The 132,827-nt window shown below is 52.2% G+C and overlaps 1 protein-coding gene across 1 annotated transcript; it reads left to right on the top strand.

Annotated features, from left to right (window-relative positions):
• The first annotated feature begins 11,869 nt into the window (after positions 1-11,869).
• On the top strand, positions 11,870-87,900 carry FGF18 (fibroblast growth factor 18). The gene is made up of 5 exons (XM_063349115.1): positions 11,870-12,112; positions 12,458-12,494; positions 41,539-41,719; positions 67,393-67,499; positions 87,610-87,900. Exons 1-5 carry the CDS (start codon positions 12,081-12,083, stop codon positions 87,874-87,876), a joined length of 624 nt encoding a protein of 207 aa, XP_063205185.1. The 5' UTR covers positions 11,870-12,080; the 3' UTR covers positions 87,877-87,900.
• Positions 87,901-132,827: the final 44,927 nt, after the last annotated feature.

Below are 132,827 nucleotides of genomic sequence, written 5' to 3'. Positions count from 1 at the left end.
GGGTGGCAGGGGGAAGACGGAGCCTACGTGGGCAGTTCTGAAGGAAAACGTATTCCTGTGCGTAGGTATAACGTAAGTCAAACGCGTCAGGCTGCCGTTAAGCGTGACGAGGCATCTGCGTCGTGGCATAAAAATGATAACTTGGTTAGCTTCCTCTCTGTTTTCTGCTGGTTTGCAGCTCTGGCTGTGAGCAGGGGTCAGTGTGGCTGTCCCCTGCCCCGCTCCCGGCTGCGTGGCGCTCTGCCCCATCCCTGCCAGCACCAGAGCTCGCCCGCTCCTGCTCCGGACGCTCCGCTCCTGTTGGGACTGGCCAGCCGATGGTTCCATGGGGCTGCTGGGCTGTGCAGCTGTGTCCTCTCGGACGTTCACATGCAGCTGTCAGTTCTTCACCGCGAGTTCTTTGAGCGCAGCCTCAAAGGTTGAATTAAAAAAATAAATCTTAGTTTAAGCTCAGATGTGAAAATACCTGTTGAAGATAAGATCCCAAATACCAGATGTGGGCTATTGAGGTACTGTTCTTGACTTTGTGCAGAGGTTAAACGTGTTTTCGACCATGATAATAATGACACGATTGCACCAAAGTCTGATGTTTGATAGCTGTGTTGAGGGCTGTGTGATCCTGGTCCTTGAGGATGGCTTATTGAAGAACACGGAGGTACGTAACCAAGTGCATTGATGCAAATACAGGCTTCACCATGGGGAAAAAACCGTCCTTCCCTTTACAGAATGATAAAACACTTCTCCAGGTGGCTGTCCTCTCCTTTCTTCAGGAATTTCTGCCCCTCCTGCCTTTCCTGTTGCAGGATCCTTCTGTTCCTTGCTTTTCTCATGCTTCATTTCTTCCCAAAAGTGTTTCCTTCCTTACAATGAGCAGGTACGGGGTGGTGTTCCCCAGCAGAGGCCACGGGGAAGGCAGGGTGTGCAGCAACACTATCCTCCGCGTGGTGTTGGCTGCGGATCTAGCTGCTCCACGTGGATCTGTTTTGCCTCCCAAGTCTCCGGTGTTTCTGGACGTCTGGTTTCAGAGGAAATGATAATATAAGGATACTGTCCTGCAGTAAAACAGCCTTTTCCAGCTTCAGGAGGTCTTGGTCTGTGTCTTACTCCTTGGGGTGTTCAAGAAAAGTGCTTGTTGGCCACCTTAGGTGTGTCCCAGGGTTCTGCTTGCTCCTGCGAATCAAACTGTCTTGCCAAAATGGTGTCTCAAGCCCAAGCGCGATGGTGGGTACGGGGCTCTGTTCCTTTGCCTGTGCTCGGCAATTGTTCAGCCTTCGGAGAGGAGCGACTGGAGCGTGGCTGGCAGGAGGGTGGGAGGGAGTGTGTGTGGGCTGAGGTAATGGAAAACAGGGCCAGGATGGGTGGTGGTTCTGGGCTTCTTGCCACCCAGACAGTCCCTCAGGGGCTAAGTTCATGCTGGAACACGCTCGCTGTCCTCTCCTCTAGAAATCTTACCCAGATACCCCAAGCTATGTCCTATCTCCTTCCAAAGTGCCATTAATGACAAGCAGCCAAACTCTCCCAACTTCTCCTTCCCTCTTTCCCCGTGGAACAAGCACACAGATCCTTATTCCTCTTGCCGTTTTCCCAAAGGGGTGGTAAAGACTGGATCCTGCTTAGGAAATGTCATAGAAAAAAGCTGCACGTGAATTGGGTGGTTTGGAGCGAGGCGTCAGATGGAGTGCCTTTCTTCCCTGGCCTTGTCGGCAGGTCCTGGCAAGCAGCGGCGAGCGCAGTTGGTTGCGTTGAGTGAGGTTTGGAGGTTTTGTGATCTGGTATTTATTAAGGGTTGCTTTGTCGGGGAGTCCTGGCTCTCGGAATCTGAACGAGGAGAGCTGGGCTCGTGTGATTGTGGGCGCAGGAGAAGGGGTACAGGACTTCGAGGTGTGTCTGAAAGGGCCTGGCTTGTCCTTCCCCTTGGAGACAGCAGAGGGAATCCCCTACTGTCTGCTTGCTGGTTGTTTTTTATCGGCATTTACACTTTTGGGAGCAATTCTGTGTCATGTTGGATCATCTCTTCAGTGGCTGTCTTCGGTTGGGTTGTCTTAGAATCATAGAATCATAGAATCGTTGAGGTTGGAAGGGACCTTTAAGATCATCGAGTCCAACCTTTAGCCTACCCTGACAAGAGCCACTTCTCCATGTCCCTAAGTGCCCCATCTACCCTTTTTTTAAACACCTCCAGGGATGGTGAATCCACCACCTCCCTGGGCAGCCTATTCCAATGTTTAATAACCCTTTCAGTGAAAAAATGTCTCCTAATATCTAATCTAAACCTCCCCTGACGTAACTTGAACCCGTTTCCCCTTGTCCTATCACTTGTCACCAGGGAGAAGAGGTCAGCCCCCATCTCTCTACAACCTCCTTTCAGGTAGTTGTAGAGGGTGATAAGGTCTCCCCTCAGCCTCCTCTTCTCCAGGCTAAACAACCCCAGCTCCCTCAGTCGTTCTTCATAAGGTTTGTCCTCCAGGCCCCTCACCAGCTTTGTAGCCCTTCTCTGGACACGCTCCAACACCTCAATGTCCCTCTTGTAGCGAGGGGCCCAAAACTGAACGCAGTACTCGAGGTGGGGCCTCACCAGTGCCGAGTACAGGGGGATGATCACTTCCCTAGTCCGGCTCACCACACTATTCCTGATACAGGCTAGGATGCTGTTGGCCCTCTTGGCCACCTTTTGCAAGTGGATTTTAAGCCATACCTTATTTGGACCCAATAAACTAAGGAAATATATTCAATGTTAATTAAGGTGGGATAAGTGTGTGGTGGAGACCGCTGGGCTCTTGTAATTGTATGCGTGCATGGCCTGTGGTCAGGTGCATGGGGATGACGTTCGCTCTGTTCCTTACTTTCTGAAGAAACTTTCTTCTCCCCTTCCACCGCTCCTACCAGCTGGCCCTGACCGAGCCAGGAGGGCCTTAAAGGGAAAAGGGGAATTTCGTTAGAAGGGTGCTGCGGTCTTACTGAAGAGCCCTTCAATTAATTGCTGGGGCTGTAAGCCTGCCGAGCCCAGTCCAATTCTGTTGGCTTACTTGGTATTTCAGAGGAAATTAGTTCCTCTTGAATGAGGATACACGTTTTCAAAGCTGTTTTCAAATTAAGCCTCAGGTTTTTTTAATTGATTTTTTTTTTTTTTCCCCCCTCCCCATGAGAAATACCTGCAGGGAGAGTTGAAGGCATATGGTAGCTTGTTGAAGTACTTGGCGTTTCACTGCCATAGTCACCTTTATCCGTGCCTGGTTCGTGTAACTTTTCCCCGTTACTCCTTACATTCGTCCCAAAGCTTGTGACTGTGACGCTTGCCCAAGAATGCCCTTGATGAGAGGCTTCTGGTGACACAGATCGCGCTGTGTTGAGGCAGTATATGTTATCGCAGTGTTGCTTTGAGTGTTGCTTCCCGTAATAACCTGCTGCTTTAGCCGTCACCTCTATGTAAAGGAATGTGTGTGGGCACTGAGAACGGCGGACAACTACAGCTAATAGGTAAAGCTTTCAGTTTAGTAGTAAGGCCGCCTCTGGCCTTTAGGACACTCTTCCCTGCCCCTTAACTCTTTCCCATAGTTATAAGCATTTTCCGCAAATTCTTCACATGGAAATAGGTTTTAACGACATGACCCCCCGCATAGCTGAGGGCAGTAGCATGGCATGGGGTCACCATAGTGAAGGGGGCCCAGCCCTCGCGACCTCCAGAGACCACAGAAGGACAGGGAGATTTGGGGGATCCTTGACTTCTTTTTTTAGGGTCTCAAACCAGGAGAGATGCTTCTGCTTGTTCCCTCTGGCTTTATAGTTCTAGATAGTCCCTTCCACCTCGTTCCCAGTTCTACATCTTGCCATAACCTTCTCCTTGTGAACTTGGTTCGTCACCGCTCCTTAGGCTTCTGCTCTCTTATACTTCTAATCCTTATCGGTTCCACTTCTGGTCTGTTCTACCTCCTGCTGTTGGGAACAGCCCTGTCTTTCCCCGGTCAGTCTTGCGCTCTCTAGAGGAAGTTTGAACCCCTTTGCAGATGCGGTGCTCCTGCATGAATCCTGTTATCTCTTCTGTGTTGCCTGGTAAAGCGTCCCTGAGAGCATGTCAGAGGCTGGTGCCCTCATTTCAGTCATGGTGAAGAATGCTGATGGTAGAAGCCCAGCCCTTCTGGGCTCCAAGTGGACGGAGCATTCCCTTGTAGGGCTGCGAGATGCTCGTGCGTGCCCCAGGAAAATGGGACCTCCAGAGATATCCCTTTGCTGCCCTGTGACATTGGTTTTCCAGAAAAAGGCCATGTTTGGGTATATTTTTTTTGTGTAAATGGCAAAGAAGATGACCCACCCATCTGTCAGGCTTTTTGAGTTCTTGCTCTGAAGTGTGGTGTGACCTACAGCTCCTTTTCAGAAGGATCAGTAGAAACATACTTTTTTCAGCATTGTTTTCGGGAAGAGCTCTCCTGTGTCTGCCTTGAGGCCCACTTTGAGTTGCTCCGAGTTGCTTGTTGAGTTGTGCCGTCACTGAGGACAATGATGGGGGGCATTGAGAGGTCCGGGACGTCACCAGTTGTGCAGTGCCTGCAGCTACGTGTGCATCAACCCTGAAGTGCCCCAGGGGTGGCACATGCCAGCTGCGGGGACGTGTGTGGTGGTGCAGCCTCCGGGTGAGGTCCTGCCTGTGAGATGGCACCCGGAGGGGTGCAGGGGCAGTGGGCAGGAGCCCACAGCGGTGGTGTGGGAAGGGATCGGTCATCCCCGGGAAAAGGAGGCTTCCGCAGACGGGGGTTGAGATGGTGACTTGCTGGAGACAGCCTAATTCAGGAGACTTCAGTCAAAGAGGTTTATGTTTAAGAGCTGTCGAGCTGAAAAGCTCCAAGTTAAGGAAATATTAAGTTTTGAAGCTTAACAGCTTGTGATTTATTTTTTTTTCTTTTTAGGGAAAAACGAAACCATGGAGGAATATAAATCCAACAAGCCGAGCCTTAGGATTTAATGCAGCGCAAAGGCTGGGAAGTGGAATTTCCCACTGGTTTGTGTAGGGCTGTCTGCAGGGGTTTGTCTGTTCTTGCCTCCCTTCAGAAGCGTTCGAGCAGCTGCGGCGTGCTCTCAGAGAAGAGCTGCGACGCTCCTGGGTGGTGGGACAAAGGAGAGCCCGTGGGCATCCTTCCTGCGGAGGCCAGGCAGGACGCCAGAGCAGGGGTGGCCAGGCTGGGGGACGTGGGGTGGGGACATGCACCGGCTGAGGGACCCTGGCCACCAGAGTTGGTGTATCAGGTGGTGATACACAGCGTATCAAACTGGTCCACTTGTCTCTCCTTTAGCTAGAGAGGTCCATCGCTTTCTGTGATGTCGTTTTCCTCGTTCCTCTGCTGATAAAGCACTGAGATTTATTTAACGAGCCTGCGGGAGCTTTCTGAGGAATCTGAGGTTTCAGTTCCCAAATCCCATTGAAACTCAGGAGGTGTTTCAGTGGAGAAAAACCTTTGCAAACCCTGAAACCCTGTCTGCTGAATAAGAGGCTTTGTTAGCTTTTTTTCTTCTTACGAAGTAACGGTGCACGTCAGAGCAAGGGTTGTAGCATGCTGCTTCTCCCTTTGGTGGGCCTGAGACATGTCTGTGGTCTAGAGCTGGAGGAGACGCTGCTCTTCCCTTTGTTCCCAAGAAGTCCAGAAGAACTATCGGATGCAGAAGCTCTTGGGAGTTACCCCTGCTTTCTCTGGAGCTGGGATGGCCTGTCTGCAGTGCTGGGCTGGCTGGTGGTGGCTTTTGGCCACCTCTTTTGGCTTTTTCTGGCCACCTCTGCCCTGCCCGGCTCCCTCCCCTTCCAGTCCACAGGAGGCCGTCCAGTTTGTTGTCCCTCTTATGCTACAGAATGAAAGCTGCTGCGCTTGGTATCCTATTATTTGTGTTTCCTATTTATTTTGTATTCCATTATTCTGTTACTTTATGTTTGTTTGTGTTTGCGCTGTGCTTTTTCAGTCTTCATTCTCCGAGGCAGGAGTTCCTGGTGGCCAGAAGAGGCCTCCCCTGGTCATGGCAGGGTAAAACTCCAGCGGAGCTGGGCTGACACATCTCCCTGAGCTCTCGCTTGCCATTGAGGGACTTCAGATCGTTCCTCGCAACTATTCTCTCCTGAACGCTGCAGGGTGGACGTGTTGTCTTCATCCAGGCTCTGGATAGAGACCTTCACCTTTTTCCAGGAAGGCCAGCAGCTATTAAATAGCAAATACTTCCTGCTAAAAAGATGGGGTTATGCCACACCTGCGTCTCAGCAGTGCCAGTCTTCAGGTCTCTCGACTAAAACCCACCCACCCAGGTCCTGGGTCACTGCAGGGGACTGATGCTTCTGTATTTGCGGGATTAACGTCTCTAGTTCCTGGTGCCATCTCCACTGGCTGGCATGGCATGGCGCAGTTCACGTCTTCCAGGGTGGTATCTGATCTGTGGGGCTTACAAAGCACAGCTCAATGGTCACAAGCTAAAAACGCGGTGGGCGTAAGGCACCCGGCAGCAAAAGCACTATTTTGGGTTCTTTTTTCAGGGCCGTGCAGGAAGGCTCTGTTGCGCGTGTTGTGATTGAGTGTTTCAAATGCTCGGTGGGGGAATTCAGCATTTCTGCTTTCACTGTATTTACGCCTTTGTTGGGTGTTTTCGGCTCATTTCCTACGCCTCCGTGCATTTTCAGAGTCCAGGCAAGCAGCGGAGCGATTGCAGAGACGTGTTGGGTCTGCGCGGGTCTCCCTGGCCCTTCGTCTGTCTCGGGGCACGGTCAGCCCCCGGTGTGAAAGCTGACAACGTATGGTTTGGGTTGACTTTTCTTCCTCCACGCGCCGTCTGTTTGTGTCCGGGGAGAAACTTCAGCGCGCTAAAACCTAAATTCCGTCTGGAGTTGACAGATAAGTGAGCCTTCCCTACGCCTTTTGGTATGCAGTGCAATCCGGGAGCTTTAGGGACTGAGCGCCGGCACCCAGCATCTTTCCAGCCTGGCAGTGCGCAAAGCTGCTGGGGACCAACCATGGCTGCAAAGCACCCGAATCGCTGAACACCGAATCGTCGCCCGCTCTTCTTGTGTTCAAGGCGCGGGAGTGCGGAGCTGCTGCCTTCCGCTGTTCCCCGTACTGTGCCGGGGGAGCGTGGCAGGGTGCCTGGGGACAAAGAGGGCTACGGAAAGAGAACAAAGCTCTCCGCCTCCGCTGCTCCTGGCTGCTCTGACCCGCCTGACGCTCAGCATCCTTCCCCTGCGGTTCCCTGCGAGGCTCGGGGGATGCATTTTTCATTTAGAAGTTACAGCTTTACTTGTTGACCTTCTGCACGGCCTTTCCCTCTCTTCTCCCACGTGTGAGTATCAGCAGGGCTGTTGGCCATCCTGCCACGCGGGTGACTTGTGTGAGCATCCTGCAAGCGATTTGCACGTTTATATATTTATATGGCTTCGTGCTTGCAGGGCTTTAAGCGCGGGGCGTAGCCCGGCGCTCTGTGGCTGCCTGAATCAGTCCTGATTTATTCGCCGCGTTCCTCCCGCAAGGTTGGGACTGAACGTCACGGCGCTAAGGCTTAAGTCCCGTCCTCCTGGGTAGCGGCTCAGGGTTGTTCTGAGGTGGCTCTGCTGTCAAAAGGCACTAACGGCAAAGCATCCCCTCCCTCCCTGCCTGTCCAGGCTACGTGGCAGAGGCATTTCTAAAATCCTTGGCGTGGAGTTGCCCCTTTGTGTGCAAACTGGGTAGAGACAGAAGATAATGCCCCACAGCCCTTCTAAAAGTTGTCTTTCCCTTTACCACCGAGGGTATAAAACGTAGAAACTCCTTCTCGAGTTGATTTTTTGGTTGAAATGCTTATTTGCTTCGGTTAAAATAAAATTTGGTTAATAATTTGGTTATTTGGTTAAAAATAAGCTTATTTGCTTATTGAAATGACCCAAGGCTGGAGGTGCGGAAGGTGATGGGAGCAAACGGTGGCAGGGCTGAGATGTGGAGCTGAACTTGGTCTTTGTAAAACGTCAGCCCGGGCCTTTTCTTTTTCCTTTAAATCTTGAATCTAAAGGCGTGCCGGGCGCGGCGGGGCCGCATCCCGCGCCAGCCTTCGCTGCCGGCTTCTCATTCACATTCCGCAGGGGCGTCCGGTGGGTGGGAAGGTTTCCCACTCAAGCATGCTGCTAAGTCCTCGGCCCCATTGAAGGGGCTCCACGCTCTGTGAAACGTCCGCGCCGCGGGCGATATGAACCACTGGAGCAGGGCGAGGGGAACTCGTTTCACCGGGGGCACCTTCACAGCCCTGCGAGGGAAAGGTCATGCTGCTCGGACTTTGATTTGAGCAGCCGCTAATCCAATAAGCCACCGAGGCGCTGTAGGACAGAGCCTTTAATTCAGGCTTTTGCACGGGTGAGCGCGAGGCAGTAACCCTGGGAGATCCCAGGCATCGCCCTGCCGTGCCGAGACCCTACCTGGCCCGTCTCTTGCTTGATCGAATGTCGCGAGCATCCAGCTCTCGGGAACGTGCTGCGCCAGCCTTCGCACCCTCGGTGTGCCGTCAGAAAAATAAACACCTTAAAATAAAGGTGTTCTTCCCCCAGCGGGCGCTGGGTTTGTGTTGGGAATGGGGTCAAATAGCAGCCTTTCAGCAGTGAAGCAACACGCGTGGGCGCAGACCTCTTCATATTGTCTATAGACATAGATGAATTCACAACAACAGGCAGCTAAGCGGTATTTCTGTTTTTCCACAGATACATGTGAGCTGCCTCGTCTTATTTCCTGTGCTCCCGGTGTTCTTCAAGGCTGGTAGCCCGAGATTCGCTTAATATCAGTATTATTCTCCAGGCAACTATGGGGATTTTAAAGATTAAAGGGCTTTGTCGAACTTAACGAGGCACAAAACCTGGGTCTAGTTTAAATATAGAGCTCGTGCGCGATCGCAACTGAAATGCTTTCGTACTTGAAAAAAGGAAAATCCAACGTGCCCTCTTCAAAACACCCCCCGGCGGGTGTTGCCCTGGCACTTCTCACCGTTTGAGGTGTCTGGGTGCCTTTTGGTCTGTGCAGATCCAGTCCCTTCTGGCAGCCAAAGCCCCGGTCGGGATGCGGCGGTGGGAGGCAGCATCGCCTGTGATGACTTTTTTCCACGGGTGGTTCGCAGCAATGCTGTAGCTGCTGTGATTTTTCCCTGCTGGTGGGGGGAATTGACATTATAAATATTAGCAGCAGCTTCACAAATGACTTTTCTATCTGTGCTGCTTCCATCGGGGCGCAGCAGCCCTGGGCTGGCTCGGGTGTTGGGCAAGGCCACCGGTTGCCATCTAAGGAGCCTTTTCTCAGAGGCGGGTGGTGGGGCTGCCGCCGCGCAAAGCTCCGAAGCGGTGGGACGGGTGCTCGCGGCACTTCCGTCCCTTCCCCAGTGCATCACCAGTGGCATCCCTACATCAGACCAGCGAAGGCACACGGTAGAACAGCACGAGCTTCCCTTTAGATACCGTTCCCGTCACTGGGCTCTACAGGTGTAAGACATCATCCTACTTAAGGACCCTGAGGCCCTTGAGGCCAGCCCATGTGTTGGTAACGTAAAGCAGCTTGAAAGCTCTGCTTGTGTGGAAGACGGGGCAGGTCGTGCGTGGGACGCTTTGGATTTGAAAATCTCACCCAGAAATCCCGACTTCCCGTGTAACGGTTGCTGAGTGTTTTCAGTTCTCGTGGGAGGAGCACAGAATGTCACCCGTGTGCAAGGTTGAGCTTTGAGGCTTGGCAGGATGAAGCCAATGGTAACACGTGCAGCAGGTTGGCGCTCTCACGGCAAGGACGGGGAGCAAGTTTCGGTACCAGTTTTCTGCGTGGATCCTCCTTCCGCAAGGGTAAGTCAGGCTGGGAAAAGAGGAAGGTGAAAAGAGGCTGTTGGTGGAGCAGGAGAAGTCTGGGTTTCAGCTGAGGATGAGGGGCTGTTTCTGGGACAGTTCAGATGGATTTTCTGATTGCTCCCAGGTTTGGCGGTCAGGAAAGCTGAGGAGGAGCCGTCAAAGCTCGTGCTCGCAGATGACTGCGAGCGGCTACGAGTGTCAGGGAGGAATTATCGCCTTCTGGCGTTGCAGAACTGCCGCCTGTGTTGTGCGGGGTCCCCTTGGGCGGCAGATACTGGATTTAGCGAGGTGATGGGCTGATGCACGTGGGAATGCTGGGCTTGACCCCCCCGCCATGGGGTGCCTTTCCCATGGGTGAGTGAGCAGCGCCCGCCGGCAGAAGGTGGTGTAGGCTGGAGTCCTCCCCACCCCAACTGCTTTGAGGGAAAGAGACATTTGCGATGATTAGGACTGTCTCGAATATTTTCACACCTGAGCTAAATGCTCTCATCCTGCGAGTGCCCAAATTCTGTTCGTACCGTTTCTGTGCAGGCATCTCGGCGAGCTCAACTTGCAGAGCTTGGGAAGGCGGCTCTGATGGTCTTGGCCATCCCCGGAAAGAGCCTTCAGCCGTGGCACTGCTGGTACGGGGGTGCGTGGTGCCACTGATGTCGGTGGCATCGGTAATTGACGGCGATTTGGATTTTTTTCATTGGTTTGTGGATCCATAACACAAGAAGTTTGAAGTCTATTAGATACATCACATACGTGTGTTGGAGGTATTTTTGCTTTGGTCACTGTTTTCAAAATTTTAACGTTTTCTGTGCCTCTTGGGCCTGAAGCGATGGGCTGAAAACCCCTGCGATTTGGTGTCTGAGGGATCCCCACTGATGAACTCCGGGGATTAAGGGATGCTGCTTGATTTGCGGCTGAGAACCCGGCGGGAGCCCGCGCGGCGAATTTGGAAAGCTGCTAGTTACGAGCTATGGTTACGTTCTCACTTAATAAGGTGTTAACTGACGCTCGGCTCTCTTCGGAGGGTTAGGCTGTGCGCGGAGGTTAACAGTTCCTGGCGTTTTGTCTGCTACAAACCAGCTTTCAGAGAACGGGGCCAGAGTTACCGCACGCTCTCGGCGTGGGGATTTTTTCTTTTTTCTTTTTTTTTTCTTTTTTTTTTTTTTTTTTTTTTTTCCCCCTTTACCTTAGTAAAAAAACCAACCCCAAGAAGGGGTGAGGAGCGGGGGGGAAGCGGTCGGGCGCTGCGGGAGCGTTGCGGCGGCGCGGCCGCTGGAGGGCAGGCGAAGCGTGTCCATGCGGGCGGGCAGCGCCGGCCGCGCAGAGCCCGGACCCCGGCCCCGGGGCCGCTGTCCCGCCGCCGCCGCGGGGCCGGGGGGCGATGGGCCCGGCCGGCCGCCGCCATGCCCTGCCCTGCCCCACCGGGCGGTGGGGGGGGAGCGGCGGTGGGGCCGGCGGGACCCCGCTGCCGCTCGCCCTCCCGCTCGGGCGAGGGGACGCGCTGCTGCGCGCTCGGAGGTAAGGGTACCGCGGGGGAGCGCGGAGCGGAGCGGTGGGTCTGGGGGGGTGTGTGTGTGGGGGGGGGCTGTGTGTGTGTGTGTTTTTCCCCTCGCCTTCGGGGCGAGCAGCGGCACAGCCCGCTCCGTCGGGGCGGGGAGGGGTTGGAGCAGCGCGCTGTCCGTCCCCGCCCCACCACCCCCCCCCCCTTTTCCTTTTTTAAAAATTTATTTTATTTTTTTTCCTTAATTTTTTTTTTTTTTTTTTTAAATGTAAACGCTTTGCCGTCCGGGCCGCGCAGGCGGTGCTGCCCCATCCGCGCAGGCGGTGCCAGCCCCGCGGGGGCCGCCCGGGCGGGTCCCGCCTCCCGCTCCGCGCATCGCCCGCGCATCGCCATGCCGCCGGCGCGGAGCGGGGCGCGGGGCCGCCGAGAGCCTTCATCCGCCTCGGGGGGGCGGCGGGGGGGCACTTGCTGATGATCGGAAGTTACTGACAATAAGCACCTTCATCCCCCCCAAAGGCGGAGAGAGAGAGAGAGAGAGAGAGAGAGGGAAGAGGAGGAGGAGGAGGAGAGACAGGGGGAGAGGAGAGCTGATGCCGAAGCGAGTCACTCGGAGGAGGCAAAGCGGGCGGTACCACAACTTCTCGGCGGCGCGGAGCAGCGCGGGGCGGCGCGGAGCGGAGCGGAGCCCGGCGGCCGGATCGCTCCCATGTCAGGGCGGCGGTGGGGGACTGCACTCCGCTAGCCCGAAGCCACTGACCTCCCCCCTCTCCTCGCCCAGCGATGTATTCACTGCTCTCAGCCTGCACTTGCCTGTAAGGATTATGGCATTATTATTTTTTTTTTTAATTATTTTTTTAACGTGTTTTTTTTTTTTTTTTTTTTAAATTGTGGTGTGGTTTTTTTTTTTGGTTTTTTTTTTTTTTTTTTTTTTAAACTTTCATTTTGGAGGCTCCGGTTGCGTTTTCCTCGCAACCAGGTGGTTAATCGGGACCCCCCGAGCCTTTTTATAAGCAGAGCATCGCTCTGCGCCCTTTAAAAAATTGCAAACAAAAACAAAGCGCAAAAAAAAATAATAATAATAAGAATAAAAAATTCAACTTTAACCATTTTACCGCATCATTTGATCTTTTGTTGCTTTTTTTTTTTCTCCTCTCCAGATGTTTACATTTCCTGCTGCTGTGCTTTCAGGTACAGGTACGTGTCCTTTCTGTCCTCTTACGCTTTTGGTTGTAAAATAGAAACAAAGGCGGCGTGCTGACCTCTCGGAGTGCCAGGCAGTTTTGGCTAGGGCTTTCACTTTTCTTTTTTTTCCTTTTTTTTTTTTTTTTTTTCCTTCCCCCCCCCCCCACCTCTAGTTTTTATAGCTGTATTAAAACCGATCCCCGCGCCAGATGCTGGAGTGTGTGTCAGTGGCCCTGCGAAAGGGGCTGCCCCTCTCGCCCAGCTGCTTTTGGGTGCCCGCTGGTGCGGCGGCTGGGCGGCCGCCCGCTGCGGGCTGGGTGCGCCGGTAGCCTGCCCTGCCGTAGCGGGATCCTCTGGAGTGCATTAGCCTGGCTAATGATGTGAGAGGGAGTGCTGGACTCCCCTCCTTGCACAATGTTGATTGATGCACTTGCCTTGGAAGAGCAGGCGCTCTCCTGCTCGCCCTCCTCATTATTTTTTTTTTTTCCTCCTTATTAGATATATATATTATTTTTTTTTTTTTTATTCCCCTCCTAGGGAACTTGCTCCCAAAAACTGATACTTTGAAAAACACGCGTTTTCCTAGCCAGGAGAAGGAGGCTGCCTGCTCCCTCCCCATTATTCAGTAGAAAGCCGTCCAAGTCAGATCCTGCCTTTGATCCTGCCTCGGCAGGAATGAAGCCGTTGGAGGAACACCCTGAGCGGCGAGGCTCTGCTGCAGCCCAGGCGCCCGCGGGACGGGGACGGCGGCTAGGGTGGGGTGGGGGGACAACGGGGTGCCCACTGCCCCCCGCGACAGCCCCGCGCCTCCCCGGCATGGGGGTTTTAGCTGGGCATCCATCCCGCAGCGGGACCCACCTGCGAGGCCGGGCAGAGCAGGTGCCGCTGCCTCGGTGGCTCCGTCCTGCTGGGGCCGGGGGCCACGGGTGCCACCCCCTTGTCCCTGCAGGGGTGCCGGGGATGGGGTTGCACCTGCTCGTCCTCTCGCAGATACCCGATGGCAGCGAGGGACGCTCCTGGATGAGCTCAGCCGCAGCACGGGAGGGGGCTCCATCCCTGCGGCCAAGCTAAAACCCCAACCAGCCCCGTCCCCTCCTCCCCCACCCCCTCAAAAAAATTCACGTTTTTTTATCTCATCCCTTCTGAAAACCCCGTCTTGAACCTAACACCAGCAGAGCCTCCCCTCGGCGGAGCAGCCTCCTCATCGGGAGAGGATCCGCAGCTGTAAATCACCCTGCGGTTGGGAGGCGTTTGCCGTATTTCTCCGGTGCGTTGTGTGTGTGGTGTGCTGTTTTTCTTCTTTTTTTCTTTTTTTTTTTTTTTTTTTTTTTTTACTTCCCCAAGCCCCAGGAATAACAGGCTGCGCAGAGCTCGGAGCTCGCAGCGACGGCACCCTTTGCAGCGGGGAGACTTTTCCTTATTTTTATTTTTTTTTTTTTTTCTTTTTTTGCGCTTGTGCGGTAACTGAAGTTAATCAGCCCTCCGGCCCCCTCCCTCTCCCCCCCCCCCCCCTCCGCCCCCCCCCCCTTTGGTGCTTTTAGTGAATCAGAAAAAGTTTGGCCGGCTGCCTGGAAAGCACTTGCTAAAATCTGATCTCTTACTTCAGCAGCCTTAAAACTTGGGAAGTTATTGGCATTTATACAGTTGGAGCTCGCAGGCTTCCAAAGCAATAAAATAATAAAAAAAAAAAAGGGGGGGGGGGGGGGGAGGAATAAAATCTCTGCGCTCCGGCGCTATTAGAACCATACTTGCTCCCTTTTCGCCCTGGTTTCGCAGCGTTTTGCGGGATTTGAGGCGGGGGTTTGGTGGGGCTGGGGGGTGTCCTGGGCCCCCGCTGGGGTGGGGGGGGGTGGGCTGGGGGGGCGGCGGGGTCTCGCTGGGTGTTACGGCGAGAGGCGAGCTCTTTCGGCGATTAGCGTTGGGAGCCAAAACATTAGATTAGTCATACTCAAGGGCCTTCGAGTGAGTGTTTACAGTATTAATGGTAGATGAAAAGATGTGAATGCCGTAAGTTTTTATTGCCCGTTTTGTTACACTTTCTTGCTGGATTTATTCACGGGATTACATGTTTTGAGCCTGAATGGGAGCAAGGGATTATAGGATTTCTTTTATAATGATCAGTTTGGGTAGGAGTTAGCCTTTGGTGAACTGGAGTAAATTAATGCATCACTTAGGTTTAATATTTATTTAGGCTAAAGGAAGTTGTTTAGTCTTGCTTAAAGGGCTCTGCGTTGTATTGGGGAGATTTAAGAGCGCCTGAAATGGATTATATTCTAAGGCCGCCTTTCGCCCTCCTGCGCGAGCCGCGACCAGCGGCTCGTCCCGCGTGTTGGTCTTAGCATTACGCTCCTCTGCCGCTGCCCGTTCACCCCGCGGCTCTGCGCGCAAAGGTAGAAATCCCTCCAGCCTGCTTTGGGGATGGAGGTATTTCGGGGCAAAATACCACGGCTCGGGTATTCTGTATCTTACGTTAGTTACTCGTGTGCGGAGGCTGGGACGGGTCGCCGCGCCAGCTGCCTGCGGTCAGGCGCTGCGGTGGCTCAGCTGTGGATAAAGGCTTTCTCGGTGGCGCCGAGCCCGTAGGTGATGCCGTCGGGTGCAGCATCACCCGTGGGTGGGTTGGGGCAGCACCGGCGAGGTGTTCCCTAGCCCGGACCGTGGGGTGGTCGGAGGGATGGGGGTTTTTTGGGAGCAGGGTTTAGACTCCCGGCTGAGTCTAACTCCTCTGGGGCTTTGCCGTCGGGTGACATTCCCACCAGGGAGTGGTGTGTGGTGGGTCACAGGGGAGAGCTGCTGGAAGGCGGGCGATGGGTGCGCGCCGGCACGGCCGTGGGAGCAGCCCCGTGCCTTGCGAGGAGGACAGCTCGTTCTGTGGCCCCTTCCCAAGTGACAGCAATGTCCCTGCCTTGTTTTCTTCTCCTGCAGCTCGGGAAGTTCCTCTGCTGCTTGGGGTTGGCGCAGTCCCGAAGGCAGCAGGGACACTGGATATCCTTGGGGGCACTGGAGAGATTAATTTATTTATGCAGGTTGTTCTTGGAGATGTCCTTTCACTTCTGGTTACTAAACTCTCCCTTTATTGCTTATCTTTAGCGTCCTTCGGTTTAATTCTTCCGCTGCCTTTTCACCCTTCCAGGAGAAATTTGCCCTCCACGTGCTTTTTCCCTCCGTATGTCCTGGACCGGTTTTGGGTTTGGAGTCAGTCCTTGCTCTTCACGTGGATGAGAAACCCCGGGAGCACCTTGCATGGATGGAAGGGATCTCCCATGCTGTGCCAGCCCTGGTAGCCCTTAGGACATCGGGCTCTGGGACGTGGGACCTCAGGAGCTCGGAGGTCCCCCTCCGTGGGGCAGGTGGGGGCTGGAGGTGGCTTCGGTGTAGGCTGAGCGGTAGGATGTGAGGTTTTGGGTGCTGCCCTGGTTTGCAAGAGCTTCCAGCTCTTCTGTCCCTGGGCCAACTCCAGCGCGCCCTCAGCCGGAGCGTGGGGCGATGCCGGCGCGGGCGGCCCCGGGGCCGGTGCTGCCTCAGCCTCTCCCCTGCCCTGCCAAACCTTGGCGTGTTCTGCGTGGAGCGCGTCTGCCTTAGATTATGAAGAGGTCCCCGATAGGGCCAAATCCTTTGCTTCTATGGCTCTTGTAGGTTAAGATCCAGCTTTGGAAGCTGATCCAGAAGCAAACAGGAGGTCAGAGGAGCGCGCGAGGCAGCACCGGGCTATTTTCACATCTGCTGGTGTTGTGTAAGGGGAAGGCCGCCGCGCGCCATGCCAATAGCAACTTCTGTTTCTCCGAAGCTCCTGTGCAGCGACAGACAGTTATTGTTTGGGGCTTTGTAAAGTGAGACACAGAGAAGTGTTGCTTCTTCCACACGTTCAGTGAGCCAGATCCTGCGGTCTGGCGAGGCTGCGCGCAGCACATGGCGGAGGCGTGAGCCTTGCCGAGCGGCTCCCTCCCCTCTCCCCGTCTGCTCCTCCCCAGCCGTCCTCCCCCCGGGAGGGGGGCTCGGATGCCAGTGCCACCGCACGGCACCGGGGACACCGTTGGGGACAAGCCAGAGCGTGGTCCTTGTCACAGCCCGTCCCGGCTGGCTTTGCCACGGGGCTCCTGGCCGCCCCTTCTGTGGTCCCTGCTCGCCCTGCCCTCGCCCTCCTGGCACAGCACCGGTGGCCGGCACCGAAGGCAGGGTGCTGGGTGACGCAGCCCCAGCAGGGTTATTCTCATGTTCGCCTTCCTTGGGTGGCAGGAGCATCTGTCTTGAGATGGTGGCCGAGGCCGCCTGTGCTGCCAGGGATGGAGGCCCTGGGACTCGGGCATCGCTGCGTCGCTCTTGAAGCCCACGCTGTGGGATGGGGCAGGTGCTTCTTTGACGCATCGAACCGTTCCCGCTCCTCGCGGCGAAGCCCCGCCTGCCAAGACCTGGGAAATCTAATGCTTGTCATCTCTGCTCCGCCTGGACCCAGGACCACCAAGTCCTCGGCACAGCGTCCCCATGCCGGCACCTGCCTCCCGCTCTGCCAGGGCGTCCGCACCTCCTCAGATGAAGAACCTCCTCCATGAAAACCTCTGACCTGAGTTCCGCTTTCCAGCCTTGTCTTGCTGTGGTTCCTGCCGTGCCGCAGTACCCGCCCTGCGCCCGTGCAGGTTGTAGAAGCGACGCTGTGAAGGACAAAATAGGGCAAGGGTGGTCTGGGGAAGGCCGAGAAGTTTTTCTGTTGATTTTTCTGATCGCAGCCCACTTAATTATTAGGCCCTGAGAAGATAAGAGAAACTGCAAAGCTTGATGTAATTAGAAGAGGAGGAGCTCAGCGATGCTGAGGAAGTGCATGACCCCATCACGGGCTGGAGCTGATGAGATGGTCCATGGCTCCGGGTCTGTGACGCTGCGGGACTGTGGCAGTGGATGCAGTGCCTGCTCCTGCGGCTCCGCTGGCCTGTGACCCGCAGAGGCAGGGTTTGGTCATGTATGACATCGTTTGCTCCTGTTCAAAACCCCCTTGCTCTCCAGGAAACCACCACGCCGCTTTGCCACGAGGGATTTTTATTCCCCTCCGGCTGACTCATTGCACCCGTCTGTGAAGTGTTGTGTCCTGAAGCTGCCCCTCGCGCCCTGCTCCTGCCTCCCGGCCTCCGGAGAGCTCAGGCTGGTGGAGGGAGAGGAGAGACCTTGGGGTGTGGAGGAAGAGGAGACACCTTGGGCCATGGAGAAGAGGAGAGACCTCGGGGCGGTTGCCTGGGCTGGATCGGGGAAGCCTGACCCCACTGAGTGGCGGTGTCCTGGCACTTGTCCCGATGCGGGCCCTGGTTCTCCCACGGGAGGCGAGAAACTGAGATCAGGACGGGGTGAGTGCAGATGTGGGTCTTGCTCCTACAGAGATGGGGGTAGGCAGCCCGCGGCCCCCCCAGTTACACGCTGCTTTTGCTTCCCACCGCCTGCAGCGTGCTGGGGCAGGTCCTCTGCCAGGAGACCCTCCCCAAACACACGTTTCGCGGGAAGCTTTGCAAGGACAAGGCTGGTTTCGAGATTCCCATCCCAGCGAGGCAGAAACAAACGAGAACTTCCTTCGGCACGTGGGGGCTTGGCGTTTTCCGGGCGTGTTGTGGCGACGGGCAGCGAAGCGGAGCGGCTGCTCGGAGGCGTCGAGCCGCACACCCGCGCGTCCTGCAGTTTGCCTTCTCGGAGCTCTAGAGAGGTGCGAGATGCTTTGGAGGAACAGAGGAGGACTCGGGTGTTGTTGAGGAGAGCGCGTAGCAGGGCGCTGTCGGTGCGGGGTTCCGATTTTCCCCGGTTGGAGACAGCTGGGCGCATCGTGGCGGTTATATTTAACGTCTATTTATTTTGCTTTCCTTATTGCACCCGGCACATCCAAGACTGGGCAGAGGCGATGGCTGCTGGGCTTGGAGCAGTGCTGGGTTTCAGAAGAGGGATGCCCGCTCAAACCCCGCTCGTTTTCTGCTCGTAGCATTCCGAGGCGGGAGAGAAAAGGGTGGAATAGGCAAAGGGTGATGCTTCCCAAGCCCTGCGGGTGCGTTTGGGACGTGGCGAGGGGGGGCGCGGGGGTGACTGCCGAGGCCTTCTGGGGGCTCAGGTCGGATGAGCAGCGTCGGGGGGGACTCAGGTGGCCGCTCGGAATATTTGATTTTGCTGTAAGCCGATAGCGCCAAGCTGGTCAGCCGGGGGAGCAGATATCTCCCTCCTCTGCGGGAGGCTGAGCTCAAGAGAAAGACTCCCCTGGGGTTGAAAATCGTTTTTCTGGATCTATAAAGCTACTTCCTGGATCCTTGGGAGTATTTTTATGGGTCTCTTCCTTTCCTTAGGAGCTGGGAAAACCCCTGCCGCGCGCTCTCCTCTCCTGCCTCCAGCCCTCGCTGAGCAATTGCTGCTTTGGCTTTGATTTTCCCCAGATACGGGCAGTTTAGGTATCAGTTGTGATAACAGCAGGGGAAAAAATGTGTTCAGGGAACAGTGTGATTTAAAAAGGGGAGGGGGGGAAATAAAGGAGCGGCTGCTCTTGGTGCCTGGGCGGGGGTTTGTGAGGATGGATGCCCGCTGCCAGGGCCTTGCCTGGGGTCTCTGCGGAGGGCTGGGGTAGGTCACGCCAAGCCTTGGGCGCAGGGAGGCACCTAAATACCCTCCTGCCGTCAGCCCAGCGCGCGGCCCCCAGGGGGACGGCAGCCGCCAGCCCCCAGGATGCTTCGGAGAGCGATGTTCCGCCGCAAAGCACGACCTTCTTGTGCTCTGCTGCTGAGTCCGGGGGGTGCTTCCGCCTGGGAATCTGCGGCCCCGACAGGTCCGAACCTTATTAATTTTTTTTTTTTTTTTTGGCTGTCTGTCTTCCCCTGGGTTTTTGTGTTCTGTTCGCCCGCCCGCTGTGCCGTAACAGCAGGTACAACCAGAAGTTACGTGGAGCTGCGCGTTGCGCTGCCTACCTGGCACGGCGCTCCTGCGTCCTGCTCCCTCTCCAGATGTCCGTGGAGGATTAGGCATCCAGCGAAGCAGCTGCAGGGAAAATAAGGAAAAAAAAAAAAAAAACCACCAACAAAAAAACCCAACCAAAAACGAAAACCAAAATAGAAAAGACTGTCTGGCTCTGCCAAAGTATTTTCCTATCGGCATTCAGCAGCCTCGCCATAGCATGAAGAGAAAGAAAGGGGAAGAGAGAGGGGAAGGAGGAGGCTTACCCTGTCATGGTCTGCGTGTTTCCCTTTGTGCGAGCTCCTCGCCGCGCCGGGGGCTGCGGTGGGTGGGAGCCGACGTGCCAATCTTCCCGGCTTGGCCAGGACCAGGCTGCGGGGCTCGTGGCCCCGGCACTGGGCTACCCGGCTCCCTTCGACGCGGGGCTGGGCTTCCACACCTCCCTGCCCGTTTTGCCCGCAAGAACAGCTGTATTTCCATGAGTTTTCCACGTAGCGACAGACCATCCTCCCCCGGTACAGCACCAAACTCCACTTACGCCCCGCTCGCGGCAGGCATTTGCTTTTTCGTGAGGTTATCCGCTTTATTTTTGCTGCAGCCAGTGGAAAAGGAGCCGTGCTGCTGAGAAATCGGAAATGCCTTCAGCGTGTTGACCTGGGAGTGCAATAAGAGGGTCTAAGAGCATCCTCCCGTCTCGCTGCCCTGCTGCTCCTGCTCCATGGCTGCAGCCGAGCGCGTGTCCGTCGGGCCGGCTGGCGATGCCGGCTGGAGGGAGCGTTGCTTTGGAGGCACGGGGCAAGGTCTGAGCCTGCGGTGGTGGGTCATCGCAGCCTGTGCCGGGGGGGCAGGTTGAAACGGGATAAAAAGCGGGTGGTGGGGAATTGTCCGGCAGGTCCGGCTCCCCGCCGCCTGGCCGGGAGATGGGGCAGAGCCCCACGCCGAGATGGAAGGTTGGAAGGCGAAGCCTTGCTCTCCCGGCTTCGCTGGCGCAGGCGGGGGGTGCCGGGGCTCGCCGAGCCCCCCAGGCGGTGGCCAGGCTGAGGGGCCCGATCCTGCACACAACGGGGGTGGGGGCAGCACCGAGTGGAGGCAGGGTGGTGCGGGGCAGGCTGTGCCCCATGCTTCCTCTGTTCGTCTTTTATCATCCAAATCACGTTGAGATTGATGGATGCGAAACCGTGGTGAAGGTCCCAGGGAACTGCACGCTGCATGGATGCAAATACCAGAATGCAGCGATTAATTAATAACGGCTTGCTCTTCCTACAAGGTATTATTTCCAGCACTCCTTATTCCTCCCAGTTCCCTTTTCTCCTGCTGCGTGTTTCAAATCCCTTTCTTTCCTGCTAAGATACCGTCTTTGGCATCATTTTTAAGGACAGCTTGTTAAAAAAGCTGTTGTATCTTTTGGACTACCCCGAGCTACTCTTCTGCAGAAATCCAGAAAGAACAGGAAAAAACAAAAAAAAAAAAAAAAGGAAAAAGAAAAAGCTGGGAGCGGCGGAGAGCCTGGTAAATCCCTGGGCTCGCAGCGCGCGCGCCGGGTGACCCTGGGCACGGCTGGCGGGGGGTGAAGCCCCGGGGATATAAATTAGAAAATGGGATGAAGGGCGGCTATTGATGGAAGGGTGTTTTGCTGCTCTTCTGGTGCTGCGGATCCCTGCGAAGCGGGGGCTGGTCCGCAGGTCGCAGGGGTTTCCCTCACCCGCAGGTGGGGACTGGGGTCACCTCCTTCCCTCCGAGCCCTGGGCGATCCGCCGGCCGTGCCGCTCCCGGGGCTTCTCCCATCAAACTTATCAGATATAAACCTGACCAGTTACTAATATTTATTTTCCCAAGTTGCGTTCGAACCACGGGCAGAATTTTGACGCAGTGATACGAACGTACAAACCAACAGCGAGTGGGGTGCGTGCTCTGCTTCCAGCCCTGATTCCCACCTCTAAAACGAAAGCTGGTTTTGCCCCCCTTCAGCTGCCGGGCCTTAAGGTGCCCGTCCTGGAGGAGTCGCATCGGTTTCCCTCCGCGTGAGGCTGTACTGTAAGACCGCACGGCGCAGTGCGGTATTGATTATCTGTAAAATAAATTATGATGTATGTCGTGCAGGTTTCTGACCCCGTGGTCGCGACCTTGCGGTGATTGGGGAGACTTCCGACCAGCTGAGATCGGAATAGCAAACAGCCCCCCCCCGCCCCCAGCAATCAATAGAAAAACCAGCAGCTCTGGTTGCTGGGGCCTTTTCCAGGAATAACGCGTGATGCCGCGGACGCGTGGCATTTTCTGTCCTGGGGAAAAGGCAAACTACAAACTTCACCTAAAATTAGATGTGAAAGTCCGAGCGGGTGCGTTTCTCCGTGGGGGTTTTCAAGGAGGAGCAAAGCTGGTCTGTCCAGGTTGGGAGGGAGGAGCGAGGGCGGCTCAGCCCGGCAGGCACGGAGTTATACGGGGTATTTATTTTGTGGATTTTACTTTATTTGTATTAATAGCATGATCTCGGCCCCTACAAGAGAATTCTTCTGAGTTCTCCCCCGCCAAACCTGACCGATTTGTGGCAAAATCGGTAGCTAGATGGCAGGGCTGAATGCTTAGAGATGTGCAGATGCCTGCAGATGTGGACGCGGCGATGGGGTGCCTCTTCCAGTCCTTTGCTGGGATTGTCATGTCTGTCTGTCCGTCCCCCCCCGCCCCCAAACCTGTGTAGGTGCAGCTGAGCCACCAAAGCACTGGTAGGGTCAGGGATGGGACTGGGATGATCCCCGAGAGCATCGTCCTTACTCCTGACCCCAATGGCGTGAGCGTTGCGGCGGAGCCTCCGGTTGCGCTCGCTGGTTTGGAGAGGGAGCGAATAGATGGGAATGGTCTGCCAGGGAGGCAGAGGGCTTGCTTTTGTGCCGTTTGTGTTGAGGGAGTAGGTAATAGGGATTTAATTGCCGCTGGAATCTAGCAAACGAGGAAAGGGAATTTGTTTGCGCAGTTTGCATTTCTCTCCGGGCGCCCCATTTCCCCAGCGTGCGCCATCGCCCTTGCGTGCCGAGGAGCTGAGGAACAGCAGGTTGAGTTGGGGGCGGGGGGGTGTTCACTTCTGAAGAAAACCTGGGTTAACTCCGAGACCGGGCCAGCAAGGCTGGGCTGGCAAAGCTGCGCTCTCGGTCCGGGCGGTGGGGCCCTGTAGGCATTCCCAGACCAATAAATTGGGAATTGTATCACAGAATGGTTCGGGTTGGAAGGGACCATAAAGCCCAGCCAGTGCCACCCCCTGCCCTGGGCAGGGACACCTCCCACCAGCCCAGGCTGCTCCAAGCCCCGTCCAACCTGGCCTTGAACCCCTCCAGGGATGGGGCAGCCACAGCTTCTCTGGGCAACCTGGGCCAGGGGCTCACCACCCTCACAGCAAACAATTTCTGCCTCAGATCTCATCTCAATCTCCCCTCTTCCAGTTTAAAACCGTCCCCCCTCGTCCTATCATTACACTCCTTGATCCAGAGTCCCTCCCCAGCTTTCCTGTAGACCCCCTTTAGGCACTGGAAGGCTGCTATATTAAATTTTAACACATTTAAATTTAAATAAATGAAGCATGTACTCTTAATAACATGAAAGAGTTTGTACTCTTTTACTGGCACCGTTTGTGTGCCGGGTGCCCGTGGGGCTCTGGCCCGCCCCGGCAGGTCCCCTCGCCAAAAAGGATGCTCAAGAGCGCAGGGGGACAGGGGGTGGCTGGACCGAGGCGGGGCGCTTCACAGCATCCCGGTGCTCAGAAGAAAGGGGCCGTTGGGGAATCTCCAGCTTCACGTCGCAAGGTCTCCTCGCCGCGTTTGCCGGCGGCTGGCCTGAATTTCCCCCCAGCGGCACTTTTCCCCACCGGTGGTGGCTGCAGCGAAGCGTGTTGGGCTCTCCCCGGTAGCCGCGAACCGCGCGGGGAGGCGGCACCCCAAACCTCGGAAGGCGCCTTGGCGATGGTAACGCCTCTTTTCCTTTTTTCCCCCCTACTTAAAACGTTTCAAAAAGGCTTTCTTTTCCAAAACTGTTGAGAATTGTTCCCTGAAAATGGGAAACCTGCGTTCTAAACGAATTCAAGCCAAATGAAACTTTTCCCTAACCCAACAAAGCTGGAAGATAAGAAATCCTACTTGCCCGGCGTTTGCAGTGGAAAGATTTCCACGCGGGAGCGCAGCTAACAGAGATCGGTACAAATCTGCTATTCGAAAACAAACCGGGCTTTTCATTCCTGGCCCTCGGCTCACATGTTTGTTATATCTGATCCCGAAGGCAGATCGACGGTTTGGTTTGGATTAAATTCAACACATGGTTTATGCCGTACTTTTGATAAGGCTCAATATTAATCTGATTTTTCTTTTTTTTTTTTTTTTTTGGTGCATGCCGTCTTTAGTACGCGAGCAGCAGGATTGTCCGTTCCTAGGAATATTTTCACAGTGAAACCGTGGAGGAATTTATTTCTGGAGGGAAGATGAAATTACCGATTTTTAAAAAGTCTCCAGATCCCAAGTAACGTTGAACTCTGTTAACTGCAGGCACTAAGCTGGACATGACCTGGCCTATTTTTTTAACTGATGTAAAGAGCGTTTTCTTTAAATATCTTTGGAAAGGCAGCAGAGGAGGAGACTGGCTCGCACAGAGGGACCAGAGCAGGTTCCTGTACTTTACCACCAGCATCAGCTCGCGGTCCTGGTTAGCTGGGAATGCAGAGCGTCACCGTTGGCGCCCGTACGTGCTCGTGAGCTGGGGTTTCTTCCTGGGAATAACCGGCATTACCACTGTCCGCTGGTTCCCTGACCGACCTCCTGCGGTGTGTCCCAACGATGGGCTTTTAGGTACATTGGCCCATTAGGTACAAGTAGCTGTTTATTTGTATAGTATATATTTATTCTGTTTACAAATGGGCTTCACTCTCCAAAGCTGGTGTCTTCTGCCGTTGCTCTGTTCCCTAGAAAAAAAGTGGGGAAAAATGGTGGAAGAATTGGGAGTTCCTTAGAAAGAAAGTGGGGGTAAAAGGTAGAAGGGAATGGCAGGGGTGTTGGAACTAGATGATCTTTAAGGTCCCTTCCAACCCGAACCGTTCTACGAATGGGGAGGACGGAAGGAGAAGAGGAGGAGGATGGAGAGGAGGAATGGCTTGTCGCCTTTGAACTCTGCGGCTCGGCCGTTGTGTGCCTGGAAACCAGGCTGCAAAGCCTTGTGTCCGTCCTCGCCGTAGGATGCAGCGATCCGTTGTGGCTAATTTGGGGGCCACCTCCACCTCCGATGCAAGCCTGGCAACTTGCAAACGTGCTTATTTTATCAGGGGTGAAGTGGGTCCCAAAGCTTGTCTTCGGTGCTTGAAGATAACGGGTGCTGGCAGGACCTGTCGGTTGGCCGTACGGTGCTAGAACCGGGCACTGGAAAAGCTTTGACTTGACGGTGATGCTGAAAGCAGCTGAGATCCTTATCCCAACTATACATTAACTTCATAAAATATGAAATCACCGGAGCTGGAGATGAACATTGCTCATTTGAAGCTGCCTCCAGCAGGGAGTCGCACCCAGCGAGGTGCTTGGGTGAGCGATGGAGCTCCTGGGGCACCTGTCTCGGGGCGAAAGCCCTTGTTTCTCAGCAAGACGGTGCGAGTTCCCTGTGTCCACCCCTGTATCCGTCCCTGTCGGGTGAGCCGGGGAGCTCCAAGCCTCAAACGGGAAATGTGTGTTTGCACAATTAGCGTGGCCCCTTCCTTCCCTGGGAGCAGAATGGTTTATTGATTTCTTTGGCCCGCTCGCCCCCCACCTATTCAGCAATAATGACCCTTCCACCCCAACTCTAAATCATCCCAGCCTGCCTCGCCCGTAAGCCCTCTAATCTTTTTGGGTTGTTGTTGGTATTTATGCTCGTGGAGGTTTATGATCTGTCGGCGCTGGCTGCTGAAATGCTTTATTTATCCATAGGCTGGGCCACACAGGGAGCGTCCTTCTTCTGGTATCATGTTCAGGATGCTGTAGTTAAGGTTTGTGTCAGCACTTCCACGCACAGACCTTGTTATTCAGGGGTTTTGCAACTCGGCGGAAAAGCAAACCAGCGACCTGGCACGGCGAGGGGAGGCTCGGAGGCGCACATGAAAGCCCAACAACCCACTGCCCAGTTAGGGATTATTAGATGGGCAACCTCTTTCCTCGAGGAAAAGCGCCAAAAACGTCCTCCTCCTTTTGGTTTGATTTTTGTAAAAAGAAAAAAAAAAACAAAACAAAACAAAACCCCAAAACCCCCACCCTCTTCTGTGTGCTCGTGTTGGGGAAAACATGGTGAGGTAGGACACAGGCTGGAATCCTCTCCGGATACTTAAAAAAAACCAAAAAACGTTCGACCGATGCAGAACAAAACTGCCTTCTCCTCCGAACAAGTTGTGGAGGGTTTGGAGGGTTTGGGGGAGGCGGCGGCTGCTCCCTGCCACCTCCCTTCGCCCAGCCCCGCGGCCGCCCGGCCCCGCGTCCCTCCGAACAGTAGGCGACGGGGTATATAAACGTGATTTATTGCCCTGTTAGCTCAGGAGCTTGTGGGCTTATAAATTACTCGGAGATTTCTCGATAATGGAAGGAGCGCGGTATAAACGGGAGAGATAATAGGGCTTGGGAATGTATTTCAAAGAACTTTTTGGGGAAGGAGAAGTTCTGTGGCTGTTGGCAGGTATGAGGCGATGGCTGGCTGCGGTGGAGGAAGAACCTTTACGGACCAACCCAACCGGGATATTTTTTTTTTTTTTTTTATTTTTTATTGCTCCCTCTGAATGGCTGGTGGGTTTTGTGGGCGCTCCATGGAGTTGATAAGTCGCAGTGAAAACGCTGGCGGAGCCTGTTAGCCCAAGACAGCAGGCTGGGGTTTGCGTCGGGGGGGACTTGTTTAAGCAGAATTGATGTCCACGTCAGGAGCAGGCAGCGGTGCGGTACCCTCCGGCTTCCTCGGGAAGGGGACGCTGTGGCAGCAGGGCTTTTATAAAGGGAAACCGGGAACGCCAAATAGATGCTCGACCCTTGTGCTGGCAGGTACCGAGCTGGCAGCCCACAGTTACTGCTCCAAAGCCATTTTTCTCGTTGCCGGGAGGCCTTGCAGCACGTCACCGCGTGTAGCCGAGGGGACTCTGCCACCGTGCATGGCAGCATGCTGCGGGCTGAAAGCAGCAGTGATCATAGAATGTGTTGGGTTGGAAGGGACCTCTAAAGGCCATCTAGTCCAACCCCCCGGCAGTCAGCAGGGACATCTTCAACTAGGTCAGGTTGCTCAGAGCCTCATCCAGCCTGGCCTTGGATGTCTCCAGGGATGGGGCCTCCACCCCCTCTCTGGGCAACCTGGGCCAGTGTCTCACCACCCTCAGCGTAAAGAACTTCTTCCTAATGTCTGATCTAACCCTGCCCTGCTCTAGTTTAAACCGTTGCCCCTCGGCCTGTCGCTACCTGCCCTTGCCAACAGCCCCTCCCCACTTTTCTGTAGGTCCCCTTCAGGGACTGTGACGGTAGAGGAGCATCGTTTTGGGAAGGGCATCAGTGAACTGGGAGGTGCGGGGATGCATCTCCTCCAACATGCCTTTGCGCTGGGGCCGGGGGATGCCCAGCTTCAGCGCTTAGCTCCTGTAGGTCCTCAGTTTGCTGCCCACCTTTGGCAGGGCACGGTGGAAAGGGCTGGCAGCTTCTCTGCAGGCTTGTGAGACGAGCTTGATGAGGAGCATCTTGGGTGCCGACACTGAAACAGAGGTGGTTCCCGTCTCTTCTGTTTTCCCTTGAAGCTTTTGGAGCCGGCCATACGCTTTGTTCGCTGAACGCGAACTTCTAAGCCGTTTTTGAACACCTTGGTCTTACTTTGGGGATGTTTTCAGTGTGAAATTGGGCTTTGCTGGTCGCTCCTGGAAGCTCGGCGGTGTGTTACTGTGCAGCAGCTCAGGGCATGGTTTCAGGTAGGGCCACCCTGGAGAAATGATAGGAAACAGAAAAGGCTGTTGTTAATGGTGACTTTAGTTGGATTTTGCTAAATAAAAGGGGGTCTTCCCAGGTGAGCTGATTTGAAAAGATTTATTTGAAGTAAGTAAGTAGCACATTTTCAAATGGATATTGGTTCTGTCCACCTCCTACCTCAGCGGGGCTCCCATGGTGACGTGCTTGGGGTTCAGAGGACATCCAGAGAGCTCCGTCCTGCCTTACAGTTCATGAAATAGGTTTTGCAAGGCAGGCAAAGCGTAAAGCAAGATCAAAAGAAAATATCTCCCTTGCAGAGGCGCAGGAAATCTTGCATCTTATGTTTCAAATAAGTGAATTACCGATCAAAATCATCTCTGGAAAGCCCTGTTCCAGAAATAGCTTGCAAGACTGTTGTAAATCAAGATGTTTTTCATGTACATGGGAAGAGAACTTGCAGGAGCAACTCTGATATTGCAGGTGCTGGGTCATGGTAACTTGGGGAGAGGAAAAGGAAACTCGTCAGCAATGTGTTGGCAAAGCGTGCAACTGAAATGGGGAAAAGCTGTTTGAAGGACAAGGGGGTGCTCATCTCCATGGCTGTGACTTCACAAATTGCCATTTATTTTGAGGTCGTTTGCTGGCCTGCTCCACTTTTCACCCTGACCGCTCGCCCTCAACACTGTTGTTACCCCAGGACTTTGCCTTTAACAGGTCCCAGTGGGTTCAGAGAGCTCCAATGGCTTGTTCCTGGGAGCTGGTCTCCTGCCGGATTGTGCCGTGCTGTTGTTGTCCTGGTTCCCTCCAACGTCATTTCCAAACCTAAGCCTTCCTTGTGGCAGCACCGAGCATCTCTGGACCCCTGCGTGAACAGGGCGGGTGAATCTTGCGTCCCCTCTGTCCCCTTTCTGTGAGTTTTGGGTTTTGATACAGCTGTGTTCTTTGCTTGGTAAAAAGGAAGGGTTGTGTCCCTGGCTCTTCCAACAGTATCCTAAGCCAGGGCTCGTCTGATAGACCATTTGGATATGGTGGGTGAAGTTCAAGGACAGAGAATACGTCGTTACATATTCCCAGCATCACTGACGAGTGGGAAGCGGGAGGAGAAAAGGAAGTGCCCAGTGGTGGTTGGTATTTTTTGGGGTTTTCAGACCTGAGGAGGAGTCACCGTCTCTGTGAAGCGTAGCTTGAAGTTTGTAGAGGTCTTCTTCACGTACAACTCCTTTCCCTGTTTTGACCACGAGAAGCTCCGGCGGCAGGTCCGCAGCGACCCCTCGTCATGCTGCCATGCGTCAGCCACGTCCAGCGACACCAGCCCTGCTGTCACGGCCTTTACGGCAGAGCCAGGATGAAGAGCCTGGAGAGGCTCCCCCCATGCTGGGCATCCCCATCAAGTGTCGTAATTAGGCTCTGAAAGGGAGATGAGCCCAGAGAGACAGGACTTTCCCCCCTCCATAACTAATGTTAGCAGGCTGGTATTCACGAGACACGTAACCGTTGAGGCTGCTGCGTATTTGCCAGTTCCCGGCGACGTTTCGGTGGTCTCCGTAGTTTCCATAACACTTGCGGTGAACCTGCAAACGTCTCCCTTCGGAGCGGTGCCGTTGGAGAGGGTGGGAGCAAAGAAGATGCTCAGGTGAATGATGGAGAAGACAAAGTTTAAATGTAGGAGGGGAGGGTGCAAGCTACGGGAGGGATTCTGGGCCTCACACAGCTAACGTCAGCCAGTCCTGAAAGCAGGCATGAAAAAAACGGAGGCAGGATAGCGGGAAAGAACGCGAGGCAGAAGTGAGGTATCAGCAGCACAAACATTCCCAGCGGAACGACTCCCGCAATTTCAGTAAATCCCCCGATTGGCCTCCACTTATTGTTAGGTGGATTAACCTCCCTGTCCTTGGTCACAACCATTTTCTTACACCGCGAGCCATTTTTCTTATATCCCGAACCATTTTTCTTATATCCCAGCCCTGCGTAGAGGCTGCCCAGTGATGGGATGAGCGAGCAGTGACACCTGAGGAGGTCCCCTTCCCCTTGGCACCCTTCCCGCGTAGGGTCACTAGGTGTTGTCTTGCCAGAATAAGCAGGAGCAGGACCAGTTGGAACTTAGTAAAAGGTTTCCAGAGAGGAAAAGAAGTGGCACGGGATAATTCGATCGGGTCTCCAGGCGTCCCTGCTGAATCAGCTCCGTCCTTTTGGAGAAGCCGCTGTGATTTCACATGAGACCAGTGTTTGGGAGCTACTGTCCGGGGAGGTGGTTGTTAGCCACATCTCTATTTTCTTTGCGAATGCAATGGGAAAAGGCGTTTTGGAAATCCTGCCCTGAACTCGTGCGCGCTGCTCGGCAGTTGCCATGTTTTACCCTAGAGGGAGTTGCTTTTCTGCAGTGGGAGCAGGGATCTCTGTGTTCCTTGGACGATGTCAGGGGACCGGGATGAAAGGAGCTACCAGGGTAAACATTGGATCGCTGCTGCGGTGCTGCCACTGCAAATGTTTATTGCTTTTATGGGGAGATTGGTCTCTGGTGATCTTCTGTCTCCTTCTGACAGCGGTGTTTTCCCAAGGATCGCTTGCGTTTCCCATGTCTTGCGCTTTTGCTCCTGTTTTCGTGGAGGTCCCAGCTGGGCTGGCATCAAGCAGAAGAGCCGGAGATGTCACCTTGGACCTGATGGGCCTGCGCTTTAAACTGGTGGTGTGAGTCCTAGGGGTGAACGAGACTGCCTTTTTCCAGGGTTTGGAAATCCCCTGACTGGTGTCGGGGGGGGTGGGCTTAGGGTTTCCACTCTGCCCTGCTGCCGGGGCCAAACGGGCTTGCGGCTGGAGCATCTGCCCTGGGAGGAAGATGTCGATGACGGAGGGAAGGAGAGAAAAGGTCGGGAGTGCTTTGAACCTGGCAGGTTTTTCAATAATTGGGCTCAGGTCTCGTTGGGAGAGGAAAAAAACCAAATTGCTGGTAAGTATTTTTAGTGGGGTGCCTGCAGCTTTTGTCCCAGGAGCGCCCCGCTGGCAGGACTGCCCTGGTCTCCGCTGAACCCAACCGGCGTGGCCGAGCTGGGCTCCTCCAGCCGGGTGTGACGCGGGGCGAGGAGCGGAGGGCGATGGGGACGAACCGTGTGGTGGGCCGGCAGCACGCCGGGGAACGAGCGGGGACAGGGGAGGGACAGCCCCCTCGTCCTTGTGAGGGGGGCTCCTGTGCTTTGGGCAAAGGGTTTTAAGTTGTTGGGGAGCAGGTCGGCTGCTGCTGGGTCTGCGTCACAAGGGACCTCCTCGGTGGCTCGCTGTGCGGGTTTGCTGCCCTGCCGCCTCCTCGGGACCGGGTTTGCTCTCGGCGTGATTTGGGCTGGAGAGACTCGATGGTTTCCTCTCGAGGCTTTTGTTTCCTGAAGGCCCGTTTCCACGGCTCACAAACACTAACGGGCAACGGCTTGTGACGGCTTGAATGGCTGAATGGTTTTAATTCCTGCGTATCTGGGCAGTTTATTTCAGCAGGAGTATTTTCTCCATAAAGAAAATAAACTTTTTTTGTTGTTGTTGTTGTTGTTAAGGTAGTGAAGGCAGTTGTAGCGTGCCGCGCTCCCTGAATGCAACTGCTGGCTTTGTGGATCCATGATCTCACCGAGGTTGGTTGGGGCTGTTCTGCAAAGCCTTGCTGCGGTTTTCTTTGCCGTGACACCCGTGCCGCGAGGAGGGACACGGGCACGAATCGCCTTCTAAAAGATATTTATGTCCTGGCGCTATCGGCGAGGAGCGGTGGCAGCAGCACAGACGGTGCAGGGACCCTGGGTCGTGCGTGGCCCGTGCGACGCCTGAAGGACCTTGCCACTGGTGTGGGGAATTAATGAATATTGAAACGTCCCCCCGAGCAGAGAGTGCACCCCTTAGGAAGCACGGCAGGAAGGGGGGGAATTGTTTTGGGGTCTGTTTTGTCCTCACTGAACTTGATGGTGTCAGAAATAACTGCGGCAAAGTGGCAACGACGGGAGCTTCGCTCTTCCCGAGCAAAACCATCTGGGGAGAAACCACGGTAGGAGATTTTGACAGTAAAGAGGAATATTTTGGAAAGCGTAGGCTTGTGGCAGCAGTTATTTTTGCAGATCAGGGCTGCTGTGAAGGCTGTTATAGTGTGGCGCGTCCTCCAGAGCCGTTCCTGGCTTCTCTCCATGGGTTGTGTGTCTGCACGGTGGGACGTGTCCGGAGCAACGTGCGTGCCATGAGGTCTCGTTCCTGGGCAGGCGCGAGGGTTTCTGCTGGCACCAAGATTTGGGTTGCCATGGTCCTACGCCGTGTCGTTACACGGCAGTGCTCTTCAGGCAACACTTGGCACCAAAGGCGGCGAGACCGGAGCGGGTGGCAGGTGGGGAAGCGCCTGGAAGGGACGCGGGGACTTCACCCTGTCCCTCCATGGCTCTGCCAAGGCCTACGGCGGGTGGCAGAGCTAAATAAACAGCTGGGTGACACGAGTTCAGCTTATTTCTATGTTTCTTCCAGTAAAAAAAAAAAAAAAAAAAAAATTAGTGCAGTAGTAAATGGGAATGTTGTACATTTTGGAAAACTGGGTGCGGAACATGGGAACAAATTTGGAGCCCTGGAACCCAGCCTGTCCGCTTTCTGTCTGGCGAGTTGGGCAGCTACGGCATTGACCCTGGCAACTTCCCGCGGCCCGGGCTGTGCAGGGATGCCCCGCAGAAGCCCGAGGCGACCTCATGAAACCACCGTGGAAATGTAATGTATTTCAGTAGGCAAGGGAGGAATCGGTTTGTTGAGCTGTTTCTTTGGTTTTATTTTAATATGCTCTATTTTTCCCCCCCCAACTTATCTTTTTGAAACTCCCATTTTTATTATTCTGGAATCGTCACGCTATTTCCTAAAAAACATAGTTTCACTAAGATGGGGTGGGATTTTTTGCGATGGAAGAGCAGCGGGACAGAGTTGTAGCACTCGAGCAAAGCTAAACTGCATTGCACCCACATGGGCCCTGAGTCTCCCTGCAGCGGTATCTCTATTTCCTGAGACAAACATCACGTGGATAAACGACGACTTTGAGTCAGGATTGCTGAGATCGCCTTAAGCTGGTGTCACAGATGTCCTACGAGACCACAGGGCCGGACGTTTTGAAGCTCTCTCGTGGTCTCGTGTCTCAGTTTGGGAACCGCAGAAAGGACAACCTGAGTTACTTGGCAAATGTGCATCTGGGCGCGTCCGTGGAGGATCCCGGTTTTCCCCTCGAGACCACGGTTGACTGAGGTTCGGCCAACGGTGGGAGCTGCAGAACGGAGCACCTGCAGATCCTGCTGGGCGCGCGGGGACCTGCGGGGACCTGCAGCGACTCTTGGCGATCATCCCGGGGGAGAGGAGGTGCCAAAGCTGGAGCAGTCGCGTCTGCGTCTGGTGGCTTCGGATCGGACCTTCCTTCCAGCGCCGACCTCCCTCGCAAGCCCTGGGCAGCGGCTTTGGAAGGCGACGTTTTGCCAGCCGCCGTGGAAGTCAGAAGGACCACCCAGTTCTGATAAGGGCAATTTAGAAAGGAAGGGGAAGATTGTGAAAAGAGGGGCAAAGGGGCACAAAGGGAAGAAAAAAAAAAATACAAAAAAACCATCCCACCCCACCGCCGAACAAAAATGAAGATCAAGACCGCTGCTAAGCACACTGCCTGCGAGGGAGGTCCCCACCGTGCCTTTTCTCATCTGGAGCCAGCGCGGATTGTATTAACAGCTTCAACGCAATGGAACAAATTAATCCCTGATGTAATTGAAATCGGTGAGGTCTCACAATAGGTGAGTTTGACCCAGTGGGATAGAAATAGAACAAGTATTGGAATGAAGGAGTGAAATGAAGTCACACTGTTCAGCCATTGGTATTTCATTCCTAGAAACAAAGGCCGGACAAACGCGGAGAATACATGGCTCTGCTGGGCATGGTTGAAAGCTGCTCAATAATATCAAGCTTTGAAGGGATATTTCTGTGTGGAGAGGAAGTATGTAGCAGAGATATAACAAGCATTAAGAAGAAAGAAAGACAAAGAAAGAAAGGGAGAAAGAAAAAGCCCTGCTCACTCGTTGCCTGATTGATAGCTGCGGTAAAATAATACCAGCCCTGAATTAAAAAAAAAAAAAAAATATAAATCACAACTGGAGAAAAATAAGAGAAAGAATTAAGGTGGGAATTGTATTTCTGGAGAATCAAAACTGTCAAGAGCTCGTGGCGAGAGATGGTGTCCTGCAGGTACCCCTGCAGCTGGGATGCGCGGGGTTGGTTTGCTTGGGCTAGCGCAGGTAGCAGGAACTGGTCCCACTGGGAAAAAGGTGCCTTTTGGTGCTGGGAGATGGCCCGGTCTTGGCCCCTTGGGCGCTGCTGCCCCACAGCAGGACACAGGCTCCTGGGGAGGCGGATGCCAGAGGGGTGGGCTCCCCCTTGCAGGCTGCTGAGCTGCTGTTCCTCCTGGTGATTATATTAATGATCCGAGGGCTGGAGCCCCTCTGCTGTGGGGACAGGCTGAGAGAGCTGGGGGGGTTCAGCCTGGAGAAGAGAAGGCTCCGGGGAGACCTTAGAGCCCCTTCCGGTATCTGAAGGGGGCCTACAAGAAAGATGGAGAGGGGCTTTTTACAAGGGCATGTAGCGATAGGATGAGGGGTCATGGCTTCAAACTGGAAGAGGGGAGATTGAGATGAGATGTGAGGCAGAAATTGTTTGCTGTGAGGGGGGTGAGCCCCTGGCCCAGGTTGCCCAGAGAAGCTGTGGCTGCCCCATCCCTGGAGGGGTTCAAGGCCAGGTTGGACGGGGCTTGGAGCAACCTGGGCTGGTGGGAGGTGTCCCTGCCCAGGGCAGGGGGGCTGGAACTAGATTGATCTTTATGGTCCCTTCCAACCCAAACCATTCTATGATGAACTGGGGGCCGCAGCCCGTGACCTGGTTCTGGCTCGGTGAGAGTGTGCAGACGCAGGTGGAGAAGTGGAGGACGGGGGTGTTGCAGCCCCTCAGCAGCACTCTCGTGCTGGGCTTTGCACGGGCGGGCAGCGCTGGCTGGAGGCGCCTTCCCTTCCTCGGCTTGCGCATGAATACGGCTGGGGTTTTAACAGTCATTAATCAAGACTGAAACCCTGCTCTTCCCCAGACCCAACCATTCCCCAAGGTGGAACAAGTTTAAAATGTCACCGTCTCACAAACGGTGCGTTTTCACAGTTCTGGCGAAGGCTCACTCCGTCATCAAAAAGAGAAGCTTGGGTTTCTCGAAGGCGGCATCATCTTTCTCTAGAAAATCGCCAAATACTGACTGATGGCCCATAAAACATTAGTTTCCTCCAACTCTCTCAGGTTCCATTTTTTTGGCATTCCCTCCCACCTTCCTCCTGGTTCCATACCAGGCTCAGTAACGCTGTTGTCTCCTGCCCGATGGACGCGTTGCTTTAGGGGAGCTGGAGAGCAGTGGGGCATGGCTTGGAAAGCTGGTGGGATCTCAGGAAGATGCTGGGGAGTTTGGCTGAGGGAGAGCCCTGTTTCTCAGGGGCTGCGTGTTTTGGAGAGAACGAAGGCCTGACGCTGCCCGGGGAGATTTAATGTATGGCCTCTCTGAATGCGGCAGGCAGCTCTCGGGAGAAAAGGAGGCTCCGCTTGCAGAGCAGCTTTTGGATCCAAGTATGTGTCACCTTGCTGAGCCGTATGTCCCCTCTTCCAAGCCCTGGAAACGTCTTCTCTTTGGGTCTTGTTTAACATTTCTGAAATCCAAAGGGACAGGCAGGCTCGACCCCCTCGTCACCCCGTTTCCTTCTCCTTTCCGGCTCCATCCCGACGTGCACTTCACTTGGAGTGCATTAAACAAAGAGCCAACGTCATTGAATTTCACGTACTGCAGCAACTTGAAAGTGCTCAAGTCAAAGGAGTGAGGGTTTCCAAGCGTATCTGTGCAAGAGCAGGGGAGAGCTCGGCGTTTCTCCCCGTGATGGGCCAATGTCTTCTGCATGGCCCCATGCCAAGGGAGAGCTCGGCACCCGTCCTTGGCGCGGGCGGGAGCTCCTCTGCGATGAGGGCAGGCGCAGGAGGGGTGGTGGAGGCGGTCTGGTCCTCAGCCCTCTTCCTTTCCCAGCATGGTCAAACAGAGGTTGGGAAGGGAGCGGAGAAAGGGAGTAGCCTGAAAGCACCGCAAGGAGAAGTGGGGGAAAAGTATTATTCGGGCTGAAGGATGCTGTTGGTAAAAGAATAAATGGATGTAAATATATGAGGTAGAAAATTAAGGTAGAGAATATTAGGGAAGTGTTTCTGAAACAGCCTTCTAAGGAAGCAAAGACAAAAGATGGTTCATGACTTGATATACGAACAGGCGATAGAGTGGTACAGCTCTCGTGGAGCGAGATCTTTTGGCATCTTGGTTTTAAATAGGACATTCAAGCTTGTCCGATGAAATGTTGTTTTTTTTTTCACCCACAAAAAATAAAATATCAAAAAGCATTTCAAGTAAAATACTTGTAAATGCCACTGGTGGAGTCTTTTGTGGAGTTTGGGAGTCTCATGCCTGCGTCCGTGTGAGCAACCACTTCCACGGGGCACCGTGTTGCCTTTTCTCGCAGAGCCTCCTGGAGGGTACACAGTCACCATCCCAGGTGACATCTCCCAAGACTGAGAGTGCACCTTAGATTTCTGGATATTCCTTTTTCAAGGGAAAAAATATTTTTCCGTGGATAACAGGAGGAAACAAACACCAAAGGTCTAAGTTCTGGTATTTTGAAAGGCTTAGTTACACTTGTGCGGTTCTAGCAGTGTCACGCCATAGCCTTCCTCCGTTGGACGCGTAGGGATTCGCTCTGAAGTGCCGGCTTCCCGCTGCGCACCTGAATACGGAGCGGCTTGGTGTTAGATGGATTTCCAAATGTGCTTCTGAGCCCAAAGAAGCGGCTGCGTCAAAGCAGTGCGCATCCACTTCTGCCTGGCCTCGAGCTAGGCTCTGTATCCTGAAGGTAACGATATCCCGGCGCTGGCTTGACTTTGCAGTTAAGAGGAGGAAAAAGCAGCAAATAAGGGGTGCATTGTGTTTCATGGAGGATGGCTGTCATGGTGAGCTAGCAAATCCTGCTGTAATTGGCATAGAGGAATTTTGCCAAAGTCAGGGAAGCAAAGTGGTTTGTTACTTGCCTTTGCGGACTTGGGAGAGATCTGTCTTGGATATCCTCTTGTTGACCTTATCGAGTTCAACTTTCGTGTGTTTCGAAGGTCACGGAGAAAATCATTAATATTAGGTTGATTTGATGGCTGAAAGGTAATAAGTATTTCCTGCTTATCAGATGGGGTTTGAAAGGACTTTGAATAGCTTGATTTGTTTATCTTTTGCAATCGGTACGGCCCTTAGCGAGAGGGATTTCGTATTCCTCGCTCAGTTTGGGGGATGACATATGGTTTGCTCTCTGATGAGGCTTGGAGGCTCCGTAGGATAAAAAGCAAAAAACCAGGGAATCCTGAAGCCCAGCTCCCAGCTAACTTGGCCGTGCTGTGTTAGCTGTAACGCTTTATGACACGCACAATAACAGATTGACGTCCCCTTTGCCTGGAAAGCTCACAATGGAAAACACGAAATGCACGGGGGTTGGTTGGATGGATGGAAAGCCAAATCCCGTAAACACGGCTTGGCACCGCGAGGGGTTTGGTGACCTTGGCGGGACTGTGATCGCTTCCCGTTCACAACAAGGCATCGATGTCTGCAGAGATGTGGCACCAGCTGGTGCAGGACTAACATCGCAGTGCTGGTGTCGGAGGCTTTTGCCCTTCTTGAGCATATCTTGGATTACTTGATGGCGAAACCTCCGGCTGCATCAGCAAAATGGTCTTTCCCTCGCCCTCCACCTGGGATTCGACAAAAAGGAGGGTCATTCTTTAAGCTGAAGGATCGTTGTGAAGCCATTTAAAATGAAACCTGCTCGTTATTTGAGAATCATTCGGCAGAAAAGCACTTGAAAAATCTCCTAGAGCGGGCTGTCTGAAGACTGATGTCGTTTCTGGTTTCTTTGGCTGTTTGGAAAGGAGATGGGACTGAGTGCGCCCACCTTGAATCGTTGGGCAAGTACAACAGGGAGGAGGGAGAGCTGCTGCTTCTCAGGAGCGAGGCCTTTCTGAGGCACCAGGTGCTTGAGGTGAGGGTCGGCGGTTGGTTTTAAAAGGAATGCTGGTTTTCCCCTTGCGTAAGCGCTGTATGGCCGACTCTGTTCTTAGGGTGGCTTTGTAGCTGTGTATTATCACTGAAAGGTGTAGTGATAAGTAAATAACAAGTGGATGAGGAACTGCTTGAAAAGAAAAAGAGAAGGAGAATAAAACTGAAACCAATTTCGGTGCTCTGGTTTAATGACTGAGACTATAAACAGTTGGCAAAGAACGAGACGGAGTTGTATGAAACCTGCTCTCCCGAGATGCTGAAGTTGTCCCGCATAGACGGCGGCCCGTAGCAGTTGGATAGATCTGCAGAACAGACCGCGATACAACCCCCAATCCCACCAAAACCCGTTGTCCTGAACTCCGGAGCCACAGTCTGGTGGTTTTGCTACCTCCAGCGTGGATGATCCGATTGAAAGGCCCTCCAAAAAAAGCGGTCATTTTCTGTATGATGTTTTTATGTGATGTAATAACATATTAATAGTTAAAAAAAAAAAAAAAAGAAAAAAAAAAGATTTCCTTTTGCTTTGGTGAACGGACGTGAAAGCCCTAAAGTTTTCAAGTGGGGCTGGGACTTAAAGACGTTTCTGCATTCGTTTTTGTGTGTTGTGATTGTTACGGCAAGGTATTTGGGGGTGGATGGGCTTGGTTTTAGGTGACCTTCTGGAGCGAGTGTTGGCGCTCGGTTACCGAAGGAGGCATGTGTTACTAATTTTTTTGAGATTTATGAAAGAGAGTCTCTCTTATGGTATATATAAATGGACTTCCTTATCTCCGTAAAGTTAGCTGCTTGAGGGAGTAAACTCTTTAGGGCAGGGATACTGTGAGAATGGATTTCAGCGATGATCAAATAGGTTTTATCTCCTGAAATCGACACCGCATGAAATTTTATTTTAGAGTATCGATACTCTCTGCTGCGGGCCAGATGCAGCCTGGGCTGGCACGGCTAATTCACCTTGGCCACGCTCCAGCAGAGCATCCTGTTTCAACAGCGTGGTTAAGCGCGTCCTTACCTTTGAGCAGGCGGCTAAATCCTGGTGGCTTCGCTGCAGCTCTGGACCACGGCTGCTTGGCCAGGGGACAGGTCAGCTGCAAGGAGAACCTCCAGCACCTTCCTCCTCCAGGATTTCTTTCCCTGGCTTAGAGCTGGGCCTGTTGCTGGAGAGGCGATGGAGTGATGCAGGCTTGGGCTGGCTTTATTTCAGGGGTTGGTGTCCCCTGCTGGTCCCCGCTGGGCTTGGACAAGGTGTTGGCGTTGTAGATGATGCCAGCCAGGCCCTTGGCTGGCGGAGGAGGAGATGTCATCCCTCTGGGCTGCAGTTGTGCTCTTCTTGCCAAGGGAGGAGACACTCAATTAGCCGATCTTGGGCAGGAGAACTGTGACAAACATGCGCAGGCGGTTTCGTGGCACGTTCGGAGGTGACCACAGCGCAGGATGGCTCCATGGCTGCTCCAGCGTCCACCCGGGCACCGCGGCGGCGGGCTGGGGCCTCTGCGGTGCGAGTGCTCCAGAGACAATTAAAAGAGAGAATTAAAACACGCACTGGAAGACGGCTTGCCTTTTCTGTTTGAAGTTTCCAAGAAAGCAAAGCAACCTGCCCTTCCCCCAATTCAGATCCCACCTGTTTTGTTTTTTTTTTTTTTCTTCCTGGAAAAATGTGAAATTCATTAACATGTGGTGAAAGCAATGTAACGACGTCATCTTGATTTAAAATCTGTTTTAAATCTTAAACCGACAGAGCCAGAATCTTAACTGCAAATAGCCTTGCTTGTGTGGGCAGGAGGCAGACTGTCAACGTTACTCGAGCATCCCTGGTTTTGGTAGTTCAGCATCCTTTGCAACAACAGCATTTGAAAAGAAAGCAAGAAGAGACTTAGGGAGGAAAAAAATAAATAAATTAATATTATTGATGTCCAAAGCATCCCCCGGTGCCCTCCTGGCAGGTGCCAGGGCTGCCGCTTCTCTCCCGTCCGTAGCTTTGGGTCGTGGCTTTGTGCTGCGCTGGTTTCTGAGAGTGGGTAATATGGCTGTGATTAATTGTGAAATTCTTGGCTGTCACCTTGAATGTCTGTTTAGACCCAGCTTTAGACCCTGAATCCCCTTTTGCTCAGCCTACGCGTTTAGCTCAGGCTCCTCCTGACTTCTGACGGTAACGTAAGAGAGTTAAATCGCTTTCCCTCCTAGGACTTGGGATCCAAATAGCATGATCCCAGCATTTAATAAGGGCAGCAAAGGCGATCCCGCAACATCCCCGTGAACCTCGTTGCTGTTGCCGCTGCGTTGAATATAATGTTTTTGTTTGGGTTGCTCGGTGAAGGTTTGGTGCTAAGCAGCACTGCCTGCCCAAAGTTCTCCTCCCGCTGCTGATCTGTGGGTCTACTCGATTGACTGGAAACGCTAAAAAGTTCTTCTGAGGTTTTGACTTTCGGGGAGTATTCGGCTTCGAGATATTTGCTGGTATGAGATGACACGTGCAGGAGGCGGAGGTGGGGCTGCTTTTCGTGTTGTGGCCACTTGCTCTTATGCGTTTTAGCCTGGAATGGACCTGAACGAGGATTTATTGACCCTTTTTCGTTTGCATTGCCAGCTCCATCCCCGCCCCAATATATCAGAACACTGTTGCTTGCAGGCGGGGAGGGCACGCGTGCCGTAGCAGGAACGTGTCAGGAGGAGAGGTACCTACCTTGATAGGAGTAAATATTGTTCCTCTGCCGGTCCCAAACTTAGGCATCATTAAATTCCCATGAGATTCTTATTTTACGGTGCATTTTGTCTTATACGCAAGCGGTACACAGCATTAGAGCTCACCGGCAACGAGTAGACTTTGAACGGTCTTTGTCTTGTTCAAATTGAATATTGCCTATTCGTGTGTGCGCGCCACTCGATAATCTTTTGCTTTCGGTCTCTGAATGATTTGTTGGTCCTGTTGAAGGGAGTCTGTCACCAACACATGAGTCTGGAGCGGGCAGCGTGGATGTCGTGGTGCAAACGCTCTCGGGGGGACGGATTGTGGAGTGATTTGTGGGCTTTCGTATTGTTTGGGCGTGAAGCGCTTTTGGGCGCGGGCTGCCCAGCCTCCCCTTTGGGAGGGCATCTTGAGAACGTCTGGGTTGTCTGGTCCTCTGACCTCGGGCAAGGCGGGACGGTGACTCTCTGGAAGCAAAAGCAGGAATCCTGTTTTGGTGTTTCTTGGGAACGGTCAGGATAGGAAACGAGACCTCCAGAGAAGGGCAGATGCGTCGGAGGAAGTTTCTGGTGCTATTTTAAGGCTGTAGTGTTAAGGCTGTAGGTTAATTTAATCCATTGAAAAAAAGATGCAGTGGCTGAAGCAATCAGACCCCTGCTGATAACGGCCTTGCGGCTGGACGTGCTGGTTTGGCTCTCGCTGGCCCTTGTGAGCGTCTCCCCAAGCCGTGGCCCTGTTGAGGTGGACAGAGATGCCTCCATAGGTGGTCACCGATGAGCTGGCTTCACTGAAAAGCAGGGCTGGCAAAAAAGTTAGCCTGAAGAGTGCCCATGTACAGACAACACTTTTATTGTAGTAGATTTTATGCCTGTGCGAAGCTAGAGTCCGGTCTGCTAATGTCAGCATAAATAGCTTTTTCCTTTGACTTCTTCCCTGCAGTTAATCCGGGGAATCTGAAGGTGGCTGAAGGTGAAGCACAAATTCTCTGAAGTGGAGTTGTCCACCCCCTTTCCCCGACACGTGTCCGTGTGATCTGGTAGAGGCTATGCATATGCAAAGGAGCACCTAACGTATGGCCAAGGTGGCTGGCCAGGATTAAATCAAAGCAGGACCGAGCAGAAGTTCTTACTCAAAAAAAAAACAAACCAAACCAAACCCAACCCCACGCTTTGATTGTAAAAAAACCCAGGTTTGGTTTGCTGTCGGGAGCCAGCTCTGGCTAGAATTACGCGTTGAGTGCCTGATACCGCGGCCGCAGCTGTCAAGCGAAGGGCAGCCAAATCCGAGTCCTCTTGCGCCACGCGCCCGTCGGCCCGCGCGGGTTGGTGTGCCGTCTTTCTGGCCAAGGTGCCTGCTTTGTTTCACCGTCTGCTCTGTTCTCTCTCTCTCTCTCCCCGCTTCCCCACCCGCTCTCAGATGTTCGCTGCCGAGGAGAATGTAGATTTTCGGATACACGTGGAGAACCAGACGCGGGCGAGGGACGACGTGAGCAGGAAGCAGCTTCGGCTCTATCAGCTCTACAGCAGGACAAGCGGGAAACACATCCAAGTGCTCGGCAGGAGGATCAGTGCCAAAGGAGAAGATGGAGATAAATATGGTAAGAATATTTACTGGCATCCCCCAGACTCTGGGTCAAAGGCTTTAATCTTGTATGTTGGGAACCTCTTGGGAGAAAAATAAGAAGGGCAATAAAAAACAGGATAAAAGCGAAAAAAACCCCACCCCGCTTTTCCAGGTTAAGAACGTGGGATTTGTTGTGTTGGAGCAGGCTGTCGGTCTGACTCCCAGCTGCAGGCGGTTCCCGCAGTACTGCCATGCCCTGATTTGTTAGTGTATGATGGTGCTTGGAGAGGAGAATCTTTTTCTGCCCGACGGATGAGCTCCCAGGGTGTCTACTGGAATTCATCAATGATACCCAGGTTGGTGGATGGGGGATGTTCATCCCCCGTGAACTCCAGGCTCATGTTTGGATGAACCCAGTGCTTCAATGAAGCACCCTCCTCTTTCGAGGTGTGTGTGGGGGGGATATTTGATTTGAGCTGAAATGAAGCAGACTTCGGAGCTTTGAGAGTAGTCCAGAGCTTAAGTTGTATCTTGGGATGCACATATTTGAACTTCCCCCAGGCCAGCATCATTCTCACGGTGATTTGCCTGCAAGCAAGGTGCTAGAAATGCTGCTAGCAGGCTGAATGACGAAAAAACTCCGTAATTCTGGCACATTCCGAGATGGTTGCAGCAGAGATACTTTTGCTGAAGTTGGATGCTTGGAAGGATTTTAGGGCTGTTCAGAAAACCGGTCCTTTTTCTGCTACGGATGTCCGGCCCCGTGCGTCCACGCGTTGCTGGAGAGGTGTGTGTATGTGTTGGCCGGCGTGCAGGTTCACGCAAGGTTGGCTTCACGGGCAGCACGGCTGAGGTGGAGGTGGGCCACAGTGATGGCAGGTCAAAATCCTGGACCGGTTGTCCCTTGAGGCGGGATGAGGTACACGCCGTGCCGAGCGTGGAGGGCAGCTAGAGGACGGAGGAGCAGGGCGATGGCTAGAAAGCACCTGGCTGGTGCGAAATGAACCCCCACGGCTGTTGCGTAGCCCAACGTCTCAGAGAAAGCCCAGCCCTGAGGTCTCGTCGACCTCCTCCTTTGTCGTTCCCAAATTTCCGGATAAAACAAGAGTGGAAAGTGCCACTCGGCTGCTAATTATTGTGTCATTTTATCCCATTCATCCTCTTAAGGTTTGATATGTAAACTAGTCGCTGCGTGCTGGCTGCCGGCTTCCCGGGGAACGCTCTTGCCCGCAGTGACTGTCAGGTACGGTGATGTAGCTTTCCTCTCCATGAAAGAAGGCAGCATTTACAGTGGGGTGCAGCAGGGAAGTGTGCCCGTGAGCAGCTGACAAGTGCTAATTTATGTGTCAAAGCCCATCTTGTCCCCTTCATGCATATGCAATGGCGCCTGAACAACGCATCCCCGGCGCTGGTGACCGGTGGCGATGCTGCACAATCGCAGAGCCCCGCGTCTCCCATCCGGGGAGCTCCCTGCCTCGCCGCTCGCCACCAAAATCCTCTCCGCTAACAAATCCTAACAACCCGGAGTGCTCTGGCCCTGGAGGCCATTTGCTGACCACCCCCCCCCCGGCCTCTTCCCTCCCCCGCATCTCCTAATAAAACTCCTTGACGCGTCAAGCTGCAAAAGCCTTCCCGTCCCTAGCCCTGCTGAAAGGTTATGGAAATCTGTTCATCGTCGTGCTTGGCACGGGAACGCTTCGAGCATGATAATCGGGGAGACAGTGAGGTGGGACGCGGAGGTCCGGGATGTGACCACGCAGAGCTCCTCGCTGTGATAATGAAGGGGGGAGAGATGTCGGAGTTACTGAAGTGAGAACCATCTGTGTTGCAGCCAAAACTGGATACAAAGGCAATGACACAGGATTCATTATGTGCCGGGAACCCCTCCCCCCGAGGCATTATGACGGAGTAACCTTTGATCAAGACCAGAGAGAAGCTTAAACCAGGTCTTGGGCATCTCAACAGTTGCAAACTTTTGATCCCCGTCTCCGTCTTGCTGGTGGGATCTGCCCCCGGAGGAGGGAGGACGCCTCTCCTCTGGCGCAGCAGATGGCGGGTTTTCCTCCTGCCCTTTCTCTCCTCTTCCCTCTCTGGTTGCCTGTGGGCTGGCCCGGCGGCGCTGAGCGCCCAGGAGCGCCCAGCTCCTTTCTTGGCTACCTCCCCCCTGCTGACGGTGCCCGTCTCCCACCACTTTTCCACCCTCTTAACCCCGTCCCCGCTGACAGGGAAGAGGGTGGCGGAGGCGATGTGGGTCGGTGTCCCGAGGATCGCAGCCCGGGGAAGGCTGGGGGAGGACCAGCAAGAGCCAATGGCTGAGAAAAGGCAAGAGACGTGGGAAAAGGTGCCCGTGAGAATTCCCTGAGTTCTCCCAAGAACTCAGCCCCACGAAGAGAAGGTGACATCAGGCCGGGGCAGCGCAGGCTCCGTCTGAATGTGGGAAGCTCGGTGGAGCAGCCAGGCTGTGGCTAAAGGTTTTAGCACTTCTTTCCCCTCTCCTCCCATGCATTCGCAACTGGGTAAAGCGCGGTGTCCAAGTGAAGAGAAGTGAAGAGATGCCTTCCCCCCCTCCTTTCTCTTTTTTTTTTTTTTTGTTTTTTTTTTGGTTTTGCACATACGCAGCATCCAAATGGCTGGCGTGGGAGGGTCGCCCTGCCTTTGAAGGGAGGTTGGTTTTATTGCAAGCTTTTATTGACTTCTGTAAAACTTCTCACCTCTTGCCTGAAGAGAACGCCCAGAAAAGAGGGGAGGTGGCAGGGCTCAGGCGGTGAACTGCTGAATTCAGCCCCCCCGCCCCGGCTCCCCGGCCCCGTGAGTACCGCGCGATACCCAGCCAGCCCTGGGTCAGGGAGAGAAGGTGCGGCAGGGCTGGGAGAACCCGGCCGGAGGAAGCCCCCTTTCAATGTTTTCTCCAGGTCTGCAAATGCCCTGTGCGAGGGGCAAATGCCGGCTCCTGCCGTTGGCACGGGTTTGCCGGCGTAACAATTCCGGTGTGTCGTTTTTTGGGTTACGTCTTCTCGGGGGCCGAGATCTGGCCCCATGTGTCAAATTATTAAATGGCAAATTAAGTCAGTTAATAGAATTAATTGAGTCGATGTAATCCTTTTAATCAGATGGATTTGATCCCTTCTCAGATGAATTAGAATCCATTAACAGATAAGTCAATTATTGGACTAAATTAAATCTAATAATAATGCCTGCTGCTCACAGCAACGCTAATTAATCTAAATACACTTACCTATCTCCCAAGGTTGTTTTTTTTTTTTAAGGCTTAATTGATGTTCCTAAAGTGCTCTGAGATCTTTAGATAACAGACGATCTATGTGAGCAAAATATTATCTCTTAACAGACTATAATTAAAAGACTGATCTATTTACAGATTGCGTTTTTACTTTAATCGCTTCAACCTATTCAGAAGGAGTTTGCACTGGCCCAGAAAAACAATATTCCTGTTATAAGCTTATTATTACTTTACAGGTTCCTAAGTGGTCCTTTCATTCGGAAAATGAAAGGGGGAAGGAGAAAAAACAACCATTAAAGTGCTGACAAGAAAAAAAAAAAAAAAAGAAAAGGACCTGGAACCTTTATATTCTACCTCCGATAAATGGTACAGATAGGGAAGAGAGGGATCAGTGACCTGAAACCTTAGATCCTTTCATTTATTTTCATTTCACAAAAGGCAGAAGACATTCTATCCTGTTTGTTCACGATCTTTGTATCCGGCGCAGTTGGGGAGACAGAGCTCTCTTGGTTGGGTGAAGGCATTTTTTTGCCTCATTTGTATTTCACAGCCATGTGATTTTTGTTTTAATTTGTCCCCGGCTACTGCTGTCCGGCGGGGCGGTGAGAAGCGATAGCCATCGGCGGAGAGGCGAGGGGGGGTGTGTGTGTGAGAGGTCTTTGGGCTTGCCCTCTCTGGGGAGGTCACTTTTATTTGCGGCGAGCGCTTGGGTGTCCTGACGGCTGGGATGTGCCGTGTGCGGGTAGGTCATTAGGCAGGTTGCTATCCGGTGGTATTTCGTCCATTGACTAGTCTGTCACAGTTTTAAAAAAAAACAAACCACTCTTGGCTCCCCCAGAAGGTTATAAACCATCTTTTTTATAAACCTCCTTGTTTATAAACCTTCCAGTCTACAGCATGGAAGGCTTTGTTTGAGGACACCCCGTGCAAGGGGCAGCGCACAGGTATAGATTCGTAGGATGGTTTGGGTTGGAAGGGACCTTAAAGCCCATCCAGTGCCACCCCCTGCCCTGGGCAGGGACACCTCCCACCAGCCCAGGTTGCTCCAAGCCCCGTCCAACCTGGCCTTGAACCCCTCCAGGGATGGGGCAGCCACGGCTTCTCTGGGCAACCTGGGCCAGGGGCTCACCGCCCTCACAGCCAAGAATTTCTTCCCCAGATCTCAGCTAAATCTCCCCTCTTCCAGTTTAAAACCGTCCCCCCTCGTCCTGTTACTACTACCTTGCATAAAGTCCCTCTCCAGCTTTCTTGTAGGCCCCCTTCAGACACTGGAAAGCTGCTATAAGGTATGACATCTCTCCTCCTCGCCACCCCATCGCTGCCCGCGTGTTCAGCCCCCCAGGGGGATGGACCCTCCAGGACTCCCCCTGAGCTCAGTGGGGTTTAGCTCAGGACTCGTGAGACGCCCCTTGCGAGAGGAGCTTTGGGGAGGTTAACTAGCGGGGTGTCTACAAATCCGAGGTCAGGCAGACCAAGAAGGGAAGCAAGTTCAAGAGGTGGCGTGCCCGCACGACGCCGGGCATTACCTCCGCCTCTCACGGGCGTTCCCGGTACAGAACATCACGTCCCCGTACGGATGCGCTTTGCCGGGTGGTACGGGGAAAGCAAGGAGCTCGGGGAGACGGGCGTCTCCTTGCTGGGGCCACCCCAGCCGGGGCGATGCGCCCCGCAGCTTGCAGTCCCCACCTCCTGTTCCAGCCGGAGCTTCCCAGAGATGCCAGTGGACAAGCCCATGGAGAGCACATTACAGCTGTCTAGACATCAGCCACACTCCAGCCCGCCAGAGATTTTCATTTGTGGTCGAAGTGGGCTCTGTTCCATGAGGAGGTGTAATACGTGTGGAAAATATTATTATAGCAAAATAGCCTCCTTTAATTGACTCTACATTTTGCAGGATTCCTTCCTAGGTTTGGGTGATCCTGTGCTCTCCGGAATTAATGAGCTGACATAGCACTTCTTCGGGTTTGGCAGCCTGACAGCTAATTTAGAACTCCCTAAACTCATTTCACTAATGACTCCCATTTGTTCTATCTCAAAGCCTGGAAACAAATGCAAAATACCAGTGCCATTGTCCCATCTTTAGCAAGTCATTCTTTCCCCTCTGTATTTCTGGCACCTTAACAGCAAGCTGCCTTGGGAAACCTGATTAACTCTTTCACCTCCTAGAAGAGTTAAAATCAATTTTGATCCCCCTCCTGGGAAGATCAGGAATTAAAAATAACTGAACTCATTGTGGCTGGACGGCGCAGAATTAACCTGCGAAGAGAGGTGGGAGACGGAGCCCGAGGAGCCATTTGGGATAGTTAAATATAGCCGTATTTCCACTGTCTGGACATTCAGAAACGTGCTTTTCTTCCCAGGAACCAGGTATGTGCGAAGGGCCCGTGGGTCCCGGCGCAGCTCAGCCCCGCGTGAACTGTGATTTGCTTTGTCATTTATTCCGCTGAACCATCAGGATGGCTGTTTCCTATTTAAACGACGTATCGCTGCCTCCAGTCTCTTCCCATTACAGTTTTGACATGACAACAAGACAAATAATTTTTTTTTTTTTAAAAAAAAAAGACCTTTTATCTTCTCCACCATTTATTTTCACTTACCTCGCCCGGGGGCAGAGCTGACCTCGGCGCAAGGGACGATCACTCACCATGGCAGCTGTACAGTCATATGGGTCCTGGGGACCCGCCCGAGCCGGAGAAGCCTTTGCCGTCCAGCTGCTGTGTTGTGGCTCTGGGTTTTTTCCCCTCCTTGCCCAACATCTCCTCGTTGCTTTATTGTTATTAATTTTTTTTTTTTTGCCTTAAAATATCTCCCCTTTTCGTCTGCAGTGGGGCAGTGGCGAGGTTTTTGTTTGAAAGCAGGCGTGGGATGGACTGAAGGGCTGCTTTGTTGACCTAGGTGTGGGGTGGCTGGGGCTGGAGATGATGGGGCTGGAGATGGCGCTGGGGCTGGAGGTGATGGGGCTGGAGCTGGAGGTGATGGGGCTGGAGCTGGAGATGGGGCTGGAGGGGATGGGGCTGGAGGGGATGGGGCTGGAGGTGCTGGAGGTGATGGTGCTGGAGTTGGAGGTGCTGGAGGTGATGGGGCTGGGGCTGGAGAATGATGGTGCTGGGGCTGGAGATGGGGCTGGAGGGGATGGGGCTGGGGGTGCTGGGGCTGGAGGGGATGGTGCTGGGGCTGGAGGGGATGGGGCTGGGGGTGCTGGGGGTGACGGGGCTGGGGCTGGAGATGATGGGGCTGGAGATGGGGCTGGAGATGATGGGGCTGGAGGTGCCAGGCCGCGGTGGGCAGCGAGGAGCTCCCCTCACCTTCCGGGCAGCCCTGACAGGTTCAGCAGCCGTTTGAAATGCGCTGTAAGCATCTTCGACGGACCATCTGTACATTTAAGACGTTTTATTTTATTTATTTTTTTTTTTCTTCTGCCGTTTTCTGTGCCAGCGCCAGGGTAGGGGAAAGCTCTGCTTAGGCGGGATGAGAAGTTCGGGAAGGAAAATCTAAGCCTTTTGCTTTCTGAGTCGTGACAAACCTATTTCAAATGACGTATTTGTTGCCAATTTCCTTTACTTTTGGTTTTCTTTACTTTTGGTTTTGATAGCTGCTACCCCGGCCTCCCGCCGTGGCCAGCTTCACACCTGAAGTTCCGCTCTTTCTGCAGCGGTCCCTGTTTTGTGCCTGTAGTAAGTGATGTACTTGAGAGCTTTGGGACAAAACCAGCAGAAACCGCTGTTTATTTTTCCTCTGACACTACAGTGATTTTTGATTTCCCTACTTCTGGACCTTGAGATAGTTTAATGATCCTTGACTTTCATGGGGATCAAAAATAACTCACCGTCAGGTCTGTGTCCAAACTCCAGGTCTCCGTAATCGCCGATCAGGGTTTGGAAAACACAGGCCTGTCTGTCGGTAAATATTAGGGACCCAGAAATTACTTAGGAAAAGTCATTTCGAGGTCTGCTGATAATTTGTCATTTTTAATTTCTGTGTGGAGTGGAAAGCGAGCTACAAAGTGGGAAAAAAATAAATAAAATCTTTATTTTCGTGCAAGTCATAACAGGGTTTTTGTTAACAGTTTGTGTGTGTGTATAATTCTGTGCTGTGATTTAAGCGTTCCCATTAGAAATGCAGAATAGGAAATAGGATCCCATCTGTGAGCAATTTAAGAGGAAGTGAGACAATGGAGTCGATTGCTGCTCCAGTTTAGATAATCAATACAAATATTATTAGTATAGTGATTTATCTTCCGAAACGCTTTATGAAAATGTGAATGCCAGACCCCGAAGACAGGTCAATATGATATTATCTGTTCCTGCCTTGCTGGGATTACGCTTTTTTTCCCAGCAAGCTCCGGCAGCTGCTTTGCTGAAGGTTCTTCCCTGGCTCTGGTGAAATAACGCAGAAACAAAGTTAGGGCTTTCCTTTCTCCTCCGTGACTCTGAATACGCACTGTGCGTATTAGTCCAAAGATTACTTTTATCTGACATTTGTAGCTGGGGGCTGCTGGGTGGATACTGGGAGATGACCTTTGAGGTCCCTTCCAACCCAAACCCTTCTATGATGAAGTTCTGGAAGAAGTCTGCATAATTTTACACGTATTTGTAGGCCATGAGCGATTCTGTGCACAAATACGGAGGGTGTTCCTTTGAGTTTATTGCAGTTGTTTTACGTTAGCGTCTGGTATCAAGCCTTGTATCGTGGTATCTGAGGTTTTCCCGTATCTAAGCGTTGGGCTGGTCATGAATTCAAGTCGGTTCTCGGGAAGCAATTAGAAGTATCCTGCGAACAGGCTAGTCTACATTTCCAAAAGGGTTTTTTTTTATTGCTTTTACTTTGGAGAGGGAGGAAGCAAAACATCGGCAACAAATTGTCTTGCGAATTTTGGCGTCGGTGTACATTTCCACGTGTGTTGTCAGGTGGCCACTGAGATTTGCCCTTCATGAGAAACGTTTGGAGGAAATGAAAAACGTCAACAACCCTATTAAGAAGATGCCGAATTAAAGACAGGATGGGGAATTCCAAACTTGGTGTGTAAAGGACACGCATCTGCTTGAAAAGAACGTGGGATCTCGCTGGCTTGCCGTTTGAGAGACGCAAAGTCGGTAGCTTGCTTTGCTGGAGACTTAATGTCGGTGGTGTTACCCAGGTCGCTCAGCTGGAGCATCTCCCGTGCTCCCCTTTGCCCAGGTTTGGTGGTGGGACACTGAGGCTGGACCCTCTAGACAGTGGAGAGAGAAGGACCTTTGCTCCTCGCGTGGAACCGAGCGACACGAATTTCATCCTCTCGGTCTCCTCGTGTGTCCCTCCCTCATCTCCAAAGCAGGGCTTGCACCATTCCCTCACCTCGCAGGTGTGCCGTCAGGATGAAAGCATCGCAAATGGAGAGATGGTGAAGAGGTGGTGGGAATGGACACCACACCGGTAGCCTGGTTAGAAGTAATTATTTGGTGTTTTTAGATGCCCTGAGACCATTCCTGTTTTCAGGCTGGGGTTTCCTCAAGCAAGGTGTTGGACTTCATAAAAAAAAATAAATAATAAGGCACTTTAATCGCTCAGATTTCACCTCAGCTCTTTTAGAAAACCAGATAGTCAGGAATTTCCGCAGCTGGGAGGTGGAGCGCGGCAAACATTAACAACGCCAGTCGCATTGCGTGACCGTCTGGAAGAGGAAGGAAGAGCCCGGTCCCCTGCAAAAGCGCACCCAGCCTCGGGCTCGGCCGAAAGGTGAAAAATAACGAAGCTCCGAAGAGGAGAAATTGCTGATGCATGACGCTCGGAAATCTGGAAGAGTCCAAAAAGGGAGCTGAAAATACCCACCTCCCCCCCAAAAAAATGACTATCTGTGGCTTGAACGAAATAGTGTCCGATCAGCATTCAGAAACCGCTGAATTCAGGCCGTTCCAATACTGGCATTTTCCAGACTGCCTGCCAGTCGGATGCAGAGGAGAACACGTGTAGAGTGTCTGCGGTCTCAGCGCTCGCAAGAAGGGGAAGGCGAGCTGGAAGTAAAGGGAGTGAGAAGACCCAGTGAAAAAAAAAACACCCCATTTTTTTTCTTACTGTGAGGAAGGGAAGGGGGTGTTGGGGTTGGAGGGAGATGGTCGCGCGGCTGCACTCCGTGAGCATCCCTTTTAATGAGCTGTGCCAGCAATAAATAGCGCACGCTTTGGTCCCTGATGAATTTTAAGTATTTTCTGAATGCCCGTAACAGGCAATTCATGCCATTATGGTGACGTAGGAGGCTGAGACCTTCTAAATACCTCCTGAGCTTTGCCTCCCTGTCTTCTGCTGCAGTCGCTTTGGGGATGTGCCTGTCCTTTGCTGACGCTACCTGAGGGGCTGAGCTTGAAGAATCACTGGGTAGTGCTCAGATTTATTTTGCCCTCGTCTCCGAGAGCCAAAATGAGTGCCTAAGAGGCCTTCTCCTCCTCTGCGTTTGCAGCTGCCAAAAAGGACGCTTTTCTTCCCAAAGCAGTAAGAAAAAAATCCCGCCATCTGCTGTTGACCCTGCCTTGGCTGGAAGGATCCAGCCCCAGGTAGTGCCGTGGAGAGGAGTCCTTGTTCTCTGACGCGGCTCGGCAGCTTCTGTTCCTCATCCGAGAGCTGGGGCTGGTGGGACGGAGGATGGTGACACAAGCCACTGGGGTTTAAGCATATGGTAGGCTTGGGATCCTGGCTTCAAGTTGACGTGGCTGGTACGGTTTGGTTTATACCTGATGTTCTCAAGTGCTTTTGGAAGGAGAAAAAGAAGAGGGAACGGGTGGTCGGAGGGGAGCTCTAGCAGCAGGGGGCATCACCCACAGCCGCTGGAGGCGGTGAAGACCTCAGCGTGGAGAAGCAGCAGGGAAGGGCTAAGAACAGGACGGCACGTAAACACCAGGTAAATCCAAAAAAATAACGTCCAAATGGCCTCAACGCTTGGCCTGGGCCAGCCATGAGGCTCACAGGGTGTCCGTGCCCCCGTGCGGTGGGGGTGTGAGGGGTGTCCTCGCCACAAAGCCCCTGTTGCTGCTCTGGCAGGTTTTCGCAGGGATGAGGTTGCTGTGGGTTCTCAATTTCGCATCACGCATTGCGCCGAGGCAGAGGGTGAACTCCGCAGCTGCTGAAAGCTGGGCTTGTCCTGTTGGGCTCAGTGACGTGGTCCCGAGTTCCGGCAGCAAAGGAGCTCGCCTAAAACGAACTTCGGTATAAAGCCCAAATAGCATTTTCTGCTGGTTGCGTGGAGGGATCGCAGGGCTGAATCTCTGTTACAGCCGAGGCCTGATTATCCTCTGCCCTACCCTGGTGAAGCTCCGCCGCCTTCAGCAGAGCCCTTCCTGGAGCTCCTGTGTGAGGCTGAAAGGAGATTAAGTGCCCAGCAGTGCCTCCCATTCCTCCTGTGTCTTGCACCTTTGTTAAGACCTTGCATTTCAAACCATTTTAGCCGGTGGGAGGCAAATCAAAGCTGTTAGGTTTTAGCCGGTGACAATGGCGGGGTGCTGCGTGGTGTGCGGTGACAATGGCGGGGTGCTGCGTGGTGTGCCCGGCCCCTTGCCTTTGTGCGACGTTTGCTCAGCGGTGATTCTTGCCTTTATTTCATTTGCTTCTGCATCTGCATTTGTAACCGTCTCTTTTTTCAAGTTAAGTTGCTGGCTGGTGACTCATTAGGAGTAAATAGGCAAGAGGATATTGACTTTACACCTACTAATTTGGGGGTGCTAACAAGCAAATGTAAGAGCTGCATAGTCACCGGGTAAATTGTCCCACCTGGGAGGACCGGAGGAGGGGAGATAAAAAGCATTGCAAAGGGGCCGCGCTTTTGTGTCTAGCTACTAGCCTTGCTTGTTCTTGCAACCGTAGTGAGTTTGGGTGAACATCTGACAGCCACCATTGCTGTAACCTGTTTTGAGCTTCGCCAGGATTTTCTGGCGCCGGAACTCTTAGACCCGCGTGGGCACGAGAAGAAGCCAGGATCCTAATTAGAGGATGCTAAATAGGTTCGCTCAGAAATGAGGCGGCCTTTCCGGCGGCTGGTGGAACAAACCCTTCTTCCTGCGGCATATGCGAGCGCGGGGCGGAGGATGAGTCAGGATGCGCGTCCCTGCCCGTGCTGGCGTGCCGCGTGCGCTGCTCGCGGGAGGCGGGGGTTACAGACATGTAGTAGCTTTAACATAGGTACCGCCAGCGGCAAACATCGGCGGGGTGGGATGGCCGTTAGGTAAACAGGAATCGGTGTGGCTCCGTGGGCTGTGGCTGCAGGGATGGAGGAGGCTCGTGGTCACGGCCATGGGCATTGCCATGGGCAGCTCGCTCCTGCTGTTCGCAGTTTCTCTTGGGACCCCAGTCAGCGGGAGGTGTATCTGTCCCTCTCCAGCCCCATCTCGGACGCGGTGACCGCGCACCGGTAGGAATGCTTAAATCGAGACCAGGGAGATTTCTCGGGGAGAGCAACCGGTTGGAGGGGAGCTGGGGCACAGCTGGGGAGCGATGGTCTCTAGCCCTGATGGCCCTGCTCTGAGCCGAGGGTTGAGCTGGATGACCTCTGGAGAGCCTTCCCAACCTAAATTGTTTCGTGGTTTGGAGGGTGTCTTTCAACACTGATTATCGGAACGGAGCTGGCAGATAACAGCATCACTGGTCCGTCGCTTTGAAGGCGGTGGTTCTCCTTTGGATGCATTGAGTGGGACCCGCAGGAAGTGTCTGTTCGTGGTTTGTCCCTCCCTTTTCTCCTTGTGTGGTTTTTTTTTTTATTTATTTTATTTGTACTGGGATTTTAAAGAATTTACATTATTTAAAAAATTGGACGTAGGCGGAGTTTTGCATTCTGCCGCTTCAGTCCTCCTGCCCTCTCCCTCGGCTCGGGGGTGACCCGCTTGTAGCTGCGAAGATGAGACCGTCCGCACAAGGGTATGTAAACCCTTGGGGTTTAGAGTTTATCTCACGAGGTGTGTGTGCTGCGGAGTGGCCCGGCAGGCTTTGTACCACTGCAATAACCAGTTTGTCATCTCTGCTCCTTTCTGGCCACGAATCCGGTTTACCGCGTACTTTGAATGGGAGGAAGGAGTCCCCAGTCCTGCTGTATCCCATCACTGGCTCCCGCTCTGCGGCTGTGACTTCCAGCCTCCCTCCTCCTCCTCCTCCTCCTCCTCCCCGGTGCCTGACCTGGCTGCAGCCAATATCTGTCTCTCAGCAGGAGGAATCCGAGGAAACGCGGCAAACTTCAGCTCCTGGGGCTAAATTGTTGTGCTCTGTAACAGCAAACTGTGTTGAACTAATTGACAACCGGCTTTAAACGTACCCCGATCAGGCGAATACGCTGATTTATTTTTTCCTCTCTCACCGAGTGTTAAGCGGCTTCCAGCTTGGTTTCCTCCCCGAGAAGTGGATAACTCATCCATTGTGTAGCAAAACTGATGGGCAGTTTTGACCTCTATACAATCCTTTCAGTATGTTGAGGGAGGAAAAGAGTTTCTTACGCTCGTATGAATGTTTGACCACTTAAAAAAAGCAAAACAAAACAAAACAAAAAAAGCCCGACCCAAAACCGCACACAACAACAAAAGATGATCCGTTTTCTCTGGATGTCTTTGAAAGAAGCTTAGTTTAGAGACAGACTGGAGGGAAAGGCTATTGATTTTGTTTGACCTCCAAACAGACTGCGGTCAGTATATTTTCCCTGTTGGAAGCGGTTCAGGGCTCTGAATTTCCGTGTCAGCGTTTGTATGCTGAAGCGCGCTGGAGCTTTTTGCTGCCGCTTCAATAAATAGCAAGCTGTAGGGCAAGGTAACGCCGGTACGGATGTATTCCCCTCCGGATCTGCCCTTCCTTTCTTTTTCTTTCCCATATAACTCGGCCGTGTCGCTGATGAAGCGCGTACCAAGTCCTTTTCACCGAACGTCACGCGGGTTAGTGGCTTAAGCCGGGACTACAAGCAACAGTTTTGTAATCCATGCTTTTCCCAGTGCTGAGCCGGGTCCTTTCCCGGCCTCTTGCCTGCACCGGCACCCGGTTGCCCTACCCGGCGAGGAGGGAGACGCCTTCCCGTACGCAGAAATAAATCCTCTAAAAAATACCGTCCCCTTTTCTTACCCTGCTTATTCTCAACCTTTACACAGCCTTCCTGATCTGCGCTTAGGTCTGCTGCAGCGAAAGGGAACATTCTGTTTGGTGTCTCCAGGAATACTGGAAGCGCTCTGCTGGGTACGGCTCCGCGTGGGTTTGTAGGTGTTCTCGTAAAATGGCTTATGGCAGCTGATGTGCCCCTTCTCCGGCAGTCGCCTGTCAAAGAGTGCCTCCAAGGGATGGAAATACCTCTAGGACGCGTTGATTGTCAGAGATGCGTTGATTGTCAGGTTTCTAAACGAACTTCTGGGAGCTCCTGCGAGATGAGCAGTGCCGGTCGGCACCTCTCCGGGCCGAGGTGTCGACTGCGTTATCTCCTCCTAATTGAACAGTGATGCTCCTCACGGCGTGTTTTGGGTTTGTACGCCTCGCGGCCAATTCAGCACAGCAATTGCTGCTGTCGGCACCTCAAAGGGCAGCCCGATAAACCCACGACCGCGGTGCGCGCAGGCTGTTGGACACCAGTCGCTGAGCTCCCCTGTTGGCTTTGGCGGCATCGGCTTCACTTCTAACCCAGATGCCCAGCCGTTCGTCTTGGTCCTAACGCTGAGCCCCTCTTTAGAGGAAGAGCTGGTCTTCGGTGCTGGCCCCACGTCTGCTTCGAGCTGTGTTTTGGGTGCCGGGGGAGGCAGCTGCTGCGGCTGCGCGGGAGCCCGCCGCATCTGGGGGCTGCTGACAGTCACACAGCATCAGTTTCGAACTTCGGCGCCTCATTTCCCCGAGAGCGATGGCCCCCTGCGTCCCTAAAAACCTAACGGCTGGTGGGAGACGTATTTGCGCCGCCTGTGCCAAGTCAAGCTGAGGTTGCGGCCTGCGTAACTCTGGTGACTCCCCGGAGCGGGACTTTAAGGGTTCCCCAGAACCTTTTCTGGCTGTCTTTAGCCCAAACCCCCCTCTCCCTGTGTCTGAATATTCAATCACATTAACCCTTTGCAAACGGCTCAGCAAACGCCTCCGAGAGCGGTGAGAAAGAGAGACCCGCAGCCGTTAAACACAAACCTGAAGGCAAGGAGCCGAGGGAGGGAGACTGCGGAGGCGATGGGCTCTCGCCCAGCGAGCCCCCGGCCCCCGCTGGGTCCCATGGGTGCTGCCCACCAGCCTCCCCGATGGGTGCTCCCGTCTGCCCCGGGTACGGCTGCTGCTAATTATCCCTCCGCTCCAGTTCCCGAGGCCTGCCTGGGGTGCTTTACTACTCGTTATTACTAATACAGCAATAATATTCGTCAACCCACGACTTCTCTTGGGAGCAAATAGTCCTGGGCTTGCAGTCTGAGCACAGACCGGTCTGCTTGGGTATTACCCACCTCAAGGTTATCAAGCAAGCTTCGTTAATTAATAAGCAGAAAGTTTTGCCAGAGCCTTGAGGTGATGTGTTAGTTTAAAAAAAAAAAAAAAAAAAAAAAAAGTTGTTGGAAACATAGGTAATCGCTGGGAAAGCGGCAATGCTACGTGTTACCCTATTGCAATGGCTTCCATAGGTGGTCTCCCCGACGTTGTGGTGGTGGGTCAGGAATATGACCGTTTCTTGTTAATGATCTAAATCAAAGACTAAGCACGCGGAGAAAAGCAAAGATGCCCTTACTTTTTAAGTGCCTGTAATCTGTTTCTAAGAGCTGGGTCCCAAAATATCCCTTTGATTCTCAAAGGTAATTGTACCTCTTAATTAGCTGGAGGGGAAAAAAAAAAAAAAACAACAACAACAAAAAAACACAACCAAAACCAAACCCACAGCCTGAGATCGTGCTATATAAATTATAATTAACCCCTTGGCACTGGAAGTTGAGATTTCCTGCCCCCGAGCACAAATGCAGAACGCATTAGCAGCACTTAACGTCAGGCGCTCTCGCCCACCGCAGCCGAGGGGTCAGCTGCCTGCCCCGTAAATACTGCTGCGCTCCCAGGGCCGGTAGGAAAATGGCAGGGAAACCGCGGCAACCCGAGGGGAAGCACGAAATACACCATTTGAGGATGTTTGACCCGGCTTTTTTTGGTTTTGTTTTGTTTTTTAATCGTTGCAAATGCCCCAGCAGGAAGGACAACACAGAAAAAAAAAAAAAAACCAAACCCCAACCAAACCCGAGCAGGGTGAGGAGCCGGGAGCAAGGCGAGGGAGGCTTCCCGGCGAGCGGTTTTGTTAGCCGACATGGCTCGTTGCCCGGCCGTGAGAATGGCGCTGGGCGCTCCCGCCTCGCGCACCTCCAGCGAAATCATTGTCTGGTGCCAGACACACTCGGCTGTGCCTCTTGTATGCCGAGCGCGCCGGCCACCCACTGCTGTCATTCACCAGCATCCTGCTTTTTTTGTCTCCTTTTCATTCGGCCCCGGCCGGGGGATGAGCGTTAACTCTTCCCACCGGAGGTGGACCTGCGGCGACGCACCGGGCCGGGGCAGCGGGCGGCAGGAGGAGGGCAGCGCGGTGGCTGCCGTGGAGAGGATGGAAGCTGCTCGCACCTGCGGCTCTTCCCGCTCCCCTTGTCCACAAAGGGTCTCTGCTCACTTTGTCACCTCGGTGGAGGGCCAGGCCTGGTGGACACCTGCATTTAGGGAAAGCTTTCCCCACCAGGAGCTTTCTTAGTTCAAGTTTAGCCGGTTCCTTTGCTCCTCTGAGGTCCTGGATGGAGAAATGAATCTCTTCTGCTAAGGTCAGTCCCAGGGTGGCTGGGCCATAAAGCCTTGGTGGATGAGGTGGTGTTGGCCAAGGGCTGTCTCTTGCCCCATGGGTTGTGTGGCACGTCCTCGGGCTCCTTTGTGCCGGTGGCTCTGGTGGAGAAGGGGTGTCATAGAATCATAGAATCATAGAATGGTTTGGATTGGAAGGGACCTTAAAGAAAGACCTTAAAGAAAGACCAGTTCCAACCCCTCTGCCATGGTCAGGGACACCTCCCACTACACCAGGCTGCTCAAAGTCTCATCCAGCCTGGCCTTGAACGCTGTCGTGGCCACCAGCAGCTCCTCCAGCAGCAGCAGTGTTCGGCTGAGCTCCGGTGGTGGCAGCGAGCGTGGGGTGACTTGGCCACCTTGGCAGGTTTCTAAGGTGGCTTCGTCCTCCCGTGGCGAAGGTGAGGGGCGGCCCTGCTTCTCAGGCTTGGCAGGGAGATGCGGCCATCAGGACTGCCTGGAAATATTTCAAGTCTGCTATGTATAAATAGTGGTTGGGAATTTCCTCCTCCTGTCTGCTCCACAGATTGCAGAGGGAGATAACGTAGGAGAGTAGCAAGGTGTCCTGCTCGGGAGGAGGGACGTGCCCATGGGCATGGGCTAGCAAGTGCTGGAAGGAGGGTTTGTCCTTTGGGTTTGTCTTTTGTCTGTTATGTCTGAAGATTTTAAAGTGAATTATGCGCTGATTAAAGAGCTGGCCGAAGAGCCCTGATGTGATGTGCTCCTTCTTTAAACCCAGAATACCCCAAAATAAGCTCTTAGAGGTATTGCCCCTTTTCTTTGCTGCTCTTGTTTATAACGCCACAGATGATGAGGACCGGCTTAGTTCTGTACTTGATTTACTTTTTATATTAAGATTTAACACGGGTTCTCCTTTTCTTAATCCAAACACTTATGGTTTGAATGCAGAATTATACTTGAGATTTTAAAAGTACCTTTATTAAAACGTAAAACTAATTTTACGGTTCTGACAGGTCTTATTTAAATACCCAGTGCCAGATGCCTTTTGTCCCAAATGACTCTAGGAGAAAAAAAAAAAAGACTTTTAAAACTTCTCATGCAATTAAAATGCAGTAAAAGGCAAGTAAATAGTCTTACCTATGCTGTGGACTGGGGGGTAATAGTTTAAGAAAAGCCACGTGATGAACGCGTTTCCAAAAATGAATACAGGAAACCGAAGGCGCTGAAGGCAGAGTTAATGGGCTATCTGATTTTTCTGTTGTTATTTCTGTTGCCGCTGCTCTGAGAATAGTTGAAAGAATTGTGCTGTGTCTGCAGGGAGAGACCTTTCCGAAGGGAGCGATGCAGGGGACCCTCCTCCGAGGGGCTTCACCCGAGGGACTCGCTTTGGCTGCCGGGGGTTCCAGAGGACGTGTGTCCCCAGGTGCTACAGAAGATCAGTTCTTGTCCGACTCTTTCAGCCCTCGCCCCAAAATAATCACGCTCTCGTACTTTTATCGAAGAGTGACAATTTTCCGTACTTCATTTAACGATACGTTATCTTTTATTTGGCCGAAGTGAGCTTCAGCGGCGCAAGCGTTAAAAAGTCCAGGTGTCTTCGAAATTGTGTTTGCGTCCCTCTCTAACAGCAAACCCTCTTTAAAATCTTAAAACCTAGAGGAATTTTCCCCAAGTGCCAGAACATTTTTTTCGGGTAGGTTGCGCTGCTGCCTCCGCTCCGCTGGGTTCCAGAGCCACAAGAATCCCGTTGAAAACACCGGAGCATCTTGTAACTTTATTTTCGGCGTGTTTTTTTTACTTGCTGGAAGAAGGCAAAGTTACAATGAGCCCCTTTGAGAGAATGCGCGAGCATGCTTCTATTCCCATCCGTAAAATTAATTGTCGTAATTTCAACTTTTACTGGCACGGAATAAGAAACCTGCTCGGTAGAACTTAACATCAGGATAATCTTAATTCAACAAACACTGCGAATGTTTTTCCGCGTTTCTCCTGATTTACCCCCGTTTTGGAGCACTCACAAATACAACAGTGGATGGACTAACTTCGGGAGTACGTGAAGCCATCGTGGTGTTGGCGTACTGGGGGGGGGATTTATGTGGATTTATGTGTTTGGGACTCCTAGGTAAGAGGATATGGCGGTGCGACCATCACACCTTCTTCATCGCTGAGGATGAGCAGCCAACCACCAGGTTGCCCAAGAGAGTTGGGCGAGCGCTTCCGAGTAAACGTGGTCTATCCTACGCTGCTGGCCAAGGATAAAGCAGCGTCGGAGAAGCAAGAGTACGTGGGGTTCCCATAGTTGTCTTTCTCCGCTTACTGTCATTTTGGTGTACATCAGTATTTTTTTGGGGGTCCGACTGAGACTGGGAGCAAGAGAGTCAAAATAACTTCAGCAGGGTTTGTCCTTGCGGTAATTCTAACCCTCTGCGGGACAGGGAAGGTTCACGCTCTTTCCAGCCCCAAGAGACTCCGGTGTTTTGGATGCGTTTCAGCTAGGTGCTCCGGGCCAGGTTCGGAGGTCCTTGTCTGTTGGCCTTGACTGTGTCAGTAGGAATTTATTCAAATGAGAATGATCAAAGACAGCAGAGGGTTTGGCCCTTTATTTTTCATTTTAGGTGATTTTTCAAGCATAACAGAGCTTCTGAGCTGGGTTTTTTTGTGTGGTTTTTTTTTTTTTTTTTTTTTTTTTTTGAGGCTCATCTCTCACTAATTCCAGACTCCGGAGCCTGGCAGCTTGTCAAGCAGTTTTCCTGCCTCTGTAGAAATACTGTCCACTTGAGCTGTGTTTGGAGGCAGCAAGACACCCCGGTGAGATAGAGGAATTTCTGTGCTAACATTTCTTAAGGTTTCTCTTTCCAGCCCTGCTTCTTAGTCAGTGCCAGCGCGCAGGTGGCAAAGTTCAGCGCAGAATTTGTTCGCTGCCGCTCCCCGTCCCGGCGTTTTTTTTTTTTTTTTGTTGTTGTTTTTTTTTTGTTTTTTTTAAAGCACGCAACCTATCGCCTCCAGTTTTACTGGATCTTGTCTAAATAAGCTTATTCGCCGTCATTGAAGCAACTGCCAAAATATTTTTAGTGTCTCTTATGGTGAATTATGTATGAAACATCTGCGAGAGGCCAAGTCTGATTCCCCGCCACTTAATCCTGTTTTCTTAGATCTACAAATGGGGGCAAACGGCTCCGTGTCAGAATGACAGTATTTTACATTCATTTTTTCACGTGGGTGAAAGATGACCGGACTCTGGGTAGCGCAGGCTTGGGCCAGCAATATGATATTTATAATTTTCACGTTGTCCTCGGGTATTTTTTTTTTTTTTTTCGCCGCATCCCAAGATGCGGCGAATAGAGTTAGTTGATCGGGACCGTGTCTGGAAGCTTTGTCATCCTTCATGAGCCCGGACAGTCCTGCGAAGAGTACTTATTTCTTTCAGAATCTCCTTTTTTTTCCTTGATATTGCCATATCTGTCATCTCCTCCCGGGCGAGGAGGCAGGCTCGCCCCGAGATGGTCCCTGAGATGCTCGGGGAACGCTCAGCATCAGCATCGTTCCCTGGGCATGTTTAGTTAGCCACTGCTGAATTTTTGGGGCGGGCGTCCCTACAGGCGAGACCGCTGTGATGGTGTGACAGGCTTAAACAGTGGAGGTTTCAAGAGCGTGCGAGTGATATTTTACTCCCCAGGCGTCTCGGCGGGGTTAACCGCTGCGGCGGCGTGCCGTGCCGTGCCGTGCCGTGCCTTGCCATGCCTGCTACGTCTGTCCGGGGCTGGGGACCCGGGCCGGGCCGGCGTGGCTGGCACCAGCGTGGGTATTTCCGCCTGTCTTGGCCTCGTGTCATGGAGACGTGCCCAGTGAGCGCCGAGGGGATCGCTCGGCATCCCGGGAATGGGACAGGACGCCTTCGGGGTGTGGGATGGTTGTTCGCAGATGAGAGGGCCTGAAAGCGTCCCCCGGGGAGTGAAGCTCTTACCAGCTAGCGCAGAGGTGAAACCCGGAGGAGGGTGTCCCAGAGTGCGCCAGGAAGGAGAACTTTAGCCCGTGTTTCTCTGTTAAAAGTGCCGCGATCCTGCACTTTTCTCCATCGCATCAGGCCCTCGGGTACCTCGCAGGTTGGCAGGGCAAGGAGACGGCCCTGGGGGGTGTGTGTGTGTGTGTGTAAGATCACACCTCCGTGTCCGAAGCCGTGCTCCCGGCATGTCCAACCATGCCGCCAGTGGCAGAGGCAGGACCCTGAAGCTGTGCGGGGGTCTTTATCAGCACTCCAGGGACTTCCGATGTGTGCGGAGTCCTTTGTGTGAGAGTATTTGCAGGATCGGGTTGCTGCACTCTAAGTGCCTTTGAGGTCTTTGCTGCATTATAGATTTTCTTCTGATGTCTCCCATGCAAATATTTAACCTGTCTGGTTCCTGAGTGCTACTAAGGCCGTTAGGCGGGTGGCAGGTTGTCTCTGCAGTCTGTCCTTTGTTCACGTGGAGCCCTCGGTCCTGCTCCCCTTCCCACCCCAAAATCGGGCATGGAGAAGGTGGGGGCCCGGCGCTTGGCGTCTGGGGATGCGTTGACGGGGCTTCTGCGCCTCCACATCACGTCTTTTTCCCTAACTGCGTCAGCTGACCAAATAAAACGTATGACATTTAACTGAGATTTAAAAGCAAACCTCCTTGAGAGAGATGGCATTTTTAAAAGCCCGCTCCTCGTGCGTTCCCCCTGCTCTGAGACCGGGTAGTCCCCTTGCTTGGGCAAAGCCGTGCCTTGAAAAAGAAAATACCTGGAGCTTGGAGCTGCTCTTACTCCGCCTCCCCACGACCATCCCTTTTAATAATTTGACATACGTATCCTGCGCTCGCTCAAGACAGACTCGCTGAGCTAATTGCCGCGGTATGCGGGTCAGAGCTCTGCCCTCCTGAGCACCAGCCTTTTTGATTTCGGTAGTCGCTCCGGATTTGCACCTGAATAATTGAGAAGGGGGTCGGCCTGCATGGGTTACAACTATTGAAAATGGCACGCTTGGGAGGGAGAATACAAGCACGCAAACAAAACTCGAGGATGCAGCCTAGATTCCCTCACTTGTTCACAGCCTGCAGGCTTGATTAGACCCTCCAGACTTTACCTAAGTTTGGCGTCATTCCCTCGTTATTACATCATGGACGTGAAGTAGGGACGGGGTCATTCTCTCCTGTGTCGTAGTCCCGTCCGGGATCCCCGTGGGTTTGGCGGGGGGCAGGCTGCGTTTGAGCAGGTTTCAGCTATTTTAAGCACCCTTGGCCGTGCTGGGGGGTCCCACTGAAACATTCAGTTTTACCAGAGAGTAAATTTTACTCTCTCCCGTCGGATGGGATGTATCCTGGGACCTTTGGACATGGGCTTCGTCTGGGTTCCCAGCATCAGAATGACTAAACTGGAAAGCCGCCCTCCATCACAAACGCTGCGGTCCCAGCCCTTGGTGCGTCTCTACGTCTTTCTTCTTCATTCGTTAAAATGGTTTCAAGTGCCGAGAATGGTTTTCCCAACTTTGTAATTGCATTAGGGAAAAAAAAAAAACAAAAACAAACCAAAAACCCAACAATAAAAGCAACAAAATGTCAGTCTCCTCTGAGAGCTTTAAACAGGAAATCTGTTTTAGCTGGCCTGCTTCAAGATGCCGGTGGGCAGCGTAAACGGCTAAAAAAGGATGGATAGACCCGAAGTATCCAGTCCTTCTGCGCCTTCCTTGTGTTTTCCCCTTTAACTCTTCGTTTATCTGGAACCGGCTGGCGCTTAGGCTTTTGTGATAGCTGTATGTAAACCTCCCGCTTCCCAGGTGCCCCTCTTTCTCCTTTCTTTCCCCGTGCTTTTCTGGCTCCCGTCCTCCCACTCCCAGGAAATATTTGAAAGATAATTTGGCATATTTTCTGCCACCTTCGCCTATCTCCCTGACTTCATGTTTTCTTAGCTGGAAGATAGCTTTTCAACATATATATGTAATCCTTTTCACCTAGACATGTGAGGAATTCCAGTCTCTTCCAGTGGGAGTTTTCAGGAAGGTTTAGGTTAAATGGGCCAATAAGGCAAAAACATGTAGCAGAAGATCTCACCCTCTAAAGACATCTTTTCTCTTTAGCTCTTTCCCCCCCCGCCCCCAGCCTTGGAAAATATATCAGAATATCTAGCTGTCAAAGAATTTAAACAATAATACCTGATCTGAAGGCTGGAGCGCAGGCCTTTTGAAAATAAAGATCGTAATCTCTCTCCGGTGTATCCAGGGACTAAACGGAGCTGGAAGTCAGGTGTGCTGAGCGGCAGGCTGCTGCGGGGACGCTGCTCCAGCTTGGTGGGACTTATTTTACCTGAGCTGTGGGTGGAAAAGCCCTTGGCTTTTCCCTGGCGCTTTCGTTGTGGCGGTAGCATCTTTAGCGTGAAGGCGAACGAGACCGCAAGCCGAGCTCAGCTTGCCGTTATTTTAAGTCCCGTTGGTGGTGACCGAGATCTTCTGCCGCACGTGAGTGGGGTGGGAGACATCAGCAGGCTCCATCCCCCAGAAACTCTTGGTGCAGCGTTCAGGACTAGGATTTATCCCAGCTGATTTTAAGCTGACGAGGTGTGTTATCTAAGGTCCCTGACTCGGCTCCGGCGAGAATTTAGGGAGATGGCTGTTGTAAAAAGGAGAATCAGCTGCAAGGGGTGCCACTGGGTTATGAACCCAACCCTAAAGCCGGGCTGACACCTCTTGTAGAAAAAGAGGTCAAGGATCCCTAGAAATAAGAACACATTTCCAGCGTCTTAAGCCTCGGGTTTTTCAGAAGCGGGTACTTAGGGGTGGCCTTAGCCTGGGCTTCGGCAGCTGGGGTCACGGCGGGGAGCAGACAGCATCTGCCGAACCCCCTTCCCTCTGCTCCCCACTCCTAGGGGTCGGGCGCCAGGGTGATCTCGGGGGCTCACGAGCCTCCCTGGGGCGCTGGGCTGTGGATGCCGGTGTATTTACTGGGGTGGGTGTCGCGCTGGGTGCTCGCCCGTCTGCTGCTGCTGGGTCCGTGCTGCGGCATTAGCCCGGGAGGGATCTCCATGCCGGCGTAACCTTTGCAGCCCGCAGGAAAGGCGGGACTTCCATTTAGTTCTAAATTATGACATTATTTTATTAGATCTTTAAACTTTATTTAAATTCTTTATTTAAAAAGGGGGAGGAAGGTATCATATTTTAATTAGTAGCGGTGTCAAAGGAGACCTAGATTAATTATTTGAAATCACTCCATCCAGATGGTTTTAATTTGCACAGCAGGGAACCGGCATCTTTTTAAGGTGATATTTTTCAAATTAAAATCAGCTTGGATATTACTCATACTGGCTGCGGAGCGAGGGGGTGGGGAGCGCGAGCTGGCGTGCCCCGTGTTTGTCCGTCCGAGCGCGGGCTGCCGGGGGGGACCCTGCGCCGGAGGGATGCGGGTCACCCCGCGGATCGAGGGTCTCACGTTGGACTGCTTTATCAACTTCAGCTCCCATTTTGGCTGGCCAAAACCCCTGTGGGATATTCAGCGTTATTCGTAGCAGCTGTCGTGGCAGCGCGGAGGCTGGCAGGGCCGGGGTTGCCTTGCAGCTTAGACGGGAACTTGCCGTCTCCTGTTCCTGCGAGCTGTGGAGCCCTCGCTTGATGCGAGGTGGCTTGATCTTCAGTGGGTGGCCCCGGGCCTGTTTGCGTCCCTGGGTGGGTTTGACGCTGTAGATCTACGGGCAACTCCTCAACGCTCTGGGTGTTGGCCGTGGTTTTTGGGCCAATTTTTGGGACTGGCTCCGTAACCTTCCTTCGTGCGTGGGCTGCTGCTCTCCCCGTCTGAGGGTGACCATTAGTCCCCTCTAAGGCCCTTGTTCATTTGAGGGGAAGACCTTTCACGGTCACCTCTTTCAAGATAGTCCTACTGCTGGCTGCTCCCTGGTTCGTGGCGTCTGAGCGGCCTCCCTGAACGTGTTGAGGCATTCACCAAGTTAGGTACCACGCTGCTCCTCTCCCCCTTGAGGACCCATCTTTGACCCTGTGCCATCCTCCCCCATCCTGGCGCATCTTCATATCCTTTCTGGCTCGGGCGGCCCTTCCTCACTGATGGATGTGGGTTGTCGCTGCTTCGATGCCACCTTGGGAGGTGTGGAGGGAAAGCCCACGGCACCCGGCCATCGCTGGCAAGCTGCCCTCCACCGCCGATACCCAAAAACGTGGTGCGTTTCTGAAAGACCGCGATAAATATCCGTGTTCATGCCTGATTGCAAGTAATACTCTGCTGTAATACAGGCATTATCCCGCTCGCTGTCAGAAAGAAGTTATTCTTTAAATTTCCCCTGTGATAACAGGTTTTACAAATATATCTAAATAAACGTAAACAGCTAGTAACTGGAAAAGCCTGAACTTGCATATGTGACTGAGCTGCAAAGGGAAAACTCCGTTTAGGGCCCTTGTGAGTTAAAGGTTTGTGATATTTGCACTGCCGCGGAAGCCAAAAGCTGACTTTACAAGTGGGAAAAATATTAATGTGTTTAAATGAAGCAAACTCCTATTTCTATCCCCACGGCAAACCCTTCGAGCGAACGTATTTGCTCTTAGACGGTTTTAAAGTTTGAAATGTGAATGCCAAAAAGAACGTGCCTTTTTGCAGCACAGATCAAACATTCTCCAGAGTTTGGCAAAAGCCGTGTTTCTACGGTAAGGCTCGGCTCTTACGAGCGTGAGTATTTCCAGAGCCGAACCGTGGATTTGCACTCGCTGACACTTACACATTCTTGCATTGTGTTTCGACCATGTCTCCTTTCTCCCCCTCCGTATCCGAGATGGATCTGAACCAAAATGTCCGGTCTGCCCGTTCCTGCCTCCCCGGGGAAATTCCTGGAATCCGAACCTCGAGCATGACTGGAATTCCTGTTTAGATCAGAGGCGGAATGAAAAGCTGAATTTGGACGTGGCTAGGTTTTTGGGGTGATGATGGCACGCTACGCCGCTTCTGCAGATATAATTGTGTCGAGGCAGGTGGTTTATGGAGACGCAGCAGAAACCTGTCCTCTACCACGGCTCCTGGCGATGCCGCAGACCAGCTCTGGCCTCAAGAAACCTGTGAGGCACTACAAGATTGGCCATATCTCTCCCAGCTAGAGCAGGAGTCACGGGCCTGGACTGCCAGAAGGCAATTAGTGGCCTCCTGGGAACGTAGCTAGACACACAGAGGACGTCGGCGGGGTGGGTGTTCATCAGAGAGAATGAGCGGTGCTGAATTTCTCTCCTGCTAGCAGTTGCGGTGATCTTCAGGAGATCACTGCGATGTTTTGCACCACAAGCTGGACCACTTCTGTGAAGTGCTTGAGGGCTGCTGGCTGCGGGGAAAGGGTTTTCATTCTTGTCCTGCTCATCTTTTATTTTCACGAGAAGAATAATCCATGTTCCTACCCTCTGAGAACCCTCCTGCAGCGTGAAGGAGAGCATCCGGCTCTGCACTGGTGGTGGGGTTGGGGTGGACTGATGGACCACGCGCACGTCTGTCCGTATTTTGTGCTAAATCTGGAGCATCTGGCTAGGAGTCAGTGGAGACGTGTCACATCTGCACCTGTGACCGAGCCTGGAGCTCAGCCCCCAGGTCAAGGTGGTTCCTTGGGTTGTTCCCTTGCAGAGCATCCCGGCGCGGTGGGGGTCAGGTAGAGGGAATGGGACAACGCGCTGATGAGCTTTGCACGCTGGGACTTAATGGGACCACACTGGTAAACGCTTTTTTTTTTTTCTTTTTTTTTTCTTTTTTTTTTTCTTCTTCCTTTACAAGCCCAGCTTCTAGTGGAAACAGACACTTTTGGCAGTCAAGTCCGGATCAAAGGGAAGGAGACAGACTTCTACCTTTGCATGAACAGGAAAGGCAAGCTCGTGGGGAAGGTAAGTGTTTCCTATTAATTCATTTGTAACATGAGTGTTACCTTCAGCAGCCTCCTCAAGGCTGTAATGATGTGTTCGGGCTTCGCCTGTCAGCCCCAAATGAGAAGCAGGAGGGGAGGGGACGTGGGGTTTCCGAGCCCTCCCTCCCGCCCCCATAAAATCGAGCTCCACCGCCAGCCCCGGGCTCCTCCGACGGCGCTTCGGATGCGGACGGGTTGGCGTTGGCGTGAGACGGCATCTCGGCATTCCCGGCGTCGTGGCCACCTCCGCGATAAATTCCTGACTTGGGCTTTCTTTGGGGTGGAATTCCAAAATAAAAGGGGAAGCGGAGCGGGGTGCCGGGGAGGTTGAAGGCAGCGCACGGCTGCGCTGGGTGGTGAGCCGGGGGATGCTGCGGCAGAGCTAATACTGGAATCCGAACATCCTACTGGGGCTGGGCCTCACGGTTCTAGCTTTGCAGGAATCTTTTATTACTTCGGATCCCGGCACAATGGAAGCATGTAACAAATTACAGCGCGTTCGCCCATCTCGCTTAACTTCGTTGCTGAAGTCGTATTTTTTTTTTTATGGATTAACTTGTTTTCGTAACTTAGGCGGTCCGTCTGTATTGTTGGCGAACCTAGAAGCTTGCTAACCAGGCAGGAGCTCGCGGAAAGCTAAAATATAAACAAAAAATAAATATAAAATAAAACGTCTCAGCCCTCGAAGGCCCCCCCTCCTCCGCTGCCCGCGCTTTGCACCACCGGGAATTAAAATCTGGCGTCTTTTGCGGCTGTGAAAAAGGGAAGCCGCGTTTTGTTTTGAGTCGGCGCAGCCAAAGCCACGCTCCCAAACAGAAACCAGAAACCAAATTGCGCCGATGAACCAGTATTTAGTTTCGTGGTCCCGAGAGTGACGCTCGCGGGACAAGTGGCTTCCCCGGAGGATGCCTCCTGCCGGCTTTTCTTTTCCTCGGGAGCGGGGCGGATGCTGCTGCCGACGCTGAGCCCGCGTTGTCCGCAGCCTGCCCGAAGCCGGCAGCATCCGGCACGTGGCTCAAAATCCTTGCGGGGGGTGGGGGTGGGGATTTGGAAATGGGTGCTGCCGGAGGGTGGGCCCGAAGCAGCCGGTTCTCCCTGCTTCCTGCTCTTCTGCGGTGCAATTCCTGCCCGGCGCGAGGCACCGTCGTTTGATCTTGGGCGAGGAACTTTGTTTTTTGACCGGACTTAGACCTCTCAGGATACACGTGGATGTTTTTGAACGTTGCACTGAACCCAAACCTGGCCCTTGGGTTTGGTGTTTCCCCCCCCGCCCTTGATTTTCCATCCTTTAAACGCGATAATAGCATTTTTCCCTGAAACATTGTAAGGATAATTTTGTTAATGTTTATGAGGTGCTGATACCGCAGTAACGGAGACCTTAGAAGCGCCCGAATTAGGTGGGGTAAAATGAGCGTGAAATCTTACCTTTTTCTTTAATAGACCTTACCCCCGGGTGGAACAGTGCAACCCACATCCTTTCCTGGTCTGCGCCGAGTGTCCGGGAGCATCCTGGCAAAGTCAGAGGCTGGTTTTCAAAACATACAGTATATTTTGGCAAGATTCGCCCTTCGATTTGGCCCATTGGGCACCGAGGCAGGACAGTTCTTTTAGCGCGTTACCTTTCATAGAGCGTAAAGCTTTTGTTTTTGGTTTTTGTTTTTGTTGTTTTTTTTTTTTTTTTTTTTTTCTGGGTGTGCTTTTCATAACGTTGAGTTGGCAAATGGTTTGTTGTATAAAAAAAACCCAAACCCAACTAAATCTATTCTTGTAAATATGAGCCTTCCCACCCCAGACTGCTGACAAGTTCCTAAACCAGCCGACCTGAGCAGGAGGGGGTACGGAGCAGAGCGTTTGGAAGGAAAATGTTCCAGACGCGTTGCCCATATTAACAGCTTCTCATGAGCGAAAAAAGAAAATAATAGCATGTCTTCTTGATACCAAAGAGTGTGGTTTTAATTAGTATCATAGTTTCAGCTCTTTCTGCGGCAAGAGTTTGAGGGAATGCTTTTTAGCCTGAATGCTCTAAACAGCTAGTAAACCCCAAGGAAAACAGTAGATAAAAGTTACGCCTGGGCTTATACAAATATTTAAGTTCAGTCTGGGGGTGGAGGGGAATGAAACCCATAAAGTGATTGTTTCACGGTCGCCCCGGTATGTTCATTTGGCAAGAGAGGAGCCACGGGACCAACCCGGGTCTTTTTCTCTCCTCATTTCCTATTGCCTTACACTGCATAATCCCCGACAATACCAGCCTATGCCATCTGGCTTTGTTCTCCTCCTCACTCAGCAGTTTTGGATGCCCCCCAGTTGAAAACCTGCTTCGAATTTAGTCCTTTTTGTTTCCCATAATCACCTACAAAGGGTATTGCGGACCGGAACAGGTTGTCGGTGCTCTCTCTGGATCTGGTGACGCACGCAGGAGCTCCAGGGCCGCGGCTCGCTCCCCACCTCGCAGCCGGTTGCGTTGCAGGCCAAGAGACTAACGCACGGGGCTGAGAAGAGCAGCCTTTGCGTCTTTTCAATTATTGATCAGAAATTGCGCCGACGCCAGCGATTACGAGTGGAGGCCGTCTGATGGAGCTTTCTCAGGAGCCCCAAACCTTGGGTTTGCTCCCTCCCTTGGTTGTTACCACATGCGTGTTCCCAGCCAACGTTGGCCAACGGGCTCGGAGGTGTTTTGGGCAGGCTTCTTGCTTTATTTATTGTCACAGCATGCAACTTGCTGAGGTCACCGACGCTCCGCGTGCTGCTTATGAAAACTGGAGACAGGGCGGGTGTTGTACAGGGAGTGACTTTTCTGTTAAAGGCCAGCAGCACCCGGGGAAAACAAACTGGATTGTGTTTCTTCGTTGATTCTTGGTGTTGTGTTGAGGAAGGCCCAAGAAAGGTTTCATTTTATTTTTTTCCTTCTGACCTTTTTTTTTTTTTTCCTGTGGGATTTTGGTGCCTCTCTGTATACGCCTGTAGCAATTGTAGGTCCTGAGTTTTCTGATTTTGCTGAAGTTATCTATGGACCACTGAACTTTGTGGTGGAATTGTATTACAAGGTGAGCGATTAAAGTACGAAAACTCGGAACCAGGAATACTAGGTGCTTTTGTTAAAAACATTTTTGCCTTTTTAAAAAATTGTTGTTACTGTTTGTTATCTGAGGCTTCTTACAAACACGGGGGAGAAGAGGACTGAAAGGTCCAGCTCTCCTTCCAAGGAAAGGTACAATGAGACTTGGCCACTTGTGACACGACACAGTGTGACTGGTCGCCTAGAACGCAAGAACTCTGAACGTTTGCAATAATTCAGGGTCAGGGGAGAAGAGGAGCTATAATGGTCTCTTTGGAAGAGCTCTGAGTTTCTAACTGTGGTTCTCCTGGTGAGCCCTCCTGTGGTTTTTCTCTCTGCCCCAGCTTCTCTTATCTCGTGCGTTGAGATAAGGACCGTCAATGAAGTGGGGACTTCGTGTTTGTAAAAGGCTGTCAAAGGTACGTCTAAGTCTCCGGAGCAAGGAATAGCAGCCCCGGGGTGTGAGCAGGTGGCTGTTAATTAGTTTGGCCACCTCTAACTGCTCTTGCTGTGCCTGTCCTTACAGCAAGTTTGTGCTATCTAGAATTGCAGGACGCGGTGGAGATTTCCTTTCCCTGCCCCGTTCCAGTGCCCTCCTCAGGAGAGCATTTGCAAGAGGTCGGCGATCTCTGTGAAGCTTAAAGCGGATCTGTCAGCACCGTTACGAGATGATGGAAGTCCTGCCCCTTACTTTAGGCACTGCCTGGTGGCTGCTACATGGAGATCAGAGCATCTCCTGGTCCCCCGACACTGATGCCAGGGAATTTCCCATGGGATCCCACAGTCTGGTCAGCACTAGTGATGAGGTTATAGCAGATGAGCACTCCCAGCTCTAAAGGCAGAGGAGGGAACAGGCCTGTTTTCTGCACTGACCGAGGGCAGAGGAGAATGGACCTTGGCTTCCTGCAAGGCAGGAGGAGAGGCTGCTTACTGCAGACCATAGCAAGAGAGACATCAGTTTTCAGAGCAAGATACAGAAGCAGGGGAGCTAAGTAATGACTGGAAGGAATCCAGAAGATTTGAGAAGAATGGGGAAAGAGCCAAGTGCATCTTCGATTTGATCCAGAAAGTTCTTCCGAAGATGCTCCAAGCAATCCCACTAATGTTCTTTCATGGCATGAGGTGGATGACATCTTTTCCAGACCCAGCAGCAGGTTCTCTCTGTTGGTTTCATTCTGAGAACATCTCTCAGTGCACAAAGTCACTCCCTGAGCTCTTCCAGGAAGGAGAAGCGGGCGGTGGGTGCTGAAGCCGTCTCCTCAGGGTGGGATGGGACTCAGAGTGCAGGTGGAGTCGGGACAGTGTGGCGACTGTCAGTTGCGTGCTGTGCTCCCGTGTGATGCTGCTCCACATCATGTGGCTGTAACCTTGACCCTGCGAGTCTGTGGGGAACTGCCGCACCACTGTGCATGGGGGCGAGTCCTTCTTCTGAGGTAGGACGTGGCTATGGAGAAAACCCCAGGAACAGGGGCAGAGTTAGAAGAGTGATAGACAGAAGGGGGTCTACCACAGGTGTCATCCCTGCCAGCTCTACAGAAAGTAAGAGCGGTAGAGTTGTATCCCGAGAAGTCCCTTCTCTTTACATCAGTTCATCCGCCTCTAAGAATTCAAGCCTGACAGCACCCGATACTATAAAATAGGTGATTTCCCACCAAATCCACATGCTGACCTGCACCATCTCTCTTTGGGTTTTCTTTCAGAAATCCTCAGTGAGCTGTTATACGCACGCTCTCAGAAAGTCATTGTAACAGATATGCATTATTTTTGAGAAAACATTTTAATGAGTTTGGTTCTATTTCTCCTTTTTCTACGCTTAATATGAGCAGTGGGGAAAAAGCTGTTGATTGAAAGGTAGGAACCCCTTCGCCGTTCGGGGTGGCTGAGGCATGGCTTGAGCTCGGTGACAGGTAACTCGGGTCCTTTTTGGGGACAGCTCTGCTGACGCCATGCCTGTGGCGCTGGAGCCCTCCTGCCGCTCGCAAAGCACCGACGAGCAGTGCTGAGCTTGTGCCCTCGAGCACGGTCCAGCTCCCGTGGAAAAGCTCTGCCAGCCAAAGCGTGGCCGTGCCAGGGGCATGTCGTCTGCCCCGGGGGCTGGAGGTGGCGTGGCTCTGCTGGCCGCCATCACCTCTCCCACCCCTGACCAGCACCGCTGTGCTCACACCACTTACACCATAGACCTGCCTCTGAGACATAAGATTTTTTTTTTTATTTTTTTTTTTCTCTGGTGCGATAACCGCTTTCCAAGCCAATATATTTCTTAATGTTACCAGAAAAGTTGCTTATACCATATGGCAAGGCTCTCTGTATTTTTGCAGGACAGCAAACAAATTGTTGCTAGATGCCAGACTGCTCTGGCAGAGCTTTATCACTGATGCCTGCCAGCAGTAGCCTTTGGGGGATAGTAATAATTTGGGGCTGTTTACATTGCAGCTCTAAAATAGGGGGTTTCTTGAAGCATGTGTGTGTTTAGTCAGGAAAGTTGGCCAAAAAAGCTGTGATGGCATCAAAGAGTGAAGGCGCTCGCTACGGCCCATGCATACGGTCTTGGCCCTTTATAATACCTCTGGCCTTACGGGAGAAGAGGCGTGTTGTGTTACAGGAGCTCCAGGTGGTTCGGTGGGAGCCACGCTTTGCAGGACAAGGGGACTTACCTGGGTGGGAGACACCAGGTGGGTTCTCCAAAGCCTTATCAGTGTGTCTGGACCAGCTTTGTCATCAGTTGACTTTGGTCAAGGCTGAGGTTGAGCTTTCTCGAAAAGCTACCTTTGAAACACCGATGGTGGGAAACCAGGGGTCTGTGTTAGCCTGAGGCAAAGCGACTTGGGGATGAGCTCCAAGCCTGATTCCCTTTGCGTGCCCAAGTCCTGCATGGCGTTTGGCCTTGAGTATTCCCTGGTGCTTGCCTGCACCAGCCAAACGTACTGGAAAGACGTCAGGAGGTGGCAAGGGCAGAGGGGGACTCGGAGGTTTGAAGTTTGGAACTTTGATGCAGTAGACGAGGTGTTTGCGCTCCTCAGCTTGTGTATTTAAAACCACGCCTAACTGCATCTTGGATTTGGGGCAGAACTCTGACTTTCACAGGGTTTTGATGCTTATCCAGAATCTTTCCCGGAGTTGCACGGTATTTGGGTTGCTTGGAAGGGGCTTGTAAAACCTAACAATTTCTGGGGCTGAATGCTGAATTTGCGACAAAGACACGACCAGAATTAGTGGGGTGTCGGGTTTAATAGAGTGCGTTTTGCGGATCTCTTCGTGACACATAAACTGTTCTGACTTGGCATCTCACGCCAAAGCAAAACTTGACACGGCTTTTGCTGGATCTCGCTCAGATCTCATTTTGGACCGTAGTCTGGTTCTTCACATGGGGTGGGATTGGTCCTTTTTTGAAAGCGAACTGTTCCCAGGCTTTCGCTCCCCTGTGAGTTTGTTTTAGTTTGTCATCTAAATAAACGCCTTCAATGGAACCTGGAGCCAAGCAGCCTTGGACCCTGTCAAACTTTGAACAGGGACCTGATCCGAAACCAGCCTCAAGTGTCTGAAAGTCTTGAATCAGGGCCTGCAGGATGGCAAAGGTCTTGTAAGCAATGAGGTGGCAAACACAGTTTTCTTTCGGTTGAGCCATTACTATCTTCTGCATTCACCTAATCAGGCTTTTTCCTGCAACCGGTGTAAAAAATTTTAAATTATTGTTCTGGGAACTTAGAAGCTGGCTGCTCTCGTGAAATTAAAAGCAGGAGCGGAAGCTAAACTCAGCAATCCATTCTCAGCCCCCGGATATCATGAGGCTTTTTGTAACACCTTTCACAGCTGCTCCTTTCCCGTTGCTGGGCTACCTGAAGCATCGCATTCAAACCTTTGTGGATGCTGGTGGAATTTGTATCGTCTGGATCATTTGTTGCAGTTTCAGATCTTCACAGTGCTGGAGATGTGTCAGAAGAGTTCCCCAAGGAGGGGTTGCTAGATGCTTTAATGGTTCGAAACTAGGGCAGGGCAGGTTTAGACAAGACATTAGGAAGAAGTTCTTTACACTGAGGGTGGTGAGACACTGGCCCAGGTTGCCCAGAGAGGCGGTGGAGTCCCCATCCCTGGAGACATCCAAGGCCAGGCTGGATGAGGCTCTGAGCAACCTGATCTAGTTGAAGATGTCCCTGCTCACTGCAGGGGGGGTTGGACTAGATGGCCTTTAGAGGTCCCTTCCAACCCAACACATTCTGTGATTCTACCATTCTATGTTATGGTAGGGATGTTGTTATCACGCAGTCTTAGGGTGCGTAGACACGATAATTTCTCATGTCGCTTCTTGGTGGGTGTAATGTGGTAAGAGATGGCCAGACCCCATCGTGCACCTCCCCAGGGGGCTGTGGTGGCTCTGCCCTCTGTTGCGAAGCTGTAGGCAGCAGAGGGATGGGGTGGTGAGGTGGGACCCTGAGGTGGGGCCGGCTGTGTTGCATCTGCACACCCGGCGAGCAGGAGCCCTGTGGCACAGCTCCTGTCCTTCAGCAGAGTCAGACACCGAGCGGTACCCGGCTTTTCCAAGAGTCCCGGCTCTGGATGGCACAACCGTGTAACGATGCCCAAGAAGCCATTTATGGTTGAGCCCAGCCAAACTACCTTCCAGTGTTTATTGCCCTGAGGCTGCCTTGGCGCAAAAGTGGATGGGCTCTGATGCTGCAGTGGCTCCTTCAAGGTGGTAGGAGTTCGTGCGAGCTCACTGGACCTTTGCAGTGTTAGTATCTGCTATGAGCAACGGGCCTTGTCCTGGTTCTGTATTTGTGACCCTTTGCTTACAGCAGTGTTTTGCCCAGAAGTTTCTCTGGAGGTGGGGAGGACAGGGGAAAACGAGGTGACTGCGGGCAATGAACTCTGCGGAAGAAGTTTAGATGTTTTGTGGGGTTGTGGGATAGCAGGCGGCTGATCTCAGTGTTGCAGGGAGAGCAGGGGTCATTTTGAAGCTCCGTGTGTTCAGAAGAGGGAGAGCAGTTTGGTGGCTGCAGATAGACACTGAATGTCCTCAAGGCGGGGGAAGGAGGGACGGGAGGTTTTGCAGAGGGAAGAGCTGGGAGACACCGGTGATGCTTCACCTCACGCAGTGCACAAGGGGTTGAGGAGATGGAAGAAACGCCCTTACATGGAGAAGACCCCTTGAGTTCACAAACGGTTAGAAACCGCATCAATTCTTGACATTTCATGGCCTCAGGGTGAGTGTGTAAGCTCGGGTGCCAAAGCCCTGAAGGCTCTCTGAGCCAGAAGACTGTGGTACTCACGGCACTGCATGAGGAGGGAGGCTTGGGTCACCACACAGGCCGTTTACCAACGTCTTCCCTTCGCCGATGAGCTGTTAGTGCTGTGTCTACACTTTACCTGCATGGTCTGACGGACTTCGGTCACGGGTTTCATAAATGGAGCACGTCATTAAGCACATTTAAGCCCACACTGTGGTGCTGAGGTTGGATTCGTATTTAGAATTAGCCAGGCAGAACGTTCACAGTGTTTGTTGGCCATCACCTGACATCTTATAACGGGACTATTGAAGGTCTGTGCTAAGTCCTTCTGTGCTGCCATCGGTTCTTGCGATCTTCTAAGCACCCCGGGTGGACGCTGATCCTCTTGGGCTGAGCAAGGACAGGGGCTTTTGGTTTAGCCAAACTGTGGGTAGAGGAACCGTGCGGGACATGAGCTGTGAATCCTGTGAGCAGGGCTTCCTCGGATGGCAGCGGGAACATCCGAGATGGGATTGGTGCTTAATACATCATCTCACAGGCCAGGCCAGGTGGTCAAGAGGTCCTTGCAGTCACGTTTTAGCCAGGTATGAACGTCTCCAGTTAGCTTGAGCTTCTCAGCACGGCCGCAATGCGTTAAGTGTCTGCTCTAAAATAAAGCAAAAGGTCCTTTTGTTTTTTTTTAAAAATAAATTTCTTCACGATATTGGTTTTATGCTAGGTTTTATGAACTTTCCGTCTGGGCTGTGTCTCCTCACCAGAGAGCTATGTAACAAGTTTATGTTTTATTTCCAGTGATCCCTCTTTAGCAAACTTCAACTGGAAATTCTTAAAAAGCACTAATTCCCTCTCTCCAATTGGAGTTTTGCGAAGTCAAGGTTCACAATGCAGATCAGGCTTGACCCCTAAAGCTTTTTCTTATCCCGCGGCTGGAAGCTGTATATATATATATATATCCCCTTTCGGTGGAAAAAATACCACCCTCTTGAAAGCTACGTGACAATTTAATTAAATCCTTTCTGTGTTCAAGGGAGCAAGTGTCGCCACAAAGCTGCTAACGTCCTGTCCCCTGTGTTTCTCGGTGGCTGCGGCCGTGTGTCGTGTTGGAATATTTCAGTTCCTTAAGGTTAAACATTAATTAAAATTATTGAGAGGGGATCCCCCAGCCCTGGACGTGCCTCACCCTGTTTGGGTAGAGAGGGTGTGCTGTACGCGTCTTGTGCTGACACGTGCATCAAGTTGAATTTAATTGCGTTCCTCAGAGCATCTTATCTCCCAAGTGCGATTTTTGCGGGTCTGGAGTGTCTCTGTGATGAGGGTGATGTTTCTTCTGAATGTCACTTTGCAAAGACACTGGTGTATTTAACTCGCAGCGAGCGAAAAAGCCACGCAGCCTCGTCTTCCTCAACTGGATGCAGCTGAGATGCACGTTCAGGTGGATCCTGCTCCTCAAGGACTGTTTCTGTTTGACTCTCAATTCATTTTTGGATATGAAGTGAGAATGGAGGCTAATTTTGAGGTGGAGAATAAAACCTGTGCTCCAACCGCAGCAAAAGATAGTCTATTCGATATGGCCATTACAATACATTTAAGGTCAAAGAAAAGTAGATCTTGCTTAAGTATATTTTTGTTCTTGACATTTTCTTACATTGTCTTTTGAGTGCTTAAAGATATTAGGTTTTCCTAAAGGAGGACAGGTCTCCAAAGCCTTGCACCTGCTATATACAGAAGGAAGTTTGTCATTCACAGGCTGAAGCAATTCTTGACGATCGTTTTTTATGGATGGCACTTGATTTGATCATGGATTTCTCTTTTTTCCTTAGTAATATAATTTGACATGAAGAGAAGTAATGTCATCCTGCAGACAATCGATGACCTTGCTTGGTCCTAAATTCCTCTGATTTAAACTTGCCCCAGGGAAACTGGTGTCACTGCCCAGAGCATCAGCTGAATGAGGTTGCACTCGTTTGAAGCGATAACTTAGAAAGTCGGCGCGTATGTTTGTTTAATGGGTATAAACCTGGGGTTTACCAGACCTCCTATGGGGTCAGCAACTGTTAAGAGTCCCGTGTTCTTGCTCCACTCATTGTCTAGACACAGTGTTTTCAACACTTTTTTTTTTTTTTTTTTAAAATTTTTTCCTATAGCGGCACAGGTCCCTATGTAATGAATTTAAGCCTACACAAAATATGCTGCTGCTCGTAGTTGGTTGGCTTTTATGGAAGGTTCAGGACTAGCCTGTGATTCTTGGTGGAGGCTGAAAAATGACTGTTCTAAAAGGGAACGCAGCCAACCCCAGCTGTGCTTAGTAGGGATGGGTAGAAATGCCTTCCCAGCTCTTACCGTAGGTAGCACCTAGAAGCGTACGTGCAACTGGGTCAGGTCGGCGCAGGTAATGGTAGATGTCTTAGATCTGCTCAGATGTCAGGTCGGAAACCTGGCCGTGGTTTCAGTTCTCCTGAAGCAGTACCTTCCCATTGCCAGAAACCCGCAGTTTTGACTTAAATTAGATTTTCCTAAGTTTTCTAGTGATTTCATAAATTTCATTTAAAAAGAGATCGGTGGTTTTTGTCAGTGTTAGGTTGATGGTTGGTCCCTTCCAGCCTAGGCACTTCTGTGGTGTTTCCCGTCACTAATAGTTAAGTACACATAGCTCTCTGAGATGCAGTTAGGAATTTCTATTAACCAAATGGACATCTTTCTGGATGAAGCCAACCTAGTTTGCTCTAATTGCGGATACGTGCCGTCCTGCCGACAATAAATGTGCCTGTGACGGAAGGAGCAGGTTAGGAGGCATGTCCTGGCGTGGCCTCAGCCTTGCTTGGTTCATCCCTACACTCTGTATCCTCCTGTTCATCCTGTGACAAAGTGCTCTTCCAGGGCAGTTACTGAAGAGATATGAGTGAGAAAAGTGGAATTTCTCAATAAGAGGTAGAAGGAAAGAAAAATTTTAAGCCCTTCTCTTCCTTCCTTGGGTCTTCCAGCTTGTGTTGTGTCTGGCGCAAAGAGGGACGGGGCTCCGCGAAGCCTGTGGGTCCCATCCCATGCATGCAAGACCGCGGTTTCAGGAGAGCCGGGATGCACCCCGGTGCCGATGGGCGAGTAGGTGCAAACACGGGCAACGCTGCTTTGAAACAGGGCCTCCGCGTGGAGACGTACCCTCTCTTCAGAGAACCTCCTCCGCAAGGGTTTTGTATTACTTCCCCTCCTTCGTGAATGCACTTAGATGTCCTGTACACGTAATTAACCTCTCCGCTGCGCCGGCAGACACTTTTATTGAACTGCCCATCATGACTCCTAAGTATTTTCCTGGGAGGATTGCGCAGGTTCAGAGGGCAGCGAGCTGGAGGAAACATGCATGAGGCTGAGTGACTCTTGGCAGTTATAGATGTGGCTCCCCCTGATTTACAGCCCGGTCGAGGAGCAAGAATGTGCATTTGGGTCAAGAGGTGTCTCTGTGGCGAGGATGCCTTGCCATAAATCCAGGATGCTGAGCATCAGGATGCTTATGATGGATCTGCCCGTGGTAATGCCTACGAAGCGCACGAGGATGGCTGGGCCCAGCTCGCCAGCAGCCGGAGGGCTCGGTTCTGCCATGCTGCGAGGGGGAAACATTTCCCACAGCATTGCTGGAGCTGGCAGCTGCTGTACCCACCTCGTCACGCTTTCTGACCTACCCTTAAAAGGTGTACGTGTGAAGGGGGAGCGTTAAAAGCTGCCACACTAACATAGCTCCTGCCTTACCTTCTTCCACTCGGGGTTTTCCAAGCCACGCGGAGTCAGGCTGAGCTCTGACTTCGAGCTGAGCTTGTGCAACACCGCAGAGAAGTAATATCCTTCCCGAAAAGCATGTGTCGCTAGGTGGGTGCTGCGTAAACAGCGCTGGGGGTATCAGTGATGCTGGGTCCTCACCCGGGGATGCTTCAGGAGCGGCTCCCTGGGGCTGCTGAGCCACCCGTCTCCTGAAAACCCAACCCTCCCTTCTCCGAAATTTAGGAAATAGAGGGCAGGAGTTCTTCTGTGTGTGAACCCAACAGTGGCGGAGTTGGCGGGAAGTGTTCATCAAGCCTGCGAAATAATTGCAGAGCTCAGCGGGTGTCCCCCGCGCCCGGGGGTGGTGTGAGATCCAGCACGGTGGGGTGCTCGGGAACCCCCTCTGTCTGTCTGCAGAGGGGGAGGGATGCAGAAAGAGTCCATTTTTAGGCTTTTCCTTGCCAAAAAACTAGGAAGAGGGGGTTTGCTTTCCTTGCAGCGGGAGGCGATCCCGCTTGTAGGGAGAGCTTGTACCTCCACAGTTTGACTTTGAGCCCAGGGAGGGGGCTGAACTTGCAGAGAGGTGATAATTAGAGCGGGGAGTCATCCCCGTCCCACTGGGAAGGTTGGGTCTCGCTGTGCCCAGTGCCAACCCGGCATCGCGGGGCCGTCACAGAGGTGTTTCCTACGGTTTGGTGTTTGTTATTCTTTGCAGCACATCACCAGCGCGTTCTGTCGCCTCACCCAGAGAGCTCCTGATTGCAGCCTCCTTTGAGGAGGGGCTTGGCGGGGGGGGGAAGTGTTTTAACATCAGCTTTAGCTAACGGCAGCTTCGCACAGCGTCACTCGAAAGGGCTTAATTTGTGCCCCGATCTTTGCAAACGGAGAAACCTTTCAGCCTCGGAGGCATCTCTCCCTGCGCCGTGCTGTCGCCCGAGCCCCTCGCGCGCGGGCTTATTGTTGCCGTAAAAGCCGAGGGAAGTTTGGATTTGCCGGTGCCCACGGAGCCAGATTTGTGAAGCATAAATGAGAAAAACCTGCCCTGGCCTCCCGTTGCCATAAAAAAAAAAAAAAAAAAAAAAAGGCAAAAAAAAAAAAGCTGCTCAGGTGGCTCAGCGTGGCCGGCTAATGGGGAGGAGGCGGAGGCGGCTGCTGCACCTGCTAATGCTTTGGCTCGGGCTGGTGGCACAGGGGCGGCCGCCAATTCCCCCTGCGCGGCAAGCTGTTAGCGGCAGCAATGCCTCGCTCGGAGGAGCGCCCCCGCCACGACAACAAAGAGCCCTTTGATCCTTTCCATTTGGAGAACTTAAAACGAGAGAGCCAAACTACAATGAGACCAAGTTGGGTCATAAAAAAGGAAAGCAGGAGCACCAAAGCGCTCCGGAGTGTAATTGTAGAAGCAGCAAATGCTTTGGCACGTAATTCCGCTTTAGTGTCAGTTCAGCATGTTTCAGGTTTAATACTGGAGAGCCCCTCGCCAAATGCTCTGCGCAAACAACCCGGCGCTGCTCCGTGGTGTGCCGAGGGCACCCGGAGAGCCCCTGGCTCCAGCGCAGCTCCTTCTGCTCCACCACCTTCAGCTGAACCTTCGCACCGTGGGGTACGGATGGTCCCACGCCCCACATGTCCCTTGGGTGGCTGCTGCCGCTCCAACCCTGCTTGGTAAAGGGACTGCACCCTGGGCTGCATCCCCAGCGGCGCGGGCAGTGGGGCGAGGGGGGGGATTCTGCCCCTCTGCTCTGCTCTGGGGCGACCCCCCTGCAGTGCTGCCTCTGGAGTCCTCAGGACAAGACGGACATGGACCTGTTGGAATGGGGCCAGAGGAGGCCCCGGAGATGCTGGGAGGGCTGGAGCCCCTCTGCTGTGGGGACAGGCTGAGAGAGCTGGGGGGGTTCAGCCTGGAGAAGAGAAGGCTCCGGGGAGACCTTGGAGCCCCTTCCAGTCCCTAAAGGGGCTCCAGGAAAGCTGGGGAGGGACTCTGGATCGGGGAGGGGAGCCATGGGACGAGGGGGAGCGGTTTTACACTGGAAGAGGGGAGATTGAGATGAGATCTGAGGCAGAAATTGTTTGCTGTGGGGGCGGTGAGCCCCTGGCCCAGGTTGCCCAGAGAAGCTGTGGCTGCCCCATCCCTGGAGGGGTTCAAGGCCAGGTTGGCCGGGGCTTGGAGCAACCTGGGCTGGTGGGAGATGTCCCTGCCCAGGGCAGGGGGTGGCACTGGCTGGGCTTTAAGGTCCCTTCCAACCCAAACCATTCTGTGATTTCATGATTCCATGACTGGGACCACTTTGGTCCCACCGCCTTGTCACGGGGCAGTTGTTTGCTGTCACTGGGGCTCGTCCCCAGCCATGAGCTACTGGAGATGCCCCACCAGAGCCAGTGCTTCGTTCTCCCCGGGCTTTACCAGCCCGGCTGCGCTTTCCCTCACCTCGGCGCAGACCTGGGTGCTGCCCGCGGGGTTTGTGTGGAAGGTGGCGTTTAGATCAGGCGTTTTATAAGACGTTTATCAGCTCGGGGGTTTTATAAGCTATTTGTCAGAAGTCTGGCTAGCAGCTACTGCGTCTTCCCACGGCTATTAGGGGCGTGTTTAAACAAAAAAAAGGCGGTGAATTTATTTCTGGGCAAAGAACCGAGTTGCGAGTTGTCACCGCTGCGGTGGCAACGGCCCTGTCACACGGCCAGGCGTCAGCTCCCGGGAGCAAAATTGGTGACTCGGGGGTGGCTCCTCACAGGTGTAAGGAGGTGCCGACTCCTCCTGCCTTTCGCAGGAGCAGAGTTGTGCCTCTGCGCCGGCTCTCGCCCCGCTCCGTGCCGGGAGTTTGGCTGGAGACGTTGCCTGTGGGACGGTGGTGAGCGAAACGCGGGAGCAGCTCATCCCCCGAGCACGTGTGGGACACCGAGGGACCGCAAAGCCCCGCTCTGCGGCGCCGATGGGGACGCGGGGCTGGGCGCGCATCCTCCCCCGTCCCGCGGCAGTGCCACGGCACCGGGCCAGGCGGGGCCTGCACGGCTCCCGGCCTTTCCAGCGCTCTGCCGTAGGTTAGAGAACCAGTTCAAAACCTAAACCTCCACGTTTCGAAGGGCGAGCGCTCCGCAAGGTGCATCCTGACAGCTGAGCGTGTACGAAATGCGGCTTGGCAGCATCCCCCGGCTGCCGGCGGCGGCGGAGGGTGCAGCCCCGTGTCGGCAGCAGGCGTTTGCCCCGAGAGCCCCCGGGGAAGGGCGAGAGGCGGCTGGAGCAGGGGGTGATGCTCGGCCAAAGCCCATCTCCCTTTCCTCTTCCATCCTCCTCTCTTTGGAGGAGCGAGGGGATGGGTGACAGACCCAACAATCGTTTTGCTGCCGTTTAAATAGGGGCATGATTAGACCTTCAGTGATGGGCACCTGGTGAAAACAAGAGGACACTTAAAAATTATTGAAAACCCTTATAAATAGCTTTTTTTCCCTAATAGATTGCCATGGGTCCAGCTCTCCGCGGTATAGGTAACGTGTGCGGGTGATTTATTGTATTGGGGATTATAGCAGATGCTGTAAAATCATCTTGTAAGTATCTGAAAATCATTTGTCTGTCTCTGACGTGTCTTAGCACGAACAGGAATGCTCTGTTTGGGGAAGTGAGGTCCTTATCCTGATTTATCTCGAGGTACTTGTAAGTGTTACTGTAATTTCACGTTATCAAACCGTTTAGCTCTTCCGCTTCCAGAACAAAGTTATTTTATCTCATGCACCTTGTTTACTTCAAATTAGCCCTGAGGTTGGCCTGAAGTTGCACCTTGTTATTCCTCCACCTCCCGTCTCCGTCTTAGGCTCTGTTGGCAAATTTGGAGGCATAAGTAAATACTTTTTTGTTATTAATAGAATAACTTCCCCCTCCTACACACAGGTTTTCTTTTCATTCCAGTCTTGGTTTTCCATGAGAAACTGACATTGCAGTACAAGCGGAAACCTCCCAAATTGCACAAAAACGCCTTAATTCTCCTAGCAACAAGGTCAGGGCTCAAATCCAGGACCTTTCCAGGAGCGCGGGGGAAACAACCCTTCCAATTACCTGCTCCCCCTGCGGTACGGATCCGGTCGCTTCATCAGCACCTGGGTTGGGGTGGGTTTGAAACTCAGCCATGGTTATTGTTTAAAAATTCTCCATTCACCGGGGAAGGGTTTTGCAGTGGGCTGAGCCCTGAGCAACCTGGGGCTGGTTTTATGGCTTCCCATTGAAACCTGGTGGAACCCCGTGGTGCCGACTGATTTCCCCCTTTCCCCACTCATGTGGCTTTGATCAAACCCAGGGCTCGGAGAACAACCCCCCTCCCCAGGAACTGGAACCACTGAGCTTTGCCCAGTTCTGCCGTTCATTAAAGCGTTTGTGAGCTTCCAACTGGAGATGATCAAATTAGGACCTTCGTGTCTAGCCCAGTGTGGAGATTGCCGGTCCTGTGGCCAGAGCTGGCTTTGCCCCCATCTAGGGGGCACGTATAGGGAACACGGACCCTGGATGCTCAAGTTTGATGCAGAATTTGCTGAGATCCCCCCACCCTCTTAATGGGACCTACCCGCGGTAACGGGACCTTTGAGGCAGGATGGTACGTTAATGATTTTAGGGTAAGCATCACATATTGTTGCAGCGCTTGAATTGAAGCTCTGCTAAAGGTATCAGTCCAGGGAGGGATGGCTGGTCCGGGAGGCTGGTGATGGTGAAGCTTTTTCCAGGCTGGTGTTGTCGTGCCTGATGGTTCCCCTCTCCCAGCTCCGTTTGTAGCTCGTACACGGTTATTTGGGGGACGTGGGGGAGCCTGAGCCAGCTCGGCACGGGGGGGCTTCCCTCCTGTCCCGCGAACCCCTGCCCTTCCCACAAACCGCACCAAACTCTGCTGTGACTGCAGGACTTTTTAGGAAGGCTCCTCGGAAAGAGCAGGCTGACCTGGCCGCGGGGAGGGGGTGGTAAGGGTGTGGGGCTGGGCTCCTCACCCCAGCCGTGGTGCCCGGAGAGAGTGTAATAGTAGACATAGCAGTAAGCGTAGGCCTGCTGTGCTGAAAAACTCAGTATTTGACTTCAGCGGGGAGTTGGATGACGCTAATAATGGAAATCCCTCCTTTGGTTTTGCTGAGCATTAAATGAAGTCCAGTACGATGCTCCATGCTGTGCTTATCCCTGTCCGGGCTCCCTAAGACACCCAGAGCTGAAACAACATCCAAGGCTGAAGTGAGCCTGTATCTACTCCCAAATATCTTTTGACGCAGAAACCGAAGTGCTGGCGCACACAACGATGAGTGATGTTCTAGGTGTAGCACCAAGTAACTCAGCAGTTAAAGGACGTATTTGCTGGCAGAAAATTCTAGGCGAGAAGAATTTCCTCTGCGCCGAACCCCTTAAAGACGCGGTTGTGTGATGCTGCAACTCCCCCTCCGGTGCCGCGTGTGCTGGGCAAATCAGTGTCCCGAAGCCAGCCCGAGATCTGCGTGCTGCTGTGTTCAAAGTCCAGCTCTGGGTCTGTTAGTCTAGATGTCCAAGCTGAGCTGAACCCTCTGTGGTGGGTTGCCCCTGTCTGGGTGCCAGGTGCCCACCAAAACCGCTCTGTCACTCCCCTCCTCAGCTGGACAGGGGAGAGAAAATATAACCGAAGGCTCACGGGTTGAGATAAGGGCAGGGAGAGATCACTCACCAATTACCGTCAAGGGCAAAACAGACTTAGCTCGGGAAAATTAATTTAATTTACCACCGATCCAATCAGGGTAGGGTGATGAGAAATAAAAGCTAAATCTTAAGACACCTTCCTCCCACCCCTCCCTTTTTCCCGGGCTCAACTTCACTCCCCATTTCTCTACCTCCTCCCCAGCGGCGCAGGGGGACGCGCAATGGGGGCTGTGGTCAGCCCATCACACCTTGTCTCTGCCACTCCTTCCTCCTCAGGGGAGGACTCCGCACATTCTTCCCTCCCACGGGAGACAGTTCTCCGTGAACTTCTCCAGTGTGAGTCCTTCCACGGGGTGCAGCCCTTCCCAAACTGCTCCAGCGTGGATCCCTTCCACAGGATGCAGGCACAGACTGCTCCTTGTGGGTCCCCCACAGGGTCACAAGTCCTGCCAGGAGCCTGCTCCGGCATGGGCTTCTCTCTCCACGGGGCCACAGGTCCTGCCAGGATCCTGCTCCAGCATGGGCTCTCCACAGGGTCACAACTCCTTCAGACATCCACCTTCTCCAGTGTGGGGTCCTCCATGGGCTGCAGGTGGAGATCTGTTCCACTTTGGACCTCCATGGGCAGCAGGGGGATATCTGTTCCACTGTGGACCTCCATGGGCTGCAGGTGGAGATCTGTTCCACCATGGACCTCCATGGGCAGCAGGGGGATATCTGTTCCACCGTGGACCTCCATGGGCTGCAGGGCGAGATCTGTTCCACTGTGGACCTCCATGGGCTGCAGGGTGAGATCTGTTCCACTGTGGACCTCCATGGGCTGCAGGGGGACAGCCTGCCTCACCATGGTCTTCACCATGGGCTGCAGGGGAATCTGTGCTCCAGCACCTGGAGCGCCTCCCCCGCCTCTTTTTTCACTGACCTGGTGTCTACATAGCTGTTTCTCTCACTCCTCTCTCCTGGTTGCTCTCTCGCAGTCTGGGTTTTTCCCCGCTTCTTAACCATGTTATCCCAGAGGTGCTGCCACCATCACTGATGGGCTCGCCCTTGGCCAGCAATGGGTCCACCTCGGAACCATCTGGCACTGGGTCTTTCGGACATGGAGGAACCTTCTAGCAGCTTCTCACAGAAGCCACCTACCAAAACCTTGCCACGCAAATCCAATACACCCTGTTTGCCAAAATCTCGGCCCAGTGAGCAGTTGGGGAACTGGCAGCCCTTGGCAGTGATGGGGAGGTGGGTTTGCACCAGGCTGCCTCGGGAAAGGAGTCCCAGCCGGGCGGGCGTTTTGCTGCAGGGTGGCTGGGGAGCAGCACTTACGCTCAGGAGCTTCTGAGCTCCAGTTCTGCGTCTAATCCTGGCTCCCTCGAACAACGTCATTTAGGGACGTGGTTTCCTAAGCCAGGTACTTGAGCTCTGGGTGGCTGCCTTTAGGCTGAGATTAGAAAGGTGGGGAAAGGAGAAGGGCCACGTCCCCTCTGCCACCAGGGATGAAACCCTCTTCCAAACAAAACCCAACCCTGAGAGAGCAGGGTGTGAAATCGGGCATGTGGAGCTGGGGTGGATCTGGTGGCTGTGGACACCCCATAGTCCTCCAGCTGCAATCGCCTCAGGTGCCGGTGGGATGCTGACCCACCTGGGGAGCTGCTCCGTGTAGGAACGGCCCTTTCTACTGCTGGAGTCGCCCAGGGATGCGAGTCGGAGCCAAGCCTGGGGCGTGCGATGCGGCTCCGACATAACCGGTTGGATACAGGGACTGGAGTGGGGCTGGGGACCCATCCGGCTCATCCCCAGAGCTCCGCGAGCGGGTTATTTGCCAGGTGTCAGGATGTTGCTGTTGGGATGCGAGTTCGCAAAGCTCTGGGAAGGCTTAGACCAAGGCTTGTAATGATTTTAGTGGGATTTGGGTAGTTAGGGATGCGAGACCATAAAGTATTTCGGAAAAACATATCAAAAGCGAGCGGTAGAAGTGGCAACGCTGTTGTTTGGCCCATATAAGATTCTGGGGTGGTTTTTTTTTTATTTTTTCTGATTGAGTATGATGTTTTCCTGGCATGAGTTCAATTCATCCTCCTTTCCTAATGGAAAAAGCAAAGCTAAACGTCTTGCTTTGCTTGCAATTGAAGGAGCTGGACTGGATAAACATAACCGTTGTCTTTAAAAAAGGTCTTTCTCTCCTTGGATAGGAGTGTTCAAAAAAATGAACCGATGACCTCATGCTTTCGTGTTTTATTAAAACAAAAAAATCATTTCTATTTCAGCTGATGTTTGTTACGGCTCCTATTAACAATGCTTGAACCAAAACCAAGGTCCAGATGTGATGATTTTATTTATGCCGAATTGGGTTTTGGTCACTGAGCTTGCATTTGGATAATGATGATTTTTTTTTTTTTCTTCTTTCCCCCCCCACCCCCCCTCCCTTTTCCAGCCTGACGGCACCAGCAAGGAGTGCGTCTTCATTGAAAAAGTCCTAGAAAACAACTACACGGCACTGATGTCAGCAAAATATTCGGGCTGGTATGTTGGATTCACCAAAAAGGGGCGGCCACGGAAAGGGCCCAAGACCCGGGAAAACCAGCAAGATGTACATTTTATGAAGAGGTACCCAAAGGGGCAAGTGGAGATACAGAAACCTTTCAAGTACACAACAGTCACCAAGAGGACTAAGAGAATACGACCCACCAACCCCAGTTAAAAATAGACAAAAACAGTGTCACAATAATAAACCACAAAAAAAAAAAACAAAAAACAAAAAAAAAAAAAACAAAACAAAAAAAAAAAACTGCACCAGAGGAATATTTTTACATTAAAAATAAGGAAGAAGCTCTATTTTTGTACATTGTGTTTAAAAAAAAAAAAATAAAAATAAAAAAAATTAATAAAAGACTAGATGGCAAACGCTGGGGAAAAGCTGTTAGGGATTTATTGTGACTTGAAAAACAAAATGAACTGCTCTATTTAAATTGACTTCTTGTTGTTGATGACACACAGGTGCTTATTTCGCTTTTTTTTGGAAAGGACAACTTTTCAAGCATATCCCCAGAGGAGAGGAGAAAAAAAAAAAAACCCAACAAAAAAAAAAAAAGTAATTATTAAAAATAAAGAAATAAAACCAAAGAAAACCAAAGTTCTTTCCCAAAGTTACTGAGACCCTGCCCCGAAAAGTGCCGGTTTTGCAGTAATCTATTTATTGTCTGCTGCACGCCGGCCCCAGACAAGATGGTGTGTGCCGCAGTGATTGAGTTTTCCGTGGAGTTCTCGACGCATCGATCTTCTGTAACCTTTCTGACGACATAAGGTGTCACGGCTCCGTGATCCTGCATTATGCTCAGTTCTGGAGAATGCTGCTAAATACATTCAAGTGACTACAAGATGACCTAGTACACCAATGATAAGGGAATATTTTAAAACCAGCTATATTATATATATTATATATATATAAGCTATTTATTTCACCTCTCTGTATATTGCAGTTCCATGAACCAAGTATTACTGCCTCAACAATTAAAAAAATTATTTAAAACACACGTACATACTTTTGCTGTTCACACTTCTTTCCCCTTCCCCGAGTAGTGGTTTTTTTAATGCGGATTTATCTTTTACGTGAGGGCAGCAGGGTACGTTCGGGGTAGTTTTCCCAGTATAAACCGCATTTCTAATTTTGTAATTCCTCCTTTTCCTTCCACACCGTCTTCCTCCTCCTCCCTCGTTGTTCCCACAAGGAAGAAATCTTTGCGCGAGGTGACGATGGGCTGAGAGCGGGGGAACCCACGCTGGCATTTTTCAAGAGCAGGAGCTAAATTTGATAGTTCTCGCTCCAACGAATATTTCCTAAAGCTTTGGCCAAGCAGAAGGTAAACTGGAAAATTAGCGTCTGACTCAATTAGCACGTACTTACGCGTGGCTTGTGTCGCCTTCGTTGGAGGTTTTGAGAGGGGCTGTTTGTTTCAGCTATTTAATTCAATATTCTTATCTTTTAAAAACTTGCCCTGGACCGAGCGAATCCCTCTCCCTCACCCCGCGTAGCTCTCCCAGCCCTGCGGTGGCTCTCCTCGGCGGTCCATCCCGCTTTCCACGCAGCTGTTCTGCGCAGGGCTTGGAGGATGTCGAGCCGCGACGTGTGACTCCCTATATACCGACCGACCCCCGCCGTGGGTTGGGTGATGCAGCATTAAACAGGGAGTGGGTAAAAAAAGAAGGACGATGCAATAGCTGACCTCAAATTTTAGCCGAAATGACAACTGAGCCCAAGTGGAGCTTTAAGGAGAAGCTCGCTTGACTTTTTCCCTTCTCCCCGCGTGCAGACATTGCTACGCTCCCTGATTCCAGCCAGGGCTGCAAATGCTCAAAGCCACTCGGAAAGCTTTTTCTTGTTAATCAGAAGAACGACTCTCCCCCCCCACCCCAACAAGCTTTCTCAAGATAACTTTGAGAGCTGCAGCCAAATCCTGCAGATCAAAGCCCTTTGGGAGATGGCGCAGATAAGCGTGCAAGCTTGAGGATGCTTATCTCAACCGATCTCCAAACCTCGCAAGCCTAGAGAAAAAAGAACAGTGCTAAACAGGGTCACTTCGTGCTGCGCCACGAAAACCTGGGCAGCCTTACAGGTGATGCCTTCAGCCCAGCTGAGCAGGGGCGGTCACTCCAGCAGCCCCTCTCCCAGTGAATATACTGGGAGCTGCTCTCCTGGAGCACCTGGAAGGCCAGGACGGAAGCGGGACCCGGTGGCGCGGTGGTGGAATTGGTTGGTGGGGGCTGGAAGGCCTTGCCAGCTTTGCCTTCAGATTGATTCATGTGGGAGAGATTTGGGGAAAGTTCAGAGGAGCGCTGGGGGTGGGGGATTGGGAGCGGCTGGAGATTTGCTGTGTCGGTGCCTCCAAGAGGAGGAACCCAGTTGATTTCCAGAGTGAGGAAGGATTTATGGGTGCCTTTTTTCTCCTTGAACTATCACCACGGCCCATGGCACCGACGGTTTCGCTGTCAGAACGACAGGGTTTGTTTGCCGTCGGGGAAATTCGAAGGGGTGGAGGCGGCAAATGCCGGAGGAGGCTGGGCAGAAGGGACCTCCTGTGAGGCCGAGGGCAACCAGGGAGGATCTGCTGCCGGTCCTGCAATGCCCACTGGGTTCGGAGACTGGCACGTGGCAACTAGGGGATTGTCACTAGGGTCCTCTGGCACTCGTGTTGTTGGTTTACTGGACAGCAGTGAGATGGGTCCCTTGGGCTGTGAAAAGTCAGCGTGGTGAGGAGAATTGGTGCTCACCGGGGTTAGGTGCTGTCAGAGAGGTTGCTTGGCTGAGGATGGTGTGCGTTAAGTAGTTCTGTTTGAACATCTACTCTCTTTAGGCTTTATTAACAACGACGAAAGCGGGGCAAAGACGAGAAGAATTCACACCAGGTTCCCTTCAGGCGCACCTTGACGTTGGGCAAAAGGGTGCTCTGGGGAGGAGATGTTCCAGAACGAACAGAAACAGGGAAAATTGTCCCTGCTTACTGCAGGGGGGTTGGACTAGATGACCTTTAAAGGTCCCTTCCAACCCAACACATTCTGTGATTCTATGAAATCCATCACATGCCCAGCGACAGACGGCCTTGTGCTTGCGGCCACCAGGCATGTGGTCTTTCTGCGCCTGGGTTGTGCTTGGTGGTTAGGCCAGAAGTTGCAAGTGGTTGTCAACGTCCCCGTTGGACAAGTCTCTCTGCTGGCCTCCAGACTAAAGCAGCGGCTTGTCTGCGGTGTTTAACATGTCTTCCTTTCAGAAAGTCTTCGAGCTCCCTGAATATGAGCTGAGATTCCTCGCGCAGGCTATTAAATATCATTTACTTTATAATTGAAAATTCTTAATGAGGATTTAATTACTATTGTGGAAATAACCTCAACAGCGAGGGGCGTAACGCTAGGCGATTGCTTGAAGCAACGGATGGCATTCATGTGTGTGGAGCTCTGGGTGGGCACATTTTACAGAAATACACTGCTTAATTGGACTTAATAAAAGCATATTGTAGCTACTGTGTCAGAAATACTGCTGGATTTGTAGCAATGTTTTCATAGCTGAGATCAGACAGTGGCACGCTCTGATAATGCCATGGTTGGCTTTGGTCATGCAGCCGGGCGCAGGCACCACCGGGCATGCCGAAAGGTGAGTCCATCCCAGGAGGGAAGCTTTGTAGGTCCAGGGAAGTTTCTTGTCAATACTTTGAGCGTGTCGTACAGACCAGACAGCTGTTTGGTGAGACCTTCTGGGTGGTGGGGCTCCCATGCTGTTGCGGTGATGGTGAAGGGTTGGCGGTCAAAGCTCAGCCAGGCTCTGCGTCTGGTCCAAGCAGGACAAACCTTTCATCATGGCGTTGTCTTGGCCTGTGTGGGGCTCACCACTGGCTGAGGAGACAGAGAGTGTCCTGGTCCCTGGGCAAGGTGTCTTCCAGCTCGCCAGGGACCTTTCCTGGACTGTGAAGCTATCAGCGAGTGGGAGCAGTTGACCAAGTTGACAACCCTGCAGCTGGAGCCCTGGAGCTGGCGTGGTCTTTCCTGCTTGACAGCCAGTAGTTCTGTTCTGCCTCTGCCTTGTTGATGCAAACGTGGGGGCTCCACACCGTGGAGCACCCGCTCTGCCCCGTTTGAGCCTGATCTGTCCCTCTTGCCAACGGCCGGCTTTTGGCAACATGTCTTTCGGGAGCATGGGCACGTGAAACTTGTTGCTCATTTTCTTGGGCTGTCCTCGTAGTCTTCTTTAGCTCGGGATCATCTCCGTAGCGTTGGTTCTCACAGTTAGAGATGAGCATTTTGCAGATGTGAGGCAGCGGGGAAGCCTCTTCCAGGGCCACGCTCGCGGTTTTATCTGTGCCCTTCTGCAGGTGGGGGATTATTGCACCTGCCCAAAGGTGCAGCCCACCTATGCAGAGGGATCGAGCCCTTCAGCCACATCACCTCTTACACGCCAGCGTGTATGACACCTGCACAATTAATACTAGCTTCTGTGGGCTTTTGGGACCCAATGTCACAAGGTGAGGCAAGGTGAGGAAGAAGCCCTCGGGACAAAAATAACAAGGTCTGGGGAAGGGATGCTGCCCTAATGCTCAGTGTTGAGAAGATAAGAACCAGTGTTTACGTCCATGACTTCTGGAGTTAAGGCCATAGCCTAAATAAGCTGGATGCTCTAGTGCCCATGAATCCGGTGGGTCTGTAGGGGGATGCACGTGGAAACGGAGCGGAGCTTGGGGAGGATCCTGGAAAGCACCAGGAGGCCTGAGCTGGGCTCACCCCGGCCAGCTGCACCGCCGTGAATCGTCTTGGTCTTTGCAATAGCTTATTTACCTTGGCTGGCGGAGACACGGCAAGGTGGAATTTAGGTCTGGTTTAAGCAAACACCCAGCCTACAGCAGCTCTCGGAGCAAGGCGTGACTGGCACATGCATTGTGCTACAGGCTGTGTTTTGGCCAGTGGATGTCCGTCAGCTTTCCCCGGATTCACTGAGCGTTTTGGTGTCTCCGTACTTTCACAAAAGCAGTGGAATGCGATTTCAGCCAGGACCTCAGCCTTCAGCTGAAGAAGGTCATCTAGATTTTGTCTCATCTAGGAGGGTCAGTCCACCAAGGAAGACCCGATTCTGAGCAAACGGAGTTGGTTCTAGGTTGAATAGGCTGAGTAACAGAAAACATACATGAATTTGGCTCCTACTGTTGAAAAACAAGGTTGTAACATGTGAAAAAGCGTGTGTGTGGAGTGGCGGCTGTTCTTTTTCAGGGCACTGAATTCCTTCTACAACGCAGGTATCTGCCGATGAAGAAGGAGGAGGCGTGTGTGGGTCGGTGTAGCTGCAAATACCCCCTGCAAAGCCCTTTGCCTGTCTCGGCGTAGCCCAGAGCCCCGCTCGGACCCGCTCGTCCAACGTAGCAGAAAGGGCCAGACAAAGCCCGGACGTCCCCCGGGAAAAGAGCTTTTCTCTCCCGTCCACTCTCAAGGTATTAAACACCGTGATTTTTGTCTGCTGCAAGGGAAAGCAGGTATATTCCTATGCATAATTTCCTGGTGGGGTGCCAAAGGGTGGAAGTTTATACTTAAGATTCACAACAGCTGTTTAAAGTGCCTATGTCTCGTGCCAGCCATACCACCTGAATGGCCAAGGGATATATATAAAACTTCAATTATTTTTTGAATGTTTGTTGTTATTCATTTGGAGGCGGATGAGAGGAGATTCCTCACGAATGATGTAACCTACGTAGACTCTGTTATTTCCAACGGTGTGAGCTGAAAAATTAGGGAGGAAAAACCAGGTCAAACTGAAACTTTTCTTTTTCTAAAAGTGAGACAAAGTACTGGGTGGAGAGATCTGGGTTTACCAAAAGCATTTAATTCACCCAATTTAACAATTTGCTTCATCTCTATAAATATAGGTAATTTTAAAGGGGGGAAAGAAAAAAAAAAGAGAAATGAGAAGCTTCATTTTGAAAGCATAAAGCAGTATTTGATGTGTAAAAAAAAAAATCTCACCTGCCTATTTCTCAGTTGTTTCTCAGCGTTTTCAAAATCTCCGAATAGATATCAGTCCCCACCTGAAACGCCGCTTCTGTGGCAGTTTGATGTTTCTTTAGCAAATGCCACCTCGCTCCAGGGACGATAACTCCCACCACCTTTCCCCAGAGCCTGCTGAGGGGCCCAGAGCCCAAACGTTCTTCAGGTTGGCCGTGTCTTACACGTTTCTGCTGCCCCCCTGCTGCCACCCCCTTTTCTCCAGAGGCTGAATCCTGACTGATGGGAAAAAAAGCTCATAACACCGTTTCCTTTCTCCCATGGCATTTTAAGTTCACAACGCTCACGTTGAGGTGCCAACCCAAGGAGACGTAGACTACGAGCATCCCCTTCGGTGCATCACCTGCAAAGTCTCTGTCCCACAGCAAGGTCTGGCACATGCTGGGATCTCCCTGGTGGTCAAGACCTACGGATTTAGTGATTGCCCACAGAGATAAGCCAAGCCATGAGCTCTGGGCTGGTGGGGATCGCTGCAGTACCTGACCGTGTTTGGTTTGGGTGGGATTCGTTTCTACTCAGAAAGTTATGGAAAGTTGCAGTCCAACCAGGGCAGCCCGAAGGTGGCCGACACCTCCCCGGGCAAGAGCTGATTTCCAGTTTTGGAGCAGACAAAAGGGTAACTGTCTGCACATCCCCGGCGCCTGCCAGCCTGGGGGACCCATGGCTGAGCCACAGGAAGCACAACCGAGTTACGCCAGGCTTGGGAAACGACCGCTTGAGTTTCCCAAGCCACATCAAACCAATCTGAAGAGAGATGAATTGGTCTGCTTGGGCCTAAAGGATAGAAAACACCGCCTTTGTTTTGAAAAAAACAACCGCGGCGGCCAGGAATAACACGAGGTGTAACCGCATCGAAGCCTCTAATGGGAGTTGCTTCCTCGGTTAAGTCAGCGCAAAGGTTCCCAGTGCATTTTGAGGGATGTCCTGGATGAAGGACATCATGGCCCACCCAGGGGAAGCACCACAGGTGATGCCACAGTTCCTCCTTCCCAGACGGGTGCCGAGGACCTGCTCCTCCCCTGGGTTGCGTTTTTCACCAGCTTATGGAGTCCCAGGCTTGGAAGGGCCTTTTTTTCGTTTGTTTTTTTCCCAAAAAGGGGCAATTCTGAACCTGCTTCCACCCTGAGCAAATGAAAGGAGCTATGGAAATCAGGGGAGAAATTTGCAATTGGAAGATTTCACCCCCAAAATTCCCAACTCGGGGACCCGGGCCCATTGTGGGATACGCCACCTCTCCACCGGTAGCCGGGAGAGATGCTCCATCAGAGACTTTGCCCTGGGTGGAGCGGAGGGGACGCGAGGGAAGGTTCTCCAAGAGATTAGCGAGGCCACGTGGAGAGCCGGCTTGAAGCCCCCATCGCAGCTGGTTGGGAGCCAGCTGTCTGCTTGAGGGATGTTGTGTGCGAGGACAGGAGGAAGCAGCGTCAGGAACAAGGAGGCAAAGCGATGGTGTGCGATAGGCCATGGCCTGCGGGGCGCCAACGATTAGTGCATTAGTTCCTGGGAGGTAGCACATGTTACTTTGATCATATGATCGCATTTGCATGAATCAGAATGTAAAAATCTTGGCTGGGGCTTACAAAGGAGCCTAGAGGAGTGAGCTGCCTATCTATCTATGTATCTGACACGAGCACGTAGTGAAAACCCTTCCACTCCTTCGTGGGACTATTTTCCAAGGAGAGACAGCTATGTGGAGCTTAAATGTTGTTTACAGCCATGGCAGGCTTTAGGGCTGTGATCATCTCTGCTCGAGAGCTTTCAAAAGGATAAAATGAGCCTCCTATTATAAAGGCTGAAAATGATCCTAAATGAATAACACACATGCGGCCTTCGCAGGCACACATTTCTGAGCCATTGGAAATGTTGGCACATGCAAACAAACAAAAACACATGTCTCGGGTCTCTGGTTTTCATAGATTTCTGCATGCCATGACATTTTGGGGGATGGCATTGCCAAGAGCTAACGAACCAGATTCCCCAGCTTGGCTTGCAGAGCTGGCTCGGTGACGTGGGGACTCAGAAGGGAGGCCTTTGGGTTGGGGACAGGCTCCGGGGACCGGGACACACCGGGCAGAGCCTTTGAGGGGTGCCCACCTGAAGGAGAGCCGGGCAGCGGGGAGGGCTGCCTCCTCCGGAGCAAGGTTTGCCATGGGGAGGCTTCTCTGGAGGTGACCGGAGCCCGGGAACCTGCACCCGCCTCTCCGGGAAGGCAAAGAGGTGATGGAGAGCCATTGCTCTGCAACCCGCAGCCGACGGCAGTGCCCAAAACGCTCCCCAGGGAGAAAACCTGGGCGAGTTACATGTGTATGGCTCCATCCCATCCTGAAGTCACGATGACATTGGCGATCGCCATCAGAGCCAGCACCTGGGCACCCTGGGGTCAAGGGAGGGGGACAGGGACCCTGCATCTGCCCGCGGAGAGCCGGGCTTCTCCGGGCTGCTGGTGGGACGTGGGGCGCTCACCCAGCTCGCGCGCACCGTCCGTCTGCCCGTCTGTCTGTCTTTGTTGCTTGGGAAAGGTAAAACACCATTTCCTGCGGGGTCAGGTATTTTGGAGGGGGAAGAAAGCAATTTGTGGCTGTGTTGTCTGCCTGATCAAAAGTGTTACCGGACTCGGCTACACAATGTGCACTCTTTAAAACCGGTCCCAATTAGCCCTTCTTGCTAATGCTGCGTTTCATTCCTGGGAGACTGCACTCGGAGAGCTGTTATGACTTTGTGATTGTGCACATACCTTTATGTGCTTTCATTCTTAATCCCCTTTTTGCAGAAGCCAAAAGGTCTTCCAGCCAAAAAGGAAATCAAAACCTTTTGTTGGCTGCTTCATAAGAATTAAGGGTGGGATGAAGGTTGTAGCAGGATCTTAATTAGCCATTGTAAATAACGAGAGCGGCAGTGCCTGCAACCATATACCACCTTGGGTTGAGATATTGTCAGACCACACAAAGCTAGGTGAATGGGCAGCACAATGGCAGATAAAATTCACCCCTGATGACTGCAAGGCAAGGCACGGCGAGGAATAATTCGAGCTATGCATGCACGTCGTCGGGATCCAAATTAATTGTAATCATTTACGCTTTTATTGAGCTATCCGCAACGACTCCGGGGTCTTTTTTTCCTTTTTTTGCTGTCGGAAAAGTAAAACAAAATATGAGGATGGTTAGGGAGAGGGATGTAAAATATTTCTGAAAGCCTGCCTGCTCACAGCAGAGATCCGGAGGAGACCCTCGCTAACGTGCCGGGCTCCTCTCTGGATATCTGATCTCCAAAGGGGATATAGTGGAAATAATAAGTGTTCAGAGGCTGACAATGAAAATGATTAGAGGCCTGGGGAGGGAATGCTTTATGGAGGTATTGAAAGGACTGCGCCTGCTTCATTTAGAGACAGGAAAGTAATGAATAGTCTAGACTGCAGAGAAAGTAAATTGGGATCTCCCGCTCACCTGCTCTCCTAACACAGGCGGGGAAATTCAATGAAAGGCAGCAAACTTCAAAACTGCTGAAAGAGAGCGGTTCTTGACTTGGGAAAATTAACATACGGCGTGGTGATTAACCTTTGGGTTCAGACTATGAGAGCCTGGAGACCGGCCTCGGAAGGGCAGCATACCCCCTTATGGCGGGTGCTTCTCCCATCCCACCCAGCCAAAGCCATGGTGGTTCGTCCTTGTTTCATCCATGCTTAACACGTCTGAAGAAAGCACAAGATACCTCCAGGTGTGTTTTGGGTCCTTTCCCGGTCCTATCACATAGGCCTGCCGTTTCTCGCCCTCCTGTGCTGGCTGAAGGAGCAGCAAAGACACTCTGTGGTGGCCTTGTAGGACCTTTGTAGGGTCCGTCCTCTTCCCATTGCCTTTCCACCCCCACAAGAAGCTCCACAGGCACCTCTTCCCAGAGAGAATTTTGCCCAGGTGGCAGCCACCCTAGACTGTGTTTTCTTTTGGTGGTTTTTTTTTTTGGGTCCCAAAGTCCTTCCTGCATGGCAGAGGCACCATCCCATTTCGCTCACCACTGAGACAGCTCCAGCGCTGGCACGTGGCAGTGCTGTGTGGCCACCCTCACCAGAAGGTTGGAGTTGGAGAGGAGAACTACCAGCCCCTGCCTTCACAGGGTCACCCAGGCCTCCTCCAACCCTTGCTGCCTTTCACACCAGCCATGCCAGGCAACTAAGTGATCGCTTTCCGGGGGTGGAGACGTCGAGATTACTCGTTTGATCTTGAACACGGCGAGTTTTGAGCTCAATGCTTTGGGAGCCTGATTTTACAAGCTCCTCGCATACATTCGGGCTGAGATCTTTCGTCGCCCGGAGGATTTGGGTGTTCAAGTCCCATCCATTTGGCATGTTGCGGCTGGATCCTTCCCGTGATTTCAGGAGGAGATCCGCGCGCGCGGCGGGCCCTTTGCTACGGAACCCGAAGGGCTGCACGGTGCGATTTGCTGCGAAGCATCAAAAAATAGCTGCCGGGTGGGAGGTGAGTCTGGTTCCGAAAGCTCCAGGGCGCTGCAGAGTAACTGGGTGTCCTCTCCATCGCCTGCTGGGGGAGCGGGGTTGGCCTGGCCAGCCCAGACGTCGCGGTAGGTGGTCTGAACCCGGCCCAAGGTGCTCTAATCTACCATCTGCCGCAGCAGCCAAGTGATTCAGGGCTGGATGTTTGCTTCGTACCTCTTCAAGGTGTGTGAACCGGGATCACGTCATGCTCTCGGAAGAAGACGGCGAAAACAGACCCTCACCCTTCCCAGCTGGCTCCTCCAAGCAGACAGCGGCTCCGCTCGGGTGGTGGGACCGACCGCCGCCACCTCAGCCGTGAGCCCTGGAGGAGCCCTTCGCCCTCCCCGGGGCCATCGCTCTCCGGATGCGTGGGACAAGGCAGATACCGGCTCACAGCCGCCCCCCGAGGCAGGGATCGCCTTCGAAAAGCGACCGACTTGGGGCATAAACCAAAACCCTGCCCATAGGTGGAATTCATGACATTTAAATTTATAGGTGGCTTCCGTGTAGCGCTGCATGGCAAGGGAGCCGGGAGCAGGCCTTTGCGATGGGGTGCATACCTTTACGGCATGTGCTTCATTAAACACCTTTCCACCCAAGCCAAGTGCTTCGTTCACCAGAACAGCAATCAAAGCCTTTCCTGGCGGCTTCACAGCCAGAGGAGAAAAAGGGCCACGTTGTCCCCTGGGACACGGGGAAAAACCTCCGGGCAAGGTTTGGCAGCAAGGGGACGGGAGCATCGCCGCCCGGAGCAGCCCCTTTCCTGCGCAAAGGGGTTGTCCGTGCGGGCAAACGGCAAAAAAACCTCGCTCCAGGAGGAATTACCCCAAGTCCGTGCAAATGGCAGCGATGGGGCGGGGGTGGGGGGGAAGAAAAATGGATCAAAGGAGCACGCAGAGATGAAAGATTAGCAAAAGTTATTTGGTCTGGAAGTTTCCAGAGAAGCGGCGGTGGGTGTGAGTGAAAACGTGGCTATGGCCGGAGGTTGGGGAATCAGGGGAGGGCTGTGCCCGCGTCTGCGGGCAGATACCCGAACCGGAGCATTTTGTTTCATTATCTACTTTTTGGGGTTTTATTATCGACTCCACATCCGTCCTGCAGCTTCGCCTCTGCTTTTTGAAGGGCGTTGCTAGTTCCAGATGGGGAATAGCTGTGTCTTCCCGGAGGGCACAGGGACACCTGTTAGGGATGTCGAATGGGACGCGCTGGAATGATGGAGGGGAAAAGGGAGCCCCCACCTGCATGGGGAGAGCTCCGGGTCTCTGGTGGGGTCCCTCGCACTGCCGTATTTCAACGCGCGCACGCAGGCGTGGGCGTCCTGCACCGATGTCAGGGGTAAATTGAGTCAATTATCTCCCACCATCTCCGTTGAAAGTGGTACTTAATCCTTTCCTCTAAACCTTTTATCTGACATTAAATGGTCATTAGTTTAAAAGAAAAAAGTTAAGCTGACTCACTTTCCAGCTGGAAAAACCTTTATAATTGCAGTAAAAATGCACTGAGGGCATGTACTGATAACATTGTTTTAGGGAACAAACAAAAACCATCATCGGTTTTGCATTAATTATTTTTCTGGGCAAATGAATTAAACAAACAGGACAGCTGATTTGTAACTTGTGGGCGCATTATTGTGTTTACTATTAGACCTTCCTGGAAATTTCCCGAGTTAGAAGAAACATTTAAATTATAACCAGCTACACGTTTCTGGCGGGAATCGTTCCCAGTCATAAATAATAAAGAAGTCTGTAGGCTGATGAGAAGGAATTCAGATTCATCTCCCCGATGGTTTCCAGTCAAACCCAGGAATCCAAGACCCTGCTGCTTGGGGTGGAAGCTCTCGGGGTGGGGAGGGACCCCGGGGACCGATGCCCATGGGGACGAGAGGAGGAGACCCGGCTCATCCGCCTCTCCTGCTCCACAGCCTCGTTAGCGGTTCGCATCATTAAGCAACCGGCATCTGCTCTCAGCTTGGCACCTACACCGTGCCTCCCTGGAGGAGCTCGGGTCTTCTACCAGGGCTTCGGTGTCCTGCTCTGGGGCAGAAGCCTCCGGACACGCGGCTGGTGCTGTGGACCCTTGCGCTGAGGACGTGATGGGGATCAGAAATGTGGCGCTGAGGATGTGATGGGGATGAAAATTATGGTGCTGAGGATGTGATGGGGATCAGAATTGTGGCGCTGAGGATGTGACGGGGATCAGAAAAGTGGTGCTGAGGATGTGATGGGGATGAAAATTATGGTGCTGAGGATGCGATGGGGATCAGAATTGTGGCGCTGAGGATGCGATGGGGATCAGAAATGTGGCGCTGAGGACGTGATGGGGATCAGAAATGTGGCGCTGAGGACGTGATGGGGATCAGAAATGTGGTGCTGAGGACGTGATGGGGATCAGAAAGTGGCGCAGGTGCTGGCTGGGGGTCTCCCACACAGCACCATACTGAGCACAGGGGCCTGTTGGGCTTTTCCAACCCCCAAATTGAAATATTATTAGTGGCATCAACTCCTCAGCATCCCCCCACCTTTGCAAAGCTGGAAAACCAACGGTGGTTTCCTCTATTAACTCTTTATCCCCCCCCCACGGTCCATCCCCGTCTGCACAGTGAAGGGAACGGGGAGGGAGACAGCGTTACTGGGGGTGGCTGGGAGAGTCGCTGCCTTTCGCATCCCTTTCCGATGGTGACTCATGGCGTGACCCAGGACAAGGATGGCAGCGTGCGTGCACCCAGGGTGCCTGGTGACGTCCTCTCTTGGTGCCTGGTTGCCAGCACCCGCCTCGGGAGACACCTTCACCAAGGCCACAGCTGAATCGGGGGCCGCACCGGGGCGATTAAGCAAGGACTAAATCAGGAGTTAGCCAGGGGTCCGGTGAAATGTGACTGGGATTTTTTTTTTTTTTTTTCCTTTTTTGCCTTGAGAAGTACAGCTAGAGGATTAAGTTTTGTGTTTTTTAACCAGATTTTCTTTTTTTTTTTTTTTCTTGGAAAGTTCTTTGCATTTTTCCAGCCGAGAAACAAAGCCTAGGAATATTGAAATGTGAAAAGAATGCATTTCAGCTCCCAGTTTTTCTACTTTTGACACGAAGAAAGGTTTCCTTTAATGCAGAGTTTTCGCTTATCTGTAACTGTGTGGAGATTTCCAGCCAGCTCTGACACAGATTATTCCCTTTGCGAATTTTGAAATAGAAATGCCGCGTTTTCCCACGGTTAGAAGCGCAGTGCCAGGGCCCCTCCTCCTGCCCCCAGCGCTGCGTCACCCGGAGAGGGGCAGAAGTGGGGAGTTTGGCTTTTCGACGCGTCAGGACTGTGTTGACATGGATGATCCAGTGGTTGCCATCAGGCTCTTTCCAAACCCCCTTCCCGCCACCCTCCGCACCCGCTGCGGGCGTCACTTCCAGAAAGCGATACTGGTCGTATTTAATTTACTGGTAAATTATAGATTGTGCGGTCCGTTAGCCACTGCGCTGTCGAATTTACACGGAAGGGATAAAGTTTCTGCAGTGATTCCCCCTCCTGTGGCCGTGGGAGGTCGGCCGCGTCACGCCAGGTCCCACTGACGCCCCCGGGGAAGGTTTGCCGCTGGGCTAGCGAGTGGGAGGCGACTCCAGCCTTTCAAGTTGCGCCCTGGCTGCGTTATTACTTGAGGACATTTTATTAACGAGACGCGCAAGGCGGCTGTGGCTGCCCCGTTAGCGCCGGGGGTTGGGGTGGTAGGGTGATTTGCCGTTGTTTGGGTGCTCGGCTTATGCTGGCAGCCAGCCCTCCGCGTCGTACCTGCCCTGCAAGCCAAGGAGAGCGGCCGCCTGCGTCCTCTGCTGCACCGGGGAGGAGCTGGCGGGGCCGAAGGCTCCTGTGGCACCCTATATTTCACAGGGGCTCAGCGCAACAGCAATATTATCAGCGCTAAGAGCAATAAAGCAGACAGACACGAGGACAGGGGCGAGAGCAGCCCCCCCCCCCTTCGGTGGCGTTGCTGCTCGTGCGTGGCTGCAAGACCCTCCGCTTTGGGCTGCGGATAGCGAGATTAAGCTTTTTTTGGGGGGGGCTGGAGGTTTAGCACACCGGGGTCTTTGCATGAGCAAAGTCATCGGGACTAAAGGGTGGGAGAAAGCAGGAGAGGAACGATGCGGAGCGCGAGCCCCTTCTCCGGTGCCGCGCCGCGAGAGGCTCCTGTTTGCATAACGAAGCAGCTCGGGCTTTTGCTGCCTGCCCGACTCATTTATGCTTTTCTCCAGCTCCCAGCCCCAATCCAGCCAGACTTGACATTAGCAGATGCCAAATGAATATTTGCACAAATGTTCACCAGCGGGTTTTTCGTGCCGCTCCCTCCCTCAAGGTGGCAAGTGTGGGCGTGGAGAGCGCTGCCCGTGTTTGCGAACATGTCCCTTTGAACTCCCCGGCGGGGAGGGTGAAAGAGAGGGGAAAAGGTTTTTCCAAGCGAGAAAATAAAAATCATCTTAAAAAAAAAAAAAAAAAGAAAAAAAAAAGAAGAAAAAAAAAAAAAACCAACACCACCCCACCTCCTCCCCGCTCCCCCATCTGAACGCGTTCCAGCCTGTGTTATTTTGTTGTTAACCCAGAAACCTGTGGATACTGGAATCTGGGCAAGGAGGGGAGGAATGGAAATGGGCTCAGTAAGAGCGAGAAATAAAGCAAAGCCGAAAAAGCCCCTGAATCACGACTTTGGTTTGGTTGATACGACAATTAGACACGTACAAATTAGCTAGGAAATATCCTGTTTCTTTTGGGGGGGGGACGGGGACACGACACACTCGGGGAGGAGAAGGTATTAACGTTATAAAGGGAACTCTCCGGCCACCCCGGGGAGGGTGTGAAGTAAGTGTTGGGTGATGTGTTGACTTTAATGCAGGAAAGGAGTCTGCTGCCCGCGAGCAGCATTAATCCTGCGTCTGCGCTCGGGCTCCAGTTGTTCGCATCCTCCCTTGTCTCCCAAACCTCAGTGCCCGGGGCCGGGGGGATGCTGCCCTGGGTGGGGGTGAGGGGGCAAACCAGGGTGGGGAGGGGGTTTCCAGTTGAGTAACCCAAATGTGCTCCTCAGAGCGGAGGCGGAAGGCACAACGGCGGGTATTTTGCCCCGGGTGGGCTTTCGCAGGGATTTGGCGGTGTCCCCAGGGGAGCAGGATGGACCTTTTCCATTCCGCACCCCCCGCCCTCCTCATCGGCGCCGGGGAGAGCAGCCCCATCCCCGAGGCAGGATTTGGCCACCTTCCCCAGACCTCCTCGGGCCGGGCGTTGGAAGCGCCTGAGGACGGAAGAGTTAAGCGCACCCTGGCAGCGCTCCCCCTGCCCCCCCTCCCCGAGCTAATCTAGCAGATGGGGGAGATACTAATTATCCCCCAAGCCGGTAGCTGTGCCGTGAGAGGCGATGCCGTCCTGGAGCCGTGCCACGCGGCGGGGAGGCAGCGCCTGGGCGAGAGCGGGCTGAGCCAGTCTGGGGTGACCCCCGGGGGACACACGGGGTGAGCCGTTTCGGGGTGACACACACCCCCCCCGGGGGACACACGGGGGGTGACCGGCCCGGGAAGAGGATGCTGCTGTAAACTCTGCCTTCGGCAATAAAAACAAGGCGCTGGGTGGAAATAGGCTTGGCTTTTCCCCCCGTCTCGCCGTCCCCTTGCTTTCGGGCACGCCGGCATCCTGAATTCCTCCTGGGAATTCCCAGAAGTACAAGCAGTTTTTAAGCGCCGCGGTACGTCGGAGCAGGTAACTGGAAAGCTTGCTCTGGCAGAGGCTGTTTCCTTAAAAAACAAACAAACAAACAAACAAACCAAACAAACAAAAATCCATGTATTAAGCGTGTCTGAGAGATGCCGAAGGTGCCTCGTCGGCTTCTCCCTGGTGCTTGCTGGGCTGGAGGGACCGGTTCCAGCTCTGCCTTTGGAGTGAGGGTCTGTGCAATATTCCACCCCCCCCACAACCTCCCAACGCCAGCTCCCCCCGACACGGCTGCGGGCTTTGCAGATGAAAGCTGCGTGACGAACAAAGCGTTATTGATTATTATCCCCTCGAATTTCAGAGCGGGCTAGCATTCCATGCGCGCGACACAGTCCGCGGGCTTGCCGGAATAAATAACACATGGGAGCTCGTTCGTCTGCCTAGTCGATAGGGAGCTGCCGGCTTACATGCGATTTCACACATTTTTTTCAGCTAGCTCAGCAATCCGAATGCAAAAATCCGGCAAACAGGGACATCGTGTTTATTTCTGACAATCCCTGGAGAGGGCTGTATCCGTAAACCAATGAATGGATTACACTCATCCATAGACGATGGGGTTTTTTCCATCTGTGACAGATATTACATGGAAAACCTCCATTTAATATCTGATCCAAGAATAATTCGATACAAGCGAGTGATATAAGTTAAAAGTATTGCAAATTCTTCTTAACCCTTTCAGGCGGTTGGAAGGCAGAAGGCGGTGGAAATCGCTTGTGGAATGGGGGACGGGGAACGACGCTGCGCAGGTGGTGTCTTGACTCAGAGACCTGACATCCCTACAGCTCTTGGGAATACAGGTTGGGACAAATTGACGGGGTTTTGACCCTTCTGAGGGACATCCTGAAAGCCTGGCTGGGAAGGGAAAGAGGGGTCTGAAGCGCAGAGGGGGGCAGGCGGGTCTCGGTCGATGTCCTCACAGCAGTAGCCGGTGGGAAGCCGCTCTTCTGGACGGGATGGAGCACCCAGGGCATGGGCCAGCAGCTGCGAAATAGCGATAAACTAGTACTACGTGGTCGTCAGTTCAGGATGGCCGCTCGTGGGTAAAGAACGTGGCTTGTGCAATGTTGCCCCTTCACGGCACGGCTGGCGGGGCGGCGATGCCAACGGTGCCCTGCAGGCCAAAACGGGGTGAGGAGGGGGTCGTACAAGACTCCCGAGCAGGGAAGCGCTAAGCAGAGAAGGCGATGCTTCTGGCCGTAGGCTCAAAACATTGTGACCTTGGGCTCTACGCGCCACCTCTTGCCATTTGGGTCTTCCAAAGGCGGCTTCCAGTAATTCCTGCCCCGTTTTGGGCTGGGTGAAAGGGTCAGTCCACGAGTAAAAGACTCCAGACGTTCTCCTGAAAACTCAGCGGTGTGTCCCAGAGGCAGCGCGAGTGGCTGAGACCGGGGCCGGGTGTCAGAAACGGAGATGGAGGGGGTCAGCGTCTGCTTTCTGCCCTGCTAGCCTGGCACTTTTAAACATTAACGTGGTCCTGAATTCATACCAGCGTGAATGAGATCTGGTCACCAATGACGGTATATCAAGAGGCTGTCACTGCCTTTTTTTGGCTCATACAGCCCTTAAATGATAGTGGACTCTTCCTAACATGCTCTGATGCCGGTCAGAGCGGGGAGCCGGGATAGTCTTTAGCCCACACAGTTACCAAGAGAGTAAAAAGCCACTCTGGGGTGAAATTCCAGTGCCGTACTGGTGGCTCTGCCAAAGCACATGGAGCTGTGTCCGGTGCCAGAGGTCCGACTGCCAGCCCTTGCCTGCGTGAAACTCGGGTTAAAAAAGGTTTTTCCCGATCAAGGCCGACTTTCGCAAGAGGGTTGGGCTTCTTGTGCTGCTCAGGACTCTCCACGGTGGCAGCTTTTAAATACCGAAACGATACTGGAGGCTTGGAGGTGGGCTCCGCGCGGGTGCGAGCGGGGGTCCCGCGCGGGGCGGGCAGGGCTGCAGCAGGGAGAGGCAGGAGGTGCGGGAGGGAGAGCTCGGGCCCGCGCTCTCCATCCCAGCCTGTCCGCGGCCCGAGGAGCGAAAGCTGCAGTCTCCGTCCCGAAAGAGGTGCCGGTAGGTACGTGCACTTGAAAATACAGAATATCGAAACTTCTGGCCACACAAAGAGCTTAGACCAATTCCATTATCCCGTCCTACGTCAGGGCACGCTGACATGGCTCAATGCGTCCCCAGGGCCACCGCGATGGCTGGAAGTGTCTCTTGGTCCAACACGAAATGATTTTCCTGCTGGGAGAAGCTGCTCAAACAGAGCTCGCTGGGCAGACATTTCGGTTTCCGTGAAGTCCTGGTTTCTGATGCGATTTTTCTTTTCTTTTCTTTTCTTTTCTTTTCTTTTCTTTTTTTTCTTTTCTCTTTTCTTTTCTTTTCTTTTCTTTTCTTTTCTTTTCTTTTCTTTTCTTTTCTTTTCTTTTTTTTCTTTTCTTTTCTTTTCTTTTCTTTTCTTTTCTTTTCTTTTCTTTTCTTTTCTTTTCTTTTCTTTTCTTTTCTTTTCTTTTCTTTTCTTTTCTTTTCTTTTCTTTTCTTTTTTCTTTTCTTCTTTTTCTTTTTCTTTTTCCCCACTTAGCTAGAAGAAACAAGGCACTGGCTGCCAAAGGCTGGACCCCGCTGAATACATGAAGATATAGAAATAGAAAACGAAATAGGAATAATAGAAATAATAGACATGATAGACATAATGGAAATAATGGAAATAATAGAAATAATGGAAATAATGGAAATAATAGAGATAGAGATGATAGATAGAAATAGAAATAGAAATAGAAATAGAAGAAATGAATAGAAATAGAGATAGAAATAGAGATAGAGATAGAGATAGATAGAGATAGAGACAGAAATAGAAATAGAAACAGAAATGTATACATGCACCTGCACATGCATACACATATGTATACATTATACATTATACATGTACATATACATCTGACTATGAACAACTTGGTCTAGTGGAGGTGTCCCTGCCCTAGGGACAGGCAGGAGGAGTGGAACGAGATGATCTTTAAGATCCCTTCCAACCTAAACCATTCTACGGTTCGATGATGTACATACACACATATACATACACATATACACACACACACACATACACATGTGTGTGCGCGCGCACCTCTCTGTCTTTACTGCTACCACCACAGCACCCTGAAGCTTTTGTCCTTGACCCAGGCTCCGTGCCGTACCAGCACTCCGATCCCGAGCAGGAGAGGAAAGGCAGCAGATGGGTGCAGACAAGAGAGCGAGCGCAGGGAGACGATGAGCCAATATTGCTCAGTATGATAGACAGTGGTCTTAGCACGCCAGCAGCCTAATTCCGCGTGGGGTTGGTTTTTTTTGTTCCCCCCCCCCCTCAATTTTTTCGGTAGATATGCTGGCAAAGGATGGATTTAAGGAGGAATGTGATGCGGCAGAGCTTGCTGCTGTTTGCAGAGATCCCCCCGGTGGGGAGGGTGGGCTGAGGGGGGGACTTGGGGGGCGGTGGAAATGAGCAGGCGCCGTGGTTTACTGCGTCATGCGGGTGAAAGTCCAGCTGAATTCAATGTGTGTTTTACCCGCCCGGAGACTGGATTCCCTACAGATAAACCGGCGGATGAGACCTGGAGCTGGCTGGGGGGGGGAAGACGAGGAGAGGGGAAAAATAAGAAGGTTTTGCTCTAGCGATGGAATTTCGTATGGGATAGGCTAGTTTTAATCTTAAGAGGCCATACCATCAGTACATCTATGTATTTATAAACACAGGATACCACAGCAGAGCTTAGCATTCAGAAATCAAGATACTGCATCCCGCAGAGGTTCTCTCTCATCGCTGCGCGATGCTTTTTACTTCGTCTTGGTACCATCTCGGGAAGACCGCAGCAGCCTTTAGCCGAGATTTCAGCCCTCCGGACCTCTTAGCTCCCCCCCACCCCGGATGTGTTCCCTGCTCTTTCTCCAGGAAATGGGCTCAGGACGTGGGATTGCTGCCCGAGCTGGATTCTCCCATGAAAACCTCCTCTCCCCGAGGGAAAGCCCCCCAGGAGCTCTCCCTGCCCCCTTCCACCACCCTGCCCCTCATTCCCGTAAACACCTGCAACTTCTTCGAGGATATTTAACTCTTCCCCAGGCTGTGCTGGCCTCTGGTAGAATTCCAGCAGCTATTTCCAGCTCTTGTCCTAGTTGTCCGAGCCCGCAAGTTGGTTGGGTTTGACCAGCTGAGCACGGATGCCGCTACGGACAACAAATGCTGGATTCTGTTCTCCTCTCATCGTCACACCCTTGGTTAATGCTTTTGCATCTTTTTCTACCTCAAGCATAATTCTTCGCATCTTCTGATTCCCCTGGCGCTCGGATGCTTCCTAGGAACTTGGTACCGCTTCCCCTTTCCGCCCTGCCCCACTGCATTTTGATACCGTCAGCGCGTTGGACGGCATCCTACCGTGCTCTGTCAGCCACGGACTCCAAACGACGATGCGGAATTCAGGAATATTTTTGGAACATATGTTCCCCCACCTCCCTGGGGCCAAATATTTCATTTTGCTTCAAGTACCGGGGAGGAAGTAATCGATTAACGTGTTCATTACTCATTTCTGCTACAGCACAGTCTAAACATCTTCGGCACAACCCATGCCTTTTTTGCGGTGAGCGCCATATAAACTCACATTAAGGGACTACCAGCGCTCGGTATTTGAGAAATGAACCCAATTTTGCGTCTTTCCGCTAAGCGAAAATTATATCATCGTTACTGTCGTGTCGACTTGGATAAACCCGCTGCTGCCTTGAAGATGCTTGTTTACGGCTGGGGCCCTGCTAACCCTTGCAAGGCTTGTATTGCGGTTTATAGCGCAGTATAATGTTTGTGTGTGTCCTTCTGCTTTTCCCGTTCGATCCGCGAGCAAAGAAAGAGGAAATAAGATTTGTTAGCAATAAAGCGGTATACAATAGCTATTAAAACGGGGTAATTACATAATTAGCACGGTGGTGGGAACTCACCCAGCATGAACAACAGTAAAACAGGCCCCTGTTTCCCTTGGTCCGACTCGAGCCGGGACCCTAACAAAACCTCCAAAATGGTTATTTAGTTGAAACACACACGAAAAACTTAAAAGCCATCGTAAAACTGAGAAGGGAGGCCCAAAAAAACCACAGGGAAGCCAAACACTTTCAAAGAAACAATAGTAAATTAGGTGTTAAAGATATAAAAGCCTGTTCCCTAACAATTTAATTAGGTAGCATGTCTGTTACAGACATTATGCTGCTAGTTTTGGAACCCACGGCAGGGCCTCACAGCTCTCAATTCACACTAGCCCCCAAGAGAGGAGTTTGTTATGAAGGACTGATGTTTTTGCTCTACAGAAAAGTGTGATGGTAATCAAGTGAAAATGGCAGGTAGCACAAGAAATTACTATTTTTCTTCCCCTTTGCAACTTTCCTTGACATATTTTTACAGTAATTAAAAGCCCAGTTTGAAGAATAGTCCTGGTTTTAATTAGCACCTGCTTCAGTTTCATCTGAGCTCATTCCCTCAAAGAAGGAACAAAACAACAAAACTCTCCTGGAACGGGCTTGAGTTTGCCTGCCGTGAGATAAGCCTGCTTCCAACTTCTGTCCCGGGTGCCGGAATGGGATTCAGCATCCAGATGCAGCGGCAGAGCCCCTTGGCTGGGTGTGCAGCCCCTCAACGCGCCTTCATAGAGATGGTTTGGGTTGGAAGGAACCTTAAAGACCATCTAGTTCCAACCTCCCTGCCCTGGGCAGGGACACCTCCCACCAGACCAGGTTGCTCAAAGCCTCATCCAGCCTGGCCTTGAACCCCTCCAGGGATGGGAACTAACTGCTGAGGCTTCATCTAACTCCTCCTGCCACTGCGCGCCACCTCTTGTGCTTGGGAGTGAACCTCTTCTTGCCCCATCCTAAATCTGGTGGGGTTCTGGCTCCACCAAGGAAAATGGAAGTGCTGGTGGCTTTGCCTGGGTTGAGTCCACCACTAGTGACTTTTAAGATAAAACTCATTAGGTGGAACGGGGATGGAAATGCCTGGGAGGGGAAGGGGATTGCTTGTGAAGAGGCTGTCGTTAAATCAAAGGGACAGTCCAAGTGCCTCACTGCTTCCCAAAAAGTCACCCCACGGCATAAACCCTCTCTGGAAAGGCTGGCTTTTACCTCTGTGGCTCTAAGGTTTTTTTCTCTTTATGGCAAAGACGGTTGCATTTAACGACTGCTGTAGAAAGAGGGGGTTCTTGTGGGAAGACTCTCCCTGACCTCTTCTCAAAGGCAGGATGCTGAGCAGTACTCCTGCTGTGCTCGGGGTAATTTTCAGGGATAAAGTTTCCATCGGAGTGTTGCTTGACGGGTCGTTCTTCCATCACCTCCCAGCAATGTTTATACCCAGGAACGGAGAGTCCATCACGAGCCGAGGGGTCATTTGTTTTTAGTGGAGTTTCTTCGCTACAAAATGATGGCACACCCCCGATTGATGGAGCCAAGCGAAGCAAGCGGAGAGGTCCTCACATAACCTTTCTGTTGGGTTGCAAGGCTTTGCCTTAACACTCAGTCTGATTTCATATCGTCTAATGGGGAAACGTGGCGTGAAGAGCCGTGTGCTGCCCGGCAATTAGCACACCTTTGCGATGCTGCCCTGGCCCGCTCCGAGTCGTTGCTTCCCCACAGCGCTGCTTCTCACCCGGCAGATCTCAAGCCAGTGACGCGCAGTCGCCCACCCAAACAGGACCAAGAACCTTGGAGAACTGGCCCTGCTCCCTCCAGAAACGCGGATCTTCTCCTCCGGTTTGATGTTCATCCATCTCAGGATGCGGAGACAGGCAGGTCCGCTCTAACATCGCCAGCTGGAGAAGAAATCGGAGCTTTTCACTTTCAGAGGCTGCACAGGGATGCGCGGGAGCTGCTTTGAGCACTCAGTGCCCTCCAGAGAGGGGCGACGGCACTTGTACGTCTTTTTTTGAGGCTTCTAATCCTTACTTATGCCTTTAGGTGTGCTTCCAGACCTGTACTGCTGTCCTCAGCTGGAAAAAGGAGTAACACTTTAAAACAAGATTGGATCTGCTTTGAGAACGTCTTTGTTTTTAAGGGCAGGGTGATGGGGGAAAAGCAGCTCGTCTTGGGGAAGAGCTGCTCCCGGTAGCCCAAGTGTGGTCCCCGTATTTTGAGAGCACGAACCCCCTCACCTGAGAATGAGCCTGGGCTTAAGTGCCTCCGCGCGAGCGAGTCACGCGCGCTGCAGGACCTGGTGATCCCATGGAACTGTGGGGAAGGACAGGCGCGGGCAGAACCGGCTCTCAGCGGTAACGACCGGCCGGATCGGATGGACGGCTTCCTCTGACCCCGTGTCAGCCGCTCAGCCAGGCTGCAGATAAGGAGCAAAGAGCCAGTGACTTCTCTTCCTCTGGTAGCCGTGTCCAAAATTTCCTCCCCAAGCCACCGAGATTCCACTTCTCCTCCCAAGTTAGCTGGCAGCAGCTCCCCTCCCTGGGGAGCAAAGGCTCCTGCATTTCCATGCTGTTGTGTGTGTTGTTTGCGAAGGGCTTTGGAGTGAAATCTTTCTCGCAAGGCTTTTTTTTTTTTCCCTCTTTCTTTCTTTTTTTTTTTTATTAGCACTTCATTGTTTTTTCAGGGCTGGAAACATAAGCTCAGCCATCCCGATGCTATTTTGGACCTCACACCTCTGCTTGACCTAAGAGAACTAAGGACAGCTGCAAAAATACAAACAAACAAATAACTTAGAGCACTGGATATGCTTTAAACCACTAATGAGCTAAGCCTAACAACCCCCCTAGGAGGCATATGTTAATTTATATGTTTTCATTAAGTCTGGTCTTCAGCCTCTCGATTTGTCTGTGCAGCGTTGCAGGGTGAACAGGGGAGACGACGGTGGGACCGGAGCTTTGGCAAGAGGGTTTGGGCTCAGCGCATTTTCTCGTACCAAATATCTGCTTAAAAAGGAGGGAGGCGGCGCCGGGAGAAGGTCGTGGGCCCTGCCTGTGCAGATAGAGGCACGGGAGGCCGCAAAAACGCTGAAAGAACGCGCGTAATGTCGGGTAGCGTAATGCCCGTCTCGCTCCATCTTCTTCCAGCTGAGCTCAGATTTCCCACACCCAAGCACTGAAATAAGGGGCGGGGGGGAAATAAACCATTCGAGGAAAGGACGATAATTTGAGCCCCCCCCTTGCTTCTCGGTGTTACTAGATGTCAAGCGGTTCTGGCATAAACAGCATGTTCCCCCCTCGTAGCTCTTTTTTCCAGCTCCTTCCCGGGAAGCTGCAGTTATTCGTGACTTCACTCCAGATCTATCGCTCTGGGATTTGGGAAGTGCTGCCACTCCCTCAGCCCACATGGCCGCCGGGAGAAGCGGGGCGGGGGGGGTGTGTGTTTGTGGGGAGAAGGAGAAATGGGGAATAAACAGGGCTGTCACCTTGCACGAAGCGGGAGACGGAGCCTGCCTCCGCTGCCCGACCCAGCTGCAGCGCCCCCGGGGTGGGGACCGGGGGACAGGGGCGTGCGGGAAGCTATAGGGAAGCGTCGCCTCCGCGTATAAATAGCAACATGAGATATTCACGCAGCAGCTGCCATAGTAAAGCGCTGGACACGTCCGTGCCCCGCAGCTCCTCCCCTGTAATTCCTTGAGGCTAATGCTGTGTGGTGTTGGGTGGTGCAGCGGCCGGGCCAGCGGCTGGCGAGGCGATGGAGCAGCTCCATCACACCTCCAGCTGCCCTGTCGCAGGCTCAGCGTGGGCCGCTTGACCCATGGGACGTCATTCACCACCCGTCTTGCTCCTCTCACACGGGGCACACATCTCCACCGGGATTTTCGGCTTGAGTGGTCTGACCTGTGGAGGCAACGCGGACGACGAGAAGGGTGTTGGTCTATCAACAGTGCTCCTTGGCCGGCCCCACAGCGGGCAAGGGGACACCTCCGGAGGCTGGTGCAGGCGTGACTTGCAGCAGAGCAGAGCCCGCTGACTTCAAGCATCTCTTTGGTTAAAGAAGCGAGATGGGTAAAAATAGCAGCTTACTGTTGAGGAAAACTGCTTCCTGTCTGGGCCTTATTTCATCGCCCAGGCCAGCGCCGTGCAGCTGCGAAACCGCAGCCTGGCTCCGGCTCTCTGCTCCCTACTCGTACGCGGTCAGTGCACTCTAATCACAGCACTTCGGGGGGGGGACCTCTGGTCCTCAGGGCTCTGCTTGAGGGCAGTCAGCCTCAAATGATCGGGGCTGCACATCAGTCACATTTTAGATACGTTATTATTTGTTTATTTGCACTGAAATTGCCCTAAGAGGCTTCCTAGCTCTGCTGGGAAGTTCCCACCCTGTTTTACTTATGATCTAACCTTGTAGTTCATAACCCTTTGGCTGGGGATGGGCATCTGTGGGCTGAAAAACTCCGTGCCCCTGCCTTTGTGATGGGAGTGGGGTCATTTCGCAACTGGCCTCAGCTCCAGTCGGATGACAAGTGGAAAAAGCTGTAGGGCCCTCAGGAAAATGGAGAGAAGAGCATGTCATAGACTGGGCACATTCTTCTTGAGTGTGATCCAAAGGCTGTAGATTAGGTGCAACCTAATATTGGTGGGCGTAGGAGCAACGGCTGAGGGAACCGGAACCATTGGGTCAAGATCAACCTGGAATTACCTGGTTTTCTAAATGCTTTTACCGTTGGTGGGCAAGGTTCTTCAGCTCCTAGGACTACATCACCACGATTGGTTTGCCTTGTAGAGGTGAAGTCAATTTACAAGTGATTTTAGAAAGAGCCCTAACCCTTAGAACATGTACAAAGTTCTTTTCTAAGGCAAACACTCCCCTGGGTATTACTGGATTTCTGGGTTGGCTTCTCTAGAGAAGTGTGGAACCTGCAAGGTCAACAAAGGAAAGCAAAGGGGAAAACGGCGGTTGCTTTGCCAACATTGTTTTGGGTCAGATATTATCCTGCCAACTCATGCTTCCCCTGTTTTTCTGCAGATGACTTTCACCCCCTCCTTCACGCATGTCAGGCCATCACCAAATACACAGGAAGGAGCTACATCATCTGAAACCAGAAACTCGAGCAAATGGCAGACGAGTTCCATCAGTCAAGAAGGTACCTTCAGAAAGAAAGGAGCACCTCTGTCCAAAAAAGCGCTCCTTTGGAAGAGCAGAGACTGGCTGAATCTCACCCGGACGCGCCGCTCTGCACTGAGTGGTCTCGCGTTTTCACAAGCACTCGCAACGTGGCTCACTCCAGGAAGGGTTTCCTCTGCTTGTGGTGGGATCTGGAGTGGGTTCTACCTCCTCAACCAAAGCCTGTGGGAGGCTGCCTGTCCAATGTCGCGTGGTATTATTACTTCAGTGGCCTGAATTTCTTCTCATCCCTGTATCTCTCTCACTTTTGGTCAAACTACGTTCAGATATCATTTTTTTTTCCCCCCTACAATTCCTCTTCCCAGAAGAACAGTAGATAAATATTTCAAGCTGCATCTGATTTGATTTAGGATCTTATTTCTGTTACTGAGGTACATTTTCCTTGCGAGGAGGGCAGGCTGCACCGAAGCCGTGATGATTCACCGAGTTTCGCAAAGGGCTGGTTTGCCAGTTGTGTTCTCCGGCTGTTGCCAGGCTTGTGAATCAGATCTACCTTGGACCTTCCCACAGAGCCAAGGGTTTCGGCTGGGTGAGGGCTGAGTGGTAACAAGAGCTGGTCAGAAGGTGGAATTTCCGCTCCAGGAGAAGCTCTGCCACTCCCCACTTCTTTTTGTTATGAATCAAGATGAAAAGGTGAAATTTGGAAGCTTCCCATGAAATGTAAATTCAGACACCCTTCAGAAAAAAAGCTGTATTTAAATGCCGTTGGTTTTGTTTCTACTTTCCTATTATCCAAAAATGGAAAAAATAAGACATTAGGCAGTGCGAAATACAAAATCTGTATAATGCTTGAGTCAATATTCAACTATGTGCAGCCGTGGAAGCAAAAAGACCATAATGAAACGACGCACGTCAATGCCACTGAAAAGAACCACTGCGGCGGTGATGAAACACCATGTTTTGACATTCTCCTGTTGTAAAATTTCATTGAAATTGACAAACTGCCGAGAAATATTTTGATTTTTGCATAGGCTTTACTGGATGAGAAATCGCTCTGTTGAAAAATTTTCAGCTGGCTCTACTGCAAACTGAGTCAACAGCTGATGAGCAGACCATCGTCAACTGCTGGAGAGGACCTGGAGACGGCGAGGCCAACACGCGAGGGTCAAACCCCTGAGCGTTTTAGCAGTCGCTCATCAAAATACCATTTGACTTGAGCAGGGAGCTGGACTAAATGAGAACGACAGTGTTTGGCACTTTGTGGGTGTCCAGATGGCCTAGCATTAGGCGCTGGCTTCTAAGAGTGGATACGACCCAAGTTGTTATCAAGGCTTCTCGCAGCAGCCATTGCAGAGATTGACAAGTCAGAAAGCCTTCGTCGGGAGCCAAAGGCAGGTCTGCTAAATCAGCCTCTAAATTTCAAGCAGATGCAAGACGCGAAAGTAGGAGGAAGATGGCAAGAAGAGTCGTTCGCTGGAACAGACGCTCTGGAACGTGCGCTCATGTCTTCTGCTGGAGGGGCCTCTGCCAAAGGAGAACATCAGCGCGGAGGAACTGCTGGTTCAAACTGACATTTAATCTCCTCAAAAGGGATTTCGTGTTCCGCCGTGGCACACAGATCTTAACTGTCTGGTGAGTCTGAAAGCCCATGTTCTGTTGTCAGCTTCAGAGCAAGTTGAAACAAAAATGCTGAAGTCCGCGACTGCCTCACTTCCAGTAACTCCTTTTAAACTACTTAAAGCATATACTTGAAGTGCTAAAAAATAATAATCACTTAACACTTAAGAAGAGTTATCAGTAGAGAAAAATGTGCGCCCTTTTTTTTGGGTACATGCTGATGTGCTGCTATGCCTTGCATGGAAAACTCAGCCCAGCCTGAACTCAACCTGAGGGGCTGCCCACGTACCCCGACATTGGCTGGACAACCTGACCGTGGCTGCACTGGAAAAACGTAGGAAGACCACAGATGCAGAATAACCCCTGACTCTATGGTTTCCTCAACTGTTGTGCGTTCGGACTATTAGATGCCAGGAGGATTTTTCTTAGGAGTTTCTCAGGTGGAAGATGCGTGTGATAGATTTATGGTAGTTGACAAGACCTTTTTTTGGATGTGCGAAGCAGGAAGAATACAACTCTGAAGTTATACAAGCCAAGTTGTTTTGTAAAACCCGGATGCACTGTGATGCCGTGACCCCGAGGAAGGTGTGTGCTGGCACGGAAGCGTCGGCGTGTCCGTGTCACTGGTGGAGCAGAGGAGCTGGGGAAATGGAGGTGTCACACACCAGCACGCAGCCTGGCTGCTGCCTCCACGGCGCCGAGACGAGGGAGCCCTCGTGGAGTTCCCTCTGTGGGCCGTGTTTGTTTTCTGTTACGACTTCGGCATTGACAATGAACAACGGTACTCTAGTGAACGTGGAAAATACTGCTTGCAGATAACCTGCCTTTCAAACGGGAAACCTACAAAGCTTTGCTCTGTTTTGCAATGAAGTCCTATTGCTTTGCTTCCACTGTCCCTCGGGAAGCTTTCAATAAACCGGTGTTTTATCACCCGGTTTGATACTGCCTGCTCTTTCTTTTTCTCTTTTCATGGCGATGTGCTGGGAACATGTTGGATGGCTGTGCCTGATTGCCTCTTGACGGGGATTGAGGGTTAGAGGTGGGCGGGTGAACCACCGCTGGGCAAAAAAGGAAATTTCCGATGCAGAACAGGTTGTAGGCCTACAAACAGGCGCGCACACACAAAAAAACCCTCTTCCAGTTTCTGCTGTGCCTTCAGCAGCACTCTGTGCCTTCCCCATAAGTGCCTCCTGATGCAGCAGATCAGCCGCTCCCCGTGGAGATTCACACAAGGGGCAGCGAGGAAGCTCCCGCACTGGTTCCCAAAAAGACCTTCCTCTCCGTCTCGATGCAGACCCAGTCTGTCACCGCTCTGTGGCCATCCCAACCCCACAGACATGGGGCAGCGTCGGCGAAGCATTCCTCCACGAACTCGTGCGACACCTTTAGTCACTCACCCCATGCCTCTCTGCAGTCTGTGTTGTGAGTTTTGCTTTTATTGCTTATTTCGGTTCTACCTGCTCCTCCCTTTGCAGGCAAAACGCTCTGAAGGAGCCCCGGTCTCAGAGGGGACATCTGCTGCTGGGTTTGCTGGAGAAATTAGAACATGTCTTGCAAAAGATGGGCTTACTGGTTTTGTTAATCTTGCAAAATAGCTAGGGGTGAGAAGCAGCCGAGAGCGGAGCGAGTCCCTTTCCCAGCCACGGGTTCTCTCTCCTGTCAAACCCTTCCCTTGGCGGCACGGTGCGAAGGTGAGAGCTGTGCCTTCTCCTGCCGATGCTCTTGCATCGTCCTGCTGTCTCCAGCGAGATGTCCAGCCCGGCTTAGCCCAACACCTGAGCTGCCCCTCTACCTCCGCCGGCTCGGCCAGCCCAGGTGCGATTGAATGGGTGAAGGAAAAGTGGGGGAAACCTCGCATCCTGACGGGAAACTGGTCCCAGTGACAAACCACCACGTCAGGCGGTACTGCAAAAAACTCAGCTGGGCTGGATGTCTCACGGCTGGTTACAACGACCCTTCCCCACTCTCTGAGGTGACGCTAACTTGGCTTTTCTACACCTCCAGGTACAGGAAAAGCACCACAGGCTGCAAGAACCAGGTGTGTAATTTGTAATGAATAATTTATGTGAGTATTGTTGCCTTTTTTCCTGTATGCGAGCTATCTGTATGAAAAGGCTGGATTTTTCCCAGAGAAATGTGTTATTTGGAAACCTTTTTTTTTTTTTTTTTGAAGAATCTCTAAAAAAAAAAAGAGAAAACCTTGGTCTGCAGCTTATTAGTGAATTGTTTGTTGTGAGCGTTTGATAGTCCAAATCCAGGCTGCCTTGCACGCGTGCACACAGCTCACATGGGCCTGATTAAAGTCCGTTTAAAGTGGGCGGGAGCCTTCCCGCTGGCCCTGGGATGGATCTCCTGATTTGAAGGGTGCAGGCAGTACCCTGAAACAGGTTTCTCCCATGCTTGCACCTGGCTGTAGGCGTCCATCGCGCTTGCTGAGGCGCTTCAATATTGGCTTCGAGTTTGTCAGTTCAGGTAACAAACCTATTCAGTAACTCCTCTGGCAAGAAGCACGAGTGAGCTTTGGGCAGCATCCACGTAAGCTCAGAAATTAGCAAAGAGATTTTTTTTTAACAGGTTTTGTGAAAACAGCTTCTTGGGCAGAGGAGAGGAGAGAGCCTGGTATTTAGAGGGCTAAAATTATATGGCATACATTTTTTGAAAATACTTTTCCAGTTTCGAAGCACGGGTCCCACTTTCTTTCCATTCTTTTACATTAGTTCTGCCCCTTCCAGGTCTTATTTGTGGCTTTATTCTTGACTCCTAACCCTGGGAAGTAGCGTGCTGTCTCTCTCCTGGAGCCATCGGAAGGAAGTGGGCACCCCTATGTCTGGGCCACAGGTCCCAGCCGTCCCAGTGTGGTACTGAGACTTGCTGGGAGTGGAGCTCCTGGGACACCCAGACCAGTATGTGCTACCACTAGTTTTGAGTGCTAGAAACCCATTTATGAACTCCCAGTTGGAGCTTTCTTCTGTCTTTAGGGACCTTTGAAAGCCTGGTTCTGCAAGCGTGAATCCCTTCGACTGACCCAGGAGCACTCAGGTACTTTGGAAGGTTTCCCTTATTCCCATTTCTAGTGCTTTGTCCGATGGGGCTTGGGCTGATGGAGCACGTCAGACTCCTTGCAGCTCACAACCCAACTCCGGTAGCATTTTACAACAGCACCTGAGAGGAGCTGTAACTACACATGGGCTACGGCTGACCTCAGCCAGCCTGGACAAGGTTGCTGTGAGGTTCGTGCACCATACGCTCGCTGTGCGGTGTGTCACACGGCAGGGACGGTCCCCATGAGTTCACGGGCAGCGCAGCATCATTCCCCTTCTGACAGTAGGTCGCAGTGACAAACAAGAGCATGGGGATGCTGAGAGCCAGCCTTGCGGCTGCTCTCATCCACCTGAGTTGGCCGGGACCTTGTTACGGTGAGGACACCAGGAGATTCCTGACTTCCAGACGGATGTCTTCTTAGAGCACGGAAATGCTGAACAAGAGATAGAGCGCTCAAAGCTGCGTCTTGACACAGTGTAAGCACTGGAAAAAAACCAGACCGATCTCTGAGGGAGGAAAGGGGATCTCCTGCAACTCAAGAAGGTTCAGTGGTTTGTTCAATGGGCTGCACAAGTCCCTTCTGGTTCCTGATCTTTCCGTCACCTCTGAGGTTTGGTAGCTGGTCTGGTCCCCACCACAAGGCTTCCTGCTTCTGGCAGGAGTCTCCTGGTTTGCTCTCACGATGCAAGCTCTGCCATAGCTGCTGCACCCACCCTTGTCACCGCAGCCTTCTCCAGCGGAGCCTGTCCCTTGCTCTTCAGAAAGCTGCACCTTCTCCCCACAGTGGTTCCAGCTGGCCTGGAGCACAGGAGCCAGGGCAAGGTCTGCCGCCCAGAAACAGCCTTTTCCACAGTGGACCCCATCTGTAAAACAGCCCTGAGCATGAAGGACGTGTTCCAGCCTTCTCCCCGCAGCAGCCTGAGGGTTTGCTCCCCTCCTGCAGCACATCTTGGAGTCCAGACCCCAAACCATCCATGCTGTATCACTGTCAAACACTTCCAGAGTCCAGCTTTTGTCTCCTTCCAGGCTTTTCTGCGAGCGGAGGGAAGAAAAGGGGTGAAGAGGAGGCAGAATGGGTGACGTCTTTAAAAACAGGGAGAGGGGATGTTTTTTTGGTGGAGCTAATGCACGCATCGCCGAGGAAGGACTGCAAAATAGGAAAGGGGACGAGCCCAGCCCACATCGCGGTGCAGATAGCCATGGGTTGGCCAGCAGGGAGCAAGAGCGCTAAGCCATGACAGGAGGCCGGCGTTGTATCATCTCGGCTTATTAGTGCCTCTTGTTTTATAAGCTAAGTTCTGGGGGAGGAAATATGCAGCGAAGTGAAACTGGTGATTGTACAGGCACGCCGGCGATTAAGGTTGAAGTGGGTGGGCAGTCTGTGGGGGCTGGTGTGTTAACTCCAGCCAAGGAGAGGCACATGCTTTCCAATCTATGCTATCTCGGTTTCAGCGCTGCAGACAACCCATCAGGGTGTCATTAACAAGCAGTTACTCCGCTCGCGTTGCTGCGCTTTAAGGAAATATGTCAAAGGCATTTCTGGTGAGCGAGGGCTCGGTGCGATCAGATTGCTCCAGCCTTCTCACAGCATTCCATTCAGATTATAATACACAATAGTTCAGACCCTGCTGTGTCCCATTACTCAATTATGAAATTGCTTTAGAAGTTGGGAGCGTACTGATTGGCTCCGAATGATTTCATACCCATCATATTTCTGTGTGTTTGTGCTCTTGGGCTGATTGCTCCGTCTAGTTGGTTCAAGCCGTTTCACCCTTCTGTTTCACGCGCTAGGAGATATTTTATACCTCTCTGCACCACTAGCAAAACCCCACTCAACGTGCTTCGCGTCTTCAAATCAGGCGGGGGAAGCGCAAATTGCCTTTGAAGTGAGTCGTTGGGGGTATGGAGCCTTCACGTTGTTGCCTAAGAGCCAGGAGAAGCGGGGAGGCATAGGGAGCCGAAGTACAGTCCTGTGGTGCAGAGCTCTTCTGCCTCACCTGCCTGGCAGCTCCCTGTGAGGGAGCAAAATGGGGAGAGAAGGCTGGAATGGCGACCGAATTTATTTGTGCGGCTTCTAACCACTCAGAGTGAATCCTAAAGCATTTATCCTGTAAGCACCGTAACCCTTTAATCCAGCAAGCATCACAACCAGCCTGCATAAAAATTAACTTTGCTCACAAATTGCACGCAAGAGGGCAAGGAACAAGTTATATTGACGGTTTGTGCAGATATGACCTGCTTTCGCGTATCGGATCTTTACGCGTCTGTTTGCCTTCCTGCCTTGTTTGTCATGGGGTAAACATTGCTCAGCGGTGGAAGAGGCACGACCGCGTTATGTGTAAAACGGGAATTTTACACCTGTTTGAAATAAACCCCATGCCACCTGAACGTATGTGGTGTGATTCGACTGAATGACCCAATTTATCACGTCCTCTGTAAAAGTGAGGGAACAACAACGAGGTCAGGAGGACTCAGCTCGTGCATCTTTAAGAGGTTCAGTCCCGCGCGTATCCATCCATGCAAGAACTGAAGCGAGGTCCTGTTCTAAATTAAAATAATGTTACGTGTTCTACTTCGGAGAGCCAAAATAAACTCAAGTCTTTTGAACTTTGCTAAAACTTACTGCAAGTGATCGCTTCGAGCACCTATTGTTAACAGCAGCGTCAATTTTCAGGAACATTTTGTACCACCCAAAGCAAAAAAGCCGAGGCTGATAAACTGATAGTCCGATGCATTGCCAGAGCCTATTACAATCAAACTGTTGACATCTCTTCTAGGGAGATGCTGAGCTTACAAAAAAATTTCTGGGTAAAAACGTCTTTGGTATGCAATTAATAGTTTTCTCCCTTCTCCGTCAATGAAGGAATGCGATTTAGAGTCTTAGTGAACTGCTCAGGGGGTTGGACGTGTTTAGGAGCCTGTGGGATATGGCCAAGAGACTGGATGCCGTTGACCTTGTGCTCAAGCCCTCGATCCGCCGTTCAAAGGGGAGAGATTTCTTAATAAAAAGCCTGAACTCTGGTGGTCCCTCAAGGGTTTCTCTTGGGCCAAATCCCGAAATCCTCTCTAGGTTAAGTCCTCGCTGGAGACGTTTAGATACATGCACAAATAAAAATGAAATGAGGACACTGGATCTGTCTGGCTTGTTTTTAAGGAATAAGCTCTTTCCCAGAATCAGCATTTAGCATTTTTGTTCCCCGCCTCCTGTTCGGATTAGACCACCAGCAGGTTTGTTTCACCCTCTAGGTGTTATCTGGAATTACTGGAAAGCAGCGTGACTTTCTGTACCTTTGATAGTCCCTTTTGCCTACAAAGGGATGTGGCTAGAAGGTCTTTGAAAGGTTTCAGCTTATGTTTCCAAGAAGAACCACTGATTTTCTGATGAGTTAAGGCTTTGGCAACGGCAACAGGATTCTCTCACCTGCCAGCAGATAAGGATCACCGTAAATGTTCACCATTCTGGGCTACGCTATTCAGTCAATTGAATGCTTAAAACCACCCCCCCCCCGCCGGTATTGTGCCATCTAAACTTTCCCCTTTCAGACTTTCCGCTGGATGTGATCGTTCTGACAATCTGCCATGCCACTAGCCCGGAGAGGTGCTTATCTCGCAATGTTATTTCATGTATTTATTAACTCATTGTGTTTACTTATTTAAATATTCTCCGCAGATGAGACATATGGCAAATGCTGGCCAGCTTAGTCTCAGCTGCTTCTCAGATCCAGATGCTAATATCATTTCATAACTTGGCTTGTGCAGTTCAGATCTGTACCAAACGACTCTGTTTTGAATTACCATTATATTTGATATTAATACTAAGCATACTCACAGCTGTCCTACGTTGCTATTTCCACCCTCCCTGGGATTCGGCTCTCAGACAGAGGACATAACACTCTTGTATGTCTGCCTCTCAGGCTTTTAGATCTGTCCTGGACTCGCAGCGTATTGTCTTGCAGCCCAGAAGATGTGCAAATCGCCACTGCATCATTCTCCACTTATGAGCTTGATGGCTTTTTCAAGGTCAGGCCTAACCTGGAAAGTTTTCCCAGCATCACAGTAGTGACCTCCAACTGGGCAGCCCAGGAAAGACCTATGTGCAGACCCTCCAAAGTCTCTGAGGGTATTTGGGCCGGGATTTTGGAAGTATTTAGTCACCTAAAGATGAGGAATGATATCTAGGGGGGTTTTCCAGACCACAGTGGGCCTCAGTAGTATTACCTGTCTTTGTCTTGGTGAAGTCAATGGGAGTTAAGCACTTGCTGAGGGTGTAGGTCTCTATTGCCCCCTTCTCTCGGACACACCTGCACAGGTATCTGCATCTTTAGGAGCACAAGCATCTTTATAAGCCTGGTGATGGTGTGCCCAACCAGGCAGCTGAGCACTTGCTTTCCCCCCAGCTCCTGGGGAACGGTCTCACCTCTGGACCTCGGTCTTGCAGACACACTGAAATGAAACGTCCCAGCTCACGTGTGTTCAGCTGCTGTCTACGGAGCCCATGCCCACCCCGGGCTCCGGGTGCGGAGGGGGTCCAGGAACGGCATTTCCAGCGTGCTAAGGGCAGTGCTCTGCCAGCCGAGGCTGCGAAAACACCCCTCGTCAGCGGGAATGACGCTTTGGCCAGTTGTGTGACTCAAGTATTTTCTTTTTCCCACCGAGGCCGAGTTGTCAGGGAGAGGAAAAACATCAAACAGTTTGGTTCCTTGTTCTGGATCCTGGATGAGCAACACGCAGAGTCACCTTTCTGTCCACGGCCGCTGCTGCGCCCTGGGCACCGTCTCTTTAGCACAAGAGCAGAATGTGGTCTTCTGCTAACGAGCAGGTCAGCAGTTACTCTTTCTAGAGAGACAGGGTCTTGTGCCCGTACTCTGTAAAAGCTCAATATTTTGGTGACAAACTAACCTATCACCATTTATGGGTGAAAACAGGACAAAAACTGTAAATCCAATGTAAATCCTACCCTCAGCAGCAAGCCCCTCGGGTGTCAGCCCAGAGACATCAGGACAAAAAAAGCTGGAAAACCTCTTGGGTGACTTTCAGATTGTGAGCAGGTTGGCAGCCTCGGCCCGTTAAAATCCAGCAGGCGTAAATCTGGCCCCAGCAGTGAAAGGTGCTGGCCAGGCGTGGGTCTGAGGTGTACCTCGCCTGGGTGGTTTCCAAGGTACACCGAGACGCATGCTGTGCAGCGGAGAGTCAGCTCCTCTCCCTCCATCTTCTGCTTTCTCCTCAGAGAGGATTCAAGTTTATTTAATCTCGGATTTCTTGCTGAAAAACGCTCAGTGAGCATGAAATGCCTTTGAACTCTGGGAGTATTGCTACTGCCTGTAATAAGGCCGGGTAGCGGGAGACAGCCGCTTCCGTAGCTATTGCAAACACATCTGCACGACGAGATGCAGGAGGCATCTCGATGCCTCCCTAGCCGGGCACGATTTTGCAAGCCCCTTTTTGGAAACACGAAGGACAGGGCTTGTGACCCGCAGGCAGTATGCAACGGGGGCAAATCGTCGAGCTTAATATAAAAGTATTTCCAGCCCAGACAACAATCAGCTGCGAGGGACTTGGAATACGCGAGAAAGCGGATAGCCAGGAAACCCTTTCCATGAAGTGAAGAGAGGATTTAGTTGCTGAGTGCTGCAAAGATGCATACATTTTCCTAAAAAAACATCGGCGGTGCCAACATGAAGATTCAGTGCATTGTCAAAACAAGCCAAGATTCTTATTAAAACCAATTGCTTTGGTTTGTTAGGCTACTTTACTATGGTGCCTCTAAGCCAACATATGTATTTGGGTTTAGCGGAGCTGCTTCAGCCAAACCTTAGGTGGCTAGGAATGAATGTGAGCTGAGCAGATGCAGGGTATCGTTTGCCCACTGCTGTCCTTTGGAGGCTGATCCGTGGGACGTGGTGTGTCAGATGTTGGCTTTCTCCGTGAGAGCAGATGGCCTTGCCATGAAGCCGTGCCGTACAACCGCCCGAGAGGCAGGGCAGATGCTGCGGGAACCCTAGGTGCTCCCCGTTTGCATACACACGAACGTCGCAAGAAAATAAGACGAAATACACGTGCTCTTTCGTGGAATCTGGATTTCATTTGACTGAATGTCTTGAATAACAGAGGCCATTTTGAAGCGAGAGGTAATATCTTTTATTAGGCTGACAGTGATGATACCAGAAAAGCAGAAGAAGCCCTTGTAGCCTTGAAAGCTCATCTGTTTTTTCCAGCTATATTGGTCTAACAAAAGCCCATTGTGGCTACAGCAGTACCACTGCTAGCATGAGAAGTAAACGGTGTGTGCATCTGAAGTGCGGCTTCTTGGTGATATCAGTGTTGTTCCGCCCGTGCCGATGAAAACAGGTGGAGTAAATGAAATCGGAACCAGGTCTGGTGTGTCTCTGGTGGATGTGCTAATACAAGTATTCATTTACTACCTAAGCGGACCAAAAAAAAAAAAAACAAACCCTTGAAAAATCTCTTGAATGTGTATTTGAAGCTAGAATTATTAATTTTTACTTTATTCGGAATATGGCACGGGAAGGTTGGCTCTGTTTTAACCGTGCAAGCCAAACTAAAGTTAAGACTTTAAGGGGGGTGGGTAGAGATGGCAATTCCAATGGTAAAGTGCATAAAAAATCAGAGAAATAGGAATTCTTTTTTCCTGTTTCTTTACTGAGCCTTTTAGCTCCTGTCCGCTCGCGCCTATATCGTGTGGGTGCCAATGTGTTCCCCCGGACACTGTTGTTTTCGTGTCAGAGTTGTTGGTGCCCTCATCGTGGCACACACAGAAGGAAGCCTGAAAGACCCTGTTGGGGAAGAGACTGGTGAAAGCAGAAAGGTCTTTGGTTTTTCAGAAGCAACAAGATGAGAGTCAGAAACCGCAGCTAAGAAATCCTGAGCCTCGGCCTCCATGGACCTCCGTCTCCGCAGCCCCTACGTGTGAGTTTGGCTCTTCCTTTAGCACGCTTTGCGACCCCCATCCCATCCCTCTGTGCTGATCTTCTGTTTCCTAAAAGGATTCCACAAACCAGTGATGTTGTGGTGGGTTGGCCAGTGTCGTAGCCGCCCGCAGTGGGTGGAGCTGCCCCATGGTCAACAGCTTGGGAGCGCGTCATTTCCAGGCGTACTGGGGCAGACCTGAGAGCCACAGAATCACAGAATGGTTCGGGTTGGAAGGGACCTTAAAGATCATCGAGTTCCACCCCCCCCTGCAGGCACAATCCCAAGGCGTTGACGTGCTTTGTAGGCTGCAAAACAGTCGCTGTGTTCTCCATGTCCTTGATGTGTCTACGTGTGCTGCGAGATGGGAAGACCTGACACCAGTCTCACATGTTCCTCTATCTCTGGAGAGCGATGGAGCTTCATCACCTGCCGTTTCCATGCTGGGAAGCCGAGGGGCACTAGGCACAATCAGCTTTTTAAAAGCAAGGAAGCACAGCAAGCCCTAGGTTCCCAGGATCTGAGCAAAACCTCAAGCCCAGCCTGCCTTCCTCGAGCGGTATTCGCACATCTGAGCCTCAAGGCGAGCTCCCAGCCTAACTATCAGACTCTTGGCAGTAATTTCCACACCGGTTTGTTGTATTTGGACTCGAGATTCCCCCTTGACCCCAAAAGTCACACTAAAACGCTAAAAGTGTTTTCTTTACTTGCTAAAGAAAACACAGAGGACTTTATTTAGTTATTCAGGACTCCTCAGCCATTCTTCAGTCACTCCGTGGCTTCCAGAGATTGTATCTGTGCTGTTGTCTCCCGGCTCGGGTCGCTCGGCGCGGCTCGGAGGGAAAGGAAAGCTGTTACATTTCATTGTCCTCAAAAGAGGGGAGAAAAATCCGCCCCGTGCTCCCAACCCAAACAACTCCGCTGCCTCGCGCATTCTTGACAGCCAGCGAGGCTCCATTGAAAACCGTCTGCAGCCTTTCTAACTCCCTTCTAACAAGCTGGCCATTTCCATAGAGAAGAATTTTTATATTTTTTTTTTTTCTCCACTGATTTATGAGCTTTAATTTATATGCAAGCCTGGAATACTTGCTTTGGGAAGAGTCCCACCTCAAGCCAAGCGAGCGCTTGAGATGCACAGCACTTTGCGTGGTATGTTCGGTATTTTCACGGCCCAGTCTGTAGCAGGCCAAAAAAATCCCAGGTTTAGGGCAAGCCTGGTTGTAGGGGGTGCTGAGCGCTCTCGCTTCCCAGCCCTGCTGGGCCAAAAAGGTGCGTTTACTGAATTGGGTGGATTTAACGGGTTTGGAAAGCCTCCGCGTGACCCAGGCAGGCACCGTCGGGAAGCATGGAAGCGCCGCTGCAGCCTGGGCTCTTCTGCAGCCCATACGTGATCTGGGAAATTGTTTAACGGTGTCTCAATGGGTGGTAATGGGATTTTCCAACCCGGAGCTGACTCGCTGGAGCCCGGGTGTAGGTAGGATTGTGCTGACTCCGCCGTTTCCTTTGGAAGGGATCGAGAGCATTTGGCACTTTCTTGCGTCAGGTCAGGAGCTCCTGACTTCTGGCTTCTCGGCTGAGATATGACAACTGGTGATGTGCACGCCAAGCCACGGTAGTATCCCATTTTTCTTCGCGTTTGTACCTGCTGGGAGGATCCAAATCGCTGCTACTGCGTCTCAGCTGAAGGTTGGTACCTCCTAGCAGAAGGGTGGTGAATTTTATACCTGCTTTCCTAACTTCACGGCTTGCAATGCAGGAGCAACATGCTTTTCATCCGTCGGTTTGTTATCACCGTTTGTGGCACGGTGTCGTACATACAAATGAAGGGATTGGCTTCCGTGTGCTTAAAATCTGAGACGCCGTGTTAAAATCACCGGAGTTTGGTGGAGCAAGGAAGCGCACTCAGCCCTTCCTGCCCTCTCAAATGTTGTAATGCCCAGGAGACGTGCCCCGTGGGCAGCCCTGTGGTTTCCATGAGAGGAGAGGCATTTCATGCTGTGTCTGGAGGAGCGGACTCAGCTCGGAGGCTGCTGGGGTGGCCGAGACACCCCCCCAGGGCCAGCACTCATTGCAGGGAAGGGAACCGCAGATTTCATTTTGCCAAGCAGAAATTGTCAGGCAGCTATGTCTTTCGGGGGTGCCTTCCTTCAGCCAGCTGAGCAAGGTGAGCGTGGATGCAACCCCATGGTTGCTCAGCCGCCTACACGTCCCCCAGACGAGTCATGCCGACCCACTGGGAGCTCCTGGGTCACCTTGTAATGGCCGGGAGCACCCTGGTAGCAAGAACGTGAGCACCCCTCGGGGCAGAGACATACGGAGTTACTGTGGTTCGACAGGTGATGACAAGTCAGCTCAGGCCTCGGGGAAGGTGATTAGAGAGGATGAGTTTGGGTTTGCCCTTGAGGGCACACGTGGGCGGTCACTGGTGCGGGGGGAACCCCTTAGCTGTGGTAACGGGACCACGGCTGAGCCCTCAAAGGCTTGGTCCAACAGCACGGCCAGGAGCTGTACAGAAAAGTGCTTAACTGCCTGGGGAAGTGCATCTACGCAGGAAAACACTTGCCAACGTGCTGACAGTGAAGCACATGTTTAAATGTTTCTCAACACTATGGCCTTAGGCCAGGATCCTCAAGGACAGTTAGCTCCCTGATTCCCATTGATTGCATTAAATACCTTCAAAGGCTTGAAACGTGACTGCAGTGGAAGGAGGCATCTTGGCTTTGGAGGGTGGTGATGAAGCCCAGTAGGTTACATTCACTGGCTTAGCACTGGATGGTGGTGCTTACACATCCTGGAGTGAATGAGACCTGTTGGCCCGGTGGGTCACCTACACAGAGCTGCAAGGTAGCAGCAGCGGTGTGTTTACACAGCTGTGGTTGTCTAATCTTGACTGTTATCACTCATTTACATCAACTCTTTCATAAGCTTCAAAATACTTTAACTAGCAGATTGAGATTGGGGTCTTGCGAGCGACAGTTTTGCATCTCCACCTTCGTACAGGAATAGAGAGACGGTGCTCTAACGTATGCTCTGCTTGAAGTACAACCGAGAAGGGTCTGGGTGGGTGGGGAGAGCCGTTCTCTTCACAGATGAAATGGTGAGGAGTTCATGCAGCAGTGTTTGGTTCTTTGCAGCAGGTTTGCTCTGCTCAATGCCCACCAAACTGGTCAATGGCTGTGTCACCTCCACCCGTTGGTGACAGAATTAATAATTGATCACTAACTGGATCTGAAGTTTGGAAGGATCCTGCTACACTTGAGAACCTCCTTTCATCTGATAGATGGCTTCTCTGACTATGTTGCTCATGGGAGCTCACCAGGTTACCACCGACTGTAGGAGGACTCACTGAAGTACGCCTAGAAGGTCTGCCATGGAAAGTGGCGTGGGGTTTATGGAACAGCCCATGGTGGGGGTATGTTCCAGTCCTGAGGATGGATGTAGATGTGAACGGGATAGCGTGATGGGCATCCCAGGAGGCTGGGAGCGGGAATTTGGATCCAGGCACCAAGGCTTACTCACACTCTTGTGATAAGGAGGCTTGGGGGAGAGGCATAGCGTTATTTATCTATTTGTTTGGCTGTAGACAAGGCAATAAAAGGTGATCTTTGAGAAAGCTCAGAATAAGGAAACCTGAGTCAGAGACAGCCTCAGCCTCCATCGCTGTTATCTGTGTTGCACTAAACAGAATAATTCATCGCCCTCTCTGCCTCATATAAAATTGCATTCTTGGATGTGACCTCCCTCCCGGGACCCACTCCACCCACCAACACCTCCCTGACCTCATCTCCCCTCTCCCTTCTCCACCCGGCGCTCGCTGTGCAGCGCTGGCCTCCTCGCCCCGTCCCCCGCCGGCAGCTCCTCGCAGCCGGGGGACGGGTGCTCGCCGGTGGCCCAGCTCGCTCTTGCAAACTTCGGCTCTTGCGTGGTTGTTCGTCTCCTCCCGGGAGTCCCCTCCCCTCCTCGGTTCTCACCTTACGCCTACCTTCCAGCTTTCCCTCTCCGCCGCTTCCTGATCCTCCCTCTAAAAATAGGCTCTGTGGTTTGGGAGTTTCCAAACAAACAAGCAAACAAAAACCAGCGGAAGGTTGTGGTTTCCGCCGCTTTTCTTTGGCTTACCTGGAGTGAGAAGCCGCCGTTCGCGCAAAGGCATCGCCGTGCATCGCACAGAACCAAGCCAGTGAAGGACACAGCAGACGTGGTACTTTGGCACAGCCGTGGGTATGTGTCGCCGGAGGTGGTCCCAGCAGAAGAGGGAGCACAGCCCTGGTAATGCCTCTCCCATCCCCACCCTTCCGAGCTACAGCGATACGGGATACTGATAAAGAAAACAGAACTCGGAGGCGGTCATTAGAGCAGCTCGTTCATCACGTGAGGAACATCGTTCTCCACCAGCTTAAGCATCGTGGGATGAATTGGGCACGCTGGGTTGCATTTGCTGGTGGGAAGCTGTTAAAATGTTCATTGAAATGCCCAGGAACTAAAATTGCCTTTAGGTGTGACCCCTCCACTCTTTGATCAACAGCTGCGTAACTGGGGAAAAGGTCTCAGAAGCCACAACACCACCACCAAAAATCTAAACATATTAGCATGTAGATAAATACATACATATTATATCTCAGGAATATAACTTGTCTGATATTAAAATCCCGTATTCTGGATCTTGGCAGGGTCTGTCCCAGTAGCTTTCCGTCTCTCTGCTTCCAGAGGTGGGCAAACATAGGAGTCTCAAGGACTCTACTGGCATGACAAGGTGCCACCGTGACTTGGCTGGGTGTCCGGAAGCTTTCGGGTAAGAGGTGGGCTGTGATGGTCTCGCTCAACAGACCAAATCCTGCTCACCTTATTCGCACTGGCCCCGAGTGAAGAAAAATTTGGCCGAATACATTGCTCTGAAGTTACCGTCTGATCATGATTCAGTGTCTGGCTGCCCCCAGTTATTAGGTTCCTTCTGCCACCTCCTGCTTTTCCTTACAAGTTCCACGGCACTTCAATTTCCTCCTTCCTTTAGCCTTTTGCTGTAGGTCAGTGCCCGGCAGGGATGGATTCAGCTACGTAACGGCTGTGCCGGTGCTCCCCTGGTGGGGTCATCAAACCTCTCCAGGCATGAAGAGCCTGAAGTGGGGATCCACTCAATGATCCCCTCAGGTGCTTTCCTCTAGGGATCTGCAGCCCCGAGTGTGCTGGAAAATTTGATTGGTGTCACCAGGGTTGAGCTAAGTGTGTGTTTGCGTACAGAAACAATTATCCTGGTGCTCCTGTGCCTTTTCCAATGCTGTTTGATCCCTTGCCCAACCTACCCGCCTCTTTGTATCAATAAACCCAAATACCAGCCCAGCATGGTTTGTGGTGCAAGTTTTCCACATGGATTACGAAGATTTCAAACACAAACCAGGCCGTCTCCCTCGCAGGTTGTCCTCTGCCCTTTCTGGTGATGCGCTTTTAAGGGAAAAAGCGTTGGGAGCTGGAAGGGCCGGTTTGCTTTTTATGTAAGGGGAAAGGGTAAGAAACCCCCCTGTCCTAAAGCATTGGCAGTTGTGTCCCCACCACAACGGGCTGGGGGAATAAACACCCAAACTTTTCAGGCAGAAGTAATATCCTACATGTCTGTCCTGCAGGCCTGAAGGCTTGGGAGGTTGTTTGCATCGGTTGGTCTGATGAAATATACTACCTTTATCTCTGCGAAACATCCTTTCCAGAAAGGTACACTGCACGATTTCCGTAATTCCTACGGTTTATGAGATTAATGGAGCAATCCCTGACCTTTGGTGTGTGGGAAACCAGCAAAGGTGTTGCAACATCCTTTGTCACGTTCTTGGAGATCCAGGGACGAACGCTGCTATATAACCCACACGTCGCCCTCCTTGGATGTACGCCTCCTTCGCAACTCCTCAAGTCACCGAGCCGCACGTCTTGGATTTCTTTCCATTTTGCAGCGTGAGGAAAGACCCCAAAGCCTCCATTCAAGAATCCCGCGTCAGTCCCTTCCTCCACCTTCGCATCGCGGCTCCGTTTTCACACGGGAGCGGAGTCGTGTCACCAACCGAAGCAGCTCCGTGCGCCGATCATTAATGATGAGTATTTACGGTGCACTTCACAGTGGAACGCCAAAAGAAAGGAATCAGAGAAATACAGAGGAACGATGAGTACCTCGGGCAGGATTTTCTGCTCCTGACACCCAGCACAAACCTGTGGTTAGCTAGAATTTTATTTTTCTTAAAGTATCGCTTAAAGAAAATACAAGCCAGGCTTGTCCCTGGGTTAAATTTTGCCCCTTGGAATTTAAGTAACAGGAATAATCTCGGGTGAGTTTGCCAGCGTTCAAAACCTTACCGGGCTCTGAACCATACCGGCTTCATGTCCTGCTTGTGAAGATGAAATATGTTGAGCTAGGGATCCGTTAATTCTCCACCAAGCAGGAAGAGAGCTGAGCATCCACACCACGCTGGTGTCCGTGTTGTACTGGAATGTCCTGCATGTTTTGTGGCTGTGAGGAGCTCACTTACGTACGTGGTTAAAGCCAATTTGTTTTGTTTCCTGCGACAGGTTATTATCGTGTTTTTAGCCGTCGGATGCGATGCTCTGTTTCAGAGCAGGCTGCAGCGATAGTCGTAGGGCCGCAACCGTGCAAGTACAGTACGCGAGAAACATAAAATGAAGCTTTTTGTGTTTCAGAGAGTTGAAACATAAAATGAAAACGCGAGGCGAGCTAGGAAAGAAAAGGGTTAACCATTTAAAGGATTGAGTTAAAGAAAACATATCTGTGCAAGGGTCTCCCCAAGGAAGTGGCTGGGACCACATCACTTGGATCATTTAAAATTGGAGTGTACAAAGCAATAGAGAAAATTCTGCGGGGAACAATCCTTCACTGGCAGGTGGGATGGACTCAATGACCTAATAAGTCTTTTCCATCTCTAAGTCTACGAGATGAGTCTATAACTAGTGCAATATGGTTTTGCCCGGCGTTCCCATGTGTGGGTTATGAACAGAGCCAAGCTGCACCAAACTGTGTCTTGTTTAAGTTAACTATTTACGCGGCTCTCCTGCCCCACGCTGGTTCCTTTTTTAGCAGGCTCCCTCCCCAAACAGATGATTCTTTTATACTCAATTCATTCTTGGTATGTAAAGCATGTTAAATCACATACTGTGTCATAAATTTTCCTTAAAATAGAACAAGAGGGCAGGAAGAAAAAAAAGCCCCTTTTCGATTTCTGCAAGTGACCCCCTGATTCTCATCTTGGGAAGGATTTGGACCACCCGCATCCTTGACGCAGTTGTC

Source organism: Chroicocephalus ridibundus, chromosome 11 (assembly GCF_963924245.1).
Source record: "Chroicocephalus ridibundus chromosome 11, bChrRid1.1, whole genome shotgun sequence".
NCBI classification, from domain to species: domain Eukaryota; kingdom Metazoa; phylum Chordata; class Aves; order Charadriiformes; family Laridae; genus Chroicocephalus; species Chroicocephalus ridibundus.
The sequence above is the reverse complement of the archived record's forward strand: the minus strand, read 5'-3'. Positions and strand labels throughout refer to the sequence as shown.

Excerpts from the sequence above, each read along its gene's own strand:
- FGF18 (XM_063349115.1), top strand. The coding sequence starts at position 12,081 with ATGTATTCACTGCTCTCAGCCTGCACTTGCCT. Across the intron at positions 12,113-12,457 it reads CTCTCAGCCTGCACTTGCCT|ATGTTTACATTTCCTGCTGC; the intron begins GTAAGGATTATG and ends TCTCCTCTCCAG. Across the intron at positions 67,500-87,609 it reads AAGGCAAGCTCGTGGGGAAG|CCTGACGGCACCAGCAAGGA; the intron begins GTAAGTGTTTCC and ends TCCCTTTTCCAG.